Here is a 125,640-nt window from a genome sequence, read left to right on the forward strand (position 1 = left end):
TGCCTCCCTGGCTGTTGAACTTGAGCTCAAGAATCCGCTAACCGTCTGTTTCAGTCTTGCGTGTGTCTTGCGTGTGTGCACTCTTGTTCCCATCGCCGCCCCAAGATGATGTTTAAAAAGTATGGATTTATACGCCGGTAATCAGTCAGTGACCCGAGATGATTATTTATTTAACACGTACACATTTGAGTTCAGAATTTGAAATGGCAGGCATTTGTTCCCAAATGTGGATTACTGGACATAGTTGAGATTTTTTGTTTAGTCCTGGGCGGGTAACTCAGTGGCACTTTGTTCTGAATTGCGTTTGAGATGCATTTAGCAAAATGTACAAATTACAAATTATTTTCAAGGCATGCATGTAATCCCTAGTTATTTTTCTAATCATTCACAGGGAAAAAAGTTTATAGATGGAGAGGTGTATTAGTATGTATTGGGCAGATGGTGGCTTTCAGGGCGACTGGAGCCAGAGCTGATGTAGTGATGCTAGCTGCTTTCTTTTAATGGCCCTGGTTCGAATCTCACCCTGGCTATAGTGTGGCTTGAGCTTTGAGTCCTCAGCTGATTCTGTGTGTGTTTTTCCTGGAATACATGTCTGAGACTTCTTTAACTGGAAAATCAATAAAAGTACTACAGACTGCTGGATTGAACTTGAAGTATACAAATCCAAAAAGTTAGAGAACCTAATGTTTCAATCCTACCAGAATCTTTGTCAAATACTTTCAGTTCTGTATTTTGATTTTGAATTCTTTTAGTTTTGTGCCCACGAGTTTTGATTCTATCAAAATGTTTTTCCTCAGATCTTTACCATAAAATAATGTAACAGCTTAAATAGTATTCTCAAAGCAGAAAACATCAACAGTCATTTGTTATTAAAACAAAGATTGTTAGTAGATGGAAAAGTAAGTTAAAAAAAAAAAATTCAGTGTGCAAACTTGATGGCTCATGCTAGTGCACGTTCCATCTATAGGTAAAAGGAGATTTGTGCAAGTCTCTTTATGCCTTTTAGTTGCATTAGATGTAAGTGCCAAGTCCTGGGACAACCTGTGTTTACTTTGATGTGATACAAGCATTTCCATGCCTTCCACAGCATGAAGAAAATGGCCCAAAGGAGACTGGGGCCAGTCTATTATTATTGATACAGGACTTTCAACCACAAGGTGAGATCCCTCGCCTATATTTTCCCAACACATGATATGGTGGTTAGGAGTAGCTGTCACATTTCCTAATTAGTCTCAATTAGGTGGGGATAACCAGTCAGACGGGGTTCCAGCAGTGACTGCCAGGGGGCAGGGCACCGCTGGAGGTTCCACAGACACCCAGGCGCCAGACTAATGCCCCGGTATTACACCTCTACCATTCCAGCCACAAGGAAAAGCCACCTCCGCCACCCTAGCTCTCAAGTCCAAAAAGAAAAAAAAAAGCTGTGTGGTATTCGGTAATTGTCTGTTATTTATGTTAGCTTGGGGAGCTCTCACCATATCCCCTGCTAGACTTCTGCTCAGGGTAACGACTGCTGGAGGAAACATCATACTAGCCTAGATGCGAGGAGAGAGAGTCTGTGGCGATAATAACGGCAACAGATTGACTAACCTATGGTACATCCCCTGTCTCCCCTCTCCATCAGCGCTGCCCCGCATGGTGGGTCTGGCGCCAATCTGCCGTGCTATAAAATTGTTACTTATGATCATGGGGACCTCTCGGTAAGTTGAGGTGCAACGAGACTAATGGACCATTTCATTTTTTTTTTTTTTTAAGTCTTTCGTAAAGTCTGTGAACAGTTTGGATATTGAGATCTGCCGTAAACATGCTCTGACAGGCTGACACCACTCTAGTGCCCTACCTGTCTTGGTTTGCGTTCTTCCTGTCCTTCAAGGATTCCTCTTAACACAGCTCTTGTGGTCTTAGAAATTTGACAAGATTGGTTTTTGAGAGATGGGGATAAACTGGAGAATTTTGAAGACTTTTTTTTATCTGCTAATGGCCGATAGATGCAAAAATATCACTGGTGTCTTCAGTCAGAATTTGACATGTTTTTCAAATTTGTGAATGCGGAAAATTTGTTCTGATGTCAGATTACAGTAAAGATTTTACACCTCAATGTATCATGGTCACATTTGATTTTAACAAGGAAACATGGCAATACAATAAATGACATGTACTGGCACTGGTAACAAGTAGGATTTCAAGATATTCAATTTAAAAAAAAGGCATTAACTGTATAACAAACTGCAGATTTTAGCTCAAATTAAGTGACTTTCATTTTATTTTTGTAGTTGCACAGCTTGTTTTGTGAAAATGTGAATTCACACATTGTAATTATATACACAATTGTAAATACATATATGTTCAATTGTTTGTTTTTCATGAAATTTCCTATAGAATTTGAAACTTAATAAAACGTCAACAAGTGCATCCCAATAAATCCATTCTGAAAGTGAAGAAACATGAATTGATTTTCACAGATAATTTGTGACACGTATTTGGCACCCCTTTCTGGACAGCACCAAATACCTTGATGCAAATGCCCTCCCCCTCCCCCTTCCCCACCCCAAATATTAGCACACAGAAGAAAAAAAATACAGCGTTTATTTAATTGCATTTTGCCAGAGTTAATCTGTTCGGGTTTGTCGTGTTTGTACACAGAAGGGACAATTTATTAGACTCGCCACTGGGTCCACAAACCCTCTGGCGCCAGGCAGATGGGCTTTGCGTATACACTACCAGGTATAAATTATTCTCCCCTAGCAAAAGGTCTGCCTACAAGTGTGCTAAAGAGACACATACAAGAAAACAGACGATTTGTTTTTGTGTGTGGGAAGACAATTTTTGGGGGTTATGTATTGAAGTCTTTATAGCATAGCGCGAATTTCATAAATGTCTCCCTCTGAGCAGACCATACATTATATGCACTTTTTTATTGGGTTGTTGTTAGCTTAAACACAGTGTTTCTGTTGATATTTTTAAAAAAAAATTCTGAAGTATGAAGAAACAGCTGAAAAATTATTGGATTCCCAGTGATTATTGCTCCCATTTTTTTTTCCAAATCCAGAAAGTATCAGCATTTACACTGTAAATTTTCAGAGTTAGTGGCATATTTTTTGTGATTCCTATTGATTATTTTTCCCTATATTTTTCTAACTCATTAGCTTCTGCAGTTCATAAATTTGCAGATTTAGTATCGTATTTTTTTGTCACACAAACGATACTTACATGTACCTCGATATTCCCAGTGCCTGATCACCAAATATTATTAGCATTTACAATGCACTTATTTGACCACTCATGTTAAAGAACATAAACAGAACAGATCAACAATTTTGCTTATAAAATACACATAAAAGCCTCCATGATTAAAGGCACGAAAAAGACTTTTAACACAGAACCTTTCCTATCCTGATCATATCAAGGGGATTGCAAGTGTGTCAATCTGTGGTTTACAGCTCATAATTCTTTGACTTGCATGGTTACAGGTATATGGACAAGAGGCCAACCCACAAGGTTTTCTTGTGGTTTTTATGTGTGGAGGGTGGCCCCCCATCAAATCACCCATGGCTGACACCTTTGGCTTGTGGCTGTTTAGTGTGTGGTGTCTTGTCACTAATAAGTCAGTTTCCTGCATTTTGACTTCTTGTATACTTTTAGCACATTGGTTTTTTTTTTTCAAGGAAGTTACCAACCTGACAGTGGATATTTTAACTCTTAAAGGGAATGTACATCATTGGCTTTTGCTGTAATTTTAAGAAATGAACTACTTGAGGGGTTCGTATAACAGATCAAATATTGTTACACTGACATGTTTGAAGTTTTGTGTTCGAAAATGCTGGAAAAACCAAGAAAAACGAAAATGTTCAAGTAGTCTGGCTCCCCGACTCCACTAAGGAGAAAATGGATCAATTTATAGATGCCGGAAAATTGTAAGGTAAGGGAATCAGTGTAGCTGGCCTGCACTCGTTCATGAACATGTTACCAATAGCAAACAAAATTTGGACTGAAAAAATGGTAAATTTGAAGCAGAAGTTGAAAAATAGTTAGGTTTTTCCAACGGTGATCGGCCGACCACTGTTGGAAATGTATACAAAAATGCCAATTTCTTGAAAATGACTTCACACCAGGAGCCATAATTTTACAGGATGCTTTTGACTGTCATTTACCAACATCCAAGTAAGGTATTTCGTAAAAACTTGATAGTTTTATTTTTTGATGTTTGCAAATGTTGTATATTCCCTTTAAGTTACTCTGGGCTTTTGTTATAAAAGTAAGAAACTACCTAATCTTTGAAGTTTTAATTGTAAAGAACAGCTTTCTAGAAATAAGGCTTGTGTCTTAAAAATATAGATTTTTTGGGGGAAGTCATGAGTTTTTCCCTTCATTATTATTACTGACACCTGCCAGACTTTATGGTGTTTACATTTTAATTTGATTGCAATTTGCAAGTTGTAAATTGATAAGTTTAATGAATGAAATTGTTGCCACGGGCAACATGGGAAAAAAGCAACAGCAAAATAGTTGCTTCACAATTAGTTCCTGTATTTTGCACTCTCTCCTATAAATTTTCCGGCTTTGACAAGTTCTACAAATGAAGTACAATTTGTTTGTTGCTGTGCAAAAGATACGTGTATTTACTTTTGTATGATTCTCGAAGATGGAATAAAAAAGGTTTTTATTTTGTTGTAATGAACCATGCCAAGATGTCCAAAAGCAGGGCACACGTATTCAAGTCACATTAAGTCACAATTCTGTCAAAGGAACTCTACCATGGTTTTCCATTGTAGATTACCCCCCAAAAGGTTCCAATAATTTTTTTTTTTCAACAAATGGAATACACTTATACATGTATATTATAGTTTACACGAGCATGACGAGCAATTAGAATGAAAAAAAGACCGACTGTATCATTTTCCAGTACAGAGAGTCTTCTTACACCTGTCCAAATACTATACATCTGTTGTTTTGAAAACAATAGTACCGTCTCTAGCCACTCAGAGATCCGGATTGGAACATGTATGCAGTTTTTTCACTCCGTTTTAGTTCTAACTACAGAGCAATGTAAGAATAATCTGTACTCAAGTGTCTGTCAAAGGAAAGATCTCTCATCACGCGTCCACTGCTCACTAGATAAACCACAAAAACGAATTGTGTGGATCCACACATGCTAGAAACCAACTTATCTTTCTGACTTACCTGCAGGGGGAGCGAATCTGTTAAAATGAACAGCCATGACATCATCATCAACATCAGCGAATTGTAATCAAGCTCTCTATCTCTCTCTATATACCAGGCCACTGTCCTCTCCTCCTAAGCTACGATCCTCTGAGCTTCTGCATATACATCTCATGGTCCGATCATCATCATCATCATCATCATCTGGGTTTGTTTTCATTATTTTTTCCCCTTCATCCTTATTTTTCCTTCTCCCCCATTTTTTTTTTTTTTAAGTAATTTTATTTCTTGATGTCACTCCTCCCCCCTCAGTGTTTGATCACGTCCCGCAGTCCGAAGGCTCAGCCTCAGTGCAGTCAGCCCCAGCTGTGAAATGTGTTGAGTTATGATGTCTAGACTGGCCGGCACCACCGCACACCAGGCCTGGTCCAATACCAGAAGGTGCTTGGTGTTTGCTGTCAGTCAAGGGATCTACAGCTGCCTGGGGTTCAGGAAGAGCAAAGGTAATTGATTGAAAGTGTATCTACCTGGGGTAATTGGGAGGTGGATTTGGTGGTGGAGTTGGAAGGGCCTGTGGAGAAGGGAAATCATCCATACTTGGCTGTGGCTGGACCTCGTGTACACCTATCAGGACCGAATAATGCGACATCTTGATGTCCTGTTTTAAGCCAATTAGTTAGGTCTCCCTAATCTGTTGATGTTGACACACCTGATGTGTGAGACATCTAAGATGAAGTCAACGGAGCAGATGCAGCCAAAACTGCCTCCATTGTCTTTCCAATTCATGCGGAGTGATAATGCTAGTTGTTATTTCAGCACTGGATGAGACAGGAGCCTTGAGAGGAGTGTTTGTTCTTCTGTCTGTCCACACTTGACAAACCTTGTTTTCTGTTCTCTGTAAATTTGCATTATTAGTGTGATTGCTTGCTTTTTGCTGAAGCGTGGAGAAGGTTTTTCACTCTTGAATTTCCATCATTGAAGACTGTCACTGCAGTGTACATTTACAATTGAAGTTTCTGTGACTTCTGGGGGTCAAATTATGATAAAACCTATTTTTTTTCAGGTAGCCTTTTCGAAGCTAACTTTTCAAAGTTAATCTGGCCGTGTTGCAAACCACGGCTCTGTTTACAGCTCAGGCCCCAGGCTCTTGAGTTTTTTAGAAGAATCGGGTCCAACATTGATCAATTTGTTTTTCAGGTACAAGAACACCAAACATTGATTGAAGAGTCTCGCCCGAAGTTTTGCATTTCCTTTTGGTTCAAACCTACAGATATGCTTCTGGAACCAGAGATGAAGTCAAAGCCGAATTAAATCCGAGGTTTGAAAAATGGCCTAACACCTTCCTGGTGCATGGTGTAGCCATTGATAACGAACTCATCTGTGACGGGGATCCCGCCCCACGGTAAACCATTCATGAGCCATATGGTACCGTTTGGTTTGGCTGATGAGAACCGTATTTTCTTTTTTATTTGTTACCTGCAAACCCACACATGTGACACAGGAGAGAATACTCCCCCCCCCCCCTTGCATTAAAGGTGCACATTATTTGCTGAAATCTTGCTAGTAATCGTGTTTCTTTATTACGTGCACTATTCTTGTTATCAGATCTTTGACTCCCTGGAAAAAATAGTACAAAGTGTCATGCAGACCCCCAAAGTGTCTACAGTATAGAATAAAAGCTGAAAATGGAGGAAATAATAGAAAACGAAAGGAAAAAACTTGGAGAAAAAAACAAAACAAGTAACTTTCGTGAATCATTTTCTCAGAAGCTGTTTTAATATTTTGCGGAACAATCCACTCACGCAGGTTAGTTACAGTCCTTTTAAAAACAGTACCAGTTTATATATGTTGTTTTGTACCACATAATTCATAAAAATGTCAAAGATTTTTCCTCAATTTTAGGAAGTGCTCTGGGCAGGCAACTTCGTACACTGAGAAAAGAATTCTGTCTAAAGTATAAAACTGGCTCAACTTGCAGGTATCAGAGAAACTTACGATAGTATCAAACTGATCCCATGATGCGGTCACTGTCCCAGACCACTCCTTTAATGATGCTCCCTCCTCCGCCTCCCCCCCCCTCCCTCCCCCCAACGCTAATCATCATCATTATCATCCTCCGGGCACTTCCAGTTCCAACATCTGGTGTCAAACCAACAGGGGTAACCAATCTCTCCTCCCCCATTTCTGCCTTGTCTTCAGCTGGCGCCGGCCTGTCTGGTCCTGGTGCCAGAAAACCTGGGCCGGCTGATCACTCAGGGGTCACCGGTGCGGAGAGCCGTGAAGCCTGTCCGACCTTTGCCAACCTCCTGCGCTCCTATTATGCTTCTGCAGCTCTGCTCCGCTCCGCACTGCTATGAGAGTACTAGTCTCGGTTCAAGATGTTGTAGTGATTGGCGATGAAGTTTATGCCTTGGTGTGGCAGATTTCATTGCTTGATCTTTAGGGAAGGGGGGGGGGGGGAGGGCAACAGGGGCACATGGACTCCACCCTCCCCCCTCTCCCCATCTGTCCCCCCCCCCAAAAAAAAGGCCCAATGTTCTTATTCTTTTGGTGTTTTACATATTTAAACAGGAGAATGGGTGAAGATGACTGTTTTTACATTGATGCTATGGTCTACTGATATCTCTAACTGGTCAGCCCCTTCTGTGACAAATCTTGGGTGTGGCACTGTCTTCTCTGTCCCCCGTCTCCCCCCCCCCCCCCCCCCCCCCCCCCCCGAAAATTTGATTATGGATCTACTATTGATTTTGACCACCCTTTTTTTACTGTCAGATTGGGTCGAACCATCCATGTGGTGCATACTTACACCAGAACAAATAAACAGGGCGTAATGTTAGAGTGTTGTGATCCACTACCGGCCAATATAGCGTCTTGAGTTGAGACTAGTGCTGGCTGCCTGAGAAAACTAGACCCAAATGCTTACGGAAGAATAATTTTACCTCACCTGTAACTCATCTCTCTGATCTCCCTGGCTGGAATTCTTGGGGAGAGGGTGGGGGGGGGGGGGTTGCAGAGGCCAGGAAGGAAATAAAATTGTTTCATGTACTTACAGTCACACACTCCTGGTGGATCAATATTTGGGAAGTGATTCGATTCTCCGGTGGGCTGATGAGTAATGGAAGATCGACCGATCAATATTTTATTTCATTATCCCGACCGCTCATGTCTGGAGCACTCTCCAAGGGTGACGAAATCATGCAGAAAGAATTTGTTGCTATTGCACTTGTTAGCATCCAACAGAAGGGTAGTTTGCATGTCAATAGATGTATCAAATTGTAGTTCCAGCAGGATGTATAAACAGGAAAAATATTATGGACATTATCTGCGTCTCCATAAAGAATATTTATGGAGAAGTGTTTTCCTCTACCTAAAAATTTTCATTTTGTGTTTTAGTTCCTGAAACATAAACTGTTCAGCTCAGGGAGAAAGTTATAGATCTTAAAAAGCAAATTTAACTACTCTTTAATTAGAAATTGAAAAAAAATGCTTTAATCAGAGACACAGCATGTCCAGTGTGTAGGATGCCAAGGAAGATGAGCTAATGAAGGACAAAAGCAGGCTACACAATTAAGTACACTTAAGATTATTTGTATTTTACTTCAACATTATTGTCTCAAATTTTATGAAATCTTAAGTGAGTGATTGAAGGCTGTTTCTTCATCAGGTACAATGTCAACTTGTGAAGCACACTGTTTGTTGTCTTTACTTACTCAATACATTCTCAGTTTATATTATGAGACAATATCCCCTCTGGGCTCAAGCCCCTCAATCAGCAATACTTTACACAATCACACCTCCCCCTTAAGATTTCAATAGAAGAGTCTGAAAGTTGTGTCAACCAATAGGGTGAATGGAATTCCATTGGTGGGTTGGCTGAAGCTGTAAGAGTCAGGGGTGTCCAAAATAATGTTTGTGTGTGAAAGTTTGCTGTGAACCAGACTTGACTTGTGTGTTGTTCTCAAGGAGGTACGCTGGGTTTACTATGTTAACACAGACTCTAAAACGTTCAAAGATCTATTGGTTTACTTTTGTTCAAAGTTCATTTGAATTTTTTGCTCAAGCTGTATTCCAGTCACATTTGATTGAATCTATTCCCAAGAATGACATGAATGGTTATGACATTCAGTGGTGAACTTCTGTCCTATATAGCTCAATTTGTTAGGTGAAACGTTAGCAAGTGTGTTTTGGTTTGCTTGAAGTTTGGTAACTTCTCAACCTATTACAAAAAGAATTTTGAATGAAGCATATTTTGTTTTCAACCATGCCCTATTTTTATGGACATGGTTGAGATTCTCTATTCACAAAATTTCAGATGCCATTCATGTATCTTTTGCACTTCCTGTATTTTGTAAACCTGTGAAATATCTGTGTACTCAACAATTATTTAAATATTCTAACAAATTCGAAAAATATAAAATCATTAAACAAAAAACAAAACAAAGAACAACCCAACAAAGCACTCCTCAGCATTGAACAAGACTCATAGATTTCCTTGAGTAGTACTTCACTCCTCAACAATTCCTTTAAAGCCTTTTTCTTTTCATACCAATGAGAGATGTCCAACTCCAAACTCCGAGCTCGACAAGTCAAATATTTGAGCATGATGGATGCTGAACCCTGTTGAATGATTTCACCAAACACAAACCCCTTCTTGTTTACCCCGGTCACCTCCCGTAATCTTCAATAAGTGCACATGGAATCGTGTCCCAATCCACCTCCAGTTTGTTTTGCTTGGGATCCATCAGTGATCAGTATACATTATTCCCACTTTCTCTCTCTCACTCGCTGGCTGAGCCTGCTGGGGCTGGCTGGCTGGCTGGCTTTCTCATTCCTCCCCTGGCCCGTGTTGTGATAGTCGGACTGATACCTATACACTACCCCTGGTCTCTGGTTCAGTCCTGCTGGCGCCATCCTACCCCTGTTGGGATCATCAGTAGCTTCTGAATCGCTGCCCGAGTCTGACCCCCACAGGTGATTCGTAGGAGAGTCTGTGTAACGTTAACAGGGGGAGTTGTAGAAAATCAAAGGTGGAATATTCGGGCTTTAGAAGGGGTTAAGCCCACGTTGTGGGCCTGCCGTGGTGGGCCTGCCGGCCCCAAAAATGTCACTGTCTCAAGGGACACTATTGTTTACACTTGCCCTTACTCTCCAGAAGATTGCACTTGTCGGAGAAATGTATAGGTGTCAGTTTTGTTTGTGTTCCGAGAAAACCTGGCACTTTCAGAATTTGTGGCTGGATTAGAAGGCTCTCCTTTTTGACCATTGTATTTTTCTTTTGTCTGTGAAGTTGACCTTGTGTCCTGTCTACTGTAAAATTGTTCCTTTTAGTCTGTTTTTGTTATTTACCACTTACATGACGTTCATTGTAGATGCCGTGAGCTCCTTAAAGCTAATACAACATTTGCTTTTGCTGTAATTTTCAGAAATGCATGGATTTGGGGGTTAGTATTTTTATAGCAAATATTGTTACACTGACCTGTTTATTTTTGTGTTCATAGATGCTGGAAAACCCAAGAAAAAAAGTGCTGTTCTTGTAGTCTGGTTCCCTGACCTACCGGTACTTTAGACGAAACGGAGCAATTTATAGACATCGGGGAATTGTCAGGTCAGGGAACCAGACTATCTGGCCGGCTTGCACCCGTTCACAGATGTGTAACTGATTGCAAACAAAATGTGGACTAACTCAATGTGGTAAATTGGGGGCAGTATTTTAAAAAAGTCAGTTTATTTCCAACGATGGTCGGCCAACCATCGTTGGAAACTGACACCAAAAAATCCACTTTTCTTATAAATGACAGTACACCAGGTGCCATGATTTCACAGGATGCTTTAGACTAGTAAAATTGACTTACAGTCAAGTAATGTATTTCATAACAATTTGGTAGTTTTGTTTTTATGTTTGCAAATGTTGTATATTACCTTTAAAGGGATTTTGGGGAATTTTCAAAATGACACTGACAATGTCAATTAAGTTTTGTCTTCTTACTAAAACCAATCAGCCTTTTCAATCCTTTTGCATTTTATTCTGATGTGCTTGAAGTGGTTCAACAAACAACGTACATTAAATTACAGTGTGGGACCCCTTTGACTGCAAAAACAAATGAGAAATAGGAAAATCACGCAGGAAAAAAGTAGCTCATGCCTGCTAAACACCCCCCCCCACAGCTAAACCCCATCTTCCTTTTGAGCCAAAGTTGAATCCGCCCCTGATTTATCAGTGAGTTTTGTTATATTTTCAAAAACATGCCATTTTGGGGTTGGGTGGGGAGGGGAGATTATGGGGAGGGATGGTTTGGTAAGCCATGCTTGAGGGTAATGTCTCTGACAATTTTAAAAACTATCAAAGAGGATTCATGAATGTTTTTTCTTTTATTTAGGTAAACAAGTGTGTCAGGAATAATGAGGCCCCATATGCACCCTTTATCATTGACTCCAAGTGTCGCTGAACTCTTCTGTCAATCTACATGTATTTACACAAGCTGGTAAGTCCATCTTAATTATAATCATGTATTTTGAAGGAGGAAAAAACTTGGGAAAAACATCTGTGATGATGCGTTAAAGTGACTTTTGAAGATAACACAACAGTGACCTTAAAAATGTAATGCGTTCTTTGAAAATCAAACAAAATTTGGCTTAGGCAAAAAATGTCCTCACCATGGGTATATTTTTCCCAATATTTTGTTTTATTCAAGTTACAGTCATCATGTTAGGAAATACCGGTGTTGCAGAATAAAATAAAATTTATGGTATTGAAAAATGAAATATTTCGCTTTGTGAAAATGCTAAACTTTTAAAAGGCTTTAAGAGTACAGTATCCAAAAAATCGTAACTTTGCTCATTCATGACTTCAAAGTGAAACCCTTTTTGCCTTAACTATTTTGCCTGCTTTGGAAGTAAAATTGCTGTAAACTGTCTGACCAAAACTAACACGTGATCATCATGTGAAACAGTTGGTACCACATTTCCTGGTATAATTTGCAAAGATCCCTAGTTTGAAGAAGGCAAGGTTATTACAGGTCCCTTCTACTAGTGGCCTTTTCACACTAGACAAAATCTTGGGGGTGGCCCCAGGGCGACGCTGGAGTGAAAATAGGCCACGATTTACACTTGAAATTCTCAAGTCTGAAACAACTCGGGGTTGAACTTGAGGGTGAAAAAACTTTGAGTCACCCATGGGCGGCCCCGGGGTGAGTTCAGCCCAGGGATGGATGCTCTAGTGTGAAAAGGCCTTACCCTTAGGACAGGGGTGAGATTTGTCAGGGATGTTTTCCGCGATATCAGTATTTTCCAAAAAATCCTGTTTGTAATCTGGAATTCCTGGGTTTTGCCATAAAGTTGTACTTACCTGTGAAAGTTTTAGACATGTACATATTAAAAGAAAGTAAATGGATACTTTAAGGGATTCCTTTAGGCAAATACAAACATACCATAGACCCTACATTGCTCTGGTTCCCCTGGTGGCCCCAAAACCCTCAGCCGATTCTATCTTGTGGATTTTTGTTATTTTCCCCCAAACTCATGTAACCCTGACAGGGAGAAGCAGATATACTGCCTCTTTAAGTAAAGACGTACCTGATTCTTCTCGGGGCTATACTACTATACCACACACATGATGCACACGTGGGGGAATTACGACAGAGCTGGCTGGCGCCAGGTGGAATTCCAGTAAATCCATGGCTGAATGTTGCAATGTGCATTGCCATTGCTGGGCTACGTCAGTGCGGGAGGGGAAAAAAATGTATGTTTACTGTACTGTGTAACCATAGAACTTTGAGAAATATGGAATTATACTTGTGTCTGTATTTTCGTAGGAGACGGTATTTAATTCAACCCTTTAGACCGTGTAACACCCAAGCTGCGTTTCCTGTTACTCACTGCAAGTCTGAAACTGCCTGAGCTCTCCATTATGGTTTTATGGATCCTTTAGTGACTAAATATACTAAAATGTAATATAATGTTGTAAGGTTACCTGTGGTTTTATTGCGTGGTGGAATTAATTTTGTTCTCTATTCCTTGTTGCTTCAGTGGTATCATTTGTTTTCTATATTCAAGAGTTGTTGAGTTGTGGTATTTTTAATTTCCTCCACCTCTGATGGTCCTGGTTCGCATCCTACTCGGTGGACAATGTGGATTGGTTTTGACTCCCCAATTCATCGCTTGGGTTTTTCTCAAAAGTTACTAATGTAGGTTTTCCTCCTACTTCAAATTTTTTTTTTCTGAATTTCCTTCTTGAAGCTTTTACTTTTGAGAAAAGAAAAGCCTACTGCAGTGATCAGCCTACCCACGATGTACATCTAAATAAATGAAAAAATGCAACCAAATTTACCATTTTCATCTAAAAACAAATTATAGTCATACTGACAGTTGATCTATATAGTATTTTATTAATTAAATTTTTTTGAGAAGGACTAGAATGGTTTATGTCGAAAGGTACAAATTTTAAGGACCGCTTATAAATCGTTGGGTCCGTGGAAGAAGGTCATCAGGGCAAAAATGGGTCAAACTTCAAATTCGGGTTTTTCAGGTAATCGATAGAGAATGAAAATATCTTTCATTTGTACTTACATACATTTTGCCTCAATGAGCTACGTCATTCTGACATAAATAACAGAATAAAAAGACAGAAGGACAGTTTTCATTATATTTTTCCCCAGCATAAGGACGTTAACATGTTTTCAATTGCTAGCAAAACAGTGTTCCCACTTCCCAGTGCGTTACGTTCCACTGAAGTGCTGAGGTAAAGCATTGTTTATTCCCAGTCGAATGTCGTGATGAATTAACATGCCGCTTAAGCGCACATTTAAGGCGCATATTAATTTAATAAAGATTGACTCAAAAACCCAGAATTTCATGTTTACACAGTTTATAAGGAGTCCTGAATTTCTGGTTTCAAAGAAACTTTTTCTCAAATTTGTCTACATTTGTTTTACTTAATACGCCATCAAATATCCTAACTTACATTTTTGAACTTAGTGGGATCTTTTATTGAGTCTCTATAAAATTGATATTAAACTCTAAATTAATGTGTATTCCACAAAACTGCTATTCGACATTCAGTGGATGCAGAAGCTCAAACAGTAGACTTGCCAGCGCTGGCCAGTCAATATTTCCCATCTCTGCCGTGTAACATTTTTTTCCCTCTGTTCATGTGAGAGACCTTCTCAGCTGTCAGAGCATATAGATTTCCGGTATGTTGTGATAGCACGGCGTTTTGCCTCAGAGCGGAGTCCCTGTTTCCAACATTGAGATCAAGAAGAGGAAAAAATCCCTTCTCTGCACTTCAAGAAAGGACACGGGGGCCATGATGGTACAGAAAGGAATATGCGCTCCCGCAATGTCTGTATCTTGCTTTAGGAACTCCTCAGAAAAATTGATTTCTGTGTATGTTGTAGAGGGGGGGGGGGGGGGGGGGGAGGGGGGGGCGGGTATGGTAGTATGATGTGTTATTTTAAATTACCACATAATGTCTGCAGGAGATTAATTAATTCCGGTTTTAGTTTTGTGTTCTTTCGACAATGGAGAGCTCAGTGAAGGACAGTGGATGGTTACAGGGCTGGGTTGATTAAAAGAGATAGCACCACATAGGCTTCTTAGTTCCAAAATTTCATTTGGCATGTTTGGATCCTATAAAGGAGTTTCAGAGATCTGTAAGCTATCATCCGTATCATGTGAAATACCCCTAGCAGGGGTGGATCCAGCTTTGGCTCGGGGGGGGGGGGGGGGGGGGGGGTCAGCAGGCATGTGCAACTTTATTTTGCATGATTTTCCTTTTTTTTTTGTGGCACAAGGGGTGGTTTAGAACCAGTGCCATTGAAAGATAAATGTGCGCCAATGACAAGTTCCAGAATCTGCCAAGAGAATGTTCTTTTTTCCCTTTTCTCCATAACATTCTTGATCTGCTTCATTTTGGGAATCATAGAAATGAAGCAGATGTGGTGTGTCATTTCCTTTTAAGTTGAATGGAAACCAATGTATCCCACAATTATCCAAGATGTTTTTTTTAAGAACCTGCGAGGGGAGGAAGTGTGAGTCGGCAAAAACAAAACTTGATTTCTTCATGATGTACATGTATCATTGGTTTTTGGTGGTGCAACAACTATCTGGCGCATGTTGAAAATGACTGATGACAGATGAAGCATCAAATATTTTACTCACCGCACACACGCAAGAACAGGTACCTCCCAAATAATCTGTGTAACAGAGTAGTTCCCTAGAATCCCCAGGAGAAAAAAATAACAGAAACCAAAAAAAGTTCCTGTTCCCGAAATATCTAATCACAGGCACCCTGTCTACACTTTTAGCAAGTTAATTGAACATCTATTACATTTTGCTCTTCCATTGGTAGATATGTCATTTCCTGTCGTGTTATGAGCCAGTTACAAATCTCTTTTTGATTTTCGATTTGATATTTGTCAACCTGGTATCTTCTTTAGACTTGTCGCTTCCTTCCTAAGGAAACGGAGGATTAAACGTTGATGGAGCCGTGGCAATGAGAGGTTTTTTTTTTTTCATTTACGCTGTTGGTCATAATTTCTTGTGGCTCCAGCTTGGCTATTTAGGAACTCCCCAGAAATGATTGAAGACGACTCTTAGGGGGAGGGGGGCTGCATGGGTGGACCGCGGAACCCCAAAATGACCCGTTGCCACCCAGTGTGTCATGCCTGACGAGGACTCTTTGCCATGTCCTGAATTAAAAATGTCCTTAAACTCGGAGGGTTCAGGGGTGGATGCAATCACAGGTTGTACATTGCTACTATATTGCTACGGCTGTGGATTTTCTATTAATTTAGTATTCAATTATTTTAGCTTGGACTTGATCGAATGTTTGAATATTCGAAATGCGCTGATCAAATTGAACATGCGCCTGCCTAAATTTGCCAGCGATTTGGATTTTCGCGCTGATGCGGTAGAAAATTGACAGAGATCTTATTGATTATAAAGTAATATCATAAAAAAAGATCTAGCAGAATGGCTGATATTTGACCATTTTTAAAGAAGAAATTTGAAATAATATGCCTCATGGAAGTTCTCAAAAAGAAGATTTCAACAAAAGTGTGGCATTTGACAAACAATAAAACCATGCAACTTTATATGATTGAAACTTAAAAGATGTTTTTCATCATCTCAAGACCTCTCCAATTTGTCAAATATTAAAAAAAAAATTATATTCTGATATAAGGTGATTGAACAAATTTTTGAATCTTTGGTATTCTCCACACAACGCTAACAATTGCATGTGACAACTCGGCATGGAAGAAAGGTTGTAGCTTACCAGAGCTCTGGTAAGCTGCAAAAAAAACTCTGCAGAGTTCAATTTTTTGGGGGATGTCACTGATTTGTTTTATCGGTGGTTTAAAACCACCCACGTGACGGACTCTTGACCAATAGGAATGGGTTAACTGTCTCAGGTATTTATGAATGTCTGATTGTACTTGGGTTTGTTTCTGTGTTAACTGTATGCAGGTGGTCTTTAACATGTGATCATTCCCTGGCCAATTAGAATATTTAAATTTTTATGAAATCCCTTCAAATAACCCATTTCCTCTCACACCTCATCAATTGGGAGTCCTGTCTCCTTCCCCTAAATTATAAGGTCATAGGTATGGTAGAATAATAGTTGGATCTACCATAGAGCTAGGAATCCACTTTTCTCAAAGTGTTCATGGTTCCAATTCCGAAACAGGTATCTTAGAGCCAACCAACACATGCCTCCAATTTTCCAATCAAATAACTTGACCCTAATGAGACCAACTTCCTTGTTATCTCTCCTGAGACGGAGACAAATCTAATCCCCATTGATGACCTCACCGTATCATAAGTATCTCAGGCTGCACTTTTTACCCGAAAGACGAAACTCGATTTGATAACCAGGGGCTGATCGAACTTGCCGTGTGTCACCTAAAACTTCCGGATCCTCATACTTGTGTTTTGGAGTCAAGGGTAGCCATTGAATGCTTCCTTGCGTTCTTTACCTCTTGTCCTTGGAACATCTTTCAGCGGCCCGTGAATGTACAGTGGGTATTGTGCGGTGCATTACAAGTTATTATCAATGCCAGTTCAACAGCTGTGTGTAATCTTTCTTATGTCTCATTTCCACTAAAGTTGCTTTTCTGGTCCACGCAAAAAATAATTAGTCATGTAAAGAAAATAAAGTTGACACACTAATGATTCCATTCCTGGACAGTTTGTGTTACCCATGTGCTAAACCAAATCTTCGTATTAGAGTTACATGCACATATGTAACTTCATACAAACTGCTTCTTTTCTTACACCCGGCTTTTTACCGTGCATTACCTTCAGCACCCCTTTGAAGCACCACTAATGGTACAGTCCTTCATTCATGATTTGCATGGACTTTGCATTCCAAGGTGAATTCTGCCCTTTAGGTTCTTCTCATTGGCTGGCAAAGTTTCAGACTGATCCATTCATAGTAAAGGGGTGTATAGATCTGTGTGCAGAGGCAATTTGCTCTATGTTGTTGGGTTAGTCTTTGTTCTCCTTTCATACATGAATTAAAGTTGTACATTGTTTTACCTTCTGGTTCAGGTAAGCCATTTTTGTTCAATTTTTGTAAGTTTTTATCCTCATTTTCTCTCTATTATTTACAGTTTTTATTTGTTCATATTGTGAATTTCTTAAAGGAAAACAGGGTCATTACTTTTGTACAAGTTTCAGGAGCAATTGCCACCTTCTATTTGCATTTTTTTCCCATTCCCCTCCAAATGTAGGCCTAACTATGCAACAGTCTCAAAACAGACTGAAAAAGTGCATATGTATGGATAGGTGGCTTAAAGAAGAAATTCAGGCAGTTTGCTTTTAGTACTTGAACACAAGTCTAGCCTTTCCCCTGTTCATCTCACATCCATCTTGATATCACACCCAGGTAAATCAAGAAGGAAAACCTTCATCAAAGAATCTCTTATCTGGTTCTCAGCACCCAAGTGATAATTATTCACCTCCCAACCCCCAGACAGTAATAAACCCCCGGTACTCCCGCTGACCTAATTAATAACGCATTAATAGTTTTACAGTGTTACCAGCGCTAAGTCCCCGGTACTTTGTCCTAAGCCGGGGACCTGTTTAACATGTCTTCAGCGTTAAGCAGCACGGACAGACGCGCATGTAGTGCGGCCCATAGCCTGTCAGGAGTAATTTCCAAGCCTCCTGCAGACCGACATGTGTGGCTGTGATACCCTAATTAGTCACTTGTCAGAGCAGTTGGCGCATGACACTGAACTTGACTAACTCCCCCCCTTCACCAATTCAAATCGGATGTGAAAAAACACAGACTCATGATTCAACAAGTTTGTGAGAGATACATCCATTTTTGTAACTTTGTATTATAGTCACAAAAGTATCGGACTGAGGATGTAAAAATAGGTAAGGGAGGACAAGGCGGAATGACTGTCCCCCATCAGAGTGATGGAAAAAAAAATGGCTCGCCCAACTGTTTGATTCCTGTTTACTTGATCCAAAGAAAGAAGAAGATGATGTAGGATGAAAGCTTGGGTTTAACCACAAAAGGTCTGTGCTTCTGGTTTATGAAAAAAAAACACCCATTGACTAGGGACTCATCCTAGGTTTAGCATTTGTCCTTTTCAGATGGATGATTATTACTGAGCCATCCTGAAAGCAGTGGACTAGCCAATGGGGTTGGGAGGTCGATGGTCCCCCCTCCCCCCCCCCCCCCCCCACCCCCACTTCATAATTTCCTGTGCCCACTATTCAGATGCTGCTCACCTTGATAAAAATGCATTACCGAATAAGCAAGGTATACGTAATGCATATTGTCTGCGACGAAATGTAAAATAGTTCCCGTATAGGATGCAGTGCTTACTTGATCCCCAATTTAAAATTCATGACTACACCTGTTATCATCTTAACCTCCCCCTCCCAATTTAGCTGATTGGGATTAGTTCACCCTAAACCCAATCAAGCTCTAACATGCTCAGAGTGGCGATGCCATCAAACCACAGCTCTAACCACTGTCTCCCCCCTCCACCCCCCCCCCAACTCCTTTCCAGTCTGGGTCTGCGTGGGAGAATCCTCGGCCCCACGGTGGGGATGGCTCGGTCGCAGGAGGGGAAATGCCCCCTGACAAAGCCTCTCCTTGAGCTCAGAGCATCCAGGTCGGGTAAGTCAAGACCAATTGGCTAGTTGATCCCACACCGGGCTGGCTGTTGCAGGTGAGGGTGACAGCCATTACGGGGGAAGGAAAACTGGGATCAGGGCTGTCCAAATGTTTGTCCACTGACAGGAAGAAATGCCACTTTGCATCCTTCGTCGGCCTAATCTCTTGATTTGGTCTTAAGGAGATTTGTAATTTAATTGTCCGACTTCTTCTTTTTCATGGCACGGGTATACACTTCTTTATTCTCCATCAAAAAAAAAAAAAAAAGTTGGAAATTGGCTATCAGTATTTGCCCTTTAGGGATGTGGCGTGTTCTCACGAAACTCCAATTAGATTAATTTTGTAGTCGGTGGGGTAAGTTATCATTGTGACCATCAAGGGCCCGCGTGTGGGTCCTCCCCTCTCGATGTGTCTGGAAATTATTCAAATGTAAATTCCAAGTTTGATTGAAACAAATGTGATCCCAAAGGGGGCTAACCTATTTGTACTCTGTCATTTGATACATTATTAACATGGGTGTCATAGGATTTGGATCTGGGAATGGGGGAGGGGGCTGTTTCTTTTTTCGTCACGAACTTGCCAAGTTTCGACGGGGGCTCTTAGTCTGAGGGTTAAGCCCCTGGTGGCAGATTACAGAAGTTCTACATTTGCGTAACATTTAGTTTTAGTTCAAAGGGAAGAAGACTATAATAGAAATGGACAAATAAAGGAAATAATTGAAGAAATAAATTGGGACCATAACAGAAACAAATTTGCTTTATCCAAAGAATCTGAAAGTTTTTTTCATGGTAAGCATGTTTCATAGGTTAGTAAAAGGTTTTACAAAAGAAAGGATTTTATTAGGGTCCAATCGTATTAAGACGTCAAAAAATTGAACCATGTGACCATCCGGTTTCCTGAGATTGGCCACCATTGCAGTAGGCAAGGGTTTGGTTAGCAGCCACGTCGTGGGGCTTATTTTCATGTAAAAGAACCACAAATTCTTGATCGAATGGCATAATGGTCACTCACTACCTGTGCCGTGTATACAATCTTCATAATCGTGCCGACCCAGCCCTGGGTGTTATTTCTTAGTTTTTCTCACAGTTTATGCCATCCATCACAGCATTGAAGGCTTGCCGACTATGTGTAGGTCTACTTATTTCCAAACGTATTGTGTTCCTCCTGCTAAATACATGCTTAGGCATACAAGTGATCACATCAAGCAATTAAAATATATGACCGAGCTAGCCCGAGAAATTATTGAGCAAGTATCCATGCCCTATACTATAGAGAAACCATGCTCGTTTTAAAATACTGTAGGCTGAGTTGTGGAATGTGAGCATTGTTTAGTTGATAGGCGTACTGTATAATTTTATGAGAGCTGTTTTTTCTGATAAGGGCTGTGTCATGCCATAAGCTTTTATGATGTGATCAGTTACAATGTCAAGTTAAAGGCTGTTGTACTAATTGCAACGACTTTGGTGTCAAGGGCATATGGTAAGGAATCGCTAAAGGGGCTTTTGTTGTGATACTGTAGTCAGATACATTCCTGTATCACATGTTTTGAAAATAGAAAGTGAAGTGAATAATGTAAGCATTTCCTCAGACACAGTAAACAGAGACAAAGTGGGTCATTTTATAAATTTGAGGTCCACTGTTTCCCTGTCCCTGTTACATCTGACATTTACACTTTTGTAAATGCTGGATGCACTGTTTAATGCCTTTTTTTCCTCCTGAAAAAGTGGTTATGTAAAGCAAAGTAACCACCCGTCAAATGAAAACAGTTTGAATTCATTTTAATGTTACTTGAGCAGCAAATTATAAAAGTCAGCGGTAGCGAAGAGAGGAAAAAGTGTTTCATGCTTTGTCTAAAATCTATCTAACTCTTTGAACAAAGAGCTGCCTGTGCGTTTTTATAAACACAAAGTTCATGTTCTGTCTTGTCCATTGGTCCTTCTTTCTTTCAATTTTTATGTCTACAGGATGGTGATCATTTACCGTGTTGACATCCAGCTCCCGGCATGGCAACATTGAACTTCGAGTGGGAGGATTACTGCCAAGCCCGCAGACAGGCTGCTTGTATGTATGGTTCTGGTCGACCCACAATAAAGTGTGGCTTTACTGCAAGCTGCAAGTTTCACAAAAGGTATATTTTTAGATTTGTCAGAGGAGGGGGGGGGGGGGGGAGGGAGGATAGGAGGTGGAGGGAGGAAGGGGGATGTGTGATTAGGCGGGGACTCCTAGAGGTGTAAATTGGCTAATAAGGGTGATAATCTGGGTGGCAGTGAGACAGGCTATAGATGCCAAAGTCTTGCGTGAAGGGATTCAACTTTTTTTCTAACCAGTTCAAGTTAAAGTGGATGGTTGGGGCGGGTGTGTGGACTGATGGAGATAGAGGCAGCAGTCTGAGGTTGTCATCATGAATAGCTGATGGACTTCTTTCACTCCTGTTTTTATCGCTCTCTTTTTGCTCGGCCACTTTTTGCTGACAGTGACACAGTTTTGTGTTAGAGAAGTCAAAGGGATGTCCCCACGCCTTGACCACCCCGGCCCCTTTAACAGTTCCCAAATAGTGCAAGTCTCTTGCTAATTGAAAACCTTTTTCTGTAATCTGTTGGAAACACTGAGCTGTTGTTAGCTAGCTATAATTCATCCACTTAACCAATTCAGAGGACCGCCTGGGAGTGGTTTGCGATATGACTGACTTTATAAAGAGAAGGTGATAACCGAACCAGTGTGAACTGCTTTCATCAGGCGAATGCTGCCTGTACCGTTGAGTAAAAATTGCACCTCTTGTTCTTATCAGAACTGCGTCTCTCTTTATAGAGTCAGTCGCTTCACAAGACTTCGCCCATGTTGCACTCTCCAAAGTACAAAGCCTCAAATGACATTCTATGTAGGGCTATCCTCCACACTTGGATCCACTGCTTCTGGGGCTGTGACTACCAACACCAAGAGGCTAAGGCTACCGGAGAGCTATATCCCTGCCCTTCCATTGGCTAATAGCAGACCCTTCTTTCGTGACCTTATTCTCAGGAAAGGTCAAGCGACCTTGCACTATTCCCCCATTGCTATGGAGGCCAATAATACATACAGCCATCTTAATCAGTAGATCTTGTTCGATTTCCTGCTGGAGGTTTTTTTTTGGGGGGGGGGAGAGAACAATTGTCAGATCGTGTCAAGGATTTGTCAGGTTTACCTTCCTTATGTGACCCCTCGGCTTAATCCGTGCCAAAGACATAACAAATCCATCTCATAATCACACATGTTGTATTCATTTTGGAAGGTGTTGTTTGAAAATGGGTTATGACTCTGTACTTTCAAAATATGGGTCCTTTAAAATCGGAGTACATTCGGGTGACTCTGACCACACCTCAGCTTTCTGGTAAGATTGGTTCTTATGGAAAAAGACACTTCCCAAGATTGGTTAACAGTGTGCAGTGAATACAGTTTGAAGATTTTCTGTACCCTTCGTCTGAAATTTGTCAAACTCTGTGCTGGTTGTATTCGAACCGTTGAGCACAGTGCTACCCAAAATAGGCACACATTGTCCACACAACACCTTTAAAAACTTGGGAGATGAACTATCTTAAAATCGTGCTTGAAAGATGAATGTTGATCTCTTCAAAATAAGCCACAAAATAGGACAAAGTCGTAAATTGTGAAAATTAGATTTGAAAATATCTGTTGTCCTTATCAGTTTCCTTCAAATGAGGTGAACATCAGTTGAGAAGCCAATATTGTTGCTGGGAAACAGGGAAAACAGTGCTAATTTCTAAAGAGTGTCATTTCTATGATTTTTAAGCCATTTCAAACAATTTTTGTGGGGGCAGAATAATCCAAATCCTGATTAGGCCAAAAGAAAAAAGTTCTGCTTCCGATTACGTGGCAGTTGAAAATAGGGTAGGTAGGTAGGGAATTCTTGTTTTTTTTGCCAATTTTTTTTTTGTGTACGATCATATGGAGGCGTCTGTGTGTAATCAAGGGTAAAAGGTAGAAATTGATGGTTTTGGGTGGTTTTTCTCCTCATTTTTCCCATCAAAAAAATGAGGGTAGGGGCTGTTAGAAAGGTTGCAAACCGGAAGCATAAGTTTTTTTTGGCTTAAGCAGTGATTTTTTTTGTCCAACAGGATCAGTAGCACGGTTGAAGACCCCTTCTCTGTGATACCCTGAATACCTGTCTAATCCAGTCCGCCACTGCAAACAAGAAAAGAAAAAAAAAATCATTACTGACCTGTGAAGATATCTCTGAGGCTTGTATTGATTCCAGGAGAAGTGATGAGAGTTTTAGGAGGACGTGGTGGGGAGAAAAACACGTCTCGAGAACCTGTCCTATCGAGCGTCTCAGCTCACAGGTGTCCGGGCGGTGTTTTATAGATCTCACGTCTCACTTGCCTCTGGTTCCGCAAGCGGCTGCCGATCAGCGGGTATGTCGGATGAGAAATCGTCCGTTTTTCCTCATGCTTGCCTCCATGTATTACCCCTTCCTTCCTTTCTTTTTTTCATCTTTCTGCAATATCGCTTCCCCACCCCCTCTCCTTCCACCTGCTCCAAGGGGTATATTGATTGAAGGAGAAGTGAAGGGATGCAGGGGGGATAGTCGTGCGTGTCTGAAGACCCGTTTTGTATCGGGGTCTCAAGCCCAGGTGTTTGGGCGATGCATTGATTCCTGTCTTGATCTGTCCGGAGGGGCGCGACGGCCGGTCTCCGTAAACCGTTGAGCCCACCTTGCCTGTAAGCTTACCTCCGAGCCTCCTCTTATGACATTTCACATTCCTTCACTTACTGAAATTTCTCTCAGATCCAGGCATGCAACTTTTCCTCGGATCAGTTGATTTCCTTATTTTTCACTTCACACTTATGCCATTTAATTGAAAAAAAAAAATATATATGAAGTCTTGTAAAGCTTTGAATTTCCTCTTTTTTTACTGTAACTTTCCAGTTGCATGTCTGCAAATTAGAGCATGACCAATCCATGTTGTCAAAAAGCTGGACTTTTTGTTGTTGATTCTGATGGTTTGATTTGTTTTACTTTGATGCAATTTAACAGCTATATGGATCACGATATGAAACGAAGCTAGAAACATGATTCAACTTCTAAGACTCTAGACATGTGAAGTATGTGACCTATATAGTATCTAATTGCATTTCTCTTGTGTGTTGGAAATTGATCATTCAGTGATGGTTAACAAAGGAGCTTGTAAAAAAAATGATCAAAATGATCGACCTTCTCAAAAAGAAGTCTGTTCATATGTTACTTTTTGATGATTTGATTTTTCTATAGGTTTTTTACTCGGCTCCCCCGTTTTATTGCTCCAAAGCTTTGAATATCTTTTGTTGAGCCTCATTCTGCCACATCTTCTGTTACCATGAAAACGGATCATCAGCAGCTCCATGTAACACTGCTCTGTAACACCCCCATCCCCCACCCCACCCCTAGAAAAGTGCGATTGTCGTTACTCTGTCTGGATTTCTATTAAGCCTGTCTGGCCGGAACCGGCTTGAGCTAAAGTTTGTCATCTTTTCCCACCCAAACAATTTCCTTGTGTTTTCCCCCTCAATTTATTGTTACATCCTATGCAGAAGTCCACACTTATTTGGGGGCTTTCTGACGATCGAGTTCCCATAATGCTTTCCCTGTAAGTTAGTTGTGCACTTGCCCAGATCTACACGGATCAGACGGATATTCCAATTTGACAAAATTAATATTGGAATTGATCGAGAATTGAGTATTAAGTTTCAGTTGATAGATTGAGATGTTATACCCCGACCGCCTTTTTTTGTTCTTCCCTTTTTGATGGTTAGAGGTTCATTGATTGTAATATACAGATTAAATTTAGACTAGTTTGATGGGGGGGGGGGGCATAAGGGGCCGGGCCCCCCTGGCGAGCAACAGCTTCCCATCAGCAAAAAAATTATCTACAATTGTGTGTCCCCCCCCCCCCCAATGCCTGGAGCTGGCGATGGTGCGAGAGGTGTGTATTATAGTGTACAAATTTGTCTCTGAAACCTGTAGGGTTTTTTTTTTTTTTTTTTTAAGTATCCTTTAGAATAAATGTGATTTAATCTGAGGATAAGCTAATCTGTCAATCTGTGGTTCTTTTTTTTTTGGGGGGGGCAGAGTTCTAGGATTACCTGCAGGTGAAGAGAAGTTGTTTCTTTTTCTTGTTCCGTTTCAGAAATGTTGAGGGGAAATATCAAAGGGATTTGGGTTGGACATTTTCAAAATTTTGCTGTATAATTGTACTTAAATTCTAAAGTTACATCTACCGATATCAACAGATAATCTGACATTGATCAGCCTTTAATTACCCTCCAGAAAGAATGTTGTTTCATATCAAGACCTTGACATGCCATCGTGACTAGATAGGGCATAAATACTCTACGTTTCCGAGTGGCCCAAACAAGTGGCTTAGGAAACAGGAAAAGACAGAACAGCGGGGATTTAGAGACTTAAGACGCGAGCTGGAAGAGAAAGAAGGGGAGAGAAAGCGAGAGATAATAGGGAGAGGACAGATTTGTCAATGAGAGTGGAAGGCTGGTGTAGCAAGAGGGAGCTCTGCGTGCCGTGGCTCCAGGGTGACGCATCGGCACCTGTCAGCGATCTTCTGTCACTTTCGGTCACCCAAGGGGGGCCTCGGCAACTTCCACAAGTCAACCTTGATGCAATATTTCCTGCTCACCTAGCGCTGAAATCCCACAGGGGGTGCGTTCGCACGCAATCACCCCCTCCTCTTCTGCACCACGACCAGGGTCCCAGTAACAGAGAAGATGATTGAGGAACACTGTCATATTGTTGTTTCCTTCCCCCCTTGTTACGGCCCCCCAGTAAATGGGCCAGGCATCACCTGTGATCAAGGATCAATCCCAAAAGCCAGAAATTGGAAACAAGGCACAGCTCCGGGGATTTTTATGTCGAATCATCCTCCTGCATCACTCGACTTTTCCAAGTGGAGATGAATAATCCTTCTTCACCTGTTCTCCAGTCACAGTGTCAGCTAAGCTTTTTTGTTCCCGTCTAGTCATGAAGAACAAATTGTTTGGTTGGGTTTTGGCAGATTAATTTGGTCAGCGTTTTGTTGGGAGCTGACTGGGAGCAAATGGTCAACAGTTGGGAATGAGGTCATTGGAGCTGGTCATCAGTTTAGACAGACTGGCCAACAGACAGACAGACAGACTTACAGAGGAGAGGCAGACACTGAAAGGGATTACAAATAGGAAGACCAATTGGCAGTCAAAAGACTCTGCAGCTTGTAGTGAACAGCTAGACATCAATGTGATTGCCCACCTTCATCTCTTTATTTGTTCTCAGGGAGGATGCCTTGAGATCTGGTAGAAGGGTGTACCTCTTTTTTCAGCACCTGTTCACAGCAATCATACCTCCCTCTATTCATAAAAAAATACAGGGGTGGGCATATTCCTTGTCCCACCCAGACCTTCAGAGCATCAGTACCTTTAAGGCCACACGAGTCAAATGAGGGCTCACATGACTGGGCACCAAACATATAAGCAATCCCAGGCATCTACAGCATTTTCAAACTACAAATTCCATATTGACTTCACCACCTGGAGACTTTTGAAACCCCTAGCTCTGGCACACTTTGTGGGATCATGGTTTGCTTCAGGATACCAAATCCTGCCATTGGAGGCCCAAGTTTAAAGGTTTTTCTTTCATTGATTCTGAGCTGCAAACCTAACCCAGAGACAAAGCTGGTGTTTTGACAACCCCCTAATTCCTGGCAACCAATTCGCAAAAACCCAGATCTGCATTGGCGCACAAAGGAGAAATGATCGATGCAGAACGGCCTTTACTTATAGCACCACTTTATAATGTTGTATTGTCTAAAAGCAGGACCATCCTATTGTAACTTTTAGAATACGAGGTCACTGCCCTAAGACACCTTGTTTGAGTAACCAGATTCCTTTTATATAACCCAAAGCAACCCCTGTGCAGTCCCCCTTCCCCCCTCTAACCCTTTAACGTCCCATTTCATCCTACAATTACATGTATCCTTGTGCTTTACAAGCAGATCAAGTTAATCAGCCTGCCCTAGCCCCGGCAGAATGATTTGCAAAGACACTCATTAAACCACCTGCGACGAGCCATCAGATAGGGGAACCGTACAATTACAGTGCCAAACCGGCCTCTTCATCACCTTACAATCGCAGGTAAGACCCCCTTCCCCTGAAGGATCATGTCAGCAAAAAGGTCACGTCAGTACCTCCCCCTTACAACACGTCCTCAGTGATAAATCCCCCTCCCCTTTCCTCAAATCCACCTGTTGTGCCCATCAATTGGGGGACTCTCTAAAAGGAGGAGACAAATTTTTCTGTTCCTCCACAACTTTGGATATCCATAATGAGCCAATGTCAGTCGGGATTAGTTTAAGACGGATGAGAGGATAGGAACAGGGCTTGTAGTAGGGGGGTAAGAAGGGGGGATTCAGGGGGTACCGGATATGAGGATGCTTCAGTTAGCTCAGGGAGACTGGAATAGCTTGCCAAGAAGGAGGGGGGGGGGGGTGGTACAGGGGGAACATCAAACATGTCGGAGTGCCTACTGACAGACTTCTAGAAGCACTGATTAGAATCTTGGGATTAGAGGGCTTAAGGTTACTAATTATTACCCTCATGGCGGGGTCAGGAACAGGCTTGTGTTGATGGCCCCGGCTCGATTTGCAGACAAACAGTAAACAAGAGCTTGTTCTGTCACAAGCTTCAAGAAGAGGAGCTTTGTGTCGCATGTAGAAAGTGGACTTGACCCTCACTGCTTCGATGTCTTGGGTTGTTTTATAGAGTTACTTTGTGCAGTATTTACTGAGAAGTTTTGGCTGGGTAAATATTCATAAATCATCAGCATCATTATTAGTCTGTGCATATTATCCGGCCTAATCACAGTGTTGTAGTCGAGTCAATCGCAAGTCCTCCAGTCACAAGCTATTCAAACAAACAGTGACAAAGGCACAACTTTGACATCGTTCATCCCCTGTTACTTGTGACCAGGCTTGAGAAAGGACTTACAAGTGATGTACCTCTGACCAGTGACCAGACTTGTGATTTACTTGTGGCCAGAATTGTGGTGGACTCAACTACAAGGCTGTTAAATTTAACCCTGAACAAAACAAACCCTGATGACATGGGATTCAACTTTGGAATTCCAGCAATGATGGTAGAAAATTTTTGAAAAAGGAGAGGCAAACGTATTAAAGACACGAGACAAAGGCCTGTTTTGTGGAAACAAATGGTTTGAACAAACTCTTATCAAAGTTGAACATACACTTCTTCATACCCACTTGGAGGCGGGGTCTCAGCTCCGAAGCATAACAGATCTAGCATAGGGCTGTCTGCTTCAAAGCCTGTGAATGCTTTCTTAGTAATCTAAAGGTCCTCTGAATCAAGAGTGCCGGTACGGTTGTTGAGGTGCCACAAACTCTTACAAGTGCTTTGTATTTTGTTTGTTGTTTTTTTTCCCAGAGAAACAAAACCATAAAACATCCTCCTTTTAAAAAGCAATCAAAAATATTTTTTTGATCCAGATACTAATGATGCGTTCCCACATTGTCGTAGCTTGATAAATATAGTACATGTTTTCTGTATTCTTTGTCATCAGGCATGTGTATTTTCTCGTCCATTCTTATGTAGTTTGGAAGATGCAGAACAGTGGAATTGTTCGGGGGTTCTGGACTAGTGCACAAGTTTCTCCTTCAACTGCGACAAAAAGAGAGAGATACACCAGACACTTACAAGCAATCACTGCTGTCTACCTGGTGCCTATTTGAAGCTGCTGTGGCTGTATGTACGTGGTATGTAACTCCTGCAAACAAACACAAACACAAATTCTTATATATGAACAAAGAAATTGATGAAATTGGGGAACTCCCAACAGAGTATAGGGCTGGATACGGAATTTTGGAGGTTGCAGGTTAAAACCTAGCCTATGGAATAGCTGCTTGTAAAGCAAGCGTCTATGATATACGTGCAGATTTGGCAATTAATTATGCTAAACAAGACTGGGTCTTGACCTCAAGATTCTGACCATTCAGCGGGCGCCTTCTATCGCTCTTCCGTAACCCGTTGTTGTATTACAAAAACTTGGCAGCCAATTGACCAATCTACAGCTTATAGGCTGAATTTCTGCTCGAAAGGTCGTTGCGATTTCTAAAGTCCACTCTGATTGGCTGGCACACAGAGTCACATAAAATGTGCGTGCTGACGTTGTTGCTGAGCTTACAGGCTCCGTTGATCAACGTTGAACAACGGATGATACTGAAGACTAGTTCTAATCCGTTCAGGTCAATTTCTTTGTTCAGTCTCCAAATCGAAATTTCATGAAGTTTGAATATTTGATATTCGGAAAGTTTGTTTCCCCACAAGCTAATGTTTTCCCAAGCAAACCAAATGATAGCCTAGAACTATTTCTGTTTCCTTTTTTGCTGATTCAGTCACTTGTTTTGTGACTCTAGAAGTACAATTATCTTTAAAAAGTTTGGATTAAAAAATGGGAGAATAAAACAAGTCCTTTCACCACTTCACCTACCTGTAAAAAGGGCAGATTATGACTTTTGTGAGTTCTCGGGTTCACACCCTGATTTTGAATCTTAAAATCAACTCGAAGCAGCCTGACATTTTGTAATTACTCAAAATTGGCTAATTCCAAAGTCTGGGGTAAAACTGAGGATGATATTGATGGGTTATTTAAAGATGCTTGCGAGTCGTTTGGGCGGTGTCGAGCTATCGTCAATTTAAATTGCACTGATTACAGATGCACCTTACACAGTCACTTAACACCCCCCCCCCCCTCCGCATCATCTCAGGTAACCTGCACTTCCCTTAATTGCCCTTAATCCTTTAATCGCTCAGAGCAGTGGCAAGGGAGGGAATTCCTGAAGTGGGTCTTCCTTCCTGCGCTGTTTCCTATTATCCTCCGTCTGCATCTGATCACGGAGAGAGAGAGGCAACTGATGCATCTTGCACTTTTCTCCTTCCCCCCCCCCCCCCCCGTCCATGTTCCTCGGAGCAAGTAACCTGCAGCGGAGTTGCGGAGTTTCCCGTAGGGAGCAGGACCGAGGAGGAAGTACGATTCACCACTGTAATGAGACCTGAGTGTCCCACCGTCCAACACACCCTGATAGCTGCCACATTGTCTGCTGTCAGCAACCAGTTAACCAAACCTTTCCTCCCTAAGGAGCCGTTTCACCTCCGTTATGACATCATCAAGGTGGTCCCTCTCTTGCCCGATACGTCGTCCCTCCCCCTATGACATAGAGGGCGCAACTTTTATTCCCATCCCCAGCGGCAGCGAGAAACCATCCCAGCCGATCTCAACGTGAGTCAGCATGTGAACTTTTCCCCCACCCCCTTCTGATATTTCCCCCTCCCCCAGTTTTCTGTGAATGCTTATTTTTAGGTGTTGGGAAAAGAGGAGGTGGGAGGGGGGTCACGGGGGGAACAGCAGATAGCAATCGTCTTGGTCAAAACTCAGACAGTTGACGGAGTAGGGATTTAGGAAAAGGGCAGGCCTGCCTTCAGCCCGTCTGTCAATACTTGAATGTTGGTGAATGTAATTAGGTCCCCGTTAGAGTGCCACAGGATGATTAAAGCGTGGTAAGCATTACCGTATTCCGCTCGGATAAGCAAACACTAGCACCAAGAGGGAAGATGATAGTTATTTGATTTCTCGCTCACCCCTCGCGAGAGTGCCACGTATTGAAGGGTGGGGGTACTGAGACGCCCCTCTGAAAAGTTGAGCCTGAGCCGTCCCAAAGGAGTTGAGCAGGGCATGGAATTTGGACAGTTGGCCTACATAGGACCAGGGCTCACTGTCTGCAAAAGCTCGGAAAGGGACTATGCCTATAATGCTGAAAGCTTAAAAGAATTGTCAACCAACAATTCCGCTAAGTTAGTCCTCACAAGTTCTTTAATATAACTTTAAAAAGTTAGATGTCCTGCCGGCGTTTCGAACGTGGCAGGTCACTTACAAAAAGGCCTTTATACATTTGTACATTTCAGGTCAATCCAGTCAGTAAGCATGCACTTTATTTTTCAATTTGTTTTTTATTATTACGCTTGTTTATAGTCTGTAATCTTCAGATAGAATTTGATTCGATTCCCAGTCCAACTTTTTGACAGTTTTCCAGTACTGACCGTATCAAATGCACTTTTTATTTTGAAATAAAGAAATATTTTACAGTGAATCATGGGTCATTTTTATCATTCACTCTGGCTGAAGTATAATACAAAATGTCACTTGATGTGTAATGTTTCTAACAAAATTGTTTAGCGTTGAATAAAAAAATGGACTTGACTTCATGATAGAAACATGGGTTGATTATAATTCTTTTAAAAAAAGGGCATGGGGAGGGGATATAGGGGTACAGGCCTCCAGCTAGGGGGGAGTAGGACGCCCCTCCCCTTACCACTGTGAAACGTTTGCAACATTTTCTTTCTGTCCATCTATTTGTAGCATAATAAATATACCACATTAATCAAAGTTGATATTGATAATGAGGTCTTGAAATCATGTCCGGGTTCTTTCATGATGATTACCTAAACTACAGACAATGTTTCAGATTTCCTTTTCAAGGTTCCGTGTTAACAAAGTAAAGGGAAAGAAGGCGGAGCTCATACAACAACGGAAAGAACATTGCAAAACTCGGCCAGCTGTGAGACATAACATCCCCTCCGCCTCAACATTGCAGTATTTTGACCATTTGGGGGATTTATTATTTTTTAAAGATTTTTCTGAAATTAAGTAATAGTGACCGTATTGACGTTAAAAAAAGCCACCTTTGAGTGGCCAATCGATTTTCTGGTTCTCATCCTTGGTATAAGTATTTCCAATGTTCGGTACCCCTAGTGCGTCATTTGGATTCACCCCTGGTCGTACCAGGCAGTTGTCCGTAATAATTATGTTGCCAAGCTCCGTAACAGACATTTTACAAAAGAAAGGCAACTTTGTAGGCCTAATGATTCTCCTTTTTCAAATCTTTTTCACGAACAGATAAACATTATTAAGTTGTTAATACATGTTGGTTCAATCGATACGGTTTCATATGAAGCCTTGTTCAACTGGTCAGGAATAAAACCAAGTACTCTCCAAATCGACGACAGGGTTGAAAACCGATTCCGGTGAACTTTCTCTTCCTATGAGAACACTGTTGCACAGGCTAAACCCAACTCACAGTTCGGCAAATCTTTCACTTGTCCCGTCTGGAGACTAAGTTCTAAACTGGAGGCGACACCTACACGTATTGAATCATTCCAGAAATCTGTCTGACATTTTGACACCGAAGTTTTTTAGTAAACGCCCAGCGAATGTACTTTCACCCTTCACAAAAAATTACACCTCGTTTTGACCTCATCGTCGGCCCCCCCCCCTTCTCCGTTTTTCTCTCTTCCCAACGGTACATTCGCGTCCCCAGCCGCAACTACAGCCGACGAAAAAAATGTGCGTCACCCGGCTTTATATAAAAAGTCCCAAGAGTTTTCAAAATGGACCTTTGCAAAGCTTTAGCGGGCTTGGGTCAAATTAGGCGGGGGATTTAAAGGATTTAGCAATCACCGCGCCGATTGGCAAGGGAAAAGTTGGCGCGGATTACCTGACCGTAAATGAATTTACGAGTCTCTAATTGGCCGCGACCAAACTGGATTAGCGTTGATGCCCATGTCGCGTTTGTGAAGGTGTGTTCCGTAATCGGGCAGTGATAATATTGATGAATGCACGCAGTCAACTTGGGAATTGACGCATTTAGTTTGAAAGGGAAAACACCCCGAAATCTCCCCCATCTTCTTTCTCGGGAAGATAACCCCGTTTTGACAGTGGTTACAAGCAGTGAGTTTGCTGCCGTTATGGAGCAGGTGGAACGTCTTGCCGTGTTGATGAGGTGTATACACGCAACAAGTGCACGTTATTACGCCCTGGACGAAACATTGTCCGTGATGTAACTCGCTAACTTTAAGACTGAGCAAAGCCAGGGGCGGATCCAGGTTTGGCTCAAGATAGGGTTTAGCTGTCGGGGGGGGGGGGGGGTATAGCAGGCATGTGCTAGTTTTTTCTGCATGATGTTCCGTTTTTGCGTCCGGGGTGGGGTGGGGGTGGACCCTCCACCGTAATCCGCCAGTTATTCAGGAGTCGGCCATATCAAATTGAAAGTGAGGTATACTCTTCAGTTTTTGGAACTTGCGAGTGAATATGAAAGCAATGAACTAGAAGTTCATTACAAATTAATACCAGTCTGCTGTGATGAATAATTTAAAAATTGTGATTAAACATACCCTAATGTTTGGAGCCATATTAAAAAGAAGTGAGGCTTGGAACGCACTCCAATCATGAAATAGTCTCTTCCCATTCAACTGTTAACAATTTATACAATTGATTCAGGAACACGATCGAAAATGTCGTGTTTGTGAATAAAGTCTATAACGAAACCTTGGGCAAGCCTGTTTTTTGGTAATTTTTCGAATGAATGATGTGTTATAATAATTATAGAAACTAAATATTTTACAATTTTTTACAGTTTTGAGCAAGCGAAATCCATCCATCAACCCACTTTGAGGTTTTAAAATCACAAAAAAGCTTGCCATAAATGGTTTGTTGATATCATTCACATCGTGACATAATAGAGTGACATAATTTGCTATTTTGAAACTACGATCATTTGTTTTATTGTCTATACCTTTTCTCACAATCTCGGTTAATTAGCCACAACTACTGTACCATGTTTCCCCAGCACTATCGGCGGATCAAGATAACCATCGAGTATGCCGTAATGGCCTCCTCAAAATCATACCAAATTTGGGCTTTGGGCTGCATGCGACAACATAAAACATGTACTTCCTGCCTCGTGTGAGCAGACAATAGGATGATGCCATCGAAATGAAACAATCGATTATGTACCTGGCGGCGCGCGGTTTTTACGCCGGATGAAATTTGGGTGCATTTTCCCGTCTGCCGGTCCATCATACTTGAGAGGTATTTTGTATAGAACCTCGGTTATTCTGTTAATTCCCGCCCCAATTCTCCCCTGTTTGGTTTTTTTCTTCTGTGTACATTTTTCTTTCACCAAATGCTACTTAAATATCATAGACTTAACGGTTCAATTTGCAGGGGAAAAGGCTCATTTTCTTGGGGGTATACCCAATCGGTTTTCAACAATAAAAAGCTCCTGTTTGCCTTTCCCAAAATTCTGAACCTGGGGATGTTGCGAAATTACACCTTTGGACCAAAAGTCCCGTTGTTACCAAAATGTCCCGATAATCGGTGCCTCAGAAATGTTTTGCAATCCAAAACTCCTGGTTTAGCCCCTCTTCTGAAAAAAAAGTTCGTTATGATACAAGTGGGGACTGAATGGAACACACTAAAAAAAATCCTACAATATAAATTCTCAAACTCTATTAAAACTGCCTGTAAGATTCGCAGTTATCTCAAAACAAAGAAGAAAAGCCCGGAACATTGAAACTTATGACCGAACGCGTCACACTATGTCACTGAAGAGGAAACGAACATCAATGTTATTTCAAAACTTCGTGTTTCCATGGCTATGATTTGTTGAAGGCCGTTATATCGCGTGGGCCCTGCCATATTTGGCAAGGCCTATGGATGGAACTGTAGGAAGGAAGAACCACCGATCGGAAAGTATTGTGTCGCTTTCTTTTTTGGGGCCAGATGAAAATAGTCTGATCGGGTCCAATTGTCAGGTGATGGGGTCTGAGGATGACTCATTCCCTTCTATTTCGAACTGACCGCAAATTGTAATCCAGACGATGAGATAATATTATCATCTCGGTCATTTTGTATTTCAGTTTCGACGCCTGCCTCGTTGCAAACATTACAACCAATGCACTCTAGATGCATAATTAAGTAAGGACAACAGTAGTTTCTAGAGTCATGATGTAAATATTATGGTCTGCAACGACAAATTACGTGAAGTTGTGTGTTTGTCCTCATTTTAAACTAATGACACCCCCGACAGAAATTGTGCCCCGCCCCTCAGTATCTATACAAGTGCCACTTAACCCGTGGGTCCCTTGAATTGAGTTAAAACCATTTTGACGGTAGTGGGCTGAACACCTTCCCAATTTCAAAACCAAGCACTGTGGTTGACTGGCTTTTATTATTTTTAACGCATAATTCAGATACCTCTGTAGAGAATTTGCCACTTTAAGTTGTGTGTGGCTCCTCAGACAGTCAAATTGGATGATTTGAATCAGAATCAGTTTTTAAATTTATTTTAATAAAATCATTTAATCATCATGTATTTGGTCAATTTGATTTCAAAGATACCATTGAGCATTCATGAAAAAAGTGTCATTCGATCTTTCGTCAGTTGCAGCTCGAGACCCGACCACAGACCCGCCCGTGTTTTACCCCTCCCACCAAGCACAGCCTCATCCCCGCTCGTAAAGTTGAATAAATCCTCGTACACTGATCTCAGACGTCTCACCTTGAAACTTTCATTTCCAACAAGTTCACGACCGGCTTATGTTACACACAGTCTCCGCTATAAAACACGTGTGCAACAACTTTCGGTTAAAGTGTGTTTTTCTCTATACGGAGGTGAAAGTTCCGGTGACAGAAATAGCAACTGAGTCATTTCGGCCGTGTCCTGATGCCCATCCTCAAAGTCTCTGTTTATGGAATAACCATTATTTTGGCACCATGACAGTGCTTGGGGTGTGTATCCGTGGTTCGACTCGAAGTCACCTGTGATAGAATGCACGGATGTGGGCCCTCGTTTAGAATCGGATGCTGCTCCAGATAAGACCGTTCCAGGGGTTTCCCCAAGCTTGATGTGAATGGTGGTATTGTTGTATTCCTGATGCAATTCCTTTCTTTCCCCGATTGGGGAACATTTTGGATGTTTTCTTACGCGAATGAGCCAGTACGTATATATTCTGCAAGATAATAACCTCGCTTCTGTACAGATATGTGGCAATTCTGTGAGCGAATCCCTGTGCAAAAATAAAAGAATCAATATATAAAAACCAAAACGTGTCCTGGTTTGAAAATCACTCTTAATTGCTGTGTTACGTGAGCGAATCATCGCATCACCGTTCAGTTTTTTTCCCAACAGCCAAGCCCATCAAAGTTCAATGAAATTGCCGATTCAACCTCAAACTTTCGACATCAAACTTTCACGGATAAACCATGACGTCACAAAATCACAACGGATTTGCCCTGAGAACACAAGGAAGTGTTTCATATTATCTGAAGTTTCAAATTTCGTTCTCCAACGATAACGGTACGTAATGCGTAAAATTGCGCAACAAGCATGATATCGGAGAGAAACAAAAAATGTGGGTGGAACTATGTCCTAATAAGGTTATTTCAATATCGAATAGTACCGGTATACGTGCACAATATTTTGACCACAAAACACTTCCGTCGGGGAAAAACTTGGTAAACGTACTTTTTTGAGGAAACAGTGAAAAATTGTTCGTTTCCAACAATAACACCACTCAAAATCCAAAGGAGAATGTTCAAAACCTAACCTGTTGAACTCTCAGCTTAGTGGATAGCACACTTTAAACTTTTTGAGGAAACTGTGAAAAAACCACGATTTGTTTTGACCACGAAACCCGATTTTGTCCGGGAAAAAAACTTGCTCAACGTACAGGTTGGCGAAGTACAGTCGGAACCCGAGTCACGTTCGCACCCGTACGTGCTAGCCCCGAGTTCAACAAACCAAGGCTGGTATTTTTTTTTTTTTACACCTTCCTACCGACTAATTTACAGACGAGTTCAACGTCTCATACGAAATTCATGGAATACTTGTTATTTTGGTGGTTGTGGCTATAATGTTACCGGAAAGACGTAAGCATTAATGTTTCACTACGTCGAATATTCACTTGGAAAAAGGTTCAGTGCTACCTGGGAATATCGTTCGTTTGGTGACTTCTCGTTTGGTTTCGCTTTTCTCGAAAGTGTGGCGGGCTAACTTCTTCATTCTACAATAATTCAGACGGATCTTTTTGTGCGTTTTAGGCGCAATCGCTGAATCCAAAATAAAAAAAGCCTTTTTTTTTGGCGGTAGGTTCCCGAAGGCCCAAATACACTGGAGTCAAAAAATTGGAAACTCAAGTGGCTCCCCCTGTTAGTTTTTAAAGAAGTTCTGCATGCTTGCAGCGCGTTCAAGATCTAGGATGTAGACCTAAAAGTCCAATTAATAAATTTTCTTTAAGTAAAAGAATCATTCAAATCGCTGATGTATACTTATCAAGTTATGGACTTAACACAAACACGTCAGTTATATCATTCTGTCCACAGATCACAATTAAGGTCAGTGATATTTCAGCGAAACGAAAACAATTATCAAAAAACACATCAGAACATCCAACCATGATAACTGGCACTTCTTCCAATTTTAAAAATGCTTTATAATGTCGAAGAGTTTATGGGCTAACGGGGTTATTTGTTTTCATGATACGACATGGTTTAAGTTTACTGCAATATCACGTACCTTAAAATGTGATCAGGGGACAACATTTTGAAACTGCGTTTGTGTTCAATATTCCATATAGAAAAGTACATGTGATTTGAATGATTCTTGTACTAAAAGAAAGCTTATTGATTGGGCTTCCACATATCCAAGATCTGGAAAGCGCTACATGTAGAACTTTTTTACAAAATAGGGGCGCCATTTGGTTTTTTTTAAACTCACCCTGTATGATATTTTACAAAAAAAGCAGAATTTCTTTCGGCAAAATCATACATCATGAAATGTTGTTCGGAGATTCATTGTTGATGAGAGCACGCGCATATAATCTTGTAAGTTACTAAATAAATATTATGATGTGGGTTTGAGGTTTTAAAAAAACTGCCCGCCGGAAGACGTTAAGAACATTTTTTCCCAAAAAAGTGGATTTAAAATCATTTAAAGGGAATGTTTTCGGTTTGGTCTGTCTGATCTTGGTCATTGCAGTATTTGAAGCTGAACAGGTGGGACTGGTGTACTAGTAGCAAACAGTCAATAGCAAAGGGCGCCCTCTTCACGTGTGGCCGTGCATGGTGTGTCCATAAAGATCCTATCCCGGGGATTTAAACGGGGATGGCGCCCTACCAAAGTAATGGTCTAGCTGATTACTGCGATTTTATGGAAACCTCGTTTGTTTAAAGTAAAGCTGCTGCCGACCTTTTTTGCCATCAGCATTTACTAAAACCATCAGATTATGGCAACAATACAATGAGAACATTGATGTCTAATTCAAACAATAATTACGAAAAGAAAGTATTTGATAACCGGGCACCACCGGGTCCAATGATGTTTAACGCTCGAAATTACTGCGCGCGATCATTAGACTAAAACCGTAAATTTGTTAACAATTGGCAAGTTCAAAGTTGAGTAACCTAATTTTAAGGTCTTGCTTTCAATCATTAAAATGAAGATCGCAACAACCTATTTCGGATCACAAAAGCACTGGGCAATCTTTTGCGAGCCCGCATTCGCGCTAGCTAGCGCCCTCATATACCATGCATGATCGATGAGCGCGAGCGCTCGCTGTATACCGGTGAAAATGGAGTGCGCCCTCTTGTGGCTTAGTACGAGCGAAGAAATTCGTCATACTGCGATTACACGTGAAAAAGAGAAGAATTCTATCAGTAATCTGTAATCATCGCATCATTAAGAAGGTAAACTTGAATTTCTTCATTGCCAGCATAGTCTTGAGTATTTTTAGGTACTTTTGTATTACCTTTTGTGTCGTGGTAATGTATGTTTGATGATTAAAATCGCGGTTCTTTGCATGTCCAAATATGTACATAAAGTTGTGCATGTATAAAGTCGGGCCAAGTCAGTCTTAGTCCGAAAATTGTACTAATGTATGAGCGTCCCTAGCCCCATAAATGTGGCCAATTTACTGGACTACTGTAGTCCAGTAAATTTGCCACATTTATGGGGCTAGAGCGTCCCAAAACATAAGGTGTTGCAAACATGCAATGCAAGAAAATAAACTGGCGTCTGAAACAACCGAACCAGTCCAACATGTCCAATTAGGAAAGAATGTTGGAACCTGACGCTGCTTTTATTTTTCTTCATCATCATAATTATTGTCAATTATGAAGGTCAGTCATTGCAAAAATGCTAAGACATGAATCTTGGACTGAGAAACATTTCCAATTTTTTTAGGAAATACTTACAAACTTTTCTTGACTCTGAATTTGTACACAACCGCTGAAGAGGCGTCAGGTTGCAACATTCTTTCCAAAGCATTCATTAGTACAGTGTAATACAGTGTAAATACAGTGAACTATAGTGTACTGAGTGAGGTGCTAACTGCTAATCAATTGGTTGAATAACATTTGGAATTTTCCAGAACAACAAACTAAGTTACAGAACAAGATGCCGTCAGAAACGACAGAAGCTGTTCAGCCCTCAGTTGAAGAAGTCAAAGACGATGGTAAATATATGCAACAGTCATGACAGTGTACCTCAAGGCCCAAGCATTTCATTGCATTGCTCCAAATGTATACTCTAAACCTGAACCCCCTATGGTGTATGTAAAATAAAGATAGTGGATATATTGCCGGCGGCAATCCCTATCAACAGAGGGCGCTGTACTCTCTAAGATAGGGCTGAATTATAAGATATATTAAATTACCACCAACGGTTGTGTAGCACCTGTGGCCTAGTGGATAAGCAAGGGATCTCATGAGCGGGAAGATCCGGGTTCGATCCCCGCTGGTGAAATTTTTAAGGTTTTTTTACCCATCCCCCCAAAATAAGAATATTCGTCTTTTTATTATTTTAACATGTCTCAAACATTTTTTGCGGACTATTACATTTTCTTTTTCAGATTTGTGGCTCTGGAGGATTTTTTTTAAAGGGAAATAAAGTCTGAAATTGTAAAATGGTCTGATTCCCATCTTGTGAATACGAAGTTACAACGATAATGTTGGCATGGAGCCAGACTAAAATTTGTCACCGGAAAATGTCTAAGTAAAAAAAAAAACCCAGTAACTGCGCATGTTCATGCATATCCGGCAAGCTAATGTTTACTAAAGGTTTGCCGTCTCCGGCTGAATATCCACTGCCTAAAATCAAAGGTTTCAGGACTGTGACTTTAGTGAGGGTAATCCCTGTTTGTTAAGCAAGATTCCCCCTTTTTGGGGAAATTCTTGTTTTGTGAATTGTTCAGTTCTTGCTGACAGCCATGCAACTTTTCCTCAGATCTGCTGATTTCCACTTTGATTTTTTACTTATCATGAATGCTGTTACAAATTAAAAACTACTATACGAAGTCTTGTGTGGTTTGGAGTTTCCTCGTTTTTTTCTTCAAATTCCCAGTTGCATGCCTGTGCTGAAGGTCAGAAAATTCTCCATCCTCCTCCCAAAAAAGTTCAAGAGGAACATTGTACATGTACATGGCTTGCTGACTACTAAATGCAGTATGAGGAATTTTGTCATCGGCATACATGGCTAACGCTGAGAATATTGTACCACGAGAGCAAAAGCTAAAACTGTCTCTGTTGGTTTTGTGTTTCATAGCTTCGTCTGGCACGGAATCAGACAGTGACGGCTCAGTGCCTGACCTGGAGGATGCAGACCAGGCTACATCACAGCTACATGCACAGGTAGGTCTAGTCCCAAAAATTTGGGATTCTCAATACTGTGTATGAGAGGAAATTACAGTTTGATGTTGGATTTTCTTGAATATTACCATATTTGTCCAAGCAAAGTTTGATATTCTCGGTAAAGATGAACCATATGAACATTCAGAAATTTGACTGTCAGAATGCTACCAATCCAAATTTATTTGCACTAGTTTGTCTGTATGTGACCGCCCAGTAGTCGTTTCTAATGTCGCTCCCTTGTGACTTTCATTCACAGATGGGCACGGGAGAGGAGCCCGTCAGCAAAGCCAAGCAGAGTCGCGGGGAGAAGAAAGCCAGAAAGCTGATGTCCAAATGCGGCCTGAAGAGCGTGGCCGGCATCAAGCGCGTCACCATCCGCAAATCCAAGACCATCCTGTTTGTCATCCAGGAGCCCGACGTCTTCAAGAGTCCCGGCTCTGACTTGCACATCATCTTCGGGGAGGCCAAGGTGGGGAGGATTCTCTGTTTGCTGTAATAGACTGATCCATTTAGAAGGCCAGTTAAGTGTCCTCTTTATATCAGTTTCACTGACATCCAGACTGACTGTCCCTCGTTACTTGGAATGTTCCAGAACCTGCTTTTCTAGGCTTGCCTCGTCTTGTATTTCCATCGGAAATCTTCAAATCTGAAGTGATAAACTGTAAAAAGTTGTAATTCATAAACAGTTTTACATGTTTCTTGGTGGTTGTTCATATTTCTGTTTCAGATTGAGGATTTGAGTCAACAGGCCCAGGTGGTCGCCGCCGAGCAGTTCCGAAACCAGGAGCAAAGCCCAGCCATTACTGCAGACAGTAATGCCACAGTGGCTCAAGCAATCCAAGAAGAAGATGAAGAGGACGAAGTAGGGCTTTTCAAAAATATTTGAATTTTTTACTCTTAACTCATAAAAAAATCAATGCTGTTCTTTGGACATCAAACCCCCTGTTCAAAGGCAGATCCGTTAAACCTCGCCAGGGATATTTTGACCAATGACAGCCGTGATTAACCCTAACCGAACTCAACCCATCAAAGCCCAACAGCAGGTTTTGTTGAAATCTTCTGGGATAGGTACAGTACCCCTAAACTGATGGTATTTTACATTGGGTTTGGCATACCTACAGAAACTAAGTCCACCAGTGTGTGTGTACGATTTCCCATGTGGGTGTTGGAATTTGCCAGGATGGGTATGGTTCCTAGTAAATTATGCTAGGGAGTTAGGGTTAATGCCCGAAAAATGCCTGCACAAAAGTCCAACATGCACAAAATATTTGATAGGCTTCTCTTATTTTGATTGCTGTGTTGGAGCAAAGGCTTCGACCCTCAAGGCCAAGGCTTTGACCCTCAAGCCTCGAAGCCAAGGCCAAGGCTTAACCCTCAAGGCCAAGGCTCTGTTTTATAAAATGACCACTAATATATAACTAATTATAGTCACATGACACATCATCACGAATCGCTCATTAAGAAGAACAACTTGTCTTTAATTGCAATCAACATGCTCGCATACACTGTTTTATGACTGCATTGTATCTATTAAAGTATAAGTTCAGGTCTTCATGAATATGGTTTAACTGAAACAAAATAACGATATATTGACGCACAATTCTCCCGAGTGTAACAAAAGGGGGATCCAAGAAACTGATTTGGGAATTTTTTATTTGCTGGGCCAACATGGTCAGAAATATTAGCATTATCTAAAACAGATACATGCAAATCTTTAGCACTTATCAGGGAGACATATACAACCAATCAGATCTATTCCATAATTGTATACAATTTAAGTGATCATCTCATTAGCCCCACAAGTGTACAGAATATTGTTGCAGCAAATCTACTACAATGGTAACAAAATATGATGCTATAAAAGTGGAAGTGTGCCCAACACACAAATCTATAGGGTGTTTCCCTCCTCCATGGTAACACGATTAAAATGGTAAGAACAAAATTTCAAACAGATTTATCTGGAAATTGCAAAAATCTATGGGCCTTGAAGAGCCTTGACTCAAAATTGCAAGGCCCTGAACCCTCAAGGCCAAGGCTTTTGCCCTCAAGCCTCGAGGCCAAGGCCAAGGCGCTAAAGTTCAGCCTTAAGGCAGCCTTAAGGCCAAGGCCCAGCATCAAGGCACTACATCACTGTTTGATTGTTTGTGTTCTTTCATCGCAGGTTGACGAGACCGGCGTGGAAGCCAAAGACATTGAGCTTGTGGTTCAACAGGCCAACGTATCCCGCTCCAAGGCTGTCAAAGCCTTAAAGAATAACGACAATGACATAGTCAATGCTATTATGGTAAGTTGAATAGTCATTTCTCAACATCAGGCAGACCTCCTTGCTAAGCTTTCTGGTAGAGAATTCATATTTACCAAGGCCGACAAACAAAACAGATTCTTTCGTAAATCATACTTTTGAGAATAAGCTTTGTTCAGTCAGTGCTTGACTGCTTTGTTCATCATCAAGAGATGACTATTTCACAGGGTTCCCAGTCACTCTGGAAATCAGGAAAACCTGGAAAATGAGTTTCCATTCTTCTTGGTTCTTGGTTGGTTCTTCTCCTAAATACTCCACGTGGGAGTTTATACAGGAGGCCAGAAACACCGGGGCAAACCCCTTCTCTTATCGATAAGTGTTTACTGGGTTCTTTTACGTGCATTATACAACACACGGGACCTACAACTTTACGTCCCATTCGAAGGACGAAGCAATAATGGTTAAGTGCCTTGCTTAAGAGCACAAGTGTCCGCCTGCGGGCTCGAACATGCGTCACTGTTGCCTCTGAACCACCAGAACATGAGTCCGGTGCTCTTAACCGCTAGGCCATGACACTTCCATATTACCGGTACCTTAGTTGCTTTGCTGCAACCACCTCTTGACTTCCCAGCAACTTTGGTAAATTGAAAATATTTCTCATGGAATTTTGGAAATTTCTCAAGGAAACATCAAGGGAAAGTCACAGAATTGTTTTTTCATTAAGTGCCAGGAACTCTGTTTCAAGTTTGCGAGCCATCTACCCATTGAGCTTATCTTCTCATTAGGCTAGCAAGCCACTGTGAATTTCTGTATTGTTGTATTTTAAACAAGATTGCTGATCAAGCCAATTTGTTTTTCCAGTGTAATCAGCGACCAGGTAAATGCAGTTGTCTTGGTCGCTTATGTTGGATGCATTCCATGTTTGTACTGCACTGTGACATTAGAAAGAATTTTTGTTATTAAGGAATTATTGAACTTGAAACACACAGACAGTAAAAATAATACAAAGCAAGCTTGGCAGAAGTGTTGTATCTTTCAACATTTCATCCAACATTAAACTTTAATTTTTTGAAAAGTGAACATCTTTAAAATGCCAAAAGTTAGGTTTATATAAAACATCTCGAGCAGAGAGGCAACCCTACAACTAACCCATTTTGTTTTAAAGTTCGACAAAGAAATTGACTGGAGTGGGGTTTGAACTTGTGACCTCTGGATCACCATTGTAGTACTCTACCATCTGAGCTATCCAGCCCTATGTTGGTGGTTCCTATGTTGGTGGTTCCTTATAGTTGGTAGAGCACCGGAATAAATATCAGGAGGTTGTGGGTTCAAACCCTGCTCCTGTCAATTTCATTGTTCAACTTTAAAGGGAAAATACAACATTTGCAAACATCAAAAAACGATATGATCAAATTATCACGAAATACCTTACTGAATTGTTAGGGACTGACAGTCTAAAGCATCCTTTAAAATCGTGGCTTCTGGTGTGCTGACATTTTCCAGAAAACCTGTATTTTTCCAACGCTGGTCGGCCGACCAGCGTTGGAGAAAACGGGCTTTTTTCAAAAATTGTTCATAATTTGTCATATTTAGTTATTCTGATTTTCTTGCAATTGATTACACACCTCTGAAGGGGTACAAGCCTGCTAGACTGATTCTCTGACCTTACAATTCCCCAAAGTGTATTTATTGCTCCGTTTCATCTTAAGTGGGGTCAGGGAACCAGACTACAAGACCATGATAGGTTTTCTTGGTTTTTCCAGCATCTACGAGCCCAAAACGTGAAACAAGTCAGTTTAACAATATTTTCTATAACATATTAATCCTCCAAATCGTTTATTTCTGAAAATTGAAGCAAAAGCAAATGTTGTACATTCCCTTTAAAACAATTATTATAATGCACCTACGCAGGTTCCCTTTGTGGTTTATTAAAAAAAAACTAACCCATTCTGTTTAATTTCTTTGTGCAGGAATTAACGATGTAGCCTATTAGACTGTCTTCAATTGGTCCGTTGTGTTTGAATCATCCGTTGCTGAGCCAATCAGAAGACAAGCTGATCCAGTAGATGCCGACTCAGCCTGACCAACTCCTTGTATTGCATCCCTTCAAGATCAACACCGACAGTACTAAACATTGATATCCCTGTGTCACATCCCATTCGACGGACGATTAGATGCATACATTGCTTTTCTATTTCCCATCTACAGACATTTGTTGGCCATTTTTGCCAACCATGTGTTTGCAAACTGCGAAAGGCCAACGGTGCAAAAATAAAGAGTTATTCATGTTTCCAAAGATATCATTGGATTGTTGAAAATATAAAATAACCAACAAAAGTCACCATATCCTCTTTCTTACAAAATGAGGATGTTAATAGGCAATTTTTGGCAAAATCTGTTGCCAACCATGGCTTAAATGTATACCTTTGTGGCAGACCCTACAAGATGGTGCTCAATGTTTACAAACAAAAGAAAGGTGTACACAAACAATGAGATCTTGTAAGTGACCTGATATGCGTCCAGTCCAATTTGAAATGTGGATGGTGGCAATGCACTGTGGCGTCGTGTCTACATGTTGGTTAGAGATGTAATACTGGCAATGCTATGTAATGCATCCCATCTGACACTGGAAGATTATACCATGGCGGAATCCATTTATTGCATCCCAACTGGGTTGAAGGTGGGCAATGTCCCTGTATTGCATCTGTTTTAGGTAAAATACTGGTTATTGGGCAATGGGCACGTGTCCGAGATCGAGAACGAATCAGCAACGCTGCTTCATTTCCCATTTCCATGGTTACGCCAAGGTCTCTGAAATATGGCTTTCTGATAATTGTAACAAAGCCCACCGAAATTGTTACATATCAACTTGTTAACAGTCAACCTCTCATCGGGCAAGTTTTACCAAGACTTGTGGTTGGGACTGCATTTATAGTACATGTATAGATGGATTGCATTCCCCCCTCGGCCTCTTGGGCGGCAAAACATAGGAAAATCATGCAGAAAAACACATCAAAAACCTTCTAAGCCCCCTCTCTTGGCAGAGAAGCCTCCTCTTGATCCAAACCTGTATCCGTCCCCTTCCAGGGACCTATCAGAACCCCTCTAAAATCCTCCACTTTACAGGAAAGAAAGGACGTCTAGGATAAAGATGTCAAGGCTATTAAACCCCATGTAAAGTAATGGTGCTGTGTAAGTGTTCCACATTGCACCTTTAAAATACTCCATCCAGCACGAAAATTCTGGTAAACCTGGTGGATTTTGAAGGATGGATCAGTAGGGTTAATTAATAATTCATTAATTGTCTTGCACAATTATTGCTTGGCAATTACGTTTAAACCCAATTCATGCTTGACTTGTATCACAAGGAAGGGTAGGTTGTTTTGAGATCTCGTTTGAAAATCATTACCATCGATTGTGAAAATATCTTGCATTCATCTTATTAAAGATGTCAATGAAGCTTGAGCATTTTCTGATCTTTAGTGGAACAGCTTGTCTTAAAATCTGATTTTTGTATGTTGTACAGTAAGTTGCTTTCCTTGACAGAAATAAAAGGATTTCAACATATTACATTAATAGTGTGAGAGTCTCTTATTGTTATTTGTTATTTACGTATTAAGCTTTATTTGTTGTTGGGAATACATGCATAGCCTTGAAATACCCATGATGACTCCCAGTCTGCTTGGATTTGTGGACAGAGGATAGGGTGGGGGTACAACCAATCCAAATAAACCAAAATTTCAACGACAAAAGGGTTCTAAATACAGATGCGAGTGCACAATAAGCTCTGGCCGTGTTGCAAGAAGTCTTCGATGAAAGTCTTGCTTGAAATCAATCAGAATTATCCCTGCCCAGAGCTTAGAAATGTGACGCCAATGGCATACGAACACCATATTTTTTAGTCAATTTTCGGGGACAGACAGACGGACCGACCGACCATCTAGTGACATCACTGCTGCTGCCAGAGCTTAAAAATAGCCTACAGCATCATGTGGGGAATTATCTTCTTCTTTTTTTTAAAGTTATCACATTTTTAAAATCGTTATTTGGAAGTGAAGGTTAGGAGGGCGGCGGGTTTTTTCCCCAGTAACTGTTGCCATTACGTCATGCCTTCATGGAATATCCGTGTCATTGAACTTCCGTGTCGGGGCATTTTTGTCAAAGGCTATGGATGTTCTATAGTGTGTCAGTATGAAAGTCCAAGCTGTAGCCTTAAAGAAAAAAACCGATTTGGGCGCGCAAGGTTGTACATCCGGGATTTAGTCTGGCACCACGGAAAAGAAGTAACCTATATGTACAGTAAAACGGCCAGAATCTGGGCTTCCGACTTGCATTGCATGTATTTTTTACATGGTCTTCACGGAAGACGCTCGTTGTTGTAAGTGTGAATTAAACGCCATTTTTCTTCGCATTTATTGTAGATTTGTTGGTTTCTTCGAAGAAATATTGAAATCTAGTAACTGCATAGCACTAATAGTAATACTATAGCGTAAAATAATATGGAGCACTTTTTTAATATAAACATATTGTGTTAAATTATTTGGTACCTTGGTTGGTCTGTCCATGGTTTTTGTCTGTTGTCTGTCATTTAATATGTCAATGTCATGTCAATGTCTATTTCATTTTTATTAACTTTGAATGATGACATGTTAATGTTGTTCGTTTCATTTCTGTGGATTATGTCGATTTGATGTTTCACAGTAATATGCGCCATACATGCCATATTGTTCATGGGGCAAAAAGAACACACGTTGCTAGACGCGGGCCCATTTTGGAAAAAAACACATGATGACTTGAAAGCGCTAAAGTTTTCCATTGGAGATGCCTACTCATCAACGGCGCGCGTGTAAAATCGCGCTGTCGGCAAGATTGCAATATTACCGTGGAACACCTTACGGTCTCCGTGTGTATGCGCCAACAAAAGAGGGCACGTTTTTACCACTTTTGAGAACCCTTTGGAGTTTGGGCAGGACACCGTGTGTGCGTGCGTACTGTACTGGTTCCTACTATTTATTTACTAGGCTAATCCTGAATTTGCACAAACTGACAATGCTAAGCCATATCATCTTCACGCATGAACATCAGGTGTCGTCGGTGTACAAATGCATTCAAATTTAACATTCGGAAAAACCCTCTATTTGAGTGGTTCAGTAGGCCTAGATTGATCAGAAGATGTGCATGTATATGTCAGGAGTCCATACCATTAATTACAGAGTATGCCAATAGTAACTTGTGGATTTGTTCGGCTTTTAAGATTGGATAACTGTTGACAACGACCACTATGGCAGCGCCAACAGCCCCCTCTGCACCTCCATCCTACGATGAAGCCACAGTGGGCGCCACTGACCCAGCCTACCCTCCCTCACAGCCAGGGTACCCTCCCCAGGGCTACGGCTACCAACCCCAAGCGGCTTACCCACCCCAGGGCAGTGCTCCTTACCCACCACAGGGCAGTGCTCCTTACCCACCTGGTGAAGCCTATCCACCAAGCACAGCATATCAGCCGCAGCCACAGCCACAGCCACAGCCGCAAGCAACCACCGCTAGCTATGGTGAGTGTCGTCATTGATGTGGATAAACATGCTTAAACCTCTAGAAATTTGCCACATTAACTCTTTCGCTACGGCGAGCCGCTGACAGCGGCGCACAAAAACTGTACATGTCGTACGGCAAGCCGCTGGCAGCGGCTCGGTGACGTCACTGTTAATAAACAAGGGTATCCCCATGACGTGTGCCTTATTTACATAATTTATATTGTATAATCTCTGACCCTAGTTTGAGCCGCTGCCAAGGGCTCTCTGTCTCGCCGGGGTCTGCTGCAGGTTATTTTGAGCAGGTTGTTTACAGAGAGACATTTAAAGATGGCGGCGTCCACATCGACACACGGCGGAATTTCCAGCGATTTATTACGTACAAACGTGAACAAATCGAGAAATTAAATTCAGTAGCGAAAGAGTTAAGCATTTCACACTCTTGTCTCAATTATCGAGTTGAATTCAGGCGATTCAAAATGCAGTGCACCACCAAGAGTTTGCCATGGAGAGTCCATTTTTCAAGTTTACGGTCGACAAAACATGGCCCATTTGAATGAGTGTCAGTAGACAACTCGAGCTAATTTGTTATAGATTGGAGCATTTAGCGTGCTGCTGCCTTACCAAAAAAAATTTCTTATACATGTATTACACATTCATAGACTAGCATCATAGACTGTAGTTGGAAACAACAATCAGTATATGTACAAGTTCAGAAAATGTTGTGTAAAATAACTCTTTGCCGGTAATTAGATCTAAATAGTGCATTTCTGAATGATCACAACGTTTCAGTCTTTAAGTAAAGTTTGTCATGAAGAAATGTCTGGCTTCTTTTGGCGAATCCACTACCACTTTTGAGCACAACTCGCCTCCCCCTTCAAGAGAAACGATAAAAGTGCAGTGCACTTTTTGCTTGTCCTCATCAAGGACAAACCTTGTCTCCTCTTTGAACCAACATGTGTCTCACAGATTGACGGACTCACAGACTGGGTTACTTGTCAGCTGCGAAGTGTTATCGTACGGGATGACCCATAACAAAATGAAGGGATAAACCTGGCGCATTGTGTAGATATTGTGTAGTATAGCCGTTCTGAATCACCTCAATAGAATATTTTGCACTCTGGGACCAGCTTTGCTAGACTTGCCTAGTCTTGTTGTTGACGATTGTTTTAACTGGTCCCCATGCAGGTGTGTCTGTTGAAACTCCAAGGGGGGAAGCCTGGTCCCCCAACACAGGAAGTAAGCACTATACCCATGTGTGATTTGACCCTCCTTTGTCAATTATGTGTGTCTCTAAATGTATCTTCATAACCCCATTATTGTCATTTTATTATATTTTTGACATTAAATACTTTTGTGTGTGCAAGACGTGGACCATATTTTAAAAAAATGTGCTTTGATTGATTTTTTTTTTTTTATATGTGATTGATATTGCTTCATTTCGTCATGTCCGTGCAACATGGTTGTATCTCCTAAAATGGGTCGTACAGATACGCGTGTTTCAGAATGTCAAAAGTTGTATCTCACTTGAAAGAACCTGGGTGTATACAAAAAGTTAACGGACGTCAAGATATGACCTGCTTGTACGGAAAGTAGTCTCGCGAGATACGACTTTGTTGCAGAATGGAGTTACAACCTTGTTGCACTGAAGCGACGATTTACATGATGACAAAAAAAACAGTTAATCGGTAGTTTGTCACAGTTTTTGTCATAACATTGAACATATCCGTTTGGTGTTTTAATTAAGAAAATTCTTAAATGTACAAAATTCATCAAATCCATCAAGACAGTAGTCCACCTCATCCTCCATGCGTACATAAGAGAGAGATGAAGTCCATAGAATTTACATCATTGGGAGGTAGTCAAACTCGGTCAACAATGAGGGGCCAGTAATGTTGCACATCTTCCTCAAAATAAACCATGTTGTGTTTGCTTTCTTGCACCTCATACATTTTTAACTTAATTCGAAGTAAACAAACTTCTTAAAGGTTTTTGTATATGGTACAATCATTAACCTCACTGACATTGGCTTCTGTGGCACAGGTGGGAGTCTGGGAGCTAATCTTGAAGTACTGCTTCCCTTGTACCGACCCGTTGGGCAATATTATGTGTGTCCTGCATGCAGCATAGCTGGCTTTAATTCCCTGACACATTGGAAATTGGGAATTTCAACCAATGAACAAAGGGCGTTTTATGAATATGTATGAGGTGCAGTACGGGTAAATAACCCTTGCCAGACTCAAAAGTAAGCAGTTACATAACGTACAAGAGCACATGCTTGCTGTCACTGTGTAAATGTGATATACTTTATTGACTGCATTTTGTGTGTGTGTGACGTGTCACTGTGTTTTGTCCCTGTACATGCATCAGATGTGATTTTGTAACAGTTTGCCATGTGGAGCATTAACCAGCAACATCTCAGTCGTTAGCAACATTGCTAAACAATAATTCACTCTTATTAACATAGCTATAGTGAATACGAGCAGACAACATGGGAATTTTAACTGTACAGGAATTCACTACTAAAATGGCAAATGGTTCAACTTTTCAGGGACCTCGCCGTCTGACGATGTAGAGGGCTTCACAGCTGGAGGAGGCCTGACCGACAAGTCTGTCAGACGCAAGTTTATCCTCAAGGTAAGCCCGATGTGGTCTAGCGGTACGTGTGGTCTAGCTGTAGAGCATAGGATTCATGATTGAGAGATTGTGGGTTGGAGCCCCGCCGTGGCCATGCGTGTTGTGCCCTTGAGTAAGGCGCTTTACCTCAATTACTCCTCTCAACCCAGGTGTTAAATGGGTACCGGCATTATTCAATGCTGGGAAGGTAACAGACTCGCTGTGGAGGAGGTGTGGCGATCCCCCACAGCAGCATTTCGTGGACTCGAATCTGGCCCAATCGCTTCGAAAGCACTCCGTTCCTGTGAACACAGGTTCGTCCCTTTACCTTTACCTTAACCTTAAGCCCAATTGAAGTGATGCCGGGGGTTAACAGCTGTGAACAAAGCAGCTCAGCCATTTCAGCCATGTCTAGAATTTGTTGAACAAATTGTTCTCCATAAGCACAATATACTCAAGATGGATTTCAAGAATTTTTGAGCAACTGACCGAAGGAGTGTAGCAGTAGGTGAAGATCAAAAGGGAATGAAGAGACTGGATTGGAGCAGGGGGAAGGACCAAAGGAGGAGTGTGATGAGAGGGATGGTGCAGGGCGCAGGAACATCTTGGAAGAAGAAGATGACAGTTTTACAATGGCTGTTGCCAAATTTCCCGTAATAATAATTATACATTACATTTATAAAGCGCTTTCTACGGGTGTTTTAAACCACTCTCTGCGGGTGTTTCAAACCGCTCTCTGCTGTGTGAATAAGTATGTTTTTTACTGGGTTTATAATGAGTTTATCGAGGGTGAGTCTCGGATGTGTGGGGGAAGCCTGTTCCACAGTGTAGATGCAGCCACTGCAAATGCCCGCTGACCGTAACGAGTTTAATAGTTTAAAAAACAGCTATTCGTCATCAGTTATCTTAATTTCGAATGGAAAATCACATAGACATGATATGACGTGGCTCATTATGTTAAACACGACGAGCCATTTTAGTACTTAGGTGAGTGAACATTCACAACTAGTTTGCTTTCTGGCCAATTCTGATTACTTCCCAAAAAAATGACTTGATTTTACAAACAAATTTGTTTTCCTTTGTGCCAGGTCTATCTGATTCTGACCGCTCAGCTTGCTGTCACCTTTGGAACTGTGTGCCTTTTCGTCTTTGTGTAAGTCATTAGGCCAAGACATGTCCCAGAATTTTTATTCAAATATAATTGTTTTTTTAGTGGAATTTTAGTCAGTTTACAAAGTGTAGTGGTATTATTATTATTATTTTTTTTTTTAATAATGTTTCGATGTTTTTATTGTATGCGAGCTTTTTAAATCACCCCCGTGGGAAATAATAAAGATTTAATACTTGACTTGACTTCATAATACCTGTGTAGATAATAAGTTAAGTTTCTGTGCGAATAACAGGAGGGGATGTTTCATTTCACAATCTTGTTACCACAAAGTTCATCACATACTGTAAACGTGTTTAGCCATTTAGAATCAACTGCCTTGGTTTGCCTTTGTTTCCCAACAGGGAGCCCGTGAGGTATTATGTTCGAAACAACCAGGCCGTCTATTGGGCATCATAGTAAGTCCTTTCAGTATATAACAGACTCGTTGCGAGTGATGTCTCAGCTTGAAGGGATGTGCATAACTATAGACTCCGTACACGACCAGTAGGGGCACTTTGTGATCACATTCCAGTACCCCAATGGGACAAGGGCTGATCCAGAACACAATTTTGGGGGGGGGGCCAAAAAAAAAAATTTGTCCCCCCAAAAAGTGGGTCAAAAAAATTACGGCGTGGGGTTCGGGGCCCGCTTAAGGGCCCCGAAAATTGTTTGGATTCTAGATGCTCTGTGGTGCGATCTGAGGCAATTTCTGACCACTTTAACCAATGTTTTTTTGAGGAAAAGATGGTGGTGTACTCATTGCCTGCCTTTATTGCGATGTCACATAAAAAAAAAAAAAAAAATTGGTTTCGTTTTGGGGGGGGGGGGCCATGGCCCCCCCCCGTGGATCCGCCCTTGCAATGGGATGGACACACAGTGTGTCTATTGGTTTACATGCACTGCGTGAAGCATGCATCCCCTCCCCCAGTCCCACCCACCCCTCACCCCACATGAATGTTCAGTGATTCAGCCAAGATTGATCCATCGACAAAACCCATCCCAGCGGTTATATTTCCTTTACTTTTTGAGGCGGATATTGTAATTCAGTTACAATAAATACGTAAAAGGTCTACTCCTGCCCATCGCACGTGAACAAAAGCAGTTTCCTCCAATATGGCTGCCACGCAAAAGGTCTGTATTGGAAATGTCAGAATCACACAATGATTATTCAGACACAAAAAACCTTACAGTCACAGTCCCCCCAAAAAGTTAAAAATATTTCCTCATTTTCTGTGGAGAAACGCAGCAACGACACACTGCCAACCAAATCCCCTAGGTGCATGTAGAATATGAAGTTTGGCCAAAAATGCAAAAAGGAGGAAGAAAAATGAGATGTTTGCTCAATCAAAGTTACTGTGATATTATTTTATGTTAATTTGCATTTTCCTTTCATTGTTTGCCACAGTGGCGTCTTCCTGTTCGTGTATATCGTGCTGGTGTGCTGTGCAGATTTCCGTCGCAAGACACCCCACAACTTCATTGCTCTCGTCATCTTTGTAAGAGATAAGACTTTCAAATTATTTTTTCTTTTCATTTCTTAGTCAGTACTTTTAGCACCACTTTTCTTGGGTTCCAGATTTGAATTGAAAGTTTACGAAGGAAAAAAATATTGTATTCATTTTATTGAAATAGACTTTCATAACTGGCTTCAAGTAAGGTTTTGCCCTTCACCGACTTTTTTTAAACACTGTATACTCAGTGTGTTACCTCCCGAGTGAAAGTTGGAGAAATCACTCGGGTGGGACTCGAACCCACGACCTCCTGCTTTCTAGTGCAGATGTCTTACCACTCGACCACCGAGCTAACGGTGTTTAAAAAAACGTCGGTGAAGGGCAAAACCTAATTTGATTTATATCACCCCGACGCAAAAATTCCATCTTATAATGGCTTCAAGTAGCTACTCTGCTCATGTTTTTTTTTTTTAACTTGTCAAAGTTCTTTTGTGTTATCTATAATGCTGTTTAAGTTTTATATAACTTTCTAGTTTAATTTTAATAATAGTAGTATTCTGCCAACTTTTAATTCTGTTCATTAAGTGAAGCCCATTTTACAGATAATCCCAAACTCAACTTGTAGGCAACCCGTTTCTCCCAAAAGGGACTTTCAAACCTGCATTCAAGGCAAAATTTTACTGAGTCAATTTTGCTAACTAGACTTAAGAAAGCTTGAGCTGGTTACTGTCCTTCCATGGTATGCTTGGTAATCTAGCTGCTTAGCTTTGTCACTTACACTCATTTTAGACTGGTTTTCCAGAGTAGTCAAAAGATGTGAATTAAGTACATGAACAGTTCAATGTTTGGTGCACTTAGGAGCAACTAGTTGTATTTTGAAAGATAAACTGTTGCGGTTGTGTGGAAAGATTCAAGAATTCTAGCCAATGCAAAATTAAAACTGGAAAACAAAGTCTACTGGGTCAACCTGAGTTGCTCCTAACATCAGTTGGTTGTTCCCGATTGCATCTGAAATGGGCGTTCCACTCGGTTTGATTTTTATTTCGTTTGTCTTGCCTCAACAGACTCTTGCGCTCTCCTACATGACTGGTACCATCTCTAGGTAAGCAATCATCTTTAACTTTCACTTCAATCATCTCTTATTGATTGTCCCTTGCATAAAGGCATATAGGATCATTTGCAAACACTCAAAACAAACTGCCAATATATATTAGGAAATAGACAACTTGATTGTAAGTTTAGGTAAGTAATGGTGTGAATCATCTTGTGAAATTGTGACAGAGCCGTTACTAAGGCACTCCCTGTGACCCATGGGTTCTGTGCAATACGGATTCCATGAGCTGTACTTTAACCCTAACCCCCTAGGCCCTTGTTGCTTACAACCATCCTCAATCCTCAAAAATCCTCCAAAATATTTCAACTCCGCCTAAATTTTTCAAAATTGTCAGACAGTCCTGCCTCAAAATGCATTCATCCTCAATCCTCCAAAATCCTCCTCATCCCAAAACTTTGCACTCGTGTTTAAATGAAGGATAAAAACCAACACCAAATCCTTCAAAATCATCAGACAGTCCTGCCTCAAAATGCATTCATCCTCAATCCTCCAAAATCCTCTTGTGCTTCATTCACCATTCATCCTCAATCCTCCAAAATCCTCATGTGCTTCAATCACCATTCATCCTCAATCCTCCAGAATCCTCATTTGATTCAATCACCATTCATCCTCAATCCTCTAGAATCCTCCAAAACCGCCAGGAGGATTTTGGAGGAGTGAGGTGGGTTAGGGTTAACGGTTGAAAGTGAACAGTGTGTTTTCATATTTTCCAGCACAGCTGAATAGAATGCTGTTGGCTATAAATTAACAGCCCTTAAATCGGTCCATTTCATGAGATTACGACAAATGTAAATGACCCGATGTACCTTTAAATTCCGTCAAGCTTTTAAGAACACTGAAAAATGTGTTCTGGATCCAACAGGGTTTTCTCTGGAAGTCTTTACATGACATGTAAGTGTCTTTTAGTTTTAAGAAGATTGCTCAATTTTTTTTGACAAACTTGCCTGTAGTTGGAGATGCTGAATGTTGTCTGTTTTGTTTATCTCAGTGTGTTAGAGAACTTCAATCCTGGTTGGTCACAAACAAACTCAAGATGAATCCAGACAAGACAGAATTTTTTCATCGCAGCCTCACCCACTCACTTCAAATGTCTCCAAAACATCACCTTCGATCTCAACGGCCGTGTAATTCATCCTTCCTTGTCAGTCAGAAACTTAGGAGTTGTTTTCGACCGATACATGAAGATGTCAAACCGCATCACTCAACTCTGCCGATCCTTAAACTGGCATATCCGTAACCTTAGTCGGATCAGGAAGTTCCTTGACTTTAATGCCTGCCATAATGCAGTCCGCGCCTTCTTTCTCTCCAAATTAGACTACGGCTGCGCCTTGTATCCTTTGGCAATTTAGCGCTCTATAAATCCAGTTATTATTATTATTATTATTAGTTCCTAGAGTATTATGTTTTCATTTTTTAATTGCAGTTTCTACTACAACGAAGGCAATGGCGGAGGCAGGGTTGTTCTGATTGCCATGGCGATTTGCGCTGTAAGTTTCTGGTTGACCCTTTCTTTTCTGCTGTAGGATAAACAGAGAAAGCTTTGCATTTTGATGTACATCTGTTTTACATAGGGCTGTGCATCGGAACCAGGTACTAGAGTACCCGACCGCCGGTGTCAGGAACCAGTTCCAGATTATGGAATCTGGAACCCATAACCAACTTAACAACTTATTTAGTAACTTCTCAGACAATGAAACTAAAAGGTTTCAAATGTCATTTGTAGGGAATTTTGAAAATGAAAACCAGGCTACATGGAAAAACAAAACACATTTTATGCTTATGATGCTCGCGAAACTGCAGTTTTTCACCATAAAGCTATAAAGCTCACTGTACTTACATGAATTGCTGCATTGACACACTGATGTGGAGGTATTATCGCATAGTATTTATGTTTATGAACAATGTGAACAGAAAACTTCCAAGGTTTGAATTGTTGGGTTGGGTTTCTTAAACGGGTACCCGGGTACCCTTTGTTTTCAATCGGGTACCAGGTTCCCGCACTACCCATAAATGCACACCCGTAGTTTTACTGGGCTTGCAGCCACTCTGGATATCAGTCAAAACCATTTCTTTCAGAGGGGGTAAGCATGGGCATCACACTGTTCTCAATTCAAACCTCAATGTTTTTGTGCTGTTCCTTTTCCAGGGTGTGACCATTGGCATCACGCTCTTCTCAATCCAGACCAAGTATGACTTCACCTCGTGCGGTGGATTCCTGTTCATCTTTGCCTGGTCTCTCTTCCTGTTTGGTTTCATTGCCATCTTCACTTACAGTCAGGTGAGTAATGGGCCTAAGAGAGTATCGTGCCCAAATGAGTGCCAGGCCCAAGTGATATCTGGGCCCAAGTGAAAACCACGCCCAAATGAGTACCAGGCCCAAGAGGGTACAGGGCCCAAGATGAGTACTGGGCCCAAATGAGTACCATGCTCAAGCGAGTACCAGGCCCAAGTTAGTTCTGGGTCCAAAAGAAAACCAGGTCCAAGTGAGTACTGGGCCCAAGTGAGTACTGGACCCACATGAGAACTGAGGCCCAAGTGAGCACTGGGTCTACATAAGCACTGGGCCCACATGAGCACCTGGCCCAAGTGAGTACTGGGCCCGATTTCGTGGAGCTGCTAAGCACAAAATATCGCTGAGCAAATCTGTATGCTGAGCCAATGAAAAATCGCTGGGAAGCTGTGACAAGCAGTATTCATTGCTTGACATTTTGGCTGGTAACCTTGTTTTGCCGGCTGAGTGCTTTTTTTGCGATTAGTAAATTTCTGCTCTTAGCAGGTCCATGAAATTGGGCTCAGTTCCTGGTTGTTCCCAGAGTTGTAATGACTCGAGTCAATGACTCGACTCGAGTCCGACTCGAGTCAAAATTTTTGGTGACTCGACTCGACTTGAGTCCCTATGGGTAAATGACTCGACTCGACTCGAGTCACTGCAAGCAAATGACTCGACTCGACTTGAGTCCCTCATCAAAAGACTCGACTCGACTCGAGCGAATGCTAATAAGCCTCGAGTCCCAAAAATAAAAGCAAAATTTTGCGAAAAGTATTTGCAAAGACTTACAAGGCAAATTTTATGTTCATTTACAAACATACAACGTGTCACAGACTCCCACCTTATGGTTCTGGAATGCACAAAATACTATTCAGGAACCGGATTTTAACACATTTTCCAATTCGTTGTTTCATCATTGGCTTTGGGCGATTTCTTATAAAGCCTCTTGGATTCGAACGCCGGCTAAATTTATGCCCTCCTTTTATACATTTTGGTAAATAGTGTTAAAATATTCGTGACTCGAATTGACTCGACCTAAATATTTGACTCGACTCGATTCGACCTTCTTGACCTAATGACTCGACTCGACTCGAGTCACTTCTTTAAAATGACTCGACTCGACTCGAGTCACAAAAATCAGTGACTCGTTACAACTCTGGTTGTTCCCTTGAGCTCCAGCCTCAGGCATATATTGCTGTCAAGAACTTTTTTCTGAAGTATACGGCCAACTACTAAGCTGTTTATGGGTCCAATTTCATAGTACTGGGTAATGGTTGGGAGAAAGCCCCCCCAAGTGACGTCCTAGCCTGATTTTGAAGCAAAGGTTTTGTCAGTGTAAGTAAGCAAATAAATGCTGTATGCCTGAACTTGTGAGTTGATTTCGTTTATTTTTTGTTTCCCTTTGTCATTCAGATCCTGTACACTGTGTATGCATGGCTGGCCGCCTTGCTGTTCAGCCTGGTAAGTTCTTTCATGATTTATGATCAAGTTGACATTTGTGCCTCGTGATGCCCTCTGTTGGTGCCCAACTTGCCATTGTGGAATAGTTCCTGGCAATTGGAGCTCATGCTTGTGCGACTGGGCACAATATAAAACATGGACCTAATTCTTAACTTGGAATTGGATGTGTGACTCTCTTAATCATATCCCTTTAATGGTGAAATAGAGAAATTTGAAAGACCCTTGAGTGCTATATTGCTGCTGTGTATGCACACACTCAGCCTTTAGTCAAGGCGCGCGCTTGGCTACCCGGATGCATGGCACCCTGGATGCTCGCACAAAAAGAGGCCAGTGTGAGTGGCAAAGCCACGAGTACCTTTACTATCTCGCAGAGAACGCTTATGTTCTCTTTACATTTATCTACCGATTTGGTAGAGAAATTGTCATGCATAATGCATTACATGTTGTGAATATAGACCAATAGTCCCCTAGGTACATGTAGATTGAACACTCAGGTGTGCTCAGATTTTTTGGCACATTTATGGACACACATCAAAGACTGGACAGGAAAGAGCTTTGTATATGCCAAGTGTCTGGCTCAGGACAGAACAGCTTGGAGGCAGGAGATCAAGAGATGTGTGAGAGTGGTAGCCAATCGTCACGTGTGACGGCGGCTGCAAGCAAGCAAGCATGTACACACAGAAATCGGCACACAACAAAATGCAATCTGAATATGCAGTTGACTGTCGAATAATCAAAGTTTTGGTACATTCGGAAGATATCTTCTCTACACAGGCTTGAAACAGCTTGAAGACACATTGAAAGTATGGCTCTTGTGAGTAGGCTGCATGGAACCATCTTCGTTTGTCTACTTTTTCTGCTTATACATGTAGTAGTAACTGGTATCATAATCTCAACTTGACTCATTGTAACCAACTGTTCAGCCAAGCTGTTGCTGTGTCCAAATTTAATGACTGTGTTGCCAGCAGTAACAAAAGGGAAGTGGTGTCATCTGCTTTCAAAAATGCAAGTGTAATTGCAAGTCGTAACCAAGTAATTCTACTGCACCCTTTGTCTCTTCTTCCTCCTAGTTTCTGGCTTATGACACCCAGCTTCTGGTCGGCGGAAAGCGCTACCAGTTGAGTGAAGAGGAGTACATCTATGGCGCCCTCAACCTGTACATAGACATCGTGTACATCTTCCTGATCATTCTGTCCCTTGTTGGGGGCGGCAGTCGCTAAACTCCGCCCACTGAAACCCTCCCCCCTCCCCACAATGGAGGCATGGTCACACCCACAACCGTAAGTCCCATTCATGGATTACGTAAGATCTTAGATGTTGTACAATGGAACTTACATTGATTAGGATTTGAAGCAGTAACAGATAATGGTGCACTGTGCTACAAGAGAAGTTTGGTGTTTGGAAATTTATTTGTCAAGAAAAGGTGAATACAGAAAATAAGACCACCCAGGGTATTCTTAAACTTATATGTAAGTTGAAATTTAAGGGATTCGGCTCCATAGATTAAAGGGAATTGCTTCATGGAGTTAACATCTGGATTGCAAATGCAGGATCAAGACAATTTGAATTGGACCATGATTTGTTTCAAGTTGAACCGTCATTTTTATTTTCACGAACAAAAGTATGCTTTCAGTTGCTTTTTGTCTTCAAGCAAAAAATTGCTCAAAATTGCAAGTGGGGCGCATAGCAACTAATCTGTGGATATTTCAGCTCAATGAGTACTATACACTTTGAGAAAATATACATATATGCATAAATTTGTATGTCTTGTAACTGGATTCCTTTGCTAATGCAGTAAAAAAAGTTTGCCCGTGAGCACATTTTTTTAAAACTACCTTCAATGATCGTTTCCTTCTGAGTAATACCATTTCAGGCGGAATAATTTCAAAATATTTTTTGGTACCAGCCCTATCTTCACTTTGAGGAGTGATTTTTTGGTAATTAGTGGTTTTCTTTTAAGTAAATCACAAAAGATTTCAACGGTAAATTCATTGAGTATCAATTGTAATGTCTGTTGATGGTGTAATATTTATACCGATGTGCATGTAGACGCCTACAATGTAAAGTGTTTTAAATCGTCCTTCATTAAATCTCGACAAATTTTCAGATAAGAAAGTTGTAAAATAAAACTTTATAGTTATAAAAAGTACAAATTGTCGTATCCATATATGTTATACTGTTATCATTGATGTGCATCGTGTACCTGTGAAATGTTTACAAGAAGCATGAATTGTTCCATTTCACATACATTGTACAATGTTTCTATATTTTGCTGTTAAAGATAGGGATAAGTGGCTTATTTTTGTGCAAATTATGTGACATATTTTATTGCTGTATATTATATATCTTTCATAAGTAGAGGTTTCTCTTGTTGCAATGTGTAACTATGGTTTATCCAATGTATGGTGGCTGCTAATTGGGGAAAATGTTCTATTACATATAGCTTGAATTTGACTGGTCCTACTGTGTTGCGTAAGTCTCACTTACCGTAGGCCCAAAAAGTGTCAAAAAAGTAGGCCCAAAATAGGATTGATTGCTGATGCATGAACAGTACAGGTCGCTTGCAAAATTGGACATTAAACAGCAGTTGGGATATAATTGTTGCTGCGTGTGTCTTTTTAAAATTATTAGTAGTGCAAGTGACTTGCAAATTTGGACATGAAAAAGCAGTAGGGACAATTATCCCTTGGTTAGCCTGGGCTGACATGAATTTCACACAGATGAAGAACACAGATGTGAGGATATATTCTTGGAAGGGACCAAAATTTGGAAAGAATTAAACGGTGAAAATATAACTACGTGTATTGATTTGTCCAAGAATATTGAGTGTTACATATTGTATTGAAAATTTCGTAAGTTGAAAATTTGTTCAAAGACTTTTTTTTTTTTATTGAGGTGGTGAGCTTTGGTATGTTGCAGGGTTTTGTTGTTGCCTTTTTATGTTTGTTGTTGCTGCGTTTATGTAAACTGTAATGTGGGATCGAAAGATAATCTATGCGGGAATGTAATTATATAGAATTATAGTAGAGACTTTTAATTGTAGTGGAGAATTTTAATGGACTTATTATGTACGTACATGTAACGTAGACAGTTTAAACAGTTTTGCGATTGCACCCGATGCAGCTTGGCACAGTAAGTTTCACACAAACCCGACGGCGATTCCAGTAGCATTTGCAACAATCTTAACAAAATCGTTCCTTGCTGACTGGGAAAAAGTCAACATTGCTGGAAAAATAATTTCGAAAGATTTTAAGTTTTACAGCAGCAGAGTTCCCAAGTAGCCTTCTTTGTATTATATTCACATTAATGGTCTTTCAATTCTTTCTGGTTGAAGTTCAGTAAATTAATTTGCACGATTTAAACATTGAGTTAGGTCTGCTTTAAATTGACAAAAAAAACCTACAATTTGTATATAAACGTCAACCAAGGACTTTCTTAGCTGAGGGGTCAATTTGGAAAGAAAGGTTTTACACTGGCAGTCGCATCATCTATACATGAGTTATGAAGTAAACATGATTATGGCGCACGGGAGATATGGAGATTTAAAATTAAAAAAAACTGGTTATGTTTGGTTCCTACAATCAAACCTGCGTCCGCAGGGGTGTCAATGGGGGGGGGGGGGGGGGGGGGGAATGTCCCCGCCCACCCTCGAAAACTATGATACATTGAGAATATGCTAGAGAAAGTACAAGGATTTTGAGAGCTTGCGCCCTCTAGAACAAATCCTGGCGACGCCCATGTGAGCCGGTCCATTGGGTGGCCACTGTCTCTTATCTCGTTATGCGTATTGCAAATAAGAATAATAATATCCATATACTGAACAATTAGTGAGGCATAACAAGCAATATATAATTGCATATTTATAGGCCTATATTATAATTTGTTGGAGTACATTTATAAAGAGTGTAGTTTTTGTGTATAGCGATTACAATACTTCCATGATTGGATTTTCTTGCTTTGTTCTCAGAGTGACATTAAACACCTAAAAGTCTTCACAATAAACTTCCAGACTGTGTCAACCTTTTTCATCCGTCGTTGTGATATTATATCGACTAAAGATAGAAATAAATGACTTGCACGTGTATATTCTAATTATTTTGTCTCTTGTGTAGTCATTGACGTATTTATTTAAATACTGGTTAAATTATTCCCTGTCATAAAATTGCAATGAACGGACTTGCCTTCATTGGTTAGACGCGTGATAACGGGCATTAATATCCGTTGGCATGTTAATCACGAATTTTCCAAGTGTGCCATTTTGTCAGGTTTTTTTTCGCATGACAACTAAAACTAAAACTAAGAACATTTAATTCAACAGAACATTTATTTCCATACCTTCAACAGTAATAATGACACAAGAATAATACATTTATGTAAACACTTAATGTAATGCTAAATGAATGTCACAAAAAGACGGAGGATACATACATATAGAAATAAATAGATAAATAATAATTACATGATATATACAAGATGAAGGCAGGGAGGCACTTTCAAGAAGCTGAGGCTTGTGCAAAAACGCCTTTTTTTTAATTTAAGAACATTAACGACTATTATTTTAAACATGTACAGCAGACAAAACACAAAACAGGATGATTAGGACAAGACTAAAACACCACAGAGACATATACTAGGACTGACAAAACACTAAATGGATTCCGAAAACCAAAACAGGTGGTATCAGGCCAAAAAAAAAAAGGCTCCGGTTTCTGGTATGGAGCTTGCCCAAAAAGTGGTGCGGCGACGCGGCTTCTTTTTTTTTTACCTGATTTGTTTGCTTCAAATGTCGGCTGATGACTGCAAATGGTGCCCGACTAAACTTAGTGCAAATATATGGGAGTCCAGAGAGGCCACATTAAGCTTATTCTCGACCATAACCCAATCTAAAAACACGTTAAAATTGTGCAGCAGCATGATTCCAGTCAAACCAGTGAGTTTGGCGGTTTTGAGACATCATATTTCATTGAAAAAAAAACTTTTTTCATTTTGCCGACGGGCATGGCTACGGCGACGCGCGCGCATACCAGAAACCGGAGACTTTTTTTTGGCCTAACCTAAGATAAAACAATTCCTTCAAAACAAAAATTGTTGAAGAATGGGGGAAAAAAAGAGTAACAAAATGAATAATAAAACTTTAAGCAAAACCATTCTTATGGCAGGTAAACTTCTTCCAAAATTGTTTTAAAATAAATACTTCAGGATACAACATATGGTTTTGTGCAGTTTTTGTCGTCAACATAGATGTAGCATTTACCCGGGAAATAAACGTCAAAATAATGTGACACCGTTTACGAGGAGAACACCGTTTACCCAAATCTCGTTTTTAAGTAGGCTTGTAGGTTTAGAGCGATGTGGTCCCGAACCGAAAAAAAAATGCGGCATTTCATAGTTCATTTTAAAGCTAAAGATATTGTGCCCGGCGTTAACATATGGTTATGTATCACTTAGGCCCTATCAGAATTCACTCACAAATTCCACTAACGAAGGATCATAAATATTCAAAAATATTATTAGCTGGCTTGACAGACTTCGAGACCAGACTTAGCCTTTCGCCCAGGCCATGCGGGCAAGTTAAGCCACGATGGCCTTGGTGAAAGGCTAGACCAGACAAATTTGATAGCCACCGTGTGCAGTGAAGCGGTTTTAAAAGCCGTCTGTGGGTATATTGTTGACAAGTATTCATGGTAACCCTAGCCTTTAGTCAAGTCCCACGTGCCTATACCCGGACCATCCGGACACGTCACGCACCCCGGATGCTGGCACGTAAAAAGACTAGCACGAGCGGCAAAGCCGCTCGTGCTAGTCTTTTTACGTGTCAGCATTTGGAGTGCGTCACGTGTCTGGGTAAGCACGTGGGACTTGACTAAAGGCTATGGTAACCCAGGAGTTTGGCTGAGTCGCTTGTGTGTAGGATCCGTGCATAAACAAAGTTTTTGGAGACAGTAACCCTGCAGTCATAAATTCTGTGTAACGATATGTTAAAGTTTTTTGGGGGAAATGTATAACTTCTACATGCTTTCACGGTTTTTGATGAAACTTTTGATGAAATGCAGTGACCCTTGGGTGGGAAGACCATTCTGTTCTTTTTAAGAACACAAAACAGGGATCGACCGCGGAAAAAGCCGACACATGCGGTCCGTGGACCACTTGTTTACTCTACATATTTTTAAAAAAAAAATATATATATATATATGCATGTACGGGACTACTGAAGGATTGCTATGCGCGCTAGATTTTAAATTGTGGATAAATTCATTCAAGGACGCGCTAATTACCATGTGCAATTACCATATGAAAATACCATATGCAATTACAATTCCAGACAGAACAGGATTCGGAGCAGCGATAAAAAAAATGTAAACAAAAAGCCACCGAATTTCTCAGTTCCGAAAAAAGTTATATTTCTGATACAATCGCACCCAAAGAAAAGATAACTGTGCCTTTCAATGTAATTTTTTATATATATTAAATATATATTTCTCAGATTTTGCTTTTGTGTTAAGTGCATATCATTTCATTGTGTTTTTTCCTTTTTTTCTTTTTTAAGCCTTCGATTTTGTAAAATTCATATTCATGAAAGGCCCTAATGAAAACCAGCTTTTTGCTGTTTGTGTTTACCCTTGATAAATAAAGGAATAAACAAATAAATAAATAAATAAATAAAATAAATTAAAATGACATTGAAAACGACATGAATAACACTGTTAAACATGCGCATCAGTCGTGATGGTTATAGATGCTACACTTATTTGGAAAGCCTGCACTTGGTTCGTTCTCTTCAACAAAATCGATGGGCTTTCTTCTTAACGAATCTTGACCTTTGAGTGGTTCATTCAAAAGAAAAAACAAATATTTTGTAAAATGTAGTTTGGTTGTCTGCAACCCTCGGAAATCACACTTATAATCACCTTGCGAGAACTGAATTGCTGTCGGGCCGTAATTAATTCGAAACTTGTAAAGTATAAGCATCGTGGACCGTTTTTTCGTCGATGTTCGTTCAGAAGCCACATATTTTTTTGCTAGAAATATAGCAATAAAACAAATCTATTTTCACTGTGAAACTTGAATATAGCACGGACAGTATAGGGCCTACATCTTTAAGAAAACGAGCAGTGTTAAATTGCGAGTGCATCCAACCTATTAAACAACTATAAGCTTACGTTTTCATGTTGGACTTGAATTACAGTTATACCCGCAGTGAACTTTGAACAACCGATTCCAATTTATATTTGCAAAAATGACATGGAAACGACATAGAAAATACATAGAATCCATTGAATATTGAGCCGTGTTATGAGAGCTAGATCGACAAAAACCTAGTGTGCATTACTATATATTATATAGGGCCAAAAAAAAAAGTCTCCGGTTTCTGGTATGCGCGCGCGTCGCCGTAGCCATGCGCGTCGGCAAAATGAAAAAGTTTTTTTTCCAATGAAAGATGATGTCTCAAAACCGCCAAACTCACTGGTTTGACTGGAATCCTGCTGCTGCACAATTTTAACGTGTTTTTGGATGGGGTTATGATCGAGAAGGAGCTTTATGTGGCCTCTCTGGACTCTCATATAAGTTGCACTAAGTTTAGTCGGGCACCATTTGCAGTCATCAGCCGACATTTGAGGCAAAAAAATCAGGTTAAAAAAAAAAGAGCCGCGTCGCCGCACCACTTTTTTGGGCAAGCTCCATACCAGAAACCGGAGACTTTTTTTGGGGGGGGGGGGCCTAGTCGTGGTATTAATGGTGGACATAGCTCGTCAAATACGCCGATGCCAAACAAACATGTACACACACACACACACACACACAAAAGAATTATATGCTTTTGACATGGTGCATGACTTCTAATTATTATCACACTGCTTTGAATGGGTATTGTGTGCATGGCAAACTCATCAGTGCATGTATTGTAGGCCCATACACACATTGAAGCCTTGTAATGCACAGCCGGCCGCGCCGCCAGTAGTGGAGTAAAATATAGTTTGATGATGTGTACGCGAACGATATGACTGTTGTGACTTTAATAAGTGAGCTTGTCTTACATACGCAGTGTGGACTTCCGAACAAAAGACGTCCACATAATGTAGGTAGCACCGACGTTGTGTGGACTTGCCCACGTCCACACAGTGTTTCCCCATTTCTGGAAAACAGGTTTAGAGGCATTTTTGGGTTAGGTTTATCTGTAGCAGAATGAAGAGAAACACTAAAGGGAATCATAGAAAAAAAATTGGGTTGAAAGAGTTTTCACAGTTTGAGAAAAATGAGTTTTTTCACTGGTTTTTCTTAACTACACGAAAGCAATGGAAAGTCCACACTAGTCATGTGAAACAAGTATGGGTGTGCATGCAGTGCATGCAAACCCCAATTGAAGCCAATAATAAGCGTCACACAAATTATTTTACAAAAATATGACATTCTTAGAAGCCCTCAGGTTATTTTGACATGGTGGAAAATAGAGGAGGTATCATAATTGTGTACAGTCGTACCCTGATAATTAAGAAGAGCACTGTTACTACAACAATCTGCTTATAACAAGGAAAATGTTAGGCCCCAAGTCTTTGTTGAGTGGTCGGGCACAACCCGACCACTCTTTGGATTTGTTGCGATTAATCTTTCTTTCTTTCTTTTTTCCCCTTTTTTTTTCCGGACAATACTTTTCCGCGGGTTTTCTCTTAAACGGTATATGGTATGAATTTGTAACTTTCAATATATATCGACCCCCATCCGAAGTGGTTCATATTACTCTGACGTCATGATTATGTCATCAGGTGTCAAATTACAAGTGATTTTAACTGAAAAGTGTCCAAATACTTTCACTTATAACTCTTGAACTAAACATTCAATGATGTTTGTATTCTGTAACCATTAATCGATTAAAAAATTTTTGTCGCGTACGTGAACTCGCTTGACCTTTACTTCCGGGTCTACCGGAAGGTCAAATTTAAATGAATTCAAAATGAAGACGTTAGCCTGAAATCAAAACAAAGCAACATTTCTTCCGAACGGTTCATGGTATGATCACAAAACCTTGTGTGAACTTGTACCTTGTTACGAAGATGTTATAATTTTGGTTACGCCATCATGAAGTCATCAGGTATAAATTACAAGCGATTTAAGGGCAAATTTTGACAAAATAGTTTGCGTATATCTTTTGAACTAAATAGAGTATCGTGTTCGTTTTTTCGTGAGGTTGTAGACTATGCCGTGAGGAACATTTCTTGTCCCCAGACACAAAACCGTTTGACCTTTACTTCCGGTGTTACCGGAAGTGCAATAAAAACTGAATATAGCTCAAAAGCGGAAGCATTTTACTACAGACACATATATTATAAAAGTGTTTAGTGAGGAATGCCAGACACAAAAACAGTGTGATTGCGTCATCATCCGGAAGTCAAAGTCGTTTGACCTTTCCTTCCGGGACTGCCGGAAGGTCAAAGTTAGGTGAATTCAAAATATAGAAATTAGCCTCAAATAAAAGGAAAACAAGATTTCTTCCCATAACCGATTGAAATCGCGCCTCACCAGTTTTCCTCACATATCTGAATGCTGAAAATTAATATTTCCACAGCGTGTAGCCACAAACTTTTCTGTCGTAAAGTCAGTGCACAATTTTATTATGCCCATGCAAAAGGAAAAAAAACATAAAAGCCATTTTATGATATGATTAGTACGGGGCTCTGGAAGTGCCATCTGACTTGTTCAGATACTGACTTATTTTATCTCCGGATGACGACAAAATACAGGCAAGATGACGACATCCTGAGATAATTTGTTAGGGGATGACGACATCCTCAAAGTAGGATGACGACATCTCGTCATAATTTAATATGGCATGACGACATCCTGAAAATAGGATGACGACATCTTTAATAAGACAATCTCTTCTGGCATGATGACATCCTGAGATAGTTTATTAGGGGATGACGACATCCTGAAAATAGGATGACGACATCCCGAGATAATTTATTAGGATGTGACGACATCCTGAAAGTAGGATGAGGACATCCTGAGATATCACGAGGTGCATTGAATCCATCTTGGAAACGCACATGACCTCTCATCATCAAATAAATACCATGAATATACAGCGATATGATAAATTTGATACAAGCCGCACGTCCACCTGTGCGTTTTCAAGATGGCTTCAATGCACCTCGTGATAAATTATGTCGTGATGTCGTCATCCTGCTTCCAGTTTAGCGTCATCCCATAACAAATTATCTCAGGATGGCGTCATCCTACTTTCAGGATGTCGTCATGCCATAATAAATTATATCAGGATGGCGTCATCCTATTTTCAGGATGTCGTCATCCCCTAATAAACTATCTCAGGATGTCGTCTTCCTCATTTTAGGATGTCGGCATCCCCTAATAATTTATCTCAGGATGTCGTCATCATATTTTAGGATGTTGTCTACCATAATAAATTATATCAGGATGTCGTCATCCTATTTTCAGGATGTCGTCATCCCCTAATAAACTATCTCAGGATGTCGTCTTCCTCATTTTAGGATGTCGTCATCCCCTAATAATTTATCTCAGGATGTAGTCATCCTACTTTTAGGATGTTGTCTACCATAATAAATTATATCAGGATGTCGTCATCCTATTTTCAGGATGTCGTCATCCCCTAATAAACTTTCTCGGGATGTCGTCATCCTACTTTTAGGATGTTGTCTACCATAATAAACTATATCAGGATGTCGTCATCCCCTAATAATATATCTCGGGATGTCGTCATCCTACTTTTAGGATGTTGTCATGCCATAATAAATGATATCAGGATGTCGTCATCCTATTTTCAGGATGTCGTCGTCCCATAATAAATTATCTCCAGATGTCGTCATCCTACTTTCAGGATGTCGCCATCCCCTAATAAATCATCTCAGGATGTCGTCATCTTGCCTGTATTATGTCGTCATCCTGAGATAAAATAAGTCAGTATCTGAACAAGTCGGATGGCACTTCCAGAGCTCCGTAGATTAGCATATGTTGCATAAACTCCAACGACGTTAGAGGCTCCGGCAAGTCTACCAATAGTCCCAACTGGTTGTATGCTTGAGTAGCCATCCATGCAGCACCAGATGTGCGCTTCCTGATAGGCCTACAAGTCTTGTCGAGGTAAAGCAACAAGTTCAACTGCAGGTTGTGTGATTTTCTTTGTGAAAAACACAGGGTAATGGATGCAGGGTAATGGGAGGGGTATTGTGCAGTTCAATTATGATTTAGTCATTGTAAACACAAGAAAATATGCCAGCCCGACCACTCTGCGTTTGTAACTCAACAAACGCGAACCTCTAGTTGTTCTTTGTTTTCCTTTGTTTTACAATACTGATAATACAAGGTACCTGTTGTAACAAGGTAAGTTTTAAAGTCCCAAGGACCTTGTTCATGATAAAGGTGTTCGACTGTATTTCACTTAGGAAATGTCACAAAGTTCCGTCCCTAAACAGGCTGATATAGTGACTGTTATACCAGGCCCGGATTATCCTGTAAGGTGCCTGGGGCCTACGAAAATTCAGGGACCTACGAAAAATTTGAAAAATTTCTGACCACTTTAACCAATATTTTCTTGTTTACTCTACATATTTAAAAAAAAAATATATATATATATATATATGCATGTACGGGACTACTGAAGGATTGCTATGCGCGCTAGATTTTAAATTGTGGATAAATTCATTCAAGGACGCGCTAATTACCATGTGCAATTACCATATGAAAATACCATATGCAATTACAATTCAAGACAGAACAGGATTCGGAGCAGCGATAAAAAAAATGTAAACAAAAAGCCACCCAATTTCTCAGTTCCGAAAAAAAGTTATATTTCTTATACAATCGCACCCAAAGAAAAGATAACTGTGCCTTTCAATGTAATTTTTTATATATATCAAATATATATTTCTCAGATTTTGCTTTTGTGTTAAGTGCATATCATTTCATTGTGTTTTTTCCTTCTTTTCTTTTTTAAGCCTTCGATTTTGTAAAATTCATATTCATTAGTTTATTTTAATGAAAAGCCCTAATGAAAACCAGCTTTTTGCTGTTTGTGTTTACCCTTGATAAATAAAGGAATAAATAAATAAATAAATAAATAAATAAAATAAATTAAAATGACATTGAAAACGACATGAATAACACTGTTAAACATGCGCATCAGTCGTGATGGTTATAGATGCTACACTTATTTGGAAAGCCTGCACTTGGTTCGTTCTCTTCAACAAAATCGATGGGCTTTCTTCTTAACGAATCTTGACCTTTGAGTGGTTCATTCAAAAGAAAAACAAATATTTTGTAAAATGTAGTTTGGTTGTCTGCAACCCTCGGAAATCACACTTATAATCACCTTGCGAGAACTGAATTGCTGTCGGGCCGTAATTAATTCGAAACTTGTAAAGTATAAGCATCGTGGACCGTTTTTTCGTCGATGTTCGTTCAGAAGCCACATATTTTTTTGCTAGAAATATAGCAATAAAACAAATCTATTTTCACTGTGAAACTTGAATATAGCACGGACAGTATAGGGCCTACATCTTTAAGAAAACGAGCAGTGTTAAATTGCGAGTGCATCCAACCTATTAAACAACTATAAGCTTACGTTTTCATGTTGGACTTGAATTACAGTTATACCCGCAGTGAACTTTGAACAACCGATTCCAATTTATATTTGCAAAAATGACATAGAAACGACATAGAAAATACATAGAATCCATTGAATATTGAGCCGTGTTATGAGAGCTAGATCGACAAAAACCTAGTGTGCATTACTATTATATAGGGCCAAAAAAAAAAAGTCTCCGGTTTCTGGTATGCGCGCGCGTCGCCGTAGCCATGCGCGTCGGCATAATGAAAAAGTTTTTTTTTCAATGAAAGATGATGTCTCAAAACCGCCAAACTCACTGGTTTGACTGGAATCCTGCTGCTGCACAATTTTAACGTGTTTTTGGATGGGGTTATGATCGAGAAGGAGCTTTATGTGGCCTCTCTGGACTCCCATATAATTTGCACTAAGTTTAGTCGGGCACCATTTTGCAGTCATCAGCCGACATTTGAGGCAAAAAAATCAGGTTAAAAAAAAAAGAGCCGCGTCGCCGCACCACTTTTTTGGGCAAGCTCCATACCAGAAACCGGAGACTTTTTTTTTTTGGCCTAGTCGTGGTATTAATGGTGGACATAGCTCGTCAAATACGCCGATGCCAAACAAACATGTACACACACACACAAAAAAGAATTATATGCTTTTGACATGGCAAACTCATCAGTGCATGTATTGTAGGCCTATACACACATTGAAGCCTTGTAATGCACGCCCGGCCGCGCCGCCAGTAGTGGAGTAAAACATACATGTAGTTTGATGATGTGTACGCGAACGACATGACTGTTGTGACTTTAATAAGTGTGCATGCAGTGCATGCAAACCCCCATTGAAGCCAATAATAAGCGTCACACAAATTAGTTTACAAAAATATGACATTCTTAGAAGCCCTCAGGTTATTTTGACATGGTGGAAAATAGAGGAGGTGTCATAATGTGTACAGTCGTACCCTGATAATTAAGAAGAGCACTGTTACTACAACAATCTGCTTATAACAAGGAAAATGTTAGGCCCCAAGTCTTTGTTGAGTGGTCGGGCACAACCCGACCACTCTTTGGATTTGTTGCGATTAATCTTTCTTTCTTTCGTTTTCCCCCTTTTTTTCCTGACAATACTTTTCCGCGGGTTTTCTCTTAAACGGTATATGGTATGAATTTGTAACTTTCAATATATATCGACCCCCATCCGAAGTGGTGCTTATTACTCTGACGTCATGATTATGTCATCAGGTGTCAAATTACAAGTGATTTTAACTGAAAAAGTGACCAAATACTTTCACTTATAACTCTTGAACTAAACATTCAATGATGTTTGTATTCTGTAATAAGATAGACCATTAATCGCTTAAAAATGTTTTTGTTACGTACGTGAACTCGCTTGACCTTTACTTCCGGGTCTACCGGAAGGTCAAATTTAAATGAATTCAAAATGAAGACGTTAGCCTGAAATCAAAACAAAGCAACATTTCTTCCAAACGGTTCACGGTATGATCACAAAACCTTGTGTGAACTTGTACCTTGTTTACGAAGATGTTAAAATTTTGGTTACGCCATCATGAAGTCATCAGGTATCAAATTACAAGCGAATTAAGGGCAAATTTTGACAAAATAGTTTGCGTATATCTTTTGAACTAAATAGAGTATCGTGTTCGTTTTTTCGTGAGGTTGTAGACGATGCCGTGAGGAACATTTCTTGTCCCCAGACACAAAACCGCGTGACCTTTACTTCCGGTGTTACCGGAAGTGCAATAAAAACTGAATATAGCTCAAAAGCGGAAGCATTTTACTACAGACACATATATTATAAAAGTGTTTAATGAGGAATGCCAGACACAAAAACAGTGTGATTGCGTCATCATCCGGAAGTCAAAGTCGTTTGACCTTTCCTTCCGGGGCTGCCGGAAGGTCAAAGTTAGGTGAATTCAAAATATAGAAATTAGCCTCAAATAAAAGGAAAACAAGATTTCTTCCCATAACCGATTGAAATCGCGCCTCACCAGTTTTCCTCACATATCTGAATGCTGAAAATTAATATTTCCACAGCGTGTAGCCACAAACTTTTCTGTCGTAAAGTCAGTGCACAATTTTATTATGCCCATGCAAAAGACAAAAACCCATAAAAGCCATTTTATGATATGATTAGTACGGGGCTCTGGAAGTGCCATCTGACTTGTTCAGATACTGACTTATTTTAACTCCGGATGACGACAAAATACAGGCAAGATGACGACATCCTGAGATAATTTGTTAGGGGATGACGACATCCTCAAAGTAGGATGACGACATCTCGTCATAATTTAATGTGGCATGACGACATCCTGAAAATAGGATGACGACATCTTAAGACAATCTCTTCTGGCATGATGACATCCTGAGATAGTTTATTAGGGGATGACGACATCCTGAAAATAGGATGACGACATCCCGATATAATTTATTAGGATGTGACGACATCCTGAAAGTAGGATGAGGACATCCTGAGATATCACGAGGTGCATTCAATCCATCTTGGAAACGCACATGACCTCTCATCATCAAATAAATACCATGAATATACAGCGATATGATACATTTTATACAAGCCGCACGTCCACCTGTGCGTTTTCAAGATGGCTTCAATGCACCTCGTGATAAATTATGTCGTGATGTCGTCATCCTGCTTCCAGTTTAGCGTCATCCCATAACAAACTATCTAAGGATGTTATCATCCTACTTTCAGGATGTCGTAATGCCATAATAAATTATATCAGGATGGCGTCATCCTATTTTCAGGATGTCATCATCCCCTGATAAACTATCTCAGGATGTCGTCTTCCTCATTTTAGGATGTCGTCATCCCATAATAATTTATCTCGGTATGTCGTCATCCTATTTTAGGATGTTGTCATACCATAATAGATTATATCAGGATATCGTCATCCTATTTTCAGGATGTCGTCGTCCCATAATAAATTATCTCCAGATGTCGTCATCCTTCTTTCAGGATGTCGCCATCCCGTAATGAATCATCTCAGGATGTCGTCATCTTGCCTGTATTATGTCGTCATCCTGAGATAAAACAAGTCAGTATCTGAACAAGTCGGATGGCACTTCCAGAGCTCCGTAGATTAGCATATGTTGCATAAACTCCAACGACGTTAGAGGCTCCGGCAAGTCTACCAATAGTCCCAACTGGTTGTATGCTTGAGTAGCCATCCATGCAGCACCAGATGTGCGCTTCCTGATAGGCCTACAAGTCTTGTCGAGGTAAAGTAACAAGATCAACTGCAGGTTGTGTGATTTTCTTTGTGAAAAACACAGGGTAATGGGTGCAGGGTAATGGGAGGGGTATTGTGCAGTTCAATTATGATTAGGTCACTGTAAACACAAGAAAATATGCCAGCCCGACCACTCTGCGTAGTAACTCAACAAACGCGAACCTCTAGTTGTTCTTTGTTTTCCTTTGTTTTACAATACTGATAATACAAGGTACCTGTTGCAATAAGGTAATTTTTTTTAAGTCCCAAGGACCTCGTTCATGATAAAGGTGTTCGACTGTATTTCACTTAGGAAATGTCACAAAGTTCCGTCCCTAAACAGGCTGATATAATGACTGTTATACACGGCCCGGATTATCCTGCAAGGTGTCTGGGGCCTACGAAAATGCAGGGACCTACGAAAAATTTGAAAAATTTCTGACCACTTTAACCAATATTTTCTTAGCAAAAGATACCTGTGTAATAGGCCCTGTAAATGAGACACACGAGTCCCCCTGCCCCCCCCCCCAAGGTTGACGCCCACGCACTATAAACTATTCACATTTCACAAGATGAAATTGCGTCGGGGTGATGTAAATCAATATAAGTTTTGTCCTTCACCGACGTATAAACACTGTATACTCAGTGTATTACCTTCCGAGTGAGAGTGATCACCCCGACTCAATTTCATCTTGTGAATAGTTTAATTGCGGTACCCGCTGCTACGTGTATCAGATTTGAACCAGCCAACTGATCCCGTAAGCGCGGTGGTCGAGTGGTAAGACGTCTGCACTAGAAATCAGGAATTCGTGGGTTCGAGTCCCACCCGAGTGATTTTTCCAACTCTCACTTGGGAGGTAACACACTGAGTAAACGGCAAAACCTATATAATATTGATTTACATCGCCCCGACGTGAGTAAGGCAATGTTATAACATCTGCATGTGATTTTAAGTGTTATTCTGGGTGATTTGACAGATTTTTGTTAAATCTGACTGAGTTTTGAAGTGCATCTAGCAGAATTTTGCCATGCCCTTACGGTCACCCTGTTATGAACAGTATAATAGTTCAACTTTGAATAGAGGAGCAAGTACTAATCAAGTATTTTACAATGGAGCCGTATGGCAAGTAATCGATATCTTGCACGTGCCCATAGCTACATTTTCAATGCAAGACTGTTTTGATCAGCACAAATGTTGTTTTATTATTTACTTAGAAGATAAAATATATATTCTTTATGTGTGTCCTTATATTGCTATTCTATTTGGCATCTGATTAATTTATTCTTACTTGAAAGCTATTAATTTGTTATGACGATTCATTTATTGTATGAAGTAATTCAAATGTTTTGTTATATTTGTATTTTATTGTAAATCATTCACAATTCAGCCTTATGGGCTGCTACGAATGGATAATAAAACCCTTGAAATGAATTGAAATTGAATTGATATGGCGGGCGGTCCTCACAGGGCGAAATATAATCTCAGCATGTTCACGGCGTGCGTCTAGCCTGCAGCTGCATGTTTTCATGTACAGTTCGGCCGTCCTGTCTAGAACACTGTCGATCTCGGACACTTGCCAGCTGATATAAATTTCTTACTTAGGTTCTCACATTCGGCACACTGCATGATATCCAAGTCCGATCATAAATATCATTAACACAGGCCGCCCCTAACCGAGGTCTCTGGGGCGATACACGGGATTTGGGATTTGGGAATTTTCCCAAACCACATTGTAACAAAACAAAAACAACCCAACAAAACAAAATAAACCCCGAAATTCGATTCTTCAAATTACCACAACCGAACAAGGAATCAAGAAATAAAAGCCTTTTGAATAATCAAGAGTTTCAGAATTACGTTTTGGCTAATGACATGGAAATCTACCGAACACTGAACCCCCCCCCCAACACTTGTTGATGGATTACACACATTTTCTCAAAGAAAGAACTACAACTGTGCAATAGTTTGAAAAAAAAAGGTTTTCTTTTTTTATTGACAACCCTTCTTTCCCAAAAAGTATCAGCTAAATGTCATAGGCCTAATAAAACCAATTTAAAAACAATATTAATACAAGGTAGTAAAGCATTGTTAGTTTGACTAAAATGAAAGTAATATTTCGACGTAAGATATTGTATTAATTTTTTAAAAAGCTACCATGTTTTGGGTAAAAATATAACCTCTACTTATACCGCAAAATATAAACACGAAAAAAAGTGTTAAAGCCCATTTTTAAGTCCAATAGTTTTTGTGCAAAATATATGTAAATATATCTATATTAAAAATATAGTGTATAGCGATTCAAGCAAAAAAAAAAAAAAACCCATGTAACAGCTGCTGCGAAAAGTCAATTTTTTCCTGGACTTGAAGAGAAAAATAACACACTGACATAATACGAAATATCCACCACCAGCATTCAAGCCTCAATGTTGAAAAAGATAATACTGCAGCTCATCAGCGAGAAAAAATATACTTGATTGTTCTCAAAATAAAGCCACACTTTTGGCTTTCTTATAGATTAACAGAGGTTATCTGAAATATTCAAAAACAAAATAATAGCAAAAACAGGTTAAGATTTCGTTAGTTTTCCACCTCCGAGTCCAAATCAGTTTTAACTGACCAAAATACCAAATTACAAACAAAACGAAACAATTAAGACCCCGACGCAAACAAATTACTATACATGATATTGTAAACCTATGCATACTGTGTGGCTAAACAACAGTACTACTTGAATGCACTTTACAAAACATAATAAACCTTTCACCTTTTACCTAGCTACCACATGTCGTCAAGCTATGTCCATGACTTTACCAGACCTTTTAAAATGGTAACTGGAAAGCCACCACACGTCGAGGCATTGACATATGTTCTACTCAATAAATTTTAAGTGTATACATGTCTAACTACTGAGTTGATAGGCTGCATTGGATAGCGGGCCAGATAAAAATATTTATCTGGAAGTGGAAAATGGAATAGCGCAAAATATATACAAAAAAAAATTCAATCATTTTTGAGCTGACTTTACTGTTGATCAGGAATTAAAAATCTATCTACAGGCAAACGTAAATTCCACTACAACCATGCAGCAACTATTTTCCCAACTATAAAGTGCAATCTCTAAGATTAAAAATGAAGTACATTTAAAAAGATATCTGCAGATACACCGTGTAAAGTGCACATTTTCAAGTGCATGTAATGATTATGAGAAGAGCCAACTCTAGTTCTTTATCGGAACTATTTTTATTAAGTGCTATAGTCACTACTCTCACGGCATATCTTACAAACGTCTACCAAGTTGTATTCTTCACAAGAAAACCTCGGTACTGAGTAATTTTGTCAATACCAAATTTAAAATTCCTACCATTCTTGTATCTGGCATTTAGTCATTTAGAAGGAGTGTGTTTAAACACAGTTTTTTTAAACACCGGCACTTTACCTAAAACATGATTGAATGTATAAACTAAAAGAAGGAATGGTCCCAAAATAAACTATTTTATCTCTTCTTTTAAGGCATGTTTTTTCATTACTGGATTTCTCTTTTTATTGGGCTTTTTCTTGAACCGAAATAGAATAGCTCTGTGACTCAGAGAGGGCTTGAATATAGGTAGAAAGTAGGCAAAATATGCACTGCCGTATTGAACACAATAAGCACCATTGTGAAGTGATAGGTGACTGAAGATTTCAAGCGGAGGACGGGCGCTTCAGACGGGGGAGGTCTCCCCGGGGCTTTCTTTCACCTCGTCGGTGGGGATCGGCTTGTAGGTCTCACCCTGGTCCTTGTTCTCGTCAGCAGGCGGGCCTCGCGGTATCTGGAACAATGTCCTTAATCCCAAAACTTGACCCTCTGTTTGGAAGAGAAATATGGTGAGGAGGAAAACATTCATGGTTAAAATTCTAATGGAACTCAACCTTGAACAGACTGTATAACTCTGAAACAGGGTATCGCTGGAACGTAACAGAAAAGTGAAAGAAAGTGTACATTGACTAGACAAGTTTATGTATTCACAAGACGATGAAAATAGAATGTGAATGCATTGAATGTACTTTATATTTTGAATTTCTTCAACTGAGTAACAACTTGTTCTATTTACGGAGTATAAGGGAACGGTAGAATTTCTTGTGCCTAAAAATAGCTTATTTCGAGCCAAAAGACACCAAAATATTCTATATGTACACGGAAATATTTCTTTTAATAAGACATCACTTACTGTCAAACTTCTCCCCTCCCTTAACAGTTTATATAGCAGGGCGAGGTTCAATATTAAATGTACACACATTTTGTTTAAACTACCACGCCCCTTACCGCCAAACTCCTCCCATTTTGGACCGTTTCTATAGTAGGGCCTTGTTCAATCTACACACAGTTTGCTTTAAATATCACGGTACTTACTGCCAAACTCCTCCCCTTCCTGAACCGTTTCTGGCAGGGCGTGGTTCAAGGTCTCCGGTAGAAGCAGAGCCAGGAACCCCGCGAGCAGGGAACATCCGCCAAAGACGACGAGTGGAATAGGCTCCCAGTACTTACCGAGGATGAGAATGACTGGGGCTATGACCCCACTGAGACGAGCCGACATGGAAGACATCCCCATCCCCATGCTCCTGGGGGAAAAAATGGAACGCCATATGGACAGCGACAGTTAGCTGAAAAAATATTTAAGACAAAACTGCACTGCATCTGGCTTTCTTATTGCACCCATTTCATAAAATCGAATTTAGCATTCACGCAAACTGTCATGTTTTCGATGCGAGGTACCAAAAAATTCGTGTTCATGCATGAGTCACGTGATTGTGCCATGTAATTTCTGGAAGGCGAAGTGTTCTTGAGTAAAAAAAAAAATCAGGTTTTTGACCCCAGTGACCCCATGATGACCTTTGACCTCAGTTTGGTGATGTGACATGTTGGGCTGGGCCACTGATACTTTTGACAAAGTTTGGTTGAAATCGGTCAAAATATGTAGGAGCAATATGGACAATGTCGACGTTTGTTACTAACTAACTAACCAACGGACTGAGAGACATGATGATTTGTTGAGATGCTATCTCGCAGCTAATAATAGTACAAAACAAACCAACAAATGAACAACAGACTAAACTAACAACCCAACAGAATTGATTGGCTGATGCAATCTTACCTTACGGGCGTGGGGTACAACTCAACGGAGTATATGTAAATGATGTTGAAGGACCCAGAAATGGCGAATTTGCCGACCATAGCAACGGTTGCCCTGGCAGCTCCAGGCTCTGCATAACAATGACGATAATACGAGCAGCTTACATTCATGTTACCCAACGCTTCTTAATTCCCTGAGGCAGACCTATAGTGTTGGTTGAGGTCGGGTTAGAATTAGCGTGCATTGAAATCGTGAATAATCTGGAAGGGCGCGTGCGTGTTTTAAGAAGAAACCCCAATGTTGGAGAGACTGTGATCCAGATTATGGCAAACATTGTGTTGTAATATCTGTTGAACAGACATTTCAAAAGTGTTTTGGTCCTCACTTTTTTAATAGCTTAGGAATCGGGTTATACATTTCGCTTTGTTTCCATCTTTCCAGTCGTTTTTGGTAAAAAAAAAAGGATTTTATTTTTAAAATAAATGTAAATTGGCATAGGCCTATAAGCTTTCTCAATAAAAGTGTCATTGCAATTTTCATTTTGGAAAACTCCACAGGAAAACAGTAGTAAATTCCGAGCCTCGGTGTTCGTGCCTAATACTGGAATTTGTTTAAAGGAACTTTTACAATGGATCCCCTCTTAACGGTTCGACTCAAAAAGTTGAAAAGAAAATGTCGTTTTCTAACTCATCAATGCGCACTGTTTGATTGACATACAAGAACGGTCCACTATAATCAACGTACCGATGAAGATGGTTATAAGACAAGCTACGCCCCCAACGAAGAGGTACAGGAAGAGTGGGAGGCGACGGCCAAATTTCTGAATGGCCAACCAGCTGCTGAGGTAACCAGGCAACTCAACTGCCCCTGACACGAAGGCAGCCACATAGTCATCCACACCTAGGGCCGAGGTACTCAGGGACAGACCGTAGTACACCAGGCTATTCACAAACCTGCAACCAATGAAATGAAGCACACCAAATCAACAGGACTAATTTTGGGCAAAGGTACTCAGTGATCAAACGTTCACACACACAAAACTCAATTACAGTTATGTTGCTTATTTTTTTGCGTCAGGCATAACTTGATGACCATGACGTTGACCCCTGCATGACGAGCCCACACGGTCACACGCTAAAAATAAAAAAAAATAAAGAACAATCACTAAAGGCAACAATTTCGATGTCACTGATTGGTTTTCAGTTTATGTCGAGATGCTGTTAATGTTCAAACTCCCTACTGAAGACCGATAACATTTCAGGGTAGTGGTAGACAAGGTGATAGCCTTCTATCTACATCTCGTCACAGAAACGTCACATGACGTCACTTTATGTCCCATTGCTTGCTAAAGGTTCATTCAATAGCAAGCCACGCCTCCCCCATAGTCAAGAACGTTCACAGGAAACTTAGTTTTGAGGGCCAGCGGGGAACGGGTGTTTTACGCTTGAGTTTTTATAGGATATGAATGGTTGGCATGCATTTTAACGGAAAACTTTTTGAAACACAGAAGACTTGCAGAATCAATATTAAGACATTTTAGCGCAAATGCCCAGAAGTTTACACGCTCTGGCAAAATGGGGATAGGTCTTGATCTAAGTCTTGAATTAGGTCTTGATCTTATCGGAGACAAACTGTCCGATCAATTCCGCTCTTCGTACTTTGACGTAATGGTGAGGTAGTGCACTTGTGGGGTGGGGAATGCATGGCTCATTTTGAGTCACAGGATGTGGACACCTACGCCGCATGGTAATGTTGTGATAGATTGGATCAACAAGCCCGGGTTAGACTCAAATGCATAACCATGTCTCACCAGTTAAAGAAAATGTTGAGGGTCTTCTTTCGCATGTTGGGGGTCCGGAAAAGGTCGATCTGGGTGGGTTGACGAGTTAGAACATTCTACAGAATAAAACAAAAACGAGATGGTTTCAAAATAATTTGAAGAGACGGTGTCAATGTAAAGAATGTTTACTTTAATGTAAGGAATATTTTATGTAATGAATTGAATAAGTTTTCCACGCAGTGGCGTAACTAGGGTTAAAAATCTGAGGGGGAGGGGGCGGCACACATTTTCAAGGAGGCACAAATTGACATGAAGGCAAGTGATATGTACTTGTGCTAAATTCAAGATTTCGTCAAAATTGAAACATTAAGCAAAACTGTATTATTTTTGCAAACGATAGCATGTAGAGCAGGATTTTGCACTTTTCTCATTTCCCATGTCTTTCTTCTTGCAAGCTTGGGTAAAAAACCTCCATTTTTCGTCAAAAAGGTTTACCTTTTGTATTTCTTGAGGCGCCTCCTCTTCCTCTCTGAACATATTTTCCGGGGGCTGCACGCCGTTTGACTTGGCTATTCGACGGATGACTTTCTCCGCTTGCTTGTACTTCTTCTTTGCTATCAGCCAACGCGGGGATTCCGGAATCACGCTGATAAAACCAACACACGATGGAGATTGAAAAAAAATGCACATTGTTGATTTTTTTCTTTTCCTTTTTCAATTGGAACTTTTCTTTTTTGTATGTGAACGACTTCAGGGACTGCGATGGATCTCGTATCATGGTTGTCGTTTTTATTAAAGGGACGTGAAGGTAAATGTATTGACGTTAGAAAAAAAGATAAAAACAAATAATAATGGTTTATGAAAGATGCTATACACCGGTGTTGGACAGCCAACGAGTGGGGACACAAAGCCAAAATAACAGTAAAGGGGCACCTATGTCACATCGTATATGTTTAGCGAAGTTCTAGGCCTATGTGCTTGCTATAATAAGCGATGGAGCCTGTTATGGGAATAAATAAATGGAATAGTTATAAACAAACGAATCTGAATTCAAAATAAAAACAAAAATGCTGGGACGTTGAAATTCCAAACAAGGAACTCAAACATTTCGCTTCATCAAATTCAAAGACAGCCTCACTTTTGTTATTCCACACATCAACTCCAAGTTGATAAGATCAACAAAAAAAAAATAATAATAATAAAATAAAAATCCCCATGGAATTTTCCAGTGACGGGCATAACTCCTTTGTGTTTGATCCTTACAAATAATGAACGCAAACTAAGTCTCTGCCCACAAAAGAAGTGCAGACTTTGAGCTTAAAGGTTCATCATCATCAAATGAAGAGTATCTTTACTCATAATTATCATAATTCTGAAGACTATACGTTTTAGAGAAAACAAAAATTAAAGTTTGCTTTTAAGTCCACTCACAAGAGAAGGAGGAAAAACAGAAACCATGGCAACGAGATAGCCAATTGAAGATGGCGCCATTCCCGCAGTAGATACGCTATGACGGCCAGGAGGGCATAGCCGACGGAGAAGAAAACGGCGAGAAGGGTGCCCACAAAGGAGCGATAGGCAGGGCCGACAATCTCCGACACTGTGGTCAAAACAGAAACACATAACTGTAAACAAAGTAAATGTTGACGCATTTGTCCATAGAAAATTATACTTTTTTCGATAACAACTTTATTATCAGGGAAAAACGACAAATATTATGTTACTTAAATGGCAGAAACGGGAAAGAAGAAAAATCATGCAATCTCGTTGACATATAAATCTCGCAATCTCGTTCACACAAAACGGTAGCCCTGTTTGGTGCGAGCTAGGTTGAACAAACACATACCTAACACAAACCCTATCAAGTAGACGCCAAAATTAGCTCCAGCGATGATAAAGCGAAGTGCAGTGTAAGCTGCGAAACTCGGCACAAAGCTGGTGACGGTGCAAATCACAGAGGCAAGGATGAGACTGATGAAAAACGTCAACTTACGACCACACCTATAACCACCGCAAAAAAGGGAAAGAAATGTCGACGAAATTGAGTACGCAAACACTTACAAACGGTGGAGGAAACAAACATGCTTATTGAAATCGAAGTAGCAAAACTGTAAGCAGCACAGTAATACATTTTGCTCGGAGCAAACAAAAGAGTGGTTCGTGGCTACACTGTACAAAAACCAACCGGTTTTTCCCCATAAAGATATGAGGAATACTGGTGAGGTAAGAGCCATTTTACCTGTTCACACATAGTTAAGTACCCCAGCAGAATTTCGGTAATGTTTTCTCATTTAACTGATCTTTATGTGGCCTTGTGGACAAGATACTAAATAAGCATAAGCTGAAACTGCAATGCACATTTATATACGCGTTTCTAGAGACTAGTTGGATTGTTGTGTTTTTTCAGTCCTCGTTTAGCCACTTCATGTACATGTCATTTTGCTTTCAAAGATATTGCGGGGAAAAACTTTCAAATGAAAAGTTAGCTGGCCGAAGAGGGCCAGCCTGGTGCCCAGGCTTGTACCTATCAAACTGACTGACTGTCCCTTGTCTTGTGACTTGGACTTAGACTGGTGAAGAGATGTGGGCAGTGCAGTCGTATAGGATTACCCCGTGCTGCCAATCAACCTGGCCCATTGTGTAGACCAGATAGGCCTACACATGGAAAAACATCCAGTGAAGAGCTGAATTAATTTACTAGCTGTCTTCTTCCTGACGTCTCCTCTATATAGGCCTAGTCTCAATTTACTAGAAGGGACCCACATTGAAAACCTGTACGATCTGAGGTGTTGTCGTCAACTTCCTTATTATTTCCGCATTTTTAAAAAAAAGTGTTGCTCCAAATAATGTTTCAGGGCTTACTTCGAATTTTGTCTTTAAAAACTGTAACTTTATTACAGAAGAAAAATCACAAAAGAGATTTTGCCACATGGCGCTACCGCAACAACTTACCTTGTTGTAACTTTATTATTATTAATATTTTTTTAGAGTGCATTATTCATATCATTGGCAAACAGGGCAATATATTACAAATTAATTTATGTTTTTAGTAATTATTACAAATCTACTAATGACTTTGTCATTACCAATCCGCAACTGCTCCCCAGATGAACGAGCCAGTCAACAGTCCCGCGAAGAACACGGACTGGGCCAGCCCAGGCAGTTCTTTTTTGTAACACACCAGATTAAACTGTACAAAATAAAATTACAAACGAGAGGAATATACAAAATGTTATTATGAATTTCGTATAAGTATATATTTTTTTAATAAAAATAAAAACGGCTGCTATACTCTCTACATCTCCCTTTTCATTTTATACTATTCGTGCAAAGAATTAAATAAGTTCTGCCTATCGAAGCATGTGAAATAAGGAGTTGGGTATACATGTATATAGACTTTAATACGTGGAGGACCAAGACCGCCAAAATCCTTCACTCGCTAAGCTTTCAATACATGACATATACTGAAGTACTGGTGAATATTGATGGACTTTGTACGCAGTCATGGCTTATAAAGTCAACAGAAGTATAGCTCAGTGCTGGACAAAATCAATCAGATTTCCCCCAGCACTGCTTCAGGTCTCCCTGCCCAAATCCGTCATACTCCGTCAAAGTTATGTCAAACCAGGCCGACAGGACCATGTCCCCCAAAATTCACCAAAATCGGTGCGGGGGGGGGGGGGCGAAATTTTATTTCTCAAACGACATCCGCATGTGGTGTACGCTATGACGTTTAGAACTTGACTTCTCATGAGAAAAAATATAAATCAGAAAATCCTCCAAAGCCTCGGATTAGAAAAGAAAAGAAATCGGGTGAAACTATAATGCGAACCTAAACCGCGAGGATCCCTCGCAGTACAAAATCACGACTCTATAATATAGTAACTGAGCTATCGCACTGCAGCCCGAGGGGGGGGGGGGGGTGATGGATATTGATGGCGTTGGTAATGTTAGGGTTAATATGTACTGATGACATCACACTTTGTTGTCTTGTACGCTTTTCTATGAGGCTACGAAACCGTCATCCCCACCAGGCTCCCATAAGAAAACACACGTGTAAAAAAAGTGTGACGTCATCAGTACTGAGGCTTATTAAGTTTTCATTCATCATTCGTCGATGTTTGTTTCTTTCCATTTGTCACTTATAATAAGCCGAGTATCACGACTTAAGCTTGACGCCATCATTCTATATTGGGGACGCTGTTCAATTGACACTATCGGACAATAGCACTCTGCGTTGCGGAGATCTGGCCTACGAACCACCATGTTGGCGACAGGTCAACAACTTTGCTGACCAAAAAAAACACCACCGATTCCAACAGCCCACTTCTACCAACGCCCGTGCCGTTGTCCTGACAATGTCAAGGTACTTCCGCTTTGAAGAGCAACCCAATAGTAACATGGCTGCCGCCCCCCCCCCCCCACGCGTCCCCATAAGTTCATTGTCCGACCCGACCCCCCCCCCCCCCCCCCCCCCCCCCCTCCGACCCCTTTCGATTATGCGGATGACCGGGGAAAAATTCCTGGCTACGTTCCATCCAGCACGGGGTGCAGTTTGTCGGGAAATTTCGAATGAACGGTAATCAATCCCCTGGCCTGACCTTGCCATGTGTGTCTGCTGGATCCTGGAGGAATTTGTATTCATCCGGGGTTGGATGATTTAATGGCTTGTACCATATGCCTTTGTGTCTAAAATAAACGCGTTCATGCAAAGACGGTTATATATTGCAAGTTAGTGCTTTTATTACACAGTTATTGTATTCCACGCCTGTTCATCAAGATACGTTTTATCAATTACATGTATGCAGTGGCGTCACCAGACTTTTCAGTCTGGGGGGGGGGGGGGGGGCACAGGGGGGGGGCACCAGCATTTGATGGGGGGGGGGGCACTTAGGTGGATACGGATCGCCGTCCTGGGGGAGGGGTCTAAGGGGAGGGGGTGCCCCCCTTCCCTTTTGGAAATTTTCGCATACGGAGGATGGGCTAGATGCAAAATGGTGCCACATTTGATGCTAAATTCGATCTGAAGATATCTCCAGAAATTGCTATTTTTGAGGTAATGATTTTAACAACGCGCAGAATTTTGCAGAGGATAGGGGAGGGGGGCACCAGCATTTGATGGGGGGGGGGGGGCAACTAGGTTTTCCAGGGGGGGGGGGGCACGTGGCCCCCCTGGCCCCCCCTTGGCGACGCCACTGCATGTATATAGCAAACACATAATTGGGGAGAGAAAAAAAACACAGAATGGCATTTAGACTGATAATTAATGAGAGCGCCATAGGATTGTGTATTATCGTCACCCTACACCAGGAACGGCAGGACATGCAATGCGAATACCATGCAAGAAGGCTTAATGATAGAATGAAATTCAGGGAATGTGATTGCTTCTTACATCTTGTATGATGGTTGTGTGGTACTGCGAGCGATCGTACGCCCATCCTCCATCACAAGACGTCGTCTCGTTGTTGGAGGCATCTCTCTCCAAGGTACCATTCAATTCTCCAGGGTCCCCGCCCCACAACGCCGCCACGTACCGCTTGCACTTGGAGTACACGACCTCCCCTTCCTCTACCTTGAAGGGGATGGCCTGTTCCTTCTGCAGGTCCCAACACGACGCTTCGGTCTTGGGGTCCGTCTCCTCAGTGCAATTCAGGGAATGCTCGGCCGGTACGGCGCACCAGTGATCGGTCTCGGCAGCCAGGAAAACCTGGGCGATGGCGTGCCAAGCGCACGGTATAGCGACTAGGCTAACCAGAATGCAAAAGACTTTCTGAAACTTGCCGAATGCACCGATGTGCACAAGTATGTTATCGAACTGCATGTCGACTTGGAAAAAAAGTGGTGTCCTCTGAGAAACTGGAAGACTGTATAGAATCGTTGATCGTTGTATCCTAATAAGCCAGCTTAAAGTCACTCCCAGCTGGGTGTGACGAATGCGACGAGCTCAGTTTGGCATAATTTCCACCACGCAGTGTACAGCTATCACTTACTGTATGTACATGTACATGTACATGTATATATGTACACATGTACAGCGTGATCAACCGTGCGTATAAGGCTCAATACTACAAGGTGAAGCACCACGGGCTAGTTGTTGAAGTGGGTACAAAAAAACATGGAGCTGTTCACCCACGGCCACTTTTGTCCCCTATTGTTGGGACTAACTTTTCTTGGCACTTCCAATCAACAATACACGGTAGGCCGCTTACGAACCCAACTCAATAGGGCCCAAAAGTTCAACCTTCATAATGTGGCACGTTTCCGGAACCAAGGCTGGAATAGGAAACGTGTGTCAACTACCGGGATTCTCGCAATAACACAAATTAACTATATCTTTTTATATTTACAAATTACTTACACGGATTTATTTAACAAATTTACAGGACATCCAGCTTGTACAATCAGGACCTGCAAGGAGGAATCTTCGTTATCAAATCATATTAACAAGTCAGCTTAAAACCACCTCAAAATATTAATTTGACTGAATATTATCGCCGGTTTAAAAAATCAATGTTTCAAATATCTAGCAATCCTTTTTCCTTTCTTTACATTTAATATAACTGGCAGCTTCCAAATTCCAATTCAATATATCTACAATTCAATATCTATAAGATCACTATGGCATCCAATATTTCACATAGGGCCCTACCTAGCAATAAATCCACATTGCATATAATTAACAATCTGTTGACTGTCTTAAATCATCAGTATCCAATGACTGAGGTCAAGATCTATATCAATATCCAATTTAACGATTCAACCAAAGATCCCACATAGTAGGCCAACAGCACTTTTAATATGGAAATTAGGATTGGGTTGGGGTGGCAACAATCCCCCAGGGTTTTAAAGACCCGAAATACCCCGGTCCTGATATAGGCCTATAAGGTTTGTTCACGAAATTTGCCGAGGACATGAGTCAGGTTTTTATAAACTTTATTGTTTTCTCGGGTATAGTTCCAAGCCCTCAGTTGTGTAAAGAGTTACATGTGTTCCCAATTTCTGTGTCATTTGCTTCCGATACCTCAGAAACAACATTTCAAAAAGTAGGCCTATTGCAAAGACACTCGACTATTCCTCACCTAATTATAATATCCAAGATTTTGGATAATTGATATGTAAATGTTCAAGGCGTGGGAGCAGGTTGTGGTAGCGTACTGCTCAATGCCATGGGGACGAGATTGTGCTCGTTGCTATGTTTTTTTAAAAATCCGGCCATTAATGAAATTTCGATGGGACCATTCCCATCCTGAGTCTTCCTCGATTCCACTGGCAATCATTCAACACACCGTAGGTTGAACTGTTGCAACCAAATCCTTTCAGATAAAATCCACAACATATCATTCAGGCTAGCCATTCCAGCTGGATATTACTATAATAACATTGCACTTGACATAATACATGTCAAACGCCAGCTGCAAATATCATCCATTGGGAAAATAGACAAACATGCAGTCGCCTCGAGTTCGTCGTTCGCTAATCTACAAACGCCAACTTAATATGCGTCAGACTGCGAGATAAAATATACCAATTTCCCTCATAACTTGATGAGCCCTAACTTGAAATCTCCTCTTGTCTTGATATAAAATACATGCAATCAGTACCGAGTTACTTATACCAATGTCGCTGGCATAATGCAACATGTCATGCATTATTCGAATCAACAAGGTTTGGTAAAAATTAGCTGACAAACTCAAGGTATTATTGTGCGCGATTTTATCATTTAGCTCTGCTCGACTATGTGTTGGCCTCCCTACCCAGCCTGTTTTTTTTTGCTGGTATGGTCCCATCAGGGGCGGAAAAAATAACACGGGTCCCGTGAAACATGTAACAAAAGCTCACACTCACGTCAAATCACACAGGAATATCAACATATGACTAAGGCACATTGTCGAACATTATGAGACAGGTGAAATAATGACAAAATACAAATCCAAAAATTATAGGTTCGATTCTTTATTCATTTTCTGCCTTCAACCTCGTTAAAAAAAAAAAAGTGACTTTTTAGCGAATATGCATACTGTTATAGATAAATGGAGGGCGAGGCATTTCAATTTGTTTTGAAATGTCAACACGTCCAAAAGTATTATGTTCAAAATTTAACAGTCTTTCAAAAAAGAAGATGTAAATTTCACCAAATTAGGTAGAAAAATCCATTCGTGCACATAATATGTGCATGATAATATGTATAATTCATAATATGTATAATTCATATATAATTCATAATATGTATAATTCATGTATAATTCAAAATATGTATATGTGCATGATAATATGTATAATTCATAATATGTATAATTTATATATAATTCATAATATGTAAAATTCATGTATATTTAAAATATGTATAATTCATACGCATATTATGCGTATGAATGATAATTTCTATGTTTTAAGTTTTAATTGAAAGAGTTTGGAAAAATACTCCATAGCTTTTGTCGGAGCACAAAATATTGGGCTTATAAGTAAAGAATACGAAGTGAATGTCTTTTTGCTTAAAATGTAAAATAAGTAAAAAAAACAAAACCGACATGGCTATGGTTTTCGTTGATTACCACACGTTTCTTCGACAGCTTAGTATTGTTGATGACAACTACGTTTTACCAACCCTCCTAACCTTGGAATGGCAGTGTACTATTTCATTGTTTAAGCGAACACCCTATTTCAGCTGATAAGAGTACAACTAATTATGAAAAAACCGAGTAATTTGATCAGTAATTGCCAATTAGACAACAGGTGGCTTTTTGTTTGATATTGGCCTAACTTAAACATTTTAACAGGTATTCACCTAGTATTGGTTGTTTTCTGAGTATAACCTTTCGTTTTTCGGCAATGCTTACATATTTGAACATGTTAAACCTGATACGTATTATTCATCTGGTACAGAACATGTTTCAATGAAGGGTTTTAGACAAAAAAGCCTCGCCCTACCAAGCCTCAAGTTTTTGTCATATTTTGCATTTACATCGAGATCGAACCATAGCGTTATTGCTGTACCAACTCTGTGCCATGTCACGTCTAAAATACAATTAAGTTTAATCCGTAGTAGGCCTATATTTTTATTTTTATGGCCAAATAAATAAATACGATGCCCCAGCTGAAAAATGGAGGGTCTTTTTTATTATTATTAATTCAGAGTTAATTAAAAAGCGTACACTTTAAGTATAAGCTCAGTATAATAGACTGATAAGACCGACATGCTTGGGGAGGGGATGCTATGGGAAAAATACAACATCGTATGGTCGTGTTTTTTTTTTAGGAAATCAACCTCACAAACAAATACATTGATTTAATACTAAATATGATTTTGTTGAAAATTTTCGTCCTTTTTCTCTCAAAAATGACATACCCTATGTTTGAATTGATTGCACCGATGTCTGAGTTACAAAGTAATCTATTTAAACAAAGTTCTTAACTGAAAAAGTCACGCGTTCTTTAATTTGTGTCGATAGAAATACGATGGTGTTTGAACAGTTTTGAACAGAAATTGATCCCTACGGTACACCGCTGTTTAGCGGTAGGGCCTAATTAGGGTGTTATTGTCATTCTAAACCAACGGCGGCTTATATTATCCTGCTCAAATTGCAGATCATAAAATATGCCGACGACACAGTAATTACCAGGCACTTGAAAAGTGACTCTGTATCGAGTGTGTAACAGAGGTGATGAATTTTACTGACTGGTATAATCGCCACTATATCTCGATAAATGTACAGAAAAGTAAGGAAATGATTTTGGATTTTCGGCGAGGTGCTGAGGCTCTGAACCATTTACTGCATGTGACCACACTGTGGAAAGATTGTACGTATAAGTATCTTGGTACCGTATGATAAACTGAATTGGAATATAGGAATTAATACTGTGACATGATAGAAGCCAACCAACGTTTGTACTTTTTAAGGAAACTCAAGAAAGTTCATGTCGACCATAGTATTTCACATTTATTTTGGCAGTTCTTGACACAACATATTTGAACTTTTAGTTGTAACCTAATGTGAACATTCAGCTCACTTTCATAGGGGAAGATAATTTGACCGGGTAAAAAACATCGCTCAGCGTATAATCTTGCCATCCCTGGATACAGGGATCGAAACACAAGTGGTTGCCAATATTATGTACAATAATGAAGGACCAACCAACCCATTTTTGATTGCTTTCTTTTTAGTCGTTCTGGTATTATATGTGTAAATTCCGTCACCACAAAGAGACTCATTTTCGACAATGTTTTGTTTCCAATTCAATTCATCTGTTTAACTCCACCGGTTAATTTTAACCAAGAAAGGGTGAAAACTGCAACTACCCCAAATTGGCTTGTTCTATGACCAATTGTTTGGGTTATAATTTCTGTTAAATTCAACCAAACTTGTAGTCATACAAGATCAAATCTAATTTGGTCTTGTATGACCACAACGTTTGGTTGAACCTAACGGAAATTGTAATCCAAACAATAGAACAACCCAATTTTTGGCAGTTGCAGTTTAAAGCGGTATATCTTTTATCACACTACTGTAAGAGGGAGTAAATCTTGTAATTCATTCTTTTTTATATTAAAATGTACTGTTTTAATTGGTGTTACCGTGGTTTATAACGTACCAATTGTTTTAAGTTAATTTTTTTAAAAATGTTTCCCATTGCCAATGGAACAAGATTATTTGTACATTTATAATGCGAACACACACAAAAGAATTCTATCTTCTATCAATCTGTTCGTCACGTCATTTTGGGGCTATCGGTTTGTGCTCCTATCATCATTGCAAACATCAGTGCTAACACCAGAATCACGGGGTCGAAAAATTTTTGAATGGTTTTTGTTTTTGTGGATTTTGTTTTACTCCCTAATCTTGCACTTTTAAAGAAAAGAAAATAACGATTTACCGTAGGCTATACAGTTCTATAGAACTGTATTGCAGGGCCACACGCCATCTTATACGATGGCGTGTGGCCTTGCAATATCATTATCAGTGTGGTTAACAACGGAGGGTCCTCCTAGTGTTGGCGTGGAACTGTTGTCTGACGTATGGCAAGTTACTAACTTGTCATTCCCCCAATGTACAAACTCCAGTAGGCGTCATGCATGATGACTAGCTGGATCCGGAAATTGTTCTAATTTCTCTGGGTAAAACCAGACACTTTTCGAGCTAGGACAGGGAATCCCATGTGCGTGGAAGAAGGTCGTTACAGGGCGAATTTCGGCGAAAGATGAGTCAAAGGGTCACATTCGGATTTTCAGGTTGAGCATGTTAATATCTTTTATTTGATACACATTTTGTCTCAAGGGGCTACGATATTTTGACGTAATTAACAGTATGAAAAAGCCGGACGGAGTTTTTTTCGTTATTAACCTCGGCAAAAGAAAAGGAGGTTAGTGTGTAATACTAATGTATGGCTTACAAAATACGTTCCAAGCGCGCTATATGCGCTAACGTCCCACTGAAGTGAGTACGCAAAACCAAGTTTATTCCCAGCAAAAGATGCTCACGTTTAAGGCGGGGGAGTTCCTGATGAAAGGTCGTTTGCATAAAAATGTAAATAATTTCAAAATGAAGTAATACTTTGAAATAAAAATGTGCAATATTATTAACGAATTTCATAGTGGGATTTTTAGTTTAGAAATGGGATCCCAAAACCTTTCAACTCGATTCATCTCCAACTGAAGGTGTTTTTTGCGTACCTGGGCTGCTGTTAAATGTCCTCTTCCTCGGCATACTGACCAGGCTAGAGTCGAGGCCGTGGTTGAGATGTAAGTTGGCTGTCACTGACGAGTGACTGTGAATCATCTGGACTGGATAGAGCGCAGAATGACGGGGGGAACTGTGACAGTCGATGAAACATGGCAGGTGAAAAGTGCCTTGAACCGGGAATATGGGATGTGTCGCCGCCGGGCCATTCCTTGTCATGCTTCGGGGACTAGCTTAAAAAGATAACGGATGTACTCTCCCTTCCTGTGTCATTATAAGAAGCTGATTGCCTTCATTACCTCCGCCAAGGAGGTTATGTTGTCATCGGCGTGGTTCCTTGGTTGGTCGGTTGGTTTCAGGATAACTCAAAAAGTTATGAACGGATTTTCATGAAGTGTTTTTAGGGGTGTTCCTTGGTACAGGTACACATCGATTAGATGTTGCATGGAAGTGATCCGGATCTGGGTCTGGATGCAGGATTTCGTGCGAATATGCTACCGGTATGTGAAGCGATCGTGAAACTCTATACAGCTGAGCAGTGTACGTGTGCGTGCACTAACCCGGTGGCGATTTTGTTTTTCATCCAAACGACATAAGCAAATGGGGTGTACGCTATGAGTTTTTTTTTTAGACTTTTAATACTTACCGAAAAACATGAAGAAAAATATATAAAAGAAAAAAAAAGGAATGAATTCGAACCTAATGAAATTTGGACTTTATTTCCCTTTTAAAAACAAATCTCCAAAGCCGGCCACAAATTAGAAAAAAAAATTGTGGTTTCGAACTCACATCCTCTAATCCAAAACCCAGGCATTCTCCAGCTGAGCCATCGGAGAGCTCGGACTGCAAGCCATAATTTCATGTCTCTATATACCTCTATATGCGTAAGTGTAGTAAAAGTATCGTAGAGGGCGCCCAACAATCATCCACACGATGTTGTTTGGGGAAAAAAAAACATAATTCGCGACCCGGTGACCCTGTTTGCCTTATCACCCACCTAATTTAACCACATGCAGGTCAATGGACCAGACCATTTGATACAGTGGAAGAGTGAAGACCGACACAGGCATGCATGTAGACTACAAAATCTTTGAGTTTAAGGATTTATTTTATTTAATGTTTTAATAACTAACGATATACAACGGCCATCATTGCTATTTTTCGATACATTCAGAAAGTGAGAAATCCTGTTGACACTTTAAATGTACAATAACATATAGAAGTCCAGTGGATATACCAGTATTTCATTTGGGTTTAATGACAATGTGGTGGGGATTTGTTTAGGCCTTGGCGGAAGTTTGCGCTCTTTCTAGTTTAGTACATGTATGTAAATCCACTGTTGCATAATCCTTTCAGTAAGTTATGGACCTACGATCGAGGAGGGGGGGGGGGGGTGTTTAGAGGGTCAAAATTTCTCCAGGATGCATTATTCATTAAATTTATCGGCTTGAGTTCGTGACTGGCGCTATTTTTACCATACCACAACTAAAGTTTATGACCGTGTCCAAATTACTTGTTTACGGTTGGACACACGGGTCTATGGAAAGTGGCTGCAGCGGGGCAGCCGCTTCATTGATTATGCGCGTGTGTAATTTCCAGCCGAAGCATGAGCTAAGTATAGAAAGAATTACACTAGAGGGCGCTCTGCGAAGTCTGTCAATTGGACAACAATGTGGTTTAAAACAGCACAGCCGGCAGCTTTGCGGGTCACTGACTTGCAACTCTGAGTGCTTTGGCACGGTGTGCGTCGATAGCGAATAATGAGGTATGGAGAAAAAAATACTTCAAAATAAGATTTGAAGCTTTGCATGGCGGTAGTATAAAGAAGTGAGGGTTTGCGGGAACACCATCTAGAAAAATGTCTTTTGAGAAGATGTGTGGTTCTGAAAAGAACAGATTGGTTGCGAAACTCAACGTTCCGATCAGTATGCTCTGATCGTCTTCAGGAGAAAATTTACTTCGCAAGAGGGCGCTAAAGCAATGCATTGTAGACCACGAGTTGATGTCCATATTTTTTTTGTAAACAAAATCTTCCCATTTGGAAGCCATGCACACGTCACAAAAAAAAACTGCTTGATCTCCAGAAATATCTCTACAATGTGTTCCAAGTATCTTAGTCCAAATTAACTGTGGCATCACAAAATATTAATGAGGTCGCGCAGGAGTTTACCGAGTAAGTAGTCCGCATCCATAGTTCGCGCCCGAATTTGCTCTCAGTAGGATTCCTGCGACAGAGCGCCCTCATCAGTTGAAAACCTGAAAAGCTAACTGTCGGGTCCGCAGCCAGCTAGCCGCAACAGATGTGCTACTGAAAAAGAAATTCTTAATCCTTCAAATATGAATATTATTGAAATATACAAGTGGAGAAACATATTCGTTTCTAAAACTAAACTGGAACGTATGTCACATAATACCCTCACTGCATTTTTAATATTTTTTGAAATATTGGAAAATAAGGAAGCCTGCCTCTTGAGAAACGAGTGAGATCTGTTGACGACAATATGTGGCAATTTTGAAGAAGAAAAAATATTAAGGTCTGATATGAATTCGAGTTTTCCCGATTGCTTCCCAAGATGTAGGCATGATGTTTGCCTTCTTTTTTTTACGAAGGCAACTTTATGCTTATTTCTTTAGCGCGTGATAAGGAGGAACCTTAAATACTGATTGACCCTTCTCGAGACAAAACTGATAGTTTTTATAACTTTGCCATCAAAGCTGTCATGATGAACACAATCTTCATCAAAATAGTCCAGCAACTATTTACTTATTGTTTATTTCAAGTTCACTTACAGAAAAAAATCAATGGCCATAATGGAGAAAATATGCAAAATGGCTCAAATATTCATTGGCTGAAGTGAAAGTTAGCAATTTGAGTCGGCCTTTAGAATGGGAAAAAACAACCAACAACAAAAGTTTACAACCATGAAAACATGACAAGCTATGCCCGAGCAGGATGAAGCTCCAACGAGTGGCGAAAGAGAGTTATGTATGTCTTTGTTTGCCATTCGACTTGTTAATAAATAAATAAACAAATAAATAAAATTCCCGCCAAAACAATCATCTTATTATTAGTAAGACAGCGTTGGCGTCAATGCCCAACAAATCATCAAGCGATGTAGGCGTGGGATCATGATACATCATGTTCGGCAAGGCGTTCTCGTGTTTGCAATGAGACCTCTCTGATCGTAAAGACAGATAGATGCTTGGCAAACCACACAGATATTTTTACCCTTGGGCTGTGACTCCGAGTCAATCCATTTATAGAAAGAAAAAAAAAACATTTCCCGGGTGTTTCGCTCGGATTGCCAGCCATGTCGTGCTCCAGGCAGTATGCCAAACCCCAAGCTCAGAGCACGAACGAGATGGGCAGATAGCAGTCCGGGCGTGAGGCATGGAGGCAGCTAGCGCAGCTCGAGCGAGAGCGAGTACGTTACGTTTGCGTGATGGAAGACGTCGCCCTAGCAACTGTAAATCATTAAGGATAAAAAGAAGGGGTTGTACATAACGAAAGCTATACAATAAGCAGTAGTTCACTGAGCCGGTTACGATAGGGGGCGCTATTGCGATGCTAATTTCTGGGTACAAAACAGCAAGTGTATGCCATCTATTGAAGGCAGTTACCAACTTTTAGTATACTTTTTAGTATAAAACTAAAGAAAGCAAAATATCAGCGGCCAACCCCCCCAGCTCTGTCAATTTTTTTTCGTAGAAATTCATTACAAATAATGCGACCCCCCAGCTCTGACACCCCAAAAATATTCTGTCAATAATGTCCACCTTTGAAAAAAATACGGACAGAGCCAGCTTCTTAGGGGGTATTTGTGTACTATTCTGTGATGTAGTGTTAATAATCGTCGGGTTTGAACAGCGCCCCCATTGAAAGTACGATACGACCCCCCCCCCCCCCACCTATTGATCTTACAGAGGCCAAGTGTCCGGACAAAAAAAAACCCTGTCTATATTTCAGCAATGATTTGCTGACGAGCCCCCCCCCCCCCCCTGCAAAAATTCCTGGATCCGCCCCTGGGTCCCTTCAAACTATTAGATAAAATATTTTGTTCATTCTGATGCTGTCCCTCAAGTTCATTCGCTGGTAACACACACTCAATATAACCAGAGCCCTCCAGGGCCGCGTACTATCCCTCCTGCGTGCCGACGCAGCCACTCCCAAGTCAGAATGGCTCTCGGAATCACGGCACTTACTCCCCATGAATCCTGTATACGCACGCAGTGCTCGATCAATCGTTGACATTAAACAGCTATCGGGGAGAAGACACGAAGCAAGATGTCACAGACGGCATCTCGTGCAGCAGGATCAATCGCGGATGCATAATGCATGTGGAGGTGCGGTGCTGAGGGCGTGCGACTGGCTTCATTTTGAAGTTCCTATCATGACTTTGCCCGCCATCCGCGGCCAATTCAGCTAAATTCTGCCCTGTAAGAAACTGCACCATTGAGGTCAGAACTGGTTGGACTTAAGGCGAAGACGGCGGGGTCCATTACTTCACACGAATGCAACAGCAAAGCGAAGTTGACGTCACGAAAAATACGCACACAGATTTGTTTGAGTTGTAAAAATGTGTTCAATAATGTTTTTCAACCTCAGCATTGCTGCTTCGATCTCTGATGGGTTTTAAGATCAGTATCCTATCTTTCGTCCTTTTTGGCCGTCGTGTAGTGGCCCTTCTACCATGGCAGTATCTTAGCACTCAAGCATATTGAAGCCACTGTCATTTGTAGAGAATATTCTGAAACTGCAACAGTACTGTGAATGAGTCTAAAGATGGTGGTTGTTCCCCAATAGACACCTGCTAGAATTGAGAATAAATCAATACGCACGCAGATACTTTGTCGAATTATCTCTTCGCGGAACAGAAACTGCGAAACTTGACTCCGCATTATTTCACATCAACTGTAGCGTCGTGAGCGGTTGCACACCACGCAAAGGATGTTTGAACACGCGCGGGACCTCCTTAAAACCAATGTGAATAATATAAATTATCAACATTCAGTGTGTGACTATACTCTGAAGGGCAATACATGGGTATTTCGAGCAAAAAGAAAGCATTACAATTTGCAATATATTGAAAATATTGCTAATTGATGAATATTATTAAATTAAACATGTTGACCTAAAGTTGGTATTATGTACGTGCTTTTTCGAAATTTCGATTTTCTTTTCCGAACGAAATTGAAAGGAATATAATGTCCTGTAACAAATAAATTTGCTTGTTTGTTTTTGCAGGCCTTTAAACAGTTTTAAAAATTGGTTTTAAATGGCGCGCTCCTGTTCAGAAATTGCGCACACTATTCAGAACGAATTATCGTCCCGCTCTTAATTCAAAAGATGAAATTAATTAATATATTACTTGTCATTGGCCAATTTTTTCATGCGATGTCTCATTGGAAAGCTCATAACTTATGTAATGCTAGAAAATTATCAATTCAATTTGAAACTCTATTTTTCAAGGTGCCACACCCAAAAAGCACGTATTCACCAACTTTAACTTATTGATCACGCAGATAAAAATGGGATAAATTCATACGTGGGAGTCTGTGAGACTAGTCAGTGTTTGCTACATAGGCCATCAGCCTCGGTCCAAAATTTTGGCCACCGGTATCAAATGAGGGGAATAATCGTCATAGCGATTTTTGGCAAGGTATATACCTCCAGAGTTGGAACACCTCCAGAGTTGGAAAATATGTGATAGCATTGCAGCGGTGGTAGCTTTTTGGGTGTTATCACCCTTTTTTCAAAATGTCCATCAAAATGCTTGTTACCCTTCTAGGGGCGATACACCTTGCGCATGCTCGCTATAATCGTTTATGCCCTGATTTGATACCGACCAAACCCCCAGGCTGATGGCCTAACAAGACGTAAACATAAAAGTGAACGTGGACTGGAGACGGTCTATTAGGTGAATTTTCTTGGTACAGCATATTAGCAGACTTCCCAGTTATTATTTTTTACAATCCATTCGTATTTTTTAATGTAAATCCCCCAAGAACTCTTGAATTATTCGGATGCTGATGTTATGGCTTCAGGTGGGCTAAAGTTGTGTTACTTCCCCGCGGCCATTTGTTCTCCTGCGCCCTTATTTACTCAGTAGCCGTAACTCTCATGCGTGAAAGCACACCATGTGCAACAAGCAACTCCAATGTATCCAGCGGCGTAGCCAGCGTTCTCACCATAAATTTTTGGAGCAGATTTTTTTCACCGGCACGCAGCCTCCATAAATTCAAAACTTGGGGAGGGGGGGGGGGGGGGGGCTGGAGGCTGGACACCATCTTTCTATGGGGTAACCCCCAAGCTCAAGCGGACACTATCGGACAAAAGGTTGCGGACTTCACGGCGGCACAACTCAAGATGTTCGCGCGACGATAAAAAGGAGCACTCGTTAAAAAAAAATAAGGCCGCTCATGATAAAGAACTAGCAAATTTCCAGTGATGGGCGACACTACACCGCTGAATGTGTCACGCGATTGTAGATATGATATATCACGTGATTGTAGACGGTTTCTCAACCCTCTGAATTCTTTCTGACTCGCACTAAAAAAACCTTCATATTATGAATAGGAAAATGCCATAAACGGTGCTGATGTCGAATACGGTTAGCCTGGCCTAGAGAGTTTGTAGTACTTGTGTTTTATGTATTTTTTTTGAGACAGAAAACAATTGTCCTTATGCCACGCCCACAAAAACATATCACCTTCTGACTGTGACATCATCAGGAAAAAATACACATAATTACCTCCTCCCAAACCCAAACACGATGCATTTGTACTCATTTCTGGCCATGAGTTAAGTCAAGTTATTTTCCAATGACGTCGCAGCCGGAAAAAAAGCGCGATGTGGGTGGAGTACAAGTCTCGATAGGTAACTGAAACACACAAACAATGCCAAAATCTGTTTCTTTTCCCATGGCTTCATCATTAAAATGTTTACATTTCCCCTAGAAAGCTTCTATTTTGGTAAACATTCAAAGTAGCTTGGAAGAGTAGTGCGCATGCGTACAATAGTTACGGCGCCAAATTACGAACCCCGGATTTATATCACACCGATGGACCGACTTTAAGTTAGGCAGGTCTCCTGCTTTGACTCAAATCGGACTGATCAATTTTCCCGCCCACTTTGTATGAACAGCACTCTATCACTCCAAAGACAACATTACGACAGATACACGATTAGCAAACAAAGAGTGAGCAAACACGGACTCGTCGGAATAATGAACTTGGGACGGGATGTTTAATTAGTTGTAATTACGGTCCCCTCCACCTGTTCTTTTGTGCTAACATAACCACAGCTGACCATGCTGTTTTGATGAGCATCTTTAAACAACAGGGCTGAACAAGTTCTTGTTTGGAAAAAAAAGCGGGTTGCGTATATTATTAGACGCATGTCTTGCGTTGACAAAGATAGAACCGTCGCATGGAAATACTTCCTGATTCGGCAACCATCCTGAAAGAATATGAAATTGGTACTGTTCTTAAAACAGCAAATTGATGAAATCCTCATTTAGCTGCTGTTGGTTTGGCAGTAGAAGGCATATAAAACCCCTGGTTTCTAATGGTTTCTGTTCCAAAATGGTCTTATTATCATCATATATAATTATGCCTTCATTTTCCAAAACAAGCTACAGATTTTCTATGACTTCTCAATCACAAAGGTTATATTCGGGACTTAAGGAAACGATAATAAGCTGGGATTATTAAACGTCTTCCATAATAAGTACTTACGTAGTGTCGCGTCACGGTATAGGGTTTGCATGAACCAAATCGAATTCAGTAATGCTTTTAAAGTTTTGCAGTGGGTAATACACATGTATTTTTTTGTCCATAACACAAAAACATTAACAAAAACATTAACAAAAACATTAACAAAAACATCAACGGAAGTGAATCGCAAGTTTGTATTCAGAGGACATGTTTGAAACTCTTTCGCAATCTACAACCTGCACATCATTAATTAATCAATTAATTAATCCAAATTAATTAAGACGCTATTATGTTGATTACGTGTAGATTATATCTCCTTTGAAGAGATCAAAACAGCTGACCTCATAAAGTTTGAGAGTTATGCTGTACAGCCGATTTCATTAAGTTGATGTTGTTAACCGTGCACGGGTTTTAATTTTAGGGTCAAAATCGATTATATAAAGTTCCTGGGGCGGCTCAATTTACATTGAGGAACATCGCACCCGGGGGCCAGCACTGCGTGTATAATATCAACAGTAAGCTGTTATCGAGGCTAGGCGGGGGAAAAAGTATGGAGCGCCGTAACGTGCACAATGCTTGAAAGCGAGAGCCACTCCGATCCAAGCGAAAACAAATGTGGAAATACCTGTCTAGTTTTCCTCAGCTTTGTTTGTTGAGAACTGATTCCGTCGACTAATAGTTTCCGCTTCATAACAAAAATGGAGACAATGCCTCGGAGGGCATTCAGTGCTGGAGTAACATTGAAAACATGCTCCATTTTGAAGTCCGTCTTTTGTCTGTTTATTTCTATCATCATTTTTTTAATGTGTTGATGAAGGCGGTGCGTTTAGGCAATTTCATAATACATGTACTTCTAATTCTACCAACGTCATCAGTGTTTTATATAGAGAGCCACATTTCTCATTAGTAAGCCCAAGAGACCTCATAATCTATATTAGTATTAATTATAGTTCGATATAGTGGTCACACTAACACTAATTGGGTCTTGCCTTATACGATAAGACAGAATGGGACGGGTGAGCAGTAACATTTTGTGCAATATTTACAATTTGTGTTGTTAACTTTACAAGAATTCCCAACAAATAGGTAATTTTTTTAAAATACTTAAATTGAAACACAACTAATTTTAAATAACTTGTTCAAAACATCAAGCAATGATGGAATTTCGTTTTTGCCGATATTTACACTTCGTAATATCACCATCTTCGAGGCGGATGTACCCATCCTTACCTGTAAATTACCACATTAATCTGTTCCTATGAATGTTTGAACGGCACAATCCCATGATGGATTACAACCCAGTGATTAGCAAGTTCGGTATCTTGATGAAGTAGTCCAGGTCAAAGGTCATTCGGGATAAAATCGCTGACGCGATGTGACGTAAAAGTCCATGCTCGTAAATACCATAGATATAGAATAAAATTACACATAGAGTTATTTTTAAACATAACGCTATGTTCCCATCATGCCTTGCGCGATATTAGTGGAGGAACCATAGAGCTATATTAATTTAATATATCTCTATGAGAGGAACGCACACACAGCCCATGGAGTCAAGGTTCGTGACCCATATCATTGTGCGCATGCGCAGTTGAAATACCGCACTGGCTCAGTACAAATTGAACGACTTTTATCTCTTTATTTTTGTCCAATGGAAGATTATAATCCAAGCACCACCAGCATCTCGCTAAAATAAGAAAACTGAAAGCGTTGAAGATTCATCTTCCTTTGAAACTGTCAAAATACTACTCATATCCCAGAAAACAAATCTATGAAAAGAAAGCAGTCTTTTCCGATAGAGATTTGATTGTGGATGCTCAGTGGCCGACTGTTGTATTTGAAATAAGTAAGGGCAGCTAGTTTAAATAATAAATCCTAGCATCTACACAGAGCATGCATGTCGGGCGTATAGAAACAGCCTAAGGCATAAAACAGTGTTTAAAAGTAATTGTTAAGTTTCTGAAGTTATGTTGAAAAAATGCCCCAAATAAAGGCATCGGTATGGGGAGGGGTAGGGGGTAGGAGTTACAGTGGATCGGGCTGCAGTATTAGATCCACTAACACCCATTTTTGGCGTCTCTGTAAAAGAAACTTACTGTCAACTTTGTACACAATTATTTTCATAAGTCAGCAGTTTTAAAGAATTTTTTTTGCTGGATATTCTTTCCGTGTGCAGATCATTGGCTAGGAGAATTTTTCTTCGTATCGTTACACCTGTATTTTTATTTTAGGATCTGCTTACTGAAAATAGTCTTGGAAAATAATTGCTTCATGATGTTCCCATGGAAACAGCTACGAAGCTTCTGTCCATAACAGCCCTCCGTTTTATCTTGTTTTGAACCAAAATGCTGAACAGAAGACTTACATGATATGAAGCCCATTCCAAAAGCACAAAAACATGAAGCCCAGGACAAAAACACGAAATGAATATCAGAATGTCCGAGATTTTTCGTTACTTTTGAAGAAAAACAATTCTGTTCCTTTCAGGCTTATTCGACCGTGCAGCATTATCTTTCTATTACTTATATTGCATTGCATGTCTTTTTTTTTTAATCTACATCTTTAAGGAGCGACAAAAATATTTATTTATCGTATATAAGCGTGTATTCTGTATTTTTTGAGGCATTATATCCGATCATAATACGGCTACGATAGCGACAAATGAACCTTTTATCGACATTTAAGAGAAAAACAAATCAAAAGTTAAAATTTGGAGTCGTCATGTGTCCGTGGTCGCAGTTTAACATCCTCCCGTCCGCGTGCAGAAATGAATGTTGAGAAACGTCAGGTCGCATCGTGTGTTCGGTGAGGAACGGTTCTGAAAAACAAATTGGAAAAGATTGGATTTTTTAAAATGTGATTTCAGCTTTAATTAAACTGCCTTTTGAGTTATGTGCTACAAAAAAAAAAAAATTGGTAACTCAATTGAGGATTTTTCGAAATCTCGGCCGAGGTATCCAACGTCGGCTTCAGAGAGTAGGCCCTGTGTACGGGGACTCTTGCAATTATGTGCCCATCAAATCCCATAACATGTCAGTTAATTATTGTTTATTTACAATTGTTGTTGACGTTAAAGGCCTAAATGGTTCTGAAGCCAGAGATGTAGCCAGAGATTGAGCTCTATGTGGTTTCGAAAATCTCCCTGCTTTGCATAACATTGTTATGACGTCACAACCATTGCCAAATACTCATAGCGCATTGCAAAACAATTTGGTAAAAGGGGATTCCTACCAGACGCAAAAGGATTTGTAGAAAGTTTCCAGGGCAATGGGGCATTTTCAAGGGTTTTGGGGCTGCGTGCGGGTTGTCGGCGACATGTTAACGGTCTGTCTGTGAATGCTTTGCGATCATCTGTGACGTCTTGTCTATTGTCTGCATTGTCTAGTTCACTGCAATCGCTTGCAGATTCCCTGTTACAAGTACAACAAGAATACTGGACATTTTTTTTTTATGAAAGTGAGATTTGCAATACTTTGCGCACCTTGCCTTTACATACCTTACGCGGCTACTTTGCCGCAGCGATAAACGCCGCCCGACGCCACGTTTTTGCACAAAACCTCTTCGGTTCCGAATACTGGGATTTTCAGTTCGTCTTTAAAGTCGTTGTCATCTACGACCACGTAATCTGGGGGTGAAATAAAGACACACACAAAAACAGTTTAATATCAACATCTTTTGACAGCTAAAGAGTTTTATTCTAAAATGTGCTCTATAAAATTAAATTAATTCAGCGACCACAGACGTTTCTACTGTGTAACCTCACTTGTGCACAATTCGCATGCGTTCCTTTAAGCTCATTTAGTTTCATAAAAATGAAACCCGCAACCCACTGACTATAATTGTACTTACTAATTACTAATCATAATTGATTTTACCCATCTATATATGGTTTAATCAATGATGATTAGTTTTTTCAACACGTTTCTTTCGTAACAACAAAATACAGACGTTTTACTCTTTTTTAGTCAAATCTTACAAGGTATTTATTTTAATATTGAAATAATTAATCGTCATTGATTTTTTTTGCAGTACGTTTTTGTACCCATGTTTTATCTTCGCCATGTTTTAGATTTTATTCCCACAGTATGAAAGTCCGTTATTGGCATCAGGAAAACATGGTCTTTCGACGTAAACCCCATAGGCCGTTTTTATACTTGGTGGCATACAACGGGTTTTCGCATAATAAAAATGTCACAGACATCGGCGAATCTAACAAATCTACATGTCGTAAATTCAAGCGTAAAAAGCGGGTATGATTGAGTGTTTAGAAATGTGTTTATATAATTAAACTCTGAACACAAGTGTAATTTTAATATTTTTCTCTCGTAGAAAAACAAGTGCGAGTGCACAATAAACTCCGGCCGCCTTGCATGTACAAGCCCGGTCGCCGTCCCACGCGAAAATCACGCGCTGAAAATTGACCAAAATAAACCTTCTAAGTTTCCCATAAAAATAGCGCGCTATATACCAAGTGACTATAACATTACTGCACATTAACTTGCCTTCATGTACAAACTTTTCATAAACAACTTTACGAATTGTTACAAACAATTTTGTTATGTATTTCATTTCTTTTGTTTGCTTTTGTCTTTTAAATTAAAATTTGGAAGTTATATATTATGGGAAACTTAGGGGGCTCTTTTTTGGTCAATTTTCCGGGAAAAGACATATGCAAACTAGACGCACATGCACATCGATCAAGACAAAGCCCATTTTCCGATAACTTTCGTCAAGAGTGCATTTAATGACGACGGCATGGCATTTGGTAAATTTTTGGTCAAATATTTTGGTCAATATTAGGGAACCGACCGACCGACCGACCGACCGATCAATAATTAAGACAGACTTCTAGAGGCCTAAAAATCAGCGACCTCGAGTGGTGCGGATTCATAACAACTAAATTGGCAAGGGCGAACTGGGAAAATTCACAGAGAGACCGCGTATTTTGGACTTGACAGCAGACGCAATCGCCGTCTCTCCGTCAAGGAATCACGGTGTTGCAATCCTTGACTTCTCGGCAGATTGTAATCTGCCCGGGGATTAAACTCAACGCAAGTCACGGATGGCGTGCGGTAGCTTTACCATGGCGTTCATTGTTATTTTTTTCCAACTTACTGAAGGTCTGGGGAAAAAAAGGTCTTCCTTTTGCGTCTTTCCATTTATCTCTGGCAATCCGTGAACGGTTGGATGCCTTGCATAACTTTCAGATCCTCATGAATAAGAGTGTTTTTTTCTCCGAGAACGCAGAAGTTAAATTGTAATTTACCACAGTTTCACCTTTAATTTTTAACGGTGGAATAGCACTAAGATGTTGTTCCGACCACCATCTTTTTCACCTAAGTGGGACAGTCTACTTTACCGTAATCCAGAGTTTAAACCTACCCTTCACCTAACCTGTACGCCGCACTTAACCCTAACTCCGACCCCAGCAACAACACCCAACCCCAACCCAAAACTCAAGCCCAACCCCTAGCCCAAGCCCAAGCCCATAACCTTACTTTCAATTTTCGTTTTTCCATTTTCAGGGGTAGTTTGATGCCTTTTTGCTTTTTAGGCTAATGCAAATTTCCATATTCTTGAGCAAAAGTGTGATGTCACCAAAAGTTGCTAGAATTTTGGATATTTTGCTGTTGTAAATGTTCTTTCCTGTGGTGATTCGTTGTTGTGATTAAGGGTTAAGGCAGATGTTTTGTTTCTGCTAGCGCTGTTAGCACAGAATGATGGTCGTATTAAGCGCGGAATGCTGTGGTTAGCAGAACCATGAAATTGGGCCCGAGCTCCCTCGCTGCGCTGCAGGCACGCTAATCTCAGAGAAATAATTTTATATGTAAATAAATTAGTGACGCAATGATACAATTTTCCATGTGCGCGCAATTTACGTCATGAAATGCTTAAAGTTAGCATAATATTTGCTATGAATGTTAAACAGCGCCAAGCAATTTGCTTGGCCGTTTGCAGTGATTCAGAAGAGTGCAGATCAGTAAAAACAGGTCCAAAATTGCCCACGCCGGCCAAATCACGAATTGTACCGATATGCTGCCATGTTTTTAATTCTAAATTGAGAGTTTTGAAGCCCCTGCACTTTAAGCCGCTCTTGAAGATTGGTAGAAGGTTTCAAGCTGTACCGGCCTTTGAACCTAATTTGGGATGAAATTTAACCAGAAAGTTGCATAGCGGAGGCATCGTTTTTTAAGATGGCAATCGGTTGATCCAGAACACAATTTCTTTTTTGGAGGGGGGGAGCAAAAAACAATGTTGGTCCCCCAAAAAGTGAGTCCAAAAAATTACAGCGTGGGGTTCGGGGCCCGCTGAAGGGACCCGGAAAAAAAATGGATTCTAGAACTGATGCTCTGTGGTGCGATCTGAGCCAATTTCTGACCACTTTAACCAAAATTGTTTGAGAAAAAGATGGTGGTGTGTGCAGTGCCTGCCTTTATTGCGACGGGGGGGGGGGGGGGGGGGGGGGGCATGGCCCCCGTTGGCCCCTCTGGATCCGCCCCCGACGGGTGGTAATCTTTAGAAGGAAAAAAATCACCCAGATATCGTCGGTAAACCCTCAAAATTTAACAGAGAGTGAAAGAGGGTGAATCAAGCTTGAATTTGATGTATATCTTGCGATGTTCTGGGTATTTTTTCCTATTTTTCTGAAGTCGGGTGTGCTCTGCAAACCGAATACATGTAAAAGCTTTTACCATGTTTTCGTCATTACCGGTGGCTATCGTGAGTGTACGTTCAGTTATTTCTGTTCCCACTAAATGGTATCACTAGGGTCTACAGAAGCGGATCCCCCCCCCCCCCACGTTCAACCGCAGACTAATGTGATGACACTATTACAATGGGTCCAAAAAATAAAATTATTTTAAAAATGCCTTTGAATGCAGGAGAAAGCACAGTAGTTTCCCAAATGTTCCGGTGGGGGGGGGGGGGGGGGGGAGCCCACGGATCCCAAACCTTCACTCAAACTCCCCCCTCCATTTCAAACCCCCATCCTATTTGCTGGAAGCTAGCTCCGCCCTTGGTCCACAGGTAACTCCGGCCCGACAGTCTCCCTTTCTTTCTCTAAAACCCGTTCATGGCCGCAACCATCCTACACCACGACCGCGAGATTGCGAGATCACGACCAGCCCCTTCAGCAAGCCGGCTCAATTACTCGTCCTACTCGGTCCGGAGCGGGGGCTCCGCCGCACGCACGACAGATAACACGATAGCGATATGTACTTAAGGAATGATCCCCTCATTAATCAAGAGCCGGGTTTATGCTGACTGACATCATGGCCATAGATCGTGAAGATCTACCGTTGGCGCGGCGGTCGGGCATCAGAACAGCGGATTCGTTCACAATATTTCAAAGAAAATCAAGCGGGGGTTTTGTGCTTGCAAATCCTATCCCATATTATACGTTTGGTTTCGGATTTGGTTCAAGGTGATATCAAGGCCCATATGCTAAGGTGGGGCTTAGGAGTGCTGTGTGCAACTCCCCCCCCCCCCCGTGCATGTATTATGACAGCCTAGTTCCGCTTTCATCCCGGCAACATAATTTACTTTAGCCAGACAAACAGAAAAGTGGGTTTGGAAAAACTTGGGAAGGACTGGCTCGGCCCTCAAGATAAGACTTCCATTACTTTTCCCAGAAAAGTTTATAAGGTAGACTTGTGTTCACAGTTTAATGAGATTGATTCGTTTGAGACCTCCTCGATCCAGACTGACCATTTCCAACAAGATTAATATACGCAGTTAATGTCCTTCCACGAGAAATGGAAACTCAAGCTTCTTAATTAAAACAGACTACGTCAGAAAAAAACATTTACCTTCGACGACTAGAGGCAAAAAAAAGCAATATCACGATATCTTCATGAATTTTGATTCTATAACATTTGAAAAAATTTTGACTTAACATTGTGAATTTAAAGTGAACCAACTAACCAGAATATGAGTACATTTATGTATAATTATGACGGTATGTGACACTAAATTATTCAAGAATGAGAAGAAAATGCTTTCTGGATTACTTTTGGAGGATTAAACGCTGCGATGAATCATCGCAGCGTTTAATCCTCCAAAAGTAATCCAGAAAGCATTTTCTTCTCATTCTTGAATAATTTAGTGTCACATTCGATGATCTGACGATAAGTCTGAAATGATCCAGAGAGATAAGTATGTTTTAAACTTTAAATGTGGCACTCCATTGTGTCAAGAAGTGTGAAGAAAAAATGGGCAAAACTTTTTTGGACTTTTCGGGAAAGTGAAAGTATTTGAAGTTTTCAAGAAGTTTGTTTTTGTCATATTGGGATATGTGGAATATCCGACTAATAATTATGAATACGATTTTAGGAGAGGGCTAAGTGGGGGACATGGGCATGGGCGTCGCCAGGATTTTTTTCTAGAGGGGGGCAAAGTACATCCCCCCCCCCCCCACCGAAATCCTTGTTCTTTTCCAGCATATTCTAACAGCAATACGACTACGCGCCTCTTTGTCTTTCTTTTTTTTTCTCTTTTTTCCCTCTTTTTTTTTGGGCTTTTCCGGGGGGGGGGGGAAGCACTCCCCCTTGCTCCCCCTCTGGACGCCCATGGACATTGGCTTAAACCCATCCCGAATGTGTGAGGCGACAAACTACGAACGGTGATCGGAAAACTAATTCCCGAGCCGATACTTTCAAATCCCGTTACAAGTTTATTTACCGCAAACTTGGTGAGATCCAATCGCGCACCGCTATGCAAATGAGGACTCATTCCTTCCGTTACATGCATGGGGAGTTCTTTTCGATACGCAGATTGTTTGATGATGTTTGCAGATCTGGAGACGTTTTAACGACCAATACACTCAGCTTGGTCAATTGTGTATAGAAATAAAATGTATCATTGTGATATACTTGATTTATTTGATTCGTGTATGCCCTATAATGAATTTTGTAATGTTACACAACACAAAGTACAAACCCTCGAAGTAATGGGAACAATCTTCCGTGGCGCCTAGAATACACTCTGGAATCTGAACCAATCAAAGTGCTCGCGTAGAATTCGCTAGCGATTCAAAATACTCCCATATGTTGTGTACACAATTGAAAACATTTTCTCCAAGTCGGTAAGTCGGTAATTGATCATCAATAGTCAGCATCATTTGGTCTGGGAACCAGACTACGCGCATTGCAGCGATATTTTGCGTGCGCGGAGCCAGTAACCGTACGTAAAACACTTACCAACTTGGCACCAAGTCTACTTCAATCAATGCCGGAACAATATAAATCTCCATGTGCGCGCAACCAATAGCACATCCACGCCATGAAAATAGTGCATAATTGTCTGGTCATAGTAAGCACAACTTTTCTGCTAACTGTTAGGCCTAAGCAGCGCCATGAAATTAGAGCTTTTTTTGCCGACCCGTTGGATTGTTGAAAATACAAAATAAACAACAAAAGCTACAAGGACTTAACAAATACGCCTCTTTCTTACATAATGAGAGTGTTAATATGCAAGTTTTGGCAAAATATTGTTGCCAACTACGGCTTCATTATCCATCTGTATCATAAACCAATGACGATTTTCCACTGACCTGGGCTGTATCTCTTCCCCCATCTCATGAACTTAGGGAATCGGCTTTTCTCATCTGCTGTTGCTGAGCTTCCCAGGAGGACTTGAGCGACCAGTAGCGTCAGAAGCAGCCAGACACCGAAGCGCACCAAGCCAGGCCAAACACCACCTGTCCTGCATAGGGAGGGGTGGGGAACACGACCAGGGGACAACGGTCAGTTCACATTGTATTTTCAAGAATGTTAATGTTCACGAAACTTTCAGAATTCCCCTTTCTTCCGTTCAAGAAAGGTCCCTCAATCGACGACCCTGAACAGATCTGTGATTGAGTCAATTCTATATACGCCACTTGACTTTTTTAGGGAATTTTGCCTGAGTGATGTAAATTTGAACGTTGAGATTGACATTCAAGGACGTCAAGTGTACGTGTATGATGCTTCCGTGAACGGGCTTGTCAGGAAAGAGTACAAGCCGGCATCAAGAGGCTCATATTTGCTGTATGGTAAGGCCTCTTTTGTCTCAAGCGGGTGGTCTTGGGTTCGAGTCCAACCCGGATAGGTTTATGAAGAAAGCTACTAGGAGGGGCATTCCAAAGGCAACAAAATCACGTAACATTGTGCAGAACTAAAACAATATCAACTGAAAATGTATGTGATTTACAATGAATGTACCTGGCTCCCTGTAGACTTTGTACATAATCTTGAGTCGTATTTGAAGAGGCACGGAAAACATAGGACAAGTGCACCAAATGGCGTCATCGAGGATACTCGCGTTTGGAAGGGGCTCACATTGAATTGAAGCATTTAGGCTCATTTATGATAATTAGAAGGAAAACGTATTAACCATGTTTACCTCCCGGAGAGCCGGATTCAACTAGTACCAACACTGTGGTAAAATGTGAAGTTTCTTATAATTATACACCGCAAATGATCTCCGAATTTGTTACTGTCCTTAATTACAACTCCAATTTCAATCTCAACTCCAATTCTAGTCCTTCAGTCCATCATGGCTTTGGATTGGCATTTGTGTCGATGAGCAAGGATGTTAACCAGGAGTGTTTTTTTTTATCGTGGGCGAGACCACCAAGTATTTGTACTTATCCTGTTTCTTTTATCAAAATGAAACATTGCAGTCGAATATTTTAATATTTTATTGTTTCGCGGAAAAGACGAGAGAGCAAGCAATGAAATTCAGATACATTTCTTTGCTGCGTCTCATCCAAACAAGCCACCAACACCTGCAGGTGGATTTTCCATCAAAAAAAAACTACAGAAAAGCTCAAGTCCATTACCTTCTCGCGTGAAAATACAAAGAATTCAACGCGAGGGTTCAACCTCGGCCTTTTGTAATCAAGCGTGCAGGATCGACAGCCGAGATCAGATCAGGAGTGTCGATAAGCGCAACTTTGGAACACACGCCCCAACGCCGAAAAAAAAACCCTGGCCCGGAATACTCTCTGGGGAATTGCGTGTTCAGTCCGCTAGTTGATGCCCTGTCACGATTACGCATCGCACCACGTCAATGCCGGCCTGGCAATCAGATCTCTACCGTCGGATGCGGCCTGTGTCAGGCGAGGCAAAGATGGCCGGCACGGCACGTCTTGTGGGGGCGATGCACTTCACCAAAGAAATAAAAAAATGACGTTGGGCATCTTCCTGATTGTCTTTCAGCCTCACTAGCTAATTACCGCAGGAATGGTGATTAATGCAAGGACAATCATTGAGCAAATCCAAACCCACCTAAATCATTTCAGATAATCCAACACGAGCCCATATTTTCGCCGTTTGAATAGTTCTTGCGCGTGCTTCTACATCCCGACTTTTCCTGTGTGTAGGTTTATGTTGTCTCTCGACAATACGGCGCTTTCGATTAACTCTTCGGCTTTTCCGGAAGCGTCACTTTGGAAGAAGTAGCGTCAATCGAATGTACCTGCAGACTCCTCCTATTCGATAATTCCCAGTATATAAAGCCCCGGCCAAACTTAAAAGAACGCACGTTCTCGCAATCAATTTATCTGTTTTGCCCATTTGTTTCCTCCCTATATGCATACATTGTCCAACATGTGCTCTCAATCGAAATGTTTTAAGTCCTTTCGACAGAGGAGCATCGATTGGATTTGATTAGATTCAGATTCCACCATCCCCTGAAAAAAAAGGTGTTGCGTCTTCAAAATGAAATCGCCCACTTCGATGCTCAAATGTCTTTTCACCGCCCATGCATTCTGACGTTACAGATCAAAACTAGCTTACGTAGGGAAGAAAACATGGGGAAGAAAAAAAGTCCTACTTTTGCAATACATTAAAAACAGAAAACAACTCGTATAGGTTTGATTGCGCAGAGGTTCTTTCCTCATCTTCCAACTCTATGGTCCAGGTTCGATTCCTGCCCTGGTCTACAATGATAGGGTTTTCAGTCCCTACCTGATTCCGTGGGTTTTCCCCAGAACATTCTTTTGGGGTTTTCACCAACCTCTAAAACTGTAAATACTTCTTTGGGCTCGCTACAAGTTTCCTCAGGCTTGCGAGCTACTGGGGGAATCTTTGATTTCATAGTTGGAAACAAAATGATAATCATATATGATAATCAATGGGATAAAGAAAGAACAGATCCGCTGTTTTCATCCACTAAATGCTCAAATTAAATAAAGTTTAGAAACATAAATTTTAGTCGCTGTATACAATCTGCCTGAAGCACACTTCTCGTTTGGCACTGAATTTAACCATAAGCTAAAATGACGGAGATAAAGCGTAGTTTGGTGAGATATTTTTTTTACTGTGTGCCGCTCCACTGTTAATAAGGACATCAATATTTGAATAACATTACATTTCATAAAATGCAGTTGCAGTAAGGTATGACTTAAGCCATAATTTGGTGTGTCAGCCCGCTATTAGTGAAGATCATCAATGAAGTAATAGGGTTCTTGTTATGGCATAGATAATTATCAAAAATATATTTCTTTATTCTAAATTGCTTATTCTCGATTTTTTTTTCAAATCAAGGTCTGTTCATTCTTACTGCGAAACGAATTTAACGTGACGTCAAATTCGTGGCGCTTTTTGCACGAGTTGAAATGTGTTCAGCCTCTGTGCGAATTTGTAGCGCAAAAAAGTTGTGTAAACCTGGGCTAAAAGCGATTTGGAGCAATACATTTGTAACAAACGGTTGTATTTTACAGCACAATTCAAGTCTTTTTCCAGTCGGTACACGTCTGCAGCCATGAATTAATACCAATTCTAAAATAATGTGCTCCCCACCTTTCGACAATGCCTGATGCTGCAAATGTGTTTGCGAGACGTTGCTGTCTCAAGTAGTACACTTATGCAAATCTTGGTATGCAAACGTTCTCTCTTTAAACAAAGGGTAATCAATCACAGGTTCCGCCGATACAGCAAAGATTGCAGAGATGCTGCAAGTACCAATCCTATATTTCAACTGAGAATTATGACTAATTCCCAACAAAGGAATCGTCATGCGATTACATTTCTTCCTTTCTGAATCCAAGCTAAAGATCACGTGAAGTATTAAAAAAAAAAAAACCTTGTGAGATTGATATTTCAAACGGACCTACGTACTTGTATCCGTATGCGGATGACAATCAAATATTGAAATAGGCGTGAAGTGTCAAATAATGGACAATTCATTTGGATGGTATAGATCGCAGGAGGCAGTGCGCCTCAATTAAATTAAGACACCAATTGTCGTAATTCATGTTCTTTATTATGATTTCTTATAAGAGTTTTTCCTGAGAATAAGGCCACTGCTTAAGCTCCCACGGAAGAGATTTTGTTTACCCGGTGACATGGGGTCAGCACTTCCGTTTGCGCATGACACGTGCGCATGGAATTTTACTACCCACATTGTGTTCGTTTCTTCAGAAATTTCGGTTTAGGATCTAAGCATGAGCGTTTTTCAATCCGCGATGAAACGATGTCCAATGCTGTGCAGCTTAATTGTAACATTGATTGGCCAGCAGTTCGCCAATTATCCGCTTAATTCAAATTTATGCACGCAGGCGCACAACCAAGCATCCAAGACATTATGTATTACACTGATAATGCGTGGGAGAACGAATATTTGGGTCCAATATTTTTCTTTTTAAGTCGGGTATTTGTTGGCTGTTTGAAGAGTGACCAGTTTTAACCATATTTGGCCAAAATGGTTGACAAAAGCTGGTCTATGAAGTATCAAAGTTTGCTTGATTCATAGAACTCTCTTCAATCCTCCGTACTTAGTGTATGGCAAAACGGTTAGACGTTTGGAAGGAGCAATGCCTGTTTTTAATCTCTCACTTATATACCAGGCTTACACAAAAGTAAACTACAGATTAAAGAAAATTAATTAAGCTAATCCAGTATTGAAAAACCGACATTTTAGTCCTAATCTCAATTTCAACCTTTAAAATATTATGCTGAGACAGAATTTCGCCCTGATAGCAAAATTTGATTTTCCTCCCTCAAATATAGGTGAAATAAAACTAGTAACAAAACATCAGCTTTGTTTTCAAACATTTCATACTAAAAGCAGAGCAAACGACGTTAATGTTTGGAACGGCTATTAATTTCGGTTTTTCAACCAAAATGACTCTTCGGGTACCGGTGCATTCGGACTAGACGTCCTTTCATAACCTATAGGCCTATGTGAGCCATCGCAATGTTCCCGTAATATTCACACTACATGTATGCACAATTTTTGTAAGTTCACTTTAGTAATCCGATCCTGAAATCGAAAACGCATTCCAAACTATTACTGCATCGAGTATTGAATATCGTATACCCGTCCATAGAAATCGGTTTCTTGGCATTTAAAGTCAGCACAATGACCATTTCACTCAACTACTGCTTGTTTAAGCTTTCACTGCCTTTTTATGGACAACCTAATGTCAGCCACAGATTGCTTTCTATTCTAGTTCTTATTTGCTGCAAGATTAGAAAAAAAATATTCTTAAGGAAGAAATGGAATAGGCCTACAAATATATGGGGAGTTAAATTTTTAAAAGGAGGTGTTTCTGAACTTGTAACGTGAATACTCATTTTAGAGACTTAACAGCCGAGCTGGGCCGAATGTCATGGCTCTGCTTACCGTAAGCGAATAATACCTGCTTAGTGTAGAAGATAATTCCGTGCTTACGGTATGCGTATTTCACGGTTAAGGGAGGCATTTAGGCTTGCGCATGCGTACATCCCGTAACTAAGGCGCTGTGCTTACTGGGTTAGCGCAGAATATTTCTGCTAGCGCTGTTAGCGCAGAATGTTTGTAGGCGAGTAATTCTGTGGTTAGCAGAGCCCTGAAGTTGGGCCTTGTATTTAACTTTGGTAAAAGCTGTATTCATCACTGAGAGCGGGCCGAGCCGCGCGTGTGTATACCGCGCGCCTTTGCCTTCTAATTCAAATAAGTGTAAGGCATGCAGGCTCACGACTCGCCGAGATTTGCGAGCACGATTATGCGGTAATGAATCGCCGATTTACGGCCGGATCGATGGACTAGGCCACCGCCGGTGGGGTATAGCTGAGGTACACGGACCGCGAGCCCAACAAACAACAAATTATTTAGGAAGACAAGGATTTGGACTCGGGGGATGCAAATTGCAAAGGAAAGTCATGCTTAATGAATTAGCAACCACAAAAAGAAAGGGGGGTTCTTGTGCGATTAAAGGGAGGTGTTCGTGCCATCCCGTACGATAAATTCCTTTGGTATAGCAGTTATATATGATACTCTTAAAATTTAATTTGTGATGCTGTCAAAATAAGATTGTGGTTTCTGTACGACAGGGCAGTAAATTTATTTGGGGATCATATGACAAGACCACAAAAATACCACCACGAGTAATTTGCTACTGAAAGTTGCCAAAACGAACTGAGCATAAAAAGTTATTGGTAAAGAAACAAGTGCGAGTGCACAATAAGCTCTGGCCGTCTTGAATGGCATCTATCAAAACGAGCCCTGTTATAAAAATGCGACGCCCCAAAACGCGACGCCGATGGCACATATGGAACACTATACTTCAGATGTATAACTAGATTTACAGCGATTTGTGATAAATACCACGTGACTATAACATTACTGCACATATTTTGCCCCCATTTACAAACTTTTCACAAACATCTTTCCGCATTGTTACAAACAAGTTTTGTTAACTATTGAATTGATTTCGTTTGCTTTTTTTTTTTTTTGAAAATTAACATTTGGTAGTTATATTTAATTTGTAAGAAGGTTAGGGGGCTTATTTTGGTCAATTTTCGGGGACAGACATATGAGAAAATAAACGGGCATGCGCATCGATCTAAGCAAAATCGCTGTTTGGAAAACCGTCAGCAAGAGTGTATTTAATGACCACGGCATGACATTGGTCAATTAGTCGATTACTTTTGGTCTATGATGTTATTTATGGTAAATTATTTTATTTTTGGTCAATTATTTTTGGTCAGTCATTTTTGGTCAATCTCCGGGGACAGACAGACAGACCGACCGACCAACCACCAAGTGACATGTAGAAGTTCCTGCGAGGACTTGAAAACTATTAGAGGGGAACTACCACATGGAATTACCAACAAATTTAAAGAAATTCCATGCAAAGTCCCAACCACAAGGTCAATACTAGGGAAAAATTTAGTTTTTTCTTTGGAGGGCAGAAATAAATAGCCCTCAATGTCTGGCATGTTTGGGCGTTGGTTGGGTTCCATTCCTTTCTTAATCGGACTATTGAGGTCTTGTGTACTGATGCATGTTCTGCTATAAAAAAAAAAGGGGTAACGAATGCCAAGCCATTCATTTCAGGTCTGTTTTCACCGCTGAGTATCATACCGGTTATAATCTTCACGTGAAGTTTTACAGTGATATCTTCCCAAGACGAACCACAAGCGGCAATGTTTGAATGCAATGGTTCAGCAGTATTTCGATCAAAATTCTAAAAAAGATTCCCAGTGTTAATAAGGACGAATACACGAATTTCGAATTTCTATTGGATGGACTCAAGCATTGATCCAAGAAAAAAGCCGACTTACGAGTGGCAATTGATGATTTCGGTAAGCAGAACTTGTAGCAGACCGGTAGTTATCAATCGCTGATAATAAATAGCGGAAAGATGATCGAGTCAGCGGCATTTGGAGAAAGGAGAAAAAAAGCAACAGACCGCGGTGGAGCAGGAAAGATTACAGGGAGCTACCCTAGAGCTAGAAAGTCGAGAAAGACATGCAGGAGAGTCTTTTTGATTCGGCAATTCCAAGATAGCTTCAATAGTGGGCTGGCGCTGATCGCAGTCCTTTTTCCGAGGTAATATCCACCCTTTGTGCTTTGTGTTGTTTCAGAGAGCACCTGAATCATAGCCACATTCCCATGCTTTAATAAATCTATATCAGAAAATATCCAATTGTGTGTTTCTGTTATGTATTAAGGTCGTTCATATTAGAACAAAACTGCTTTTCATGCGGATGAGCGAAGCGAAGGAGCATGAACAGCAGTTTTACCGCATTTCACGGGTCAGCAACGACATTTTTTGTCCACACTCCCAAAAGTCCCAGGTCAGATTTAACCCGGAAAGCGGAATCCGGGTTCTATTTTGTCTGATACTTTTCAGGGTCCAAATGGCACGTTTTGGTTCAAAAAGACACTTTTGCCAAGGCTTGCGGGGCAAAATAACCAGGTCAATTAGTCAGAGAAGTGTCATTTTGACCCGAAAAAAAGTGTAGAAGCAGGAGTGCATAACTGAGGATGTTTGTACCGATATACAGGTTAAGCGGGCAATGTCTTTGCTCGCCCTATAGGCTTATTTACGAGTCGGCCATATTAATTTGAAAGCGTGGTAATTTTTTTTCAATGTTGGAACTTGCGAAGAGAAATGAAAGCAATGACATAAAGTAAATTGCAAATGAATACCAGTCTGCGTGGTGAATAATATGCAATTTCAAAATTCCAATTAAGGTTTCCCGGCCTTTGATTCCTTCTAGCGCAGAAATCATTGAAACGCCAAAAATAGTTCAAGTATAGGACTGCCACAACCTAACTAATAATACACAGCAAGAGAAGACCACATTTCGTTTTACGAAAACCTTGATTTCTCCACGATTGGACAATGTGATCCCGGATTGCTTTCCGAATACAATCACAGAGCAGACGAATGAAGAATGAGATTGTTTGAAGAGGGTTTTCTCTGGCCCATTTTCTTTGAAAGAAGGAATATGATTGCTTTTCAACATCTAACATACATGTGCGTATTTGCGCTCTAGTATAGAACAGTGCAAACTACAGCGTTCAAATTCAACTTTGAGATAAAAACTGCAAAACTGAAATCGGACTTGAGTGATTTTCCCAAGAATTAAAATTTAAATTAAAAAAAAGAACACCCAAAATTGCTTGGGCGCAATTCAATTCACTGAGCGCCTGGATTACGAATCCTTCCAACAGCCCACATCTATCCACACTCCTCGGTTGGCGTAGCGGTTCTTTCCTCGCCTTCCACCGCTGTGACCCGGGCTCGAATCCCGCCTGAGCCATTATGGATTGGAGTTTTCAGTCCCTACCTAATTCCGTGGGTTTTCCCTAGAACATCATTCTTGGGTTTTCGTCCCACCTCTAAAACTGTAATTTCTTCTTTCTTCATTGTCTTCTCTCTACAGTTTTTTTTTCAGGCTTTCGAGCTACAGTGCCTATATCATAATTTTATGGCGCTTTTGAGAACTCCTTGGTTTCATTAACAGAAATGATTAATACAAATAAATAAAATAAAGTAAACAAGAACACAAATGACGTTGGATATGCCTGATTGCAATGGAATCGTAAGTTTTGATACTCCATTTAGGCCTGTTACTCTTTTAGGCAATGCCTTTTTTTTCATCTTATAATGAAGGGAATTCTGGATTAAATAGAGAGCGAAATGAATACACCTTACGTTCCGTCTATGACTTGTTAGTTCTTTTGATTAAGTAATAAATGCTTCAAGCATTTAGCCTTAGTCTTCCCGTTGAGGTTTTTCTCAGGTTGTTTGGATTCTATGAACACTAGTATTGAAAAGTTAGAAAACGTAAGGAAAGGTTTGTCTGATAAGCACTTTTCTATACACAAAATATCGTCGACTTGGAGACTTAATATATTAAGATTGTTTTGTATTTTTGGGTGCATACTTATGTTCCCCAATACCGATGTTCCCCAATACCGATGTTTCTCGAAATCCTTACCCTATAACCCTAACCCTAACCCTAATCCTAAGGATTTCGGGGAACATCGGTGTTGGGGAACATAGGTATTGGGGAACATCGGGTAGACCCCGTATTTTTGATGCCTCAAGCAAAAGAAATCAATCAAAACACGTTAACAGCAACCCGAACAAACGTTTCACAACGCAGTTTAGGAAGCTAAAATATTTGGCAAATGGGTTGGTATTTTACCTTATGGTAGACAACATACCAACTGCCAAAACTCTTAGGCAAATTCTGCCAAAAGTTGGTCAAAATTATCACTCAAATTGATACTTTTACCTTAATACTGGGAAAATTATCATTGGCCAACATTTTTTGTTTACCATGTGCGGGATATCTAATCTAGGAGTTTGCACAGTATTCTACAGATGCAGATTCAGATGCCGATACTTTTTATAGAGAAAGTTCAACGACATTAACATGAATTTAACTTGGAAAGAAAGACCAAAAGCGTCTGAAAAGTTCAAATGATTTTACCTCGTGCATTCTGGCTGGTCTTTCCTGCCCGGCATTCTTGACGCTGCGTTTGGTTTCTGTCGGATCAGATTCTCCTCCAAGATGTGGTGTAGCTATAGCGGAACGCTGCTGGCTCTCGATGATGCTGACCTGATAATCTGATTATTTGTCGTTTGTCGTTTTCACCTCTCCTCGCAAAGACGGCCCGTTGTTGCTTGTGTAACCACTGCTCTCCGAACGACTCCCGGTGGTGCTGCGTCGTCTCTATATCTATACCGTGTCTTGTCGGCTGCGGTTGGTTTGTACTGTGGCCGGCTCCTTCGGGCGCGTATTAAACGTCACCGGGGCACCGCCTGTCAAACTTCAGTTAACCAACTTGGTTGCCAGGCCAACGGGCTCTGACGCCGTGCTCAGATGAAAGGCGTCAATGAATTGATCGGTGATTAACAACATGGAGGGGCGAAAATCACTGCCAGCGGTGTCAGTTACAATAGAGGGAGGGATTGACAGGTCGTAGTAAAAAAATAAAATGACAGTGCGTGTGTGAGTTTTTGTTTCTCTTTGCATGTTTTGTCTTATTTGGGCTTTTTGTTTTGGCCTTATGGTAAGCAATATGGTCCCGTTCAAGTTTGGTTTAATTAATTCTCCGAAGTCTGCTAGAGATACGTAAGGTGAATAAAGGTGACAGGTGAATAAAAAAGGTGGTATCGTGCAGAAAGTGTCTGTCAGGGTTGAATTAATCTTTTTGTACCTTTTTTGTTTTCGGATCAACTTCGAAATAGAACGATTTCGGCTGATACACAATCTAACTGTGAAGGGGCACTTAAAAGGCGAGTGGGGCCTGTTGTATGCAGACCATTTTTCTTCTACAGATTTTAAGTTGGATTTAATGAATTATGGAACTCCAACTTTATTCGCCATGATATTTCAAGTGTAAGCATCTTGCATTATATACCACAATGACAGTTTCTATCTGCAATAACTGGTTTGGCCACCTTCATTTTCGCGGGTACATACAATAATTGACCTTTCAGCTTGCTTGATTTGCAAAAAAAAGACTGTCCTCATAGACGAAGCCTACTGGGTACGTGATCACTGTACACCCATGGGGCCCCCTGGAATGGAGAAACCATTGTGCATGCTATTATCTGAATAACAGCCAGCACAATGCTTTCGCCATTGAAGGGGGCCTTGGTACCCGGATTGGTCTATCCTCTGTGTAGGAACAAAAGTGCGCAAACAAGTAGTGTATTTCCTTGGGCTCGGCGCTTGGCGCAGGCGCGGCGGTAATGGTGTTAATTGTTTCTTTCTTTTCTACTTCACCGATGAAGGGTTCCCTATGACGTTCTGTGTGAATCCAAAGATAGTTGAGCAGAAGATGCAGCAGCGACAAAAACAAGTTGTTTAGAAAAGGTGAAACAAAACATAAAGACCTTGCCATCGAAATGTCATCTTTATAAGAAAGAGGCACCAGGGTAGTTTTAATCAAAAGGAGGGGTTTTTTTTTAGAAAATGGAGAGACGTCTCACCATAGGTGGGAAGCCATATTGGTTATTCAGACATTGTTTTCTTGTTATTTTCCTATATTTACGACAATACGGAGATCTCATTTAAAAATCAGTGATGATCTCCTTGCCTTTCATTGAACAAAACAAACAAATTTGCGATCACTAACACGAGGCTTTGAAGTCATAGGGAAAGGTATAAAAGTAAACCATAATAAGAACACAAGGTTGCCTTTTTGATGTTCCGAAATTTCAAACAAAATGGAAATTATTTTGGGCGGATCCATCGTCTATCGGAGAGAAAATATAATCAGGTTCCAAAGGTGACAGCGCAGTTTCACGTGCAAATGACGTCACAAGAGGGCGTTTCCTGCATCGATTGTGTCTGCCAGTCCGCCATAAGCCAGTCCACAGACGTCACAACATTCAAGGATTGTTTTTAACGTCCACACCGTTTGCCCTGAACATAATACTCGCTGTGTAGGCCTAATACACTGTCTACCTATAATTTCGTGCTTTTAAAAGTGTTCCTCGATAATTTTCGCTTGGTTGTGCGGTATCATAGCATTTATCTGGCTGACGGCAAAGTTTGGATAATGAATACTGATATAAAGAAATCATGTTTGGATAAACACCCGAACATTACTAAACTTACAATGAGGCATCTCATTGCTTCCGAAGGAACTTTCTATCACGATCAGGATGAGACCACCTTCTAGTTCAATACTTCTGTACTATTAAATGTTTGTCTCGACAAAAAACATTATTCTTATTTATTAATTCAATTCTTATTTTAACTGGATGGCCCATTCAGTGGAATTCACTGGTCTCCCAAGGGGGTCAGTAAAGAGAAGACAATGTGAATAAATGACAGTTTTAGACGTGGGGGGACCCAGAAGAATATTCTGAGGGAAACCCACGAAATCGGGCCGGGACTGAAAACCCAATCCATATTATTGGCCCTGGCAGGAATCGAACCGGGGTCACAGCGGTGGAAAGCGAGGAAAGTACCGCCACGCTGACCTGACTCCCTCATTTCCACGTTTTCATTTTGCTTTAAAAATGGGGACTGCTCGAATGGCCTTTGCCAAATTAGCTTTCGAGCAGCGCCGTTTAGACCTATTTGAAAATCTTCAACGAGTTATTGACCACCTTGAGACAAGCTGGCCTTAGTGGAGAGAAATAGACAAAAGATTGGCATTTTCAAATTTTGATACTGAACACACACAATTAGAAGGATCGTTGCGCGAGAAATTTAGAAGTTGGCCAGAAATGTAAAGCCGCGTGCGAATTACTTGGCTTCGGCTTGTAATTACACACGCGCCGTATAGGCGCGGTGATTCGGATGTCACAAACGTCTTTATGACCAGTGCTAGCGCCCCCATTCTGCTATGTCGCAGTCCTCTTTTTTTCACGAGAGGGCAGTATTTTACTTACCAGACAACGAGATGTGCTCGGCCGACACCAAACTAACTCCGGAATGGCTCCTATTAAAGATTTAAGGTTTGTGCATTGGGGAAAATAAACAAAACAATAACAAATTTCAGGTTTGCCGACGATGTGATTGTATGGTGTTCCAAACGCAACGTTTTATTGTTGATTCCAAACGCCTGTTTTGGGTAAAATTACACTTCATAATTATTAATTTCGCTGAGTTGCTGTACGTGTGGCTGTTCAATCTGCTTGAACGCTTGTAAGCATGATGTAGTCGAGTACTTTTATCCGAGTACAAAGTACTGCTTAGTACTAGTACCGGAACACTCGCGTCCCCAAGTAAGGAGATTTGTTTTCATTCAAAACTTAATTACTCGTTTTTTTCCCGAATCCTTATAATCGAGTACGACCTACTTAGATGATGGAGTACGATTTAGGATAGTCGAGTCCCAGTAGGCCTGCTTAATTGATTCTCGAGTACGAGTACCGTGAATTCGAGTCCGAGTATTTTGATATTCGAGTGCGAGTACGAGTACGAGTATTCTTTTGAAAAAAAAAGTACTCGAGTTGTAATCCAATACGAGGACAATGACTGCTAGTTAGCTGACGACTTAAAATATGCATGACGTCATGACGTTGGATGTGTAATCATTCGCTTGCAAGCTTCTATTCCGAAACAGCAAAAAGTTCAGGGATAGGGAGCTTGTATAGCGCCCTCAGCAGACCCGTTTGAGTTCAGAATACTCACGCAGTTGTTTGATTTTACCCAGTCGTCCAAAGAGGCTGAGGACAGCTTATCTCTTTCGCAAAAAAAATGTGCAGGTGGAGGTTTCGACCCCAGTTGGCATACGAAATGTACAGCATCGTCACCAGCACGCTTAAGAGTGAATGATTACACATCCAACGTCATGACGTCACGCATATTTTAAGTCATCAGCGCTCCACATTCTAGGTCGCCTATAGCTTTCACAGCAATTCACGAAAAGAACACAGACTTTGCAGTGCATTGTGGGTAGCTTAAACCGCCATAATCAATGACCTTACATTCCATGGCTGCACTGTTTTGCATTTCCGTACAAGATTCAACGCAAACAGTCCATCAGTATTTTCAAGCAGTCTTGGTGACGGCTTTTTGTACATGAAAAGTTGAAGGCGGCTTGCGTTCTGTTTTTGGTAACTTTATAGGGCGCCCTCTTGTGTCCGATAATTCACCCATGTCTAAGAACGCAATTTCAATCGGCTGTGATTGCCGATTGGCTTAGGGAAGATACAATATCCAGCAAAGAATGAATTAAGGTTGGAACGGTCTTCCATGAATTATAACATTACAGGTACTTAAAAAAGAAAAAGAAAATATAGGCCTCCATGCAATCACATTTGATGAATGGGAGTTATAAATGACATGTATTAACATGAATCTGCTCAGCACTAACGAATGCTCAGATAAAATAAATTACCAGCAATAAAATATGTAACGTTTATACTTGATTACTGCTCCCGTCTGAAAATGTTATATATCACATAATTTGCCGTACAATTTGTTTACTCGGCATCTCTGCAAAGTTGCCCTTGTGGACAAAACACACTTGTCCCGACGTAATAAGCATTACATTCGTCTCATTTTTCTCCATTTGAGTCCACTCTTGTGTTTAGATAATATAACATGTATAAGAAAAACAAAAAATACCCTGGTACACTCTAAAGTTGTAACAGTTGGCAGGTTTTCTATACTGATTCAAAGTAACAATTTAACGACCACAGCGAGTTCCTTTCTTATGCTCAAACCTTGTAGTTTAATATGCCAGTGACAATTTTGCTCTTCTAAAAGGGTAAATATCAGAAATGTAGGGCACTTGATATTTTGACAAGCAAAACAATGAACTTTTTCCAAGCTATGTTAACGCTTGTGACTATCTTTTTTTTATCACTTTTTAAAACAATCCTGGTGAAATTATTGTCTATAAAATGATATGTTAAACATCTTAATCTCAACAGTTGGCAGTTAGTAATGTTTCTATTTTAATTGTTATTCAACGAAAATTATCCCATGCTGACTTCTTTTAATCGACATTTGTTTATCCGATTGAAGTGAAGTAGACACAAACATCGCATTTTGTTTTGTTACTGAGTCAAATTATAAAGACATTGATATTTTTTTCAGGGGAATCTCAATCACAAACAGTATGACGGCAAGGCCGCTTTTCGGTAAAATCACGTTTTCATAATAAAAATGCTTCATGTTATGCGAAGCAAACACGACCTCGTACGCCTCTCAAGAAGCCATTCGAACCACCCATACATGCCTAATTCATGGCTATGTGTATAGGTACACATTTCTCTAACATTCATCAGATACCCATCACTCGCGCTCGTAACCCGTGAAGATCATTGCCGTTTTCTCTGTCAAAAGCGTTTCACTCAAAGATCGCGATTTTCCAGCAAATTTTGCCATGAATGTTGACCTTGCATAGGTCAGTTCTTTGCAATCAGTTCGATTGGTACACCCCCTTCCCTCCCAGTCAGGGAAAGGAATAGCTGGGTGGGGGGAGGGGAGTACGATCAGCGAAGTCTTGTAGCAGATCGCTGGCTATACGCCGCGCCTGGAGCAAAACGCGACCTTCTCCCATATCCGAGCGAAGCCCGTGCACTATACCATCGCGCGCGCTCGCAGTTCGTTCGACCGCCACTTCCCCGCAAATTGAATGATTAGATGGCCGGGTCGTTCTCACGTCAGGGGCTAG

General features: G+C 40.6%; 4 protein-coding genes and 1 long non-coding RNA gene across 7 annotated transcripts; 3 read left to right on the forward strand and 2 right to left on the reverse strand.

The window, feature by feature from the left end:
- Window positions 1-5,085: 5,085 nt before the first annotated feature.
- On the forward strand, window positions 5,086-29,063 carry LOC119729811. Of its 2 annotated transcripts, none has more exons than XR_005271279.1 (6): window positions 5,086-5,368; window positions 5,473-5,663; window positions 11,538-11,642; window positions 21,256-21,419; window positions 27,301-27,442; window positions 28,916-29,063. It is a non-coding gene; the product is annotated as an uncharacterized LOC119729811 (long non-coding RNA). The 2 variants fall into 2 exon arrangements; XR_005271278.1 differs by having other exon boundaries at window positions 27,304-27,442.
- Window positions 29,064-38,768: 9,705 nt separating this feature from the next.
- Window positions 38,769-46,659, forward strand: LOC119729755 (nascent polypeptide-associated complex subunit alpha-like). Its single transcript, XM_038202482.1, has 7 exons — window positions 38,769-38,900; window positions 39,584-39,667; window positions 40,756-40,841; window positions 41,098-41,310; window positions 41,569-41,703; window positions 43,003-43,125; window positions 45,054-46,659. Exons 2-7 carry the CDS (start codon window positions 39,610-39,612, stop codon window positions 45,066-45,068), a joined length of 630 nt encoding a protein of 209 aa, XP_038058410.1. The 5' UTR covers window positions 38,769-38,900; window positions 39,584-39,609; the 3' UTR covers window positions 45,069-46,659.
- A 697-nt stretch (window positions 46,660-47,356) lies between these two features.
- On the forward strand, window positions 47,357-62,767 carry LOC119729756 (protein lifeguard 3-like). 2 transcript variants are annotated; one of them, XM_038202483.1, is made up of 12 exons: window positions 47,357-47,461; window positions 48,338-48,635; window positions 49,803-49,853; window positions 51,166-51,251; window positions 52,319-52,383; window positions 52,743-52,796; window positions 53,786-53,876; window positions 54,896-54,933; window positions 56,369-56,432; window positions 57,092-57,223; window positions 58,628-58,675; window positions 59,746-62,767. In XM_038202483.1, the coding sequence occupies exons 2-12, from the start codon at window positions 48,365-48,367 to the stop codon at window positions 59,893-59,895; spliced, it is 1,050 nt and encodes a 349-aa protein (XP_038058411.1). In that variant the 5' UTR covers window positions 47,357-47,461; window positions 48,338-48,364; the 3' UTR covers window positions 59,896-62,767. The 2 variants fall into 2 exon arrangements, with proteins under 2 accessions (XP_038058411.1, XP_038058413.1); XM_038202485.1 differs by lacking the exon at window positions 49,803-49,853.
- Window positions 62,768-76,473: 13,706 nt separating this feature from the next.
- Window positions 76,474-87,400, reverse strand: LOC119729757 (organic cation transporter protein-like). Its single transcript, XM_038202486.1, has 10 exons — window positions 86,787-87,400; window positions 84,481-84,584; window positions 83,241-83,395; window positions 82,826-82,994; window positions 81,890-82,040; window positions 81,425-81,510; window positions 80,359-80,567; window positions 79,636-79,744; window positions 78,894-79,102; window positions 76,474-78,347 (listed from the first exon to the last, which is right to left on the reverse strand). Exons 1-10 carry the CDS (start codon window positions 87,213-87,215, stop codon window positions 78,205-78,207), a joined length of 1,764 nt encoding a protein of 587 aa, XP_038058414.1. The 5' UTR covers window positions 87,216-87,400; the 3' UTR covers window positions 76,474-78,204.
- A 14,141-nt stretch (window positions 87,401-101,541) lies between these two features.
- Window positions 101,542-120,264, reverse strand: LOC119729899. Its single transcript, XM_038202696.1, has 4 exons — window positions 119,982-120,264; window positions 110,336-110,487; window positions 104,282-104,410; window positions 101,542-103,603 (listed from the first exon to the last, which is right to left on the reverse strand). Exons 1-3 carry the CDS (start codon window positions 120,014-120,016, stop codon window positions 104,283-104,285), a joined length of 315 nt encoding a protein of 104 aa, XP_038058624.1. The 5' UTR covers window positions 120,017-120,264; the 3' UTR covers window positions 101,542-103,603; window position 104,282.
- Between the last annotated feature and the right edge of the window lie 5,376 nt (window positions 120,265-125,640).

The sequence above is a fragment of the Patiria miniata genome, unplaced genomic scaffold (genome assembly GCF_015706575.1).
Source record: "Patiria miniata isolate m_02_andy unplaced genomic scaffold, ASM1570657v1 HiC_scaffold_21, whole genome shotgun sequence".
NCBI lineage: Eukaryota > Metazoa > Echinodermata > Asteroidea > Valvatida > Asterinidae > Patiria > Patiria miniata.

Bases quoted from the DNA above. Each gene is read 5' to 3' on its own strand.
- LOC119729755 (XM_038202482.1), top strand. From the start codon at position 39,610: ATGCCGTCAGAAACGACAGAAGCTGTTCAGCCCTCAGTTGAAGAAGTC. The intron at 39,668-40,755 runs GTAAATATATGC...TGTGTTTCATAG, and splicing joins TGAAGAAGTCAAAGACGATG to CTTCGTCTGGCACGGAATCA. The intron at 41,311-41,568 runs GTGGGGAGGATT...TTTCTGTTTCAG, and splicing joins TCATCTTCGGGGAGGCCAAG to ATTGAGGATTTGAGTCAACA.
- LOC119729756 (XM_038202483.1), top strand. From the start codon at position 48,365: ATGGCAGCGCCAACAGCCCCCTCTGCACCTCCATCCTACGATGAAGCC. The intron at 48,636-49,802 runs GTGAGTGTCGTC...GTCCCCATGCAG, and splicing joins AGCAACCACCGCTAGCTATG to GTGTGTCTGTTGAAACTCCA. The intron at 57,224-58,627 runs GTGAGTAATGGG...TTTGTCATTCAG, and splicing joins CCATCTTCACTTACAGTCAG to ATCCTGTACACTGTGTATGC.
- LOC119729757 (XM_038202486.1), bottom strand. From the start codon at position 87,215: ATGCAGTTCGATAACATACTTGTGCACATCGGTGCATTCGGCAAGTTT. The intron at 82,995-83,240 runs GTATGTGTTTGT...TTTTGACCACAG, and splicing joins CTTGATAGGGTTTGTGTTAG to TGTCGGAGATTGTCGGCCCT. The intron at 79,103-79,635 runs GTAAGATTGCAT...TTTTTCCCCCAG, and splicing joins TTGTACCCCACGCCCGTAAG to GAGCATGGGGATGGGGATGT.
- LOC119729899 (XM_038202696.1), bottom strand. From the start codon at position 120,016: ATGCCGGGCAGGAAAGACCAGCCAGAATGCACGAG. The intron at 110,488-119,981 runs GTAAAATCATTT...CTCCCTATGCAG, and splicing joins GACCAGCCAGAATGCACGAG to GACAGGTGGTGTTTGGCCTG. The intron at 104,411-110,335 runs GTCAGTGGAAAA...TTTCACCCCCAG, and splicing joins GGGGAAGAGATACAGCCCAG to ATTACGTGGTCGTAGATGAC.